General features: G+C 35.9%; 1 protein-coding gene across 4 annotated transcripts; it reads left to right on the top strand.

Moving 5' to 3' along the window:
• The first annotated feature begins 38179 nt into the window (after positions 1 to 38179).
• RB1CC1 (RB1 inducible coiled-coil 1) lies at positions 38180 to 135791 on the top strand. 4 transcript variants are annotated; one of them, XM_054595013.1, is made up of 24 exons: positions 38180 to 38548; positions 68658 to 68773; positions 69684 to 69805; positions 71190 to 71316; positions 71494 to 71664; positions 78492 to 78694; positions 80140 to 80563; positions 84935 to 85105; positions 94555 to 94739; positions 94910 to 95096; positions 95179 to 95260; positions 95541 to 95602; positions 98953 to 99056; positions 99474 to 99600; positions 99690 to 101590; positions 110842 to 110986; positions 113434 to 113542; positions 113640 to 113880; positions 118293 to 118347; positions 119362 to 119409; positions 128574 to 128632; positions 130541 to 130677; positions 133795 to 133865; positions 134571 to 135791. In XM_054595013.1, the coding sequence occupies exons 3-24, from the start codon at positions 69735 to 69737 to the stop codon at positions 134646 to 134648; spliced, it is 4758 nt and encodes a 1585-aa protein (XP_054450988.1). In that variant the 5' UTR covers positions 38180 to 38548; positions 68658 to 68773; positions 69684 to 69734; the 3' UTR covers positions 134649 to 135791. The 4 variants fall into 4 exon arrangements, with proteins under 4 accessions (XP_054450988.1, XP_054450987.1, XP_054450986.1 ...); XM_054595012.1 differs by having other exon boundaries at positions 110821 to 110986; positions 130541 to 130668; XM_054595011.1 differs by having other exon boundaries at positions 110821 to 110986.
• The last annotated feature ends 8388 nt before the right edge of the window (positions 135792 to 144179 follow it).

The following is a 144179-nucleotide window of genomic DNA, read 5'->3' as shown; positions in this document are numbered from 1 at the left end:
TGTTCTGGGTGAATGTTTATCTCATCTTTCTGCTCCCAATTGTTGATTTGAGTCCCAGTTTTCTTCCCTTTACTGTTGGTTCCCTGTATATTTTTCTTTATTTCACTTCATGTAGCCTTCAATTTTTCCTTCATTTTGCTACTATGCTCAACTATTTCTGTGAGCATCCAGATTACCAGTGTTTTGAACTGTGCCTCTGATAGGTTGATTATCTCTTAATCGCTTAATTCTCATTTTGGAGCTTTGATCTGTTCTTTCATTTGGGCCATATTTATTTATCTCAGCATGCCTTTTAAGTTGGGAAGGGCAGAGTCTTAGGTATTCACCACAGAGGGCAACCACATCACTGAGTTTTGATGCTGTCTGTAGAGGAAAGGTCCGAGAAGGAACAATGCCACTTGCTGGCTTTCAATCACTTCCCCCACTACCCCCAAGAAAATTGGGCCCTTCTGGTGCTGATTCTTGGGTAGGTGGATTTCTGTACATTCTAGGACCCTGTGGATCTCTCCAACAGACTGTCCTGTGAGGCTGGGAGTTTCTCCTGCCACTGCAATCCCCACAGGTTTTTACCTCCAGAGGTTTTGAGGCTTTCTTTTCCCACACTGAAACCCTGGATTGTGCAGTCTGTCTTGCTCCCCAGCTGTTCTTGCTTCAATCTTTAATAGAGAGAAAAGAAACAATAAATGGTCATTATAAATGGAAACTTTTGTGACAGTCAAAGACGTTTGCCAAATATTCCCAGCACTACACCCTCTGTGAATATGGGAAGTTCATACTTTTCAGGTGATTTGTTCTGGCCAATGAATTAAGAACAAAAAATAATGTGTATCACTTTCTTTTTCTCTGATATGATAACAGGAGATATTGCAGATGGTCTGGTCAGTCTGCTTAGATCCCCAGCTAACTATAGAGCACAGAACCTGATGCCTCCCCAACTGAGCAGTAGATGTGCAGCATGAGTGAGACATAAGTTTCTAGTGTGTTAAGTCTCTTAGATTTTTGGTTCTATCCTTGTCCCCCTTCTCTTCCCCAACTACAACTTCTGTTAGTTTTTCTCATCCAGCCTTACATTTTAATGATTGTAAATATCCTGATAGCTCCCACATTTGTATCTCTGGTATCTGATTCTTCCCTGAATTTCAGACCAATATGATCAACCACTTGACATCTCCATTGTGTTAACTAACTGGTATTGTAATGGAATGCAGGGTAGGCTACCTACTACTTGGAAAGCCAATACTCTAGAGGTAGGTGCCGATATAAAGAAAAGTGATTTTTTCAGATGCTGGCCATATGGAAGAATAGGGACTCATGTCTCAAAGCCCATCTCCACATCTCAGTGGAGGCAGCAGTTTTTATAAGGGGGGAGAGAGGAAGAAAACAAAGAGCTCAAAGGAGGGCTTTGAAAAGCTCTTTTCACTCAGATGATCACAGGCCATTTCAATAAGGCAAATGCTGTCCCATGGGCATCATCCTCGTCTAGTCATTCTGGGTTCATGACATCCTGGTTTCATGTCATCTTAGTGTCACACTTGAAGATCAGCAAATCTCCTGGAGCAGGGATATCTCTCCAACAGACTCTCCTGTGAGGCTGAGATTCTAAAGGTTGAAATCTGTATCTTTTGAAGTTAGTTCCTAGGATTCATATATAAATATGCCATTTATCTATAAGCTACATATGAGTCAGAATAAGCATTTACTGAAACAATGTCAAAGGAATAGTGGCGTGGGTTAAAATTCCCCACTGTTACAATTTTCCACTGTTACAGTACAACAAACTTAACATGTCCAAGACAGTAATCACTTCCCCACCAAAACATGCTCTTTTTCACAATCTTCCCAAACCCTATAAATAGCACCACATTTCATTATGCTAAGACCAAAAACATAAGAGTCATCTTTAATTCCTTTCCCCCCTTTCCTTTCCTCATATAACCCCACTCTTGCAAGTACTGTTGATTTGTCTTCTAAAATATATCCCAAATCCATCCACTTTCAACCTCTCCATTCTAATCCAAGTGGCCATACCTTGCTTTGACTATATAATGGTTTAATAACTGGTCTACCAATCCTATTCTCTTCTCTTAGCTATTCATTCTTCAACAAATGGCTAGAATAAATTTTTAAAATGTAATTAATAATCATGATATTCTTCTGGGGCTTCCTGTTACACTTAGAATAAAATCCAATTTTATTTAGGCAGCCCACAAAGTTCTACATTATTTGGCCACTATCTCTTTGACATTTCTTCATCTCTTTCCTCTTTCAACATTCTGGACTTATTTCTATTTCTCTAACACACTAAACAGATTCCCATTTTAAGGACTTTGCATTAGTTGTTTTCTCCATTTTCAATGTCTTTTTTTATCTTGCCACCTCCATACAATATGTTTTGGAGTATTTTGGATCAAATGTGTGGGATAAATAAGGTAAAATTTATATCTAAATCATGCTAAGTATTTACCTCAAAGGTGTAGCATATCTTACTACCTATACAACTTTTTTTTAAACACCAGTAAACCTTTATAGTTTCCTTTATATAAAACTTTACCACCCTAGTAAGTTTTATCTTGAGCGTTCAACAATATATAGGGACAGGATACATTTCTTACTATATTCCTAATCAATACTGCCAATGCATAAGAAAATTATCAGTTTTTATTAAAACAAACACCTTTCTGCCTTTTTGAAATCTCTTTTAATTTTATAAATTACATTTTTTTCAGTTGATTTTCTTAGATTGTACAACGTGGATTTGTCCAATAGTAATCTGCAAATATCAGAACTTTCTTTTTCAGATCAGAAACCATTCATGTGTACACAGAGCATGTCAAAATCAGGGAACCTAACCTGGAACCAGGACTTCTTATCCCTTGCTGGTCATGAAGGCACAGTGTTGCTTCATGTTTAGCCCCTGTGTTAGAGCTCTTCCAGCCCCTGGGGATCTCACCAAAATTAAATACAAAACATCTATCTCACAATTATTGATACACAATGCCTACAAACTGGTATGAACCATCCTGAAATTCACATCAGACCCATCACTACAAAAACACTATTCATCACTAAATTTCATGTCTTGACCAGAGATTACTACCATACAGCAAAACATCTCAGGCCAACCCTAAGCCTGCTGGAGTTAACCCTCACAGCACAGTGACCACATTTTTAAAACATTATTTCTTTTTAAAAAATATTATATAATGAAAACTACACATTTAGAAGTTCTACATAACTTGGTAAACTAATGTTTTTCAAACGATTAATGTATGATGCAACTAAATTTTGTATCGGTAAAAGACCCATTCAAAATGCTAGACAATTGGATTTTATTTTAACAGAAAACAAATTGGTCTAATGTTGTGGGCCATTGTTAAGCTGATTAACACTGTCTCCCCCACAACCAAGCTTGACTGTTTAAATATAACATGCAACACCTTGAAAGTCCTAGAGGACATAATAGGCAGGAAAATCTCAGATATTCCACACAGCAATATTCTCACTGATGTGTCCCCTAGAGAAAGGGACATAAAGGAAAGAATAAACAAATGGCCTTCATCAAAATAAAAACCTGCACAGCTAAAGAAACATCAACAAAATGAAAAGGGAAACAACCAAATGAGAAAATATTTCCCAATGATACCTCGGACAAGGGTTTGTTCTCCAAAATATATAAAGAACTCACATAACTCCACCCAAGGAAGACAAACAATCTAATTAAAAAATGGGCAAAAGACATGAACAGACACTTCCCCAAGGAGGACATACTCAGGGCCCATAGACATATGAAAGGATGTTCAGCATCACTAGCCATCAGAGAAAAGCAAATTAAAACCACGGTGAGATACTTCACACCAGTCAGAATGGCCATCATAAACAAATCAATAAGCAATAAGTTGCTGGTGAAGTTGTGGAGAAAAGGAAATCCTACTACAGTGCTGGAAGGAATGCAGACTGGTGCAGCCACAGAGGAAAACAGTATGGGATTTCCTCAAAAAAATTAAAGATGGAACTGTCTTTTGACCTGGCAATTCCACTGCTGGGATTTAACCCTAAAAATCCTGACACTCCAATTCAAAAGAATCTATGCACCCCAAGGTTCATAGCAGCACAATTTACAATAGCCAAGTACTGGAAGCAACCTAAGTGTCCACCATCAGTAAATGAGTGGATCAAAAAACTATGGTACAAAACTATGGTACACAATGGAATAGTATACAACAGAAAGAAAGAAGGAATCCCTACCCTTTGTGACAGCATGCATGGAATTGGAGGGCATTATGTTAAGTTAAATAAGCCAGGTGGTAAAAGACAAATGCCATATGATTTCACCTATAAGTGAAACCTAATCAACAAAACAAACAAGCAAGCAAAATAGAATCAGAGACATGGAAATAAAGAACAAACTGACAGTAACCAGAGGGGAGGAGGTAATGGGGAAAAGAAGGGGAAGGGTCAGGTCAAGGAGCATGTGTAAAAGACCCATGGACAAAGCCAAAGTGGGAAAGGATTGAAAGTAGGAGGTAGAGGTGGGTGGGGCAGCGGAAAGTGGTGGTGGGAAAATGGAGACAAATGTATATGAACAATAAAAAAATAAATTAAAGAAATTATTTGCTCAAATATATGTGCATTTATTTCTGGGCTCTCAATTCTGTTCCCTTAATCTGTGTGTCTGATTTTCTGCCAGTACCATGCTCTTTTGATTATTGTTGTTTGTAGTATAATTTGAAATCAAGAAGTGTGATATCTCCAACTTTGTTGTTTTTTCTAAGGATTGTTTCGGCTATCTGTGCTCTTCTGTGGTTCCATACAAATCTGACCACTTTTGTTTTCTTTCATTTTTTTAAAATGCTGTTGGGATTTTTAAAAAATATTTTATTATTTATACTATTACTGTTGTCCCACTTTTTCCCTCTTAGCCCCCTCCACCCAGCCCAACCCCACTTCCATGGTCAGTTCCCACACTGTTGTTTATGAACCTGGGTCCTTCATACATGTTCTTTGACTAATCCCTCTACTTTCTTTCAGTCAGCTGCCAACTCCCCTCTCCCTTCTTACAGCTGTCAGTCTATTCCATGATTCTATGCCTCTAGTTCTGTTTTTTGCTCATTAGATTGTTTATTAGATTTCTCTTAGAAGGGAGATCATATGGTATTTGTCTTTCACCAACTGGCTTATTTCACTTAGCATGATAGTCTCCAGTTCCATCTGTGCTGTCACAAAAGGTAGGGATTCCTTCTTTTTTTCCTGCTGTGTAGTATTCCATTGTTTAAATGTACCACAATTTTTTTGTTTTTTGCTTTTAATTCACTCATTTGCTGATAGGCACTTAATATGTTTCCAAATCTTTGCTATTATAAATAGCACTGCTATCAACATGGGGGGTACATAAATTTTTTTGAATTGGTGTTTTGCAATTCTTAGGGTATATTCTCAGCAGTGGAACTGTTGGGTCAAAAGGTAATTTCATTTTTAATTTTTTTAGGAAATTCCATATTGTTTTCCACAGTGGCTGCACCAGTCTGCATTCCCAGCAACAGTTAACTAAGTTTCCCTTTCCTCCACATCCTTGCCAGCATTTCTTGTTTGCTAATTTGTTAACAACAACCATTTTGGCAAGTGTGAGGTGATATCTCATTGTGGTTTTAATTTGCAAATCTCTGATAGCTAGCGTGTTGAGCATTTTTTCATATGTCAATAGGCCCTCTATATGTGCCCCTTGGAAAAATGCCTATTCAGGCCCTTTGCCCATTTTTAAATTGGATTATTTATCTTCCTGGTGTTAATTCATATAAGTTATTTATATATTTTGGAGATAAAACCCTTGTCCAATGTATTATTGTAAAACTGCATCAAATCTGTGTATTGCATCAAATCTGTGTAAAGCTTTGTGTAATATGGACATTTTAACTTTGTTGATTCTTCTAATCCATGAACACGAAATACCTTTTCATTTCTTTTTTTTCTTCTTCAATACTTTTAAATAATGTCTTGTCATTTTTTTGTATATGAGTCCTTTATATCCTTTGTTAAGTTTATTTCTAGGTATTTTATTCTTTTGGTTACAATTGCAAAAGTAGTTGTTTTTTACATTTCTTTTCCTGAAAGTTTATTTGTTAGTATATATGAATGCAATGAATTTTTGTACAGTAATTTTGTATCCTACAACCTTACTGTATTTGTTTATTGTTTCTAATAGTTTTTGATGAAGTCCTTAGAATTTTCTCTGTAAAGAATCATGTTGTCTGTTAAAAGTGACAAATTTACTTCATTTCAAATTTGGATGACCCTATTTCTTTCTTGTGTCTGATTGTTCTGGCTAGGACTTCCAGTACTATGTTGAGTAACAGTGGTGAAAGCAGTCATCTTTTTCTTGTTCCTGATCTTAGAGGAAGAGCTTGGAATGCTAAACTTCACTTACCTACTAGAGAAATTGCAAATCAAAGCCACAATGAGATATCACCTCTCACCTGTTAAAATGGTTGTTGTCAATAAGACAAGTAATAATGCTTGTTGAAGAGGTTGTGAAGAAAAAGGAAATTTCAAACACTGCTAGTGAAAATGTAAATTAGTACAGCCATTATGGAAAACAGCAGGAGGTTAGTCAAGAAATTACAAATACAGTTACTACATGACTCACCAATCCTTCTTTTAGGTATCTACCTGAAATTTTTTTAAACATTTATTCATAATGGTATATGTCCTATATTCATTGCAGCATTATTCATGGTGGCCAAGACATGAAAACAACGGAAGTATCTTTTGATAAATGATTGGCTAAAGAAAATGTGGTGAGGGAGGCCCTGTCCCACAGAGTCTTCCCAGTCACCATGGATGATGAAATAAATGGTACCAGACATGATTTGCCTGTCAGGAAAAGGGGCTGGAGATCCTCTCTAGGGAAGAATGCACCAAGCCCTTCTCTGAAATGGCTTTTATTGAGAACTAGATTTGTGCAGGGGTGTACAGCATGCATGCAAAGCTTATCAATCTATATCAAAAGGCTATAGATAATAAATTGAAGAAACACAGGGACCTGTCTTAAATCAGGGTCTGTCAGACATGCTGATGCCAGATGCTCATTAAGGTATGGCTCTGGGGCTCAGGGATTATCTCCTTGTTATGAAGTAAAACACCTGGTTTTTCCTTATCAGGGCAGTGCAAAGCAGAGCAAGCTTCAGTAATTACATTGCATTCTTTATGCCAGATCTCCCAGGGGATGCTCAATGTTAATAGTGATCCATGCACCTCCCAGCATTCCTAGCTTTCCAGTCGAGGCTTATGGTCAGGGCCTGGCTGATGTGGGGCTACAATTCCTGTTACCACACAAAGTGGTCCCCAACAATGTGGTAAATATATAAAATGAGATACTACTCATCCATAAGAAAAGATGAAATACTGGCATTTGCAACAACATGGATGGATCTTGAGAATATCATGCTAAGTGAAATAAGTCAGATGGAAAAAGTCAAGAACTATATGAGTTTACTTATATGTGGGATATAAAACTGAAAGCAACAGCCAAACAAACAAGATAAAAACTAATAGACACAGACAAAAGTATAGTTGGATACAAAAGGGTAAAAGAAGTCAAGTATAAAGTAATGAAAGGAGACTTTAGGTGGTAAACACACAATGCAATGCACAGATGATGCATTATTGATTTATTCATGTGAAATCTATATAATTTTATTAATCAATGTCACCTCAATAAATTTCATAAAATTAAGAAAAACTATCAATTGTTAAGTTTGGAGGTAGCACCAAAGAAAATATCCATAATTGTCTGTAAATGTTAATAGAATACTTCTCCTTTTTACAACTACATATCAGTGTGAGGCTGTATTTTCTCCATACACTTCAACCAAAATGACAAATTGCAACTAATTAATTACAGAAGTACATTTGAAAAGGTAATTGTCTTCTATTAAGCCATTCATTAAAGAGATTTTTAAAAATGAAACAATACCATTCTTTTTGTTAAATGTTTTGGTCTGTTTGCTTTAGAAATATTTTTTTAATTTAAAATTTTAGTTAACACATAATGGGTTATTATTTTCAAAGTGAAAATACTGTTGGGTCAGAAGATTATTTGTTGAGTCAGAAGAGTATAGAAAGGAAAGAAGTTGAAAAGTCCATGGGATCAATGGTGGTAGTTTGGAGAGAGCACTATTTTGGGGTTAGATGAGGTCCCTGGAATAAGATGTTCCTTGGAGGCATGGCACTTAAGGGAAATTAAAAATGTTAGATGATAAAGGTTTTGCTAAAACAAGATAACCAAAGAGTCAAAAGAAGTCATGTCAAAAGTGATATTTATTAAAGAAATTTCATTAAATTGTTGTGATAAAAGATTGTAATTTTTAAATTAAAAAAAACAACACAGAGAAACTCCCTAAACTGTCCACCTCTGCTTTGTACAATTACCTGCTGATACTGATTGAGGAAAATGTAATATAAAAAATAAAAACTTACCATTCATAAAAAGACTTTAAAAAAAGGAAAGAGAAAATGGAAATCAAACATTTTCAGCTGAAGAAAACACTATCCCCATCTATAAAAAAAACAACTTACAGCAAATGAACAATGAAACACAACACTTTAACAAAAATTAAATATAACTTTAAAAGTACTGAATATATGAAAGAACACCACAAATCTAGACTTCAAAAAATGTCAGAACAGAAACAGGCATCAGAAGGAATATGTGAAATAGAAGTTAACAAAACTCAGGACATAAATTGAGAAAAAGAGAAAATAATCTGAGAAATAAGAATAAATTACTAGTGGCCAATGGAGAATAGATATAGCTGAATTTATGGTAGGGATATAGAGTATAAAAATTGTAAGAGCAAAAAAAAAAAGAAAAGGAAAAACAAAAGCAGAAAGCATTAGAGAGTATAGAGTATATAAACAAAAAAGGCAAAAAAGATCAAATACTTACCAAATTTGAGTCATTGAAGAAGAAAATCAAATCTGTAAAATGAAGCTGTTTTAAATATAATTAAAAAAAACCTCTCTGACATAAAAGAAAACTTAAATCTACATATTGAAAGGCACATTATGTACCTGGGGAAAATATTTCATGCAATCAACTCTGAGACATTTCTTAATTGGACTATAAGATTTTAAAGATAAAGAAAAATTCTTTGTCAATCCAAGAAACTAAGTCACAAGAAGAAAAAAGATCAGTCTCCTAAACAATAACAAAAACAATAAGGAAACAGCAGAACGTATTCTTAAGAAACTGGAATACAGACAGTATGAACCAGAGATTTTTTTTCCAAACTATCAGCTATCAAGCCAATAGAAACCAGTGTTCAACATGAGAGAACTCATAGACTATTGGGCACATGAATCCTTCCTGAGAAATTTATAGAAAATTAAGTTTCTCTTACCCAAGATAATTAGGAAACTTTAACTAAAGTACATTTAAGAGTTAACGAAGGTGGAGTAAAGGGGAAAAATAGAGTGCAAATGTTAAATTCTTTAATAAAGCAAAAAGAACACACTTAAAAACAATAAATACAAGAGAAAAGGGGAAAGAGATGCTTTTGATTGCTCTATAGGTATAAGAGATGGAAGTCAAAGAATATAATTTATCCCTGACTGTTCCCCCACAAAACAAAAGGTCACCAGTTTGATTCTTGGTCAGGGCACATGCCTGCTTTGCTGGCTGGTCTCTGTTTGGGACATGTGCAAGAGGCAACCGAATGATGTTTCTCTCACATGTCATATTTCTCTCCCTCTCTTTCTCACTCCCTTACCCTCTCTCTAAAAATAAATAAAATCTTTAAAAAAAAAAATTTAACCTTATCTAATCAAATAATAAAAGAAAAAAAGAGACTGAGAGTAGAATACCAAATTTACTAGTTAAAAGAAAACCACTGAGATAAGGATGTCTTCCTAAATATCAAAAGAAACATTTTAAAAGTAAGTTAATTTTTTAAAAAGAGAAAATATACCAAACAGTAAAAAATCACACAATAAGTAAAGTATAATACATAGACTTAACCAGAAATATTATGAGGGATCTGAGACCAAAAATGTGTCACAGGAAAAAACACAAATGGGCTTAATTCAAATACTAAAAATAATTTTTTAGATTGATTCACAAAGCAGGTGTCAAGTAGCCAGATTAAATTTAAAAAATATTTTAAATCTGGACCAGAAATATCAATATAGCAACACATTGGATAGTTTTCAAGACCCTGGGGTCAAACCATTCAATGGCCTTTGTCTCTTTTCTGTATGAACCGTACACTGACAGGGCCTCAACTTGAAATTCATGCATGTTGGAAACAGTGTTCTAGCCTCCCCTCTAATCCAAGCTCCTCTGGGAATGAGGTGTAGGGCCTGCTCTTCTTAAAATACTAATCTAATTGAGTCCTCAACCAGTTAAAAGAACTTCAATTGGCTCACCCTAACAAGTCAGTGCCTCTGGCTTGTCATAAAATAATTTCACAATCTTGACTCAATTCACTTCTCCCTTGGTTGCTACTCTCTCTCAATTCAAAACCCTTAACTGCAATGATAGTATCCTTTTCCTCTTTTTTTTTTTTTTTTTTGTTTCTAGCCTTGGGCTTTTGCAAACTCTGACCCTTAGCCTGTGGGCCAGGGAGAGAGGAGAGGGCCTTTCTTCTTTCTTGGCCAGATTCTTTAGTTTATCTTTTAATTCTGAGAAGTACGACTACTGCATACCTATCCAAACCTCTTAGCTGACTGCCACCTCCCTACCCTTTGTTTTGCTTGAAAGACAGTATCTAAGACAATACCCCTCCTCAGATCACAATGCTATCCAGTGCTGTTTATGTGCATCAGCAGCACTTACCTACTGAATAGTAATCACTATCCAACAGTTTATTTATCACTCCTTTCTACAAGGCTGTAAGTTCTTTGTGGACAACACCTCATCTGACTGGAATTTTTTTTAACATTTCTAGTGCCAAGTACTGCCTGGAACAAAGGAGGGACCCAGCAACTATTAACTGAGATAATGAATTAATTTCATTATTCTAGCATAGAACTTGATGAAACTCTTTAACAAAAATTCACTAGGAAAGTCTGTCTCCTGGGATTAATCTATATCCCATCTCATGAGGGACATAAGTAACTTTACCCAAAGACCAATGGATCTTTTGTCTTCCTTTACATTTAATTTAGATGGCCAGAGGTGAGATAATGCATAGATTATCCCAAGGAGAGGTTAAAGATCTGTGAATTTACTCTAACACTGGTAGGTATTTGCTTTCTTCTACCTTTCACGTCTACCAGGAAAAGATGAGTGGGATTAGATTTTTAAAATTCAACTGAGATATTTTTCCAGTTGCTTCCTATTTCAAACAAAAAGTACTGGATTTATTTCTTGGAAGCAAAAAAAGTGAAGTAGTTTGGTCATTTTTTAGTATTTAGTTTACTATGAAAGCAAATGAATTTGAAAAAAATGTTAAATATTTAAAAAACATTTTTCCTTGTACATTATTATATTTAAATGTGAATTAAATAATTTTCAAATAAAACTACTTATTCATTGAATGTAAAAACTAACCAACTGGGATTTCGATTAAAACATACTCAAACCAAAAACATTTTCAAAATAATATTAGCGTCTGTGTGGTCTTTGTACAAATTTGGAGGTAAAGTGGTTTTCCTTCTAGGAGAGGAACAGCTTTTAATGAGAATGTGCTTAAGTATTTTTGTACTTGACAAATTGTAAGAATTTTGACAATTGAAATAAATTTTCTGTGATTGCAATATGTATTTTTAACAATATTTGAAATTTCTTTAAGTTGCTTTGGTTATCCTGTACTTAGTCTTTCAATATGTCTGTGTGGGTAGGCAACAATAAACAAGCAAGTCTGATTTGAAAACTTCTTTCAATCAACACATAAAAGGTTTTGTGGAAGGGAGTTATTCTGGAAGAATAAGATGTTGTGAGTTAGATTTCTAATTATCAAAAACAGTCACTCTTAAACTTGTTCTTAGTTTATTAACTGTTTCCAAAAGGAATGCATTTCTCTAAGAAATGAAATGTTAAATTAATCCTTGAATTATTGACTTGGTAGAGTGTCTTCAGAAAGGCAGCATGCTAATCCTGGATATTATTATTTTTAAAGTTTAATACAAATGTTTTAGTTCCAATACTTAGAACAGTGCATTTGACGGAAATGTGCCATGAGCTAGCAGTTCAAGTATTCACACTTTCAACTCTTATAGCATTTCAACTCTTTGTATTTGCATTTATTTCTTTCTCAAAATTTGCTAAATTGTCATGATCTACTTGGCAGTTCTCAGAACTCTTGGTAACTCTCCCCGCTTCCCTCTCTGCCCCCTGTGTTACAGAGCAAATTTCCCACTCCACTCCCAGCCCCCTTTTGCCATCCTTACATCGGAGTTAAACTCCGCTCCACCAATTGTTTTCAGCCTCAGCCTCAATATCTCACTAGTGCTTCAGAGCAAGAAGCCCTAATAGAGTGCAGGATCCCACTTTGGTTTTCCCCATTCTGTTTTTATCATGGTCTCTGGAATATTCACTTTCACTCTCACTTTGATCAGCTAACGATTTACAAGAAATAAAACACATCAGTTTTAAATGGATAGTTTGATATTGACAAATGTATACAGTCTTGTTGAAACTGGAAAAGCCGATGTTCCTGCTGCCTGTCATCTATCAGACTTAATAAGCAGAGACAGGGATTGAATCTTTATGGGCGTTTTATTCAGAGGGGCAGTGATCTGAGAAGACTGCAGGTTTCATACCCTAACAGACCGTCTTAAAGTCCATTTTAAACAGACCCTTTTTATAAGGAGAAGAAAAATGTAGGTAAGGGGATTGGAATTCAGGGAAAAAGTTAATCAGATAAAAAGCTGCAGAATTCTTTCAACTGTGTCCTGGGCAATGGGCATCTCAACCTGAAAGTACAACAGCTCAGATACTATTCTTGATTGCTTGCAGTCCTCCTGAGGCACAAAGGTCTCCTGCTTAACGTCTCCTGGAGTCAAGATGGGTCATACCTTCAGATGCTAAAACATTGCATACATTGTATACACTTGCATACATTGATCACTAAGCTTATTAGCTATTACCTGAAACTACAATTTTTCTAACATTTGAGTCCCCCATCAATGTAATTGCCACCCAACTTATGATATAAGATAGTTCTATCATTCCAGAAAGTTTCTTTATGTCCCTTTAAAATTATTTTCCTCCCCCAACCCTGGAACCCACTGATCTGCTTTCTGTCACTATGTTTTATCCATTTCTAGAAATTTATATAGGTGAAAACTTATAGTATGTAATCTTTTGTGCAGGGCCAGGAGTAAGTGCGAAGCAGGCGCTTTTGTGCCTGATTTCTTTCAGTCAGCATAATGTTTTTGACATTCTTTGGTCCTATTCCCTGAATCTGTAGTTTGGTCCTTGATATTACCAAATCCATTGAATGGTTGTACCATAATTTATTTATTCATACACCTTTTGATGGACATTTAGTTGTTTCTAGTTTTTGTTTGTTGTAAGTAATTCTGTTTTAAAGATCTACTCTATTAGTCTTTGTGTGAACATAGGATTTTATTTCTCATAGCTAAATACAAGAGTGGAACTACTGAGTGGTATGGAAAGCATTCAATTTTATGCGACTTTACACTTTCTCTAAGTTGACTGTATCATTTTACAATGCCTACCAGAAATGCATGAGAGTTGCTTTATATCTTTGCCACTATTTGGTATTAGAAGTCTTTAATTTTATCATTTAGTGGGTATAATGTGGTTTTTCAGTATGATTTTAATTTTTATTTTCCCAATAATCACTAATGACTGGCAAAGCATCTTTTCATGTGCTAATTCTCCATTTACATCTCAGTGAGATGTGCTTGGTTGCATGTATCTTCCTATTTCTTTTACCTGGGGTTTGTTGAGATTTGATTTGTTGGTTGATAGTTTCCATACGTGATAAAAATTCAGCCACTATTTCTATGAAATATTTTTGCCTGAATCTCCAACTCTTCCATTCTGAGATTCTAATTATATTTGTGATGCATTTGAGGTTATATTATGTTGCTTTATTCATTTTTAAAAATTCTTTTCCTCTGAACTTCATTTTTTGGTATTTTCAATTGCTTTATCTTCAATTTCCAAAGTATTTTTTTTTCTGCAGTGTCATATGTTGTCTTATCTATTGTTAATCACATCATATTTTTTAATCTTCAGAGGTTATATTTTTCACATCTATAAGTTTAATTTGGGTCTTTTTATGATTTTCATTTTCTCCTTATGTTGATGTGAAATATATATATATTTTAAGATTTGATGTTATTTTTAGAGAGAGGAGAAGGGGGGGAAAGAGGGAGCGAAATGTTGATGTGTGAGAGAAACGTCAATTAGTTGCCTCTCACATGCCCCCGACTGGGGACCCAGCCTGCAACCCAGGCATGTGCCTTGACTGGGAATCAAACCTGCGACTCTTCAGTTGGCAGGCCAGTGTTCAACCCACTGAGTCACACCAGCCAGGGCTGAAGTGTATTTTTAATAGTTATTTTAATGTCTTGTCTGCTGACTGTATTGACTTTCATGTCTAGTTCTGTGTCTTGTTTTGTTTTGTTTTCTCTTCGTGTTGAAACATGTTTTGCTGTTTATTCATACGCTTGGTAGTTTATGTTTAGGTGCCAGTGTCAATTTATGTTATTTGAATGTTGAATTTTTTTTGTGTTCCTTTCAGTATTTTTAGGTCTTAATTCTATAATGCAAGTAAATTACTTGAAATCCATCTGATACTTTTAAGGTTTACTTTTAAGCTTTGTTAGGGCGGACCTGAGGGCAATTTAATTTACCTTATTCCATCATGGTCAGAAGTGGAAATCAGTTCAGAATCCTTTTTGATAGCAGTTCTCTCAGGCCTTCTCTGGGCAAAAACATCACAACTTACCACATCATTTCTTAAAAAGCCAGATCATTTTGCCACAAAACCAAGCTTAAAACAGAATACTGAATGGTAGCTAAGGGTTTCTGAAATGATTCAGACCTGGTTTAATCTCATTTCTCCTGGTGTGCAACTTGTATTCGTTAAACATCTTAAGCCTTGATTACTTCATCTGTAAAATAAAGATAATAATAGTTATATTTTAATAATCCACCCAACAACTTCCAGTGGTGGGCGGATTAAAGGAAATAAGGAATGCAGCACATTGAATGCCATTATCATAACTTAAAGCATAAGATTTCTTAAATGTGTCAGGTCACAAACAATTTTTATTGCAAAGAAACTTAAAAACATATGTCACAATTTAGCAAAATGCATTAAATCATAATTTTAGTAATTTTTCCCCTTAGTTGACAAATAAAATGGCAAAATTGCAGGATATTTTAAGTGGATGTTGTGATGATTTGATAAAAACTGAGAAGGATTTCTGCCATCTAATTAGTTAACACATTTATCGCCTTTTTTTTTTTCCCTGGTGAGGACATTTAAGTTCCACTCTTAATGTCAATGATACAACAGTGTTATCAGCTATAGTCAGCTCTGGTCACCATGTTACACAGTAGATCCCCAGATCCTATTCATATTATAATTAAAAATGTGGGCTGTTTTACCAGCCTCCTTTAGTTCCCCACCCTCAGCCCCTGGCAACCACATTTTAACCCTGTTTCTATGAGTTTGAGGGTTGGTTTTTTCTTTAGAGATACCACAAATAAGCGTTCCTTTGCAGTGTGGCTGTCTTATCTCTTTCTGGCTTCTTTGACCTAGCATAATGCCCTCAAGGTCCATCCATTTTGCCTATGGTAGGATTCCTTCCCCTCCCCTCTCCTCCCCTCCCCTCCCCATCCCTTCCTTTCCCTTGCCTTCGCTTCCCTTCCCTTCTCTTCTCTTTTTTTTCTGGGTAGAAAGTCACAGAGGTAGGAAAAGGGAGCCAGGTAGGTGTGGGCTCAGGAAACAAGTTACAGAGGCAAAAGAAGGGTCCTTGAAGCTTACGGGAAAGAAAGCAAAGCACATTTAAAAAAGAAAGTTTGAAAGGGCGTGCTCTAGAGAGTGAGAGTACTGTAGGATTTTCTTTTTTAAGGCTGAATAATATTCTATGATGTATACATACCACATCCTTTTAATCCATTCATCTGTTCATGGATATATAGGTTGTTTTCCTATGTTGGCTATAGTGAATATTGCTATAATGAACATGGGAGTACAGATATCCCTTAAAGATTCTGTTTTTATTTCCTTTGGATATATACACAGAAGAATTGGTGGAGCATAGTAGTTCCTAGTTATTTGTATTTCTTTAGTTAACTGCTGGTATCATTTTGAGTCATTTTCCCCTTCTGAGTTATTCATTGTTTTCTTAGTGATATGTATAAACTATTTAGCTAATAAGTATACAATCTTTTTTTGCAAATATTTCCTACTTTATTCTCTGCTTTCTAACTTTATTTATAACCATTGTGATGTGTAGACAGTTTAAATTTTTATAGTCAAATCTCTCTTTTTCTTTCAAAGACCTTCCACTGCTTTGATGCTTAGAAAGATGTTTATTTATTTAATTCAATAAATGGCTCAACAGCCAAACTATAAACCTACAAATTTCCTTATTATGTAAAGGCTATTCATTATTTGTTAAACATTGTAACCATAAATTTATTATTAATGCCTAAACTAATACTAGGCACCAAGGATACCACAGTGGTGAAAAAATAAATAAATAAACAACATCCAAGTTAGTCAGGCCTCAAGTATTTCCCTTTTTCATTCCCACTTCCACTATCTTAGTTCCCATTGTAACATCCTATCTCTATTAATCTGCTCCTCAAATGCCAGAGCAACTTTCCAAAAAGCCAAATCTGATTCTGCCATACCTTTGCTCAAAAGCCCCAAATAAGTCCAAGAAAAAGTCTAAACAGTTTATCTTAATTTATTATCTCTACCTTTATTTATTCATTCCCTAAATCCCACAAATTTTGTACACAAATGATTTCCTGTGGTGTTGGAAAAGTTTTAAATATCTTTTCTCTTTAAACAATTTTTCTTCATTTAATTAATATCATTGTTCCATAATACACTCTACATTTTAATTGCTATATGACCAAACCTCTTGTCACCCTGTAGCTCCAAACAAATAGAAACCTAACAAGTCCTCTTCACATTCTGATTAGCTTTCACCTGAAGGAAGGATGGGACATGCAAAGGCAGCAATAGGTATATACCCTGTCTACATCATAATAAAATACACACTAAACTAGTGTCTTTTTAAATTGGAAACTACAGAAATAAGGAAATATGCATGATAACAATGACATAGCAAGTCAAATAAACCAAAATCATGTTTTTGAAATGAACTTCCTGGTAACAATTATTTGTGCCTGAAGTTGCACACATTTTCCTCCATAATATCATTGCCCCTTTACTCATACTTTGGAGAGTCAATTCATTAATAACCCAAAGGATGAGGCCTAGTTTTCAGCCTCAGTAGGACTGTTCTTTTTGGATGTAGAGACTGATTCATATTTAGTCTGCTAATAAATAGAATTGCAGTTCTTATCAAGAATGGCCAATGGCTTTTGTGAAGGGAGCTTGCTAGACACTGTCTATTGTTCCCAGTATAGCTCTAAATGTGGTTAAAAGCAAAACCACAACACAACCCACTCTTACCTATACATTACGAATAAGAGAAACAAAGACTAAAATGTGTATGGTAGAGTTTGTCAACTTTATAGCCTTGGCTCTCTAATGATAAACATTAAATGTTGTGCATTTTTCTGAGTCAGAATATCTATAGCTTTAAACAAAGTGTAGAAGGAGCTTATGACCTACTAAAATGCTAAGATTTATAGTTTATTAACAGGGACTCTGTTTCCTGTATCTACCTTGTCCCATCCGATCCTGCACGTACCCTTTCTGTTGTCTCCATCCTTCATTTTGTTGTTTATTTTGAATAATAAATGCTGATTTTATTCTGTGGATTAGTATTTGTCTTATATTTTTATGTATCTGGATTGTTGTGCCTATCATAGAGTTTTGGCTTTTTAAGACCTGAATCTGTCTGAGTCACTGTAGTCAATTTAGTGGTCAATTTTTTTTAGCAACGTTTAAAAGTAACCATAATAGGAGTTTTCTAAGTCTTGGATCCAAAATGCAGCACTTATATCACACAGTCTTGGTGCTCATGACATTGCATTGCGTTCTCTAGCTGTTTCCCCTAGCCTCCAAGTGGGCTGCAAGCTGAGGAGGAGAGATGGCTCTGTTCATATTTCATTCCTAGCTGAGGCACTATGCCAGGCACATATTTCAAACTATAGAACAGTATTAAAAAGTGAAAATAGGAGCTATTTATTCAACCCCAAATACCCTTGGCATTAACCACTGTTAGCAATTTAGTCTGTATTCTTTTATACTTGTTCTCATTTATTTCTCTACCTCTTTTATTTAGACATAGTTGACACATAAATAGTGTTACTTTTAGGAATGCAACATAATAAATGGAAATGTGTACATAATATGTATGTAATGCAAAATGATTACCACAGTAAGTTTAGTCAATGTCCACTACCAAATATCTACAAGTTTTTCCTTGTGATGATGAAACCCAAAAAGTTGGCATCTGTGCTGCCTGTCATGACCAGAACTAATAAGTAGAGACAAGGATTGAATCTTTATGTGCGCTTTATTCAAATGCTGGCAATCTGAGAAAATGGTGATGGGGGTGGGTTATGTACCCTCAAAAACCATCTTAACAACTACTTTCAAGCCGACATTTTTATAAGCAGAAGAAAGGGTAGGTAAGGGGTTTGGAAAAAAGGCAAATTATATAAGAGTTGCAATCCCACAGGGATTTTTCCAGTACTTCTTCATCTGTCAGATCAACAATTCCTTTATCTGCATCATGGGTGTTTCCTCCCTGGAACACAATGGCTCTGATACCATCTCCAAAGCTTTCATTCTCCCTGGGGCACAAAGTTTGAATTCCTTGTGATGTCCTGGAGTCACTGTGGTCTTACAATCCCATTCCTGGAATAACAGCTTTCCACAAGCATCAATCACTTAAGCCTATCAACTAAGGCTAAAATCTTAAACTCTTGAGTTCCGCTCTCAATGAGAACTTTATGCAATACAATATTGTTAACTATAGGCCCAAGTTCTATATTATATCCCAATAACTTATCTGATAACTGGAAGTTTGTACCTATTTACCACCTTTACCCATGTTACTCACTTCCCCTATCCCTTGCTGTTGGCAACTACCAATCTGTTCTTTCTACTTCAGGTGCCTTAGATTTTACGTATAAGTGAGATCACACAATATTTGTCTGTCTGATTTATTTCACTTAGCACAATGCCCTAAGTTCATCAATACTGTCACAATTGGCAGGATTTTCTTCTTTTTCACTGCTGAATAACATTCTATATACAATGGATGTTCAGTGGATGCACAAATATAAACAATGGAATATTATTTGACCATCAAAAGAAGGAAGTTTGAAATATATTTATATATATATATATCTCTCTCTCTCACATTTTTTAAATTCATTCACTCATTGATGTGTGCTTAGGTTGTTTTCACATATTGGCTATTGTAAATAATGCTGCATAAATATGGCAGCGACAGAGACTTCCACACAAGATGGAGGTGTAGATAGATATACTTTGCCTCCTTACACAACCAAAAGAAGGACTACAACAAATTTAAAAAAAATAACAAGAACTGCCAGAAAATTGAACTGTATGGAAGCCCAACAACCAAGGAGTTGAAGAAACATTCATCCAGACTGGTAGATGGGTTGGAGACCGGCAGCCAGGGCAGAGAGGACACAAGGCAAGGTGGCGGATGGAGGGCCAGGTGGGTGAGGCAGCCACTGGTGGACTGGGCAGTCCCACATTTGTGTGCCGATAAACAGGGAGGAACACCAGGGGAACGAGTCAGACCAAACAATTCAGGATTCTAGTGTAGGAGAAGAAAGCCTCAAAGCCTCTGGCTGTAAAAACCTGCAAGGGTTGTGGCAGTGGGAGAAACTCCCAGCCTCAGAGAAGAGCTCATTGGAGAGACCCATAGGACCCTAGAATGTACACAAACCCACACACTTGGGAATCAGCACTAGAAGGCCCAATTTGCTTGTGGGTAGTGGGGGAAGTCAATGAAAGCCTGCCCAGAGCAGAGCAAGTGGCATTGTTCCCTCTTAGACCCCTCCCCCGCCACACAGCTCCACAATGCAGCAACCTGGGTTGCCCTGTTACGGAAAGCCAGACTCAAGACACGATTCAGGGAACGGAGTAAGCCTTTATTCACACGCGCGGGCTCAGAGGAGGCAGTCTCCAAATTCTGAGCCCCGAATCGGGGTTAGATAGGGGTTTATAAGCCCTAGCATTCCGGTGGGAAACGGATGGGCTTCCCAGGTGGGGGAAGGGATTAGCATTCAGGTGGGAGATTGATGAGATTGATGTGCTACCCAGGCGGGGGAAGGGATGTGAAAACGGGCTATAGGAACAGATAAGCAATGATTAACAGTTAACCTGGGAGGGGTCTCTGGCTAGGCTGCTCCTCTTAAGTCATCTTGCCCTTATCAGCCCCACCCTGGCAAATACCTAAGGCTCCCAATAGGCATCCTGAGTCAAAGAAACATGGCCCAAATGAAAGAAGAGATCAAAGCTCCAAAATGAGAATTAAGTGATTAAGAGATAATCAACCTATCAAATGCACAGTTCAAAACACTGGTAGTTAATCTGTATGCTCATAGAAATGGTTGAGTATAGTAGCAAAATGAAGGAAAAAGTGAAGGCTACGCAAAGTGAAATAAAGAAAAATATACAGGGAACCAACAGTAAAGGGAAGGAAAACCAGCACTCAAATCAATGATTTGGAGCAGAAGGAAGGGATAAACATTCAACCAGAATGGAATGAAGAAACAAGAATCAAAAATAAGTGAGGAGAGGCTTAGGAACCTCTGGGACAACTTTAAACATTCCAACATCCAAATCATAGGGATGTCAGAGGAGAAGAGGAAGAGCAAGAAATTGAAAATTTATTTGAAAAAATAATGGAGAACTTCCCCAATCTGACCAAGGAAATAGACTTCCAGGAGATCCAGGAAGCTCAGAGAGTCCCAAAGAAGTTGGACCCAAGAAGTATACACCAAGACACATTATAATTACATTACACAAGATTAAAGATAAGGAGAGAATCTTAAAAGCTGCAAGAGAAAACGAGACAGTTACCTAAAAAGGAGTTCCCATAAGACTATCAGCTGATTTCTCAAAAGAAACCTTACAGGCAAGGAGGGGCTGACAAGAAGTATTCAAAGTCATGAAAGACAAGGACCTGCATCCAAGATTACTTTATCCAGCAAAATGTCCTTTAGAATGGAAGGGCCAATAAAGTGTTTCTCAGATAAGGTAAAGTTCAAGGAGTTCATCATCACCAAGCCCTTATTATATGAAATGTTTAAGGGACTTATCTAAGAAAAAGAAGATAAAAAACTATGAACATTAAAATGACAATAAATTCACAACTATCAATAACTAAACCTAAAAAAAACAAAAACATAAGCAAACTAAGCAAACAATTGGAATAGGAACAGAGTCACAGAAATGGAGATCAGAGCAGAGGAGGAGGGCAGAGATAAAGGGGGAAAGGTACAGGGAATAAGAAGTATTAATAGTAGGTACAAAATAGGTAGGGGGAGGTTAAGAATAGTATAGGAAACGGAGAAGCCACAGAACTTATGTGTATGACCTATGGACATGAACTAAGGGGTGGGGGAGAATGGTGGTGGGAGGGGGGTGCAGGGCAGAGGAGAATAAACGGGAGAAAAAAATGGGATAACTGTAATAGCATAATCAATTATATATATGTATATAAATATGGTGGGGACAGATATCTTCTCTTGATTGTATGTTACCACACTAGATGGGATTTCAAAATATCATGTCTCTTGACCTTTAGGAAGATTCATTTAATTATCTATGTTGCATCAGAGGGGAATTGTTGGGAGGTAGGGGATAGCAGTCTTGTAGGACTGAACCCTTAACCCATGGCATCTGATGCTATTTCCAGGCACTGTCATCATTAAGTTAAATTTTAAGGCACCCAGATATTGCCAGAGAAGCTTGAAGTATAGAAAAATGTAGAGGAGACACCCAGGAATGGTTTTTCTTTTTTCTGGTCTTCTAGTACTTCTGTGGCTTTGGTAGTTACACTTGGACTTTCAATCCTTCCGTAATCTGTCTAAAGGTGTGAAATGAGCATCGCTGTGAAATGAGCATCAGTGTAAATGAATGCCCAAGGTCCCAACACCACATACAGAATAGTTTCTCCACACTTTTCATATACTAAATTTCCAACTACAGGAATTTATTTCTGGATTCACAAATAGGATTTGCAAAATTGTCATATTAGGAGAGTAGGAACTGCAGTGGAATTCCATACTGTAATTTAATGGTTAAACAGGTATTCAAATAAATTGTAGCTGTGTTATAAGAAAGAAAGCAGTGAGGTTTCATAAAATGCTCAAGGCTAAGAAATCACCAAGACACGTATTATTGTTCAGTAAATACTTAGTTATTGAAAAGAGCTATGAAGAAAAGTAATTGTTTAGCAGAATAAAGCTAGATTTAAGTGTTTCTCTGATTTGTGGATACCTCCAAATTAAGCATGGATCCTTCTAAGGACTATTTTTTTGGTTTTCAATAACCCTTTTCCTCATTCCCATCCCAGGTTTTAACTCAGTAAGAATAAATTTGTATTTTAAGATTGATAGTGATTGCTTCATTTGTTGTCATACACTTATGTACATACTAATGTGTTGTCAGTCATTTTATTCACTTAATGAGTCATTATGCACTTGAAAAACCGAGGCATGTTCAGGGTTTATGAGACATGATACCAAAGAAGCATATAACCAGATTTAAGTACATTGAGTAAATAGGTTATTGTGAAAAAAATGTAGGAAATTCTGTCATTGATACAATAATCCACAAGGCTATAAAAGAATCCTATGGGTTAAAATACAGAATAATGTTTTATTCTGTCCTCCAGATTGAGTTAGTGATCCATTGAAAGTTGTTCTATGTTAGGTTGTTAGGGTCTGGGCTAGAGTATATGATTTGGCCACTTCTCTTTCTTTTTTATTTTTTGAGAGTATCTGAAATATTTATTTAATTTTCAGAATTAAAAAATTTCCTGGAGATGCAAATATAACTGTGCATAATAACTAAACCACTGTTCAAGAATATGACTGTGAGAGTAGTAAGGTAAGCAGCACAGACAATAGTTTTTAGTGAAACAATGCTTTCTGTGATCATTTGCTGAACACATGAATTTATTCTTTGGGAATTGATAGGGTAACGAAGGGGGCGCAAAACGCTTTTTGAGGTGATGGTATGTTATCAATGAAGAAAAATAAAAGTGATTTATCAATCTATGGAAAGCAAGGGTCCTGGGAAGTAGGGCTGGTTTAAGCAAAAGATACAAGGTTGGAGGAGTTGAGGACAGGGATGAAAGGAACCCGAGGAAGTCCCTTAAAGCCCCTGGTTCAAGACCTTGATATAGGAAAACAATTCATTGATTTCATTGTTTGGCTTGTGTGTGGCTGAGGGAGTGCTGGAGAGTTGAGGCTAACCTCGTGTTAAATGGGAAAAAAAGTTACACAGTACTGAATTAAGTTGAGACTGAGGTATGTGTGAACATATGATCTGAAGGAAACCTTCCGACCCAGGCTTCTGGATATTTGGTTCCTTTCAAGGAGTGAACTTAGGTTTGTCTTCTATGTTCATGAACCCCAGATCTGTCTCTTATTTAGTAGATTTACCAATACATCTCTAAAATAGCTCTGCATCTAGTTCTGTCTTCCCCCAAGGCCTACAGGTAAACAAAATGGCCCTCTAGGAGCATGAGAAAAGTTCTGTGACCTTCTGTATGGTATTAGAATATTTAAAAACAATAGGTAATTCAAGTTTAATTGTGTCATTACAAAACTATCTTAGAAATTGTCTATCTAGTCTCATCCTAACAGATGGAAATTTAGGTGGCAAGACTATATCACATACAGCAAATTTAAAAATTCAGCTTTATCTAATGAACTTGATATCATACCTAATCTTGATGAATAAAGAAGTACAATATTTCGAAAATTCTTAGAAGTAGTTTGTCATGGTTGATCTGATTGTGACATTGCTATAAAAAAAATCAAGAATTTTTATTACTTTTAAGTTGAATTTGGACAGCTTAAAGATGATTAAAGGTTATACAAGCTATTAAGAAAACAGACTTAAAAAAATGTAGTCACCAACAAACAAGTATTAAAATAAAAATCACATAATCAACATCAACTCAGTATTTTCAAATGTTTGAAGTTTTCTAGCTTACAGTGACCCCTGGTGTTATTTTGAAAACATGCAGTACATTATTTTTAAACAAAAACCTTTGAGACTGAAAATTGTCCTGAAAGAAAGGGTTTATTGAGTTGTAAGCCAGCCAGAAAAAAAGACCACGTCCTGGGGCATGCCGGCTAAACCCCCAATAGAGGGGCTAATGAAGAAGAAATGTGTCTGATGTCCTGGAGTTGATGGGCTTCTTTTACACAATGGGTTTGGAGAAGAAAGTTCTAAGTTATTTTGAAAGAATTTACATTGCTATAGACAAGGGGATGAGAGAAATTAAGTGGGGAAAGTCTGGGATAGGTGGTAGAAGTATTTGCTTCTTGGTTGTGGGCAACTCTGGGGAAAGTTCATGCATAAGCAGGATGCAAGGCATCTGGTGGTAAGTTATTCTTTCTAGATAATTGCTGAAATGGCCCTCTGGAAGTTGATACAAAGTTGAAACATAAATTCAAGAATGTGAGCAGTCCTTTGTTGATTTTCCCCAGCAGCTGTTAACTAATTAACTTCCTTTGTCTCTTCCTGCCACTCTACTATATGTTAATTTGGGCACTTCAGAACTGTTTCCCTTATCACTACTAAAAAGACTACCTACTGAAATAGCTACTGGCAGGGTGGCCACAAGTAGCTTATTTCCAGTGGCCCATGGAGTAAATAGCAAATTTCTTTACAGGAAATTAGATTCTGTTCATTAAACATACAAAAAAGCAGTTTTGTATTAGGTAATACCTGTACATGCTGTTTCAAAAATTTACAAAAATACCATTTGCAAACTAAATTTACTAAATCTCAGCTATTAAAGCATTTGGAGAAATACAGGAATTCAATCTTATCTGTGGCCTCATGTAGTGGAAAGATTATTTTTTTTAAAAAAACCCAAAACATAAGAGGTATTTTTAAAGTGTTTTAAAATCCATAATTATACAGAATTATATGTTCCCTCAAAAATAACAATTTTAAGCCCTGACAAGTGTGGCTCAGTTGTTTGGGCATTGTCCCACAAAGGGAAAGTTCACCAGTTCGATCCCCAGTCAGGGCACATGCCTGGGTTTTGGGTTTGGTCAGGGCCTGTATGAGAGGCAACTGTTTGATATTTCTCTCTCACATCCATGTTTCTCTCCCTCCCTTTTTCCCTCCTTTTCCTGCTCTCTAAAAATAAATAAAATATTTTAAAAATGACAAGTTTAAGAAAACAGTTGTCTTCGTAAAGTTTTCACCTTAAATCCTTTATGGAACATGGTGGGGTAAAAAAGAAAAGAAGGACTAAGTGAGAAAACAATAGAAAAAAGGGGAAGTAGAAGGGACAGAGGTGGGACAGAGAGACACACACACACAGATGAGAAGGAGGAGGAGGAGGAGCAAGAGGCAGAGAAGGAGGAGGAGGAGGGAAAAAAAGAAGGAAAAGATAGGACGGAAGTATAGAGAAAACGTGTTGGGTGAATTTTTGCCTCCCTAGAGTGTGAGCCTGGATCACCGCTGAAGCCACTGGGCCTAATACAATGCTTAATATATATTAGGTCAAACAGGTGGAAGGTGTTAAAGAAAAAAAAATTTCAATGACACGGGAAAGACTGGTAAAGTCAGACTTTACACAGGGGGGCCTATGTTAGGAATAAGGGCTACTACAACTAGGTTTTACAATAGGGGGGATTGAGCTCAACTGTAAATACCACAAGGAAAAGTGAGAATTGATGGCTAAGTAGGGTAGGGGGTGTCAGCGGATGGGAAATTACTAAGAGGAAATGTCAAGGGTAAGGGGGCATTCTATACTTCTGCTGAAGTAGGTGAGGGTGAGGGGAAGCTAGCAGATAAGGAACCCAATGAGATGTTGAAGGTCATCAGGTATCACAGATGTGGGTGGGATTCGGTCTAAATTGACTTAGTATTCTTGCTAAAATTGGCAAATGCAGAGACAAACACAGAAACCCAGAAAGAAAAAGGAGGTTTAGGGGGAAAAAATGAAAACAAGAGCTGGGGACTATAAAAACTCTGTTACACAGTTTTCATAAAAGTAGGCTTATGAAAAATACTCCATCAGAAGCTGTGGGTTTGCAAACTGTCCCCTTACAGGAAGGGAAAGGAGATACGGAAGAAAGAGGCAGACGACTCCAGATTTGTAGGTGGCAGGTCTAATAAGCAAGAGAACTTAGGAGGCTTGTCCTGGGCAGCTTCAAGATGAATAGATCTCCGCACCTGCCTGCCAAATCTTAAAAGTTTATAGAGAGGCCTTAAGTGTGTTCAGTCATGTACACCTTCCAGATGGTCTCAACAACTTAATTATCTCAAGGCTATGTCCTTGGAACAGCTCCCACTGTGGGAACAGTGGGCAGAGCATAGATTCCAAAGACAGGAGGGAGAGAGGAGCCTCCAGTTGCCTTGTCCAGCCTGCAGGTAAACAGCTCCTCCAAGAGAAGCAAGAAAAGGATATTAAGTTGCAGGGACCAGGGAGGCAAATCAAGGGAGACAAAACATGGTCAAACACCAATGTGTCCTCTGGGGAAGAAACTGAAAAAGCATTTGTGCATTCTCAACAGTGTTCTAAGACATCAGTTCCTCAGAGATAGAAATCATAACAATGCTTTTTCGCTACCTAAGACCTTTGACTATATGGAACAACCTTATAATTGTGCATGGCAGTTTACCATGATTTAATGAGTAATGAGAAGTGAGGAGAAGGAAAGAAAAATAACATATTTCTATGACAATTGCATAGTTGTAAAATGTAGAGCAAACTTGAAAATTTTAAATATCCATAATTAATCAGTTAAATCAGTGGGTTATCTCCATATGGATATGATCGTATTCCATATGATGGAATACTATAAAGGCATTAAAAGAAATGCAATAAAATTTATATTTACTGGAAAAAGAGCATATATATGTATATATAAAATCTGGCAGGAGATTTATCTCCTCTACCATCCACCAGGTGATGTCTGATAACCCTGGCCAGCCTTCAGCAAGCATCCTGTTGCTGGGCGGGGGGCGGGGGGGAGGGGTGTGTGTGTGTGTGTGTGTGTGTGTGTGTGTGTGTGTAATGAGTTTGTGGTCCATGAATGTTCAGAGGACAAACATGTAACATTTCCTGGGTGTACCAGGAAAAAAAGTTAAAAATTAGCAGTCTATTGATAGGAAAGTGAGCTGAAAAATTTCTAGGAAAAGTAATAGTCTGAGCAAAGCCATAAAGCTGGAAAAGGGATGCTTATTTCCAGAGTAAATAATAACAGACAATATTAACTGACCATTTACTATATGACAGGTGCTGTTTTCAGATCTTTGTAAGTGTTACTTCACAATATCCTAGCAAAAGAAGGTGCAATAGTTCCCTGGATCCACAATTTTGCTTTGCCATTTGTTATCTTTGGCCAACCACAGTCCAAAAATGTTAAATAAGGAATTTCAGAAATAAACAATTTACAAGTTTTAAATTGGGTGCCATTCTGAGTAGCCTGATGAAATCTCACACCATCTAGCTCCATCCTTCCCAGGATGTCAATCATCCTTTTGTTCAGAATTTCCAAGCTGTTATATACTCCCCTCACCCCACCAATTAGGCACTTAGTAGTCCCCTCTATTATCAGGTCAACTGTCTTGGTATCACAAGTGCCTAAGTATCAGTAACCCTTATTTTACTTACTAATGGCCCCAAAGCACGAGATTCCTGATGCTGGCAATTCAGATATGTCAAAGAGAAGCCCTAAAGTACTTTCTTTAAGTGAAAAGGTGATAATTCTTTGCTTAAAGAAAATGCTGAGGTTGCTAAGAGCTATGGTAAGAATGCATCTTCTGTCTGTGAAATTGTAAAGAAGGAGAAAGAAACTCACGCTAGCTTTGCTGTCACACCTCAAAGTGCAGAAGTCATGGCTGCAGTGCAACATAAGTGCTTAGTTAAGAAAGAAAAGGCATTAAATTTGTGGTAACCATTACATACTATTCAATCACATGAATTAACTATACCACAATTTACTCATCCACATACCCACTGATAAACAATTCCTTTTTTCCAATTTCATTTTATCCTGTCAGAGTGTATGGTTCGTGATAAATTTGTTGAATGAATAATGAACTAATGAACCAATGAGTAATAAGAAACTGATTGCAAAGCATGCTAGACATCTGGTATGAACTCTGAGGGACTTCAGTTTATATTCCCCACTGTGAACTGCGGCGTCTCAGGGAAGGCATACACAGATTTATTGAATGCCCAGGAAAATCCAACCCTAGTCCACTGCCAACATTTTAAAATCTTAGAGATAAAGTGGGGGTGGGAGTGGGGGGTGGAGAAGAATAGATTTTTATTGCTTTTACACTGTGTACTTTTTCAATTTTCATAATTTTCTTTAACAGCCTCAAACATCAGTTAGTCAAAGAAACAGTATACATCAAGGATATTTTTTCTACCTTTAAATGTAAACAGTTCCTCATTAGTCACCTTTTGAATTTTAGAGACACACGCAGCTGGCTAATGGCCACCACGCCCTGTTTATATCTACTGAGTAAAGAATGTTGCTAGGTTGCCATAATCTCAAAAGGACAAATTATTTAAAGTTCAAGTTTATATATTCTGTTTCCCCAGCTGGTTTTTATATCATAACAAGGGGCAGCCACTGTGTCATAGGACAGGATTTAATAGTTAGGTATCATGTATTTTGTGACTGGGGTAAAGGAACACTAAATGTGGTTAATTTTACTGAGGCTATGCTTAGAAATTTCATGCTTAGAAAAATGCCACGCATACTTCCTCCTGGTATTTAGCTTTCTACTTGGTATTTAGAATTCACTCTGAAAGTTTACGACTGTAGATATGAGAGAACATTTTATGAATATTTTAAAAGATGCCAGTCTTGCTTCTTTCCTGTCCTATGTTTTAGACGACGGGTTATCTTAATAATTCTACCTCCTAATTATTTACTTGCCATTCAAATTAAAAATATGCACCAAGGCTTTGTTGGATAGAGCCATTTCTGGACAAGTTTTCTTTGAGTTGACTTCATGTTTACTAAGCTATGAATTTAATACGTTATTCATTCAGCAAGGGTTAGTTAAATGCACAGCACAAGACTAAGCATCTGCTAGAGACACAAGTACATACTTATGTCTACAAACATTTCTTTTAAAATGTATTACAAACAGTTCCATAATTTGGGACAGTGGCCTTCTCATGAAGTACACTAATGTCCTGGAAAGGAATTCTTATTAAATTAAGATCTAACAAATGTGCACAAGTTTAAGAGTTACTGATTATATTCCAATAGCCAAGATATGGAAACAACCAAAGGGTTTTTCTGATGCATCAGTAAAGAAAATGTGCTCTATATATACAATGAAATGTTATTCGGCCATACAAAAGAATAAAACCTTGCCTCCTAGGGAATTTTGTTAATTGAAATAAATCAGACAAAGACAAACACTAAATACTGTATGATTTCACTTATATGTGGAATCTAAAAAACCAAAACAAAACAGAACCAAGCTGAACAGAGAACGCGGTGGCTGCCAGATGTGGGGATGGGGCGTGGGAGAAATGAGAAAAGGAGGTCAAAGTATACAAATGTTTCTAATTAATATTAAGTCACCGGGATGTAACATACGTTGTAGTGACCATACTTAATAAAGGTGTACATTTGAAAGTTGCTTAGAGAGATCTTAAAAGTTTTCTTCAAGAGAAATTATTTTGTATCTAAATGTTAACTGGACCTATTATGATCATTTTGCCATGTATACAAATATTGAACCATTATGCTGCACATGTACACCTAAAACTAATGTTTATGTAAAACATTTTACATACTAATTATACAAATAGTATGCCATTATATTGTTTGATTTTGAGAGAGCAACAATCAGCCCAAGACTGAGATAACAAAATTCTCCCAATACGAATTATTCATGCTATTTAGAATTTTATACAGAATTGAGGAAAAAACTCTATTAATTAAACCTGAGCTTCAATTTCCTCATGCATTAAATGGCAGTTTGTTACATTATAATAGATTAAATAAGATATGTAAAGCACCTGGCATGATATCTCGCTGACACTAGCTCAATTTTGTTAGCTCCCTTCTCCTCTGAAATCACTGGCATACCTAGCACATTTGATATCTGGTACAGATTATTTTTAAATCTCTTCCTCTAAATGAGAAAATTACTTTTATCAATATTCATGAAATCAAATTAAAAATAATATATACCAGATGTAATTTTAAACATTAAAAATACTTTATTGGTGTTCAAATATGTAAAATAACTAACTAAAGTAATTATAGTACAAAAAGAAAAAAGTAATAGATTTACATTTTTTCACTACGATTTTTTAAAAGGGAAAAGTGAAGAGATCCTTTAAGGTTCAGAGAGTAATTTCCAGATAGGATGATTGAACTAAAATTATTCAGTTTCTGTTTAGGCATCTTTACAATCATGGTGCTATCATTATGTATTTTCAATCTACTGTTTAAAGGTAGGATTTATATACTATCACAGAACTTGGACACATACATTAACTTCCTAGAATATAATGCTTATTAAAAGATAAGTAATAAAATACCTATTTTTACATTGAGGCTTATACATGTTATTAAAATTAATAGAAACCACAGCATTTAATTAGAATTACATCAGTGGTTCTCTGCCTTGCTGATTTTGCCTCTCAGGACATTTCACGATATCTGGAGGCACTTTGGGTTGCTGTAACTGGTGGGGAAGAAAGTATTGCTGAAATCAAGGGGTAGAGGCCAGGGGTACATTTACACATCCTAAGATACACAAAACAGCCTCCCACAACAAAGAATTACCTGGCTTCAAATTACAACAGATTGAGAAACCCAAACTTGGAGTAACAACATATTTTTGGGGAGGGAGGAGTATTTTTTTCTTTGATATTGTTAAAGATAGAAGGCACATGGTGACAGTTAAAGCAGACTAATTATAGTTATATTTATTGTTTGATAAACAATAACAATGTACTACATTATTGCCTACACCCAGGGTTAATCATTAGATATCCATTAATTTCTCCTTCTAAAGGACTGTCACTTCACATGAAGATTAAATCTGATTTCTATTTTTAAAGCCCTTTAAACCATTTCAGTAATGGTTCAATGAAACAGAGCTTAATAACAAGTGATTTTTGTGGCTATTTTGTTTATTTACTAATCTCATTTGAGCTTTTAAAATATAATTTTCTAAGTAACAGTTTTATTGAAATATATAATTCACATACCAAAATTCACCATTTTAAAGTGTATCATTCAGTGCTTTCTAGGATATTCATAAGGTTGTGTAATCATCATCATTATCTAATTTCAGAGTATTTTCATGATACTCCAAAGAAACCTCCTGCCTAGTAGCAGTCATTCTTCCCTTTCCCCAGACCCCGACAATCACTAATCCATTTTCTTTATAGGAATTTGTCCATTCTGGATATTTCATATAAGCAGAATCATAGAGTATGTGGATTTTTCTGACTAGCTTCTTTCACTTAGTACAATTACATGGTTCATCAATGCTGTACCATGTATCAGTACTTTTTTCCTTTTCATTGCCAGACAATATTCCATTGTATATATAGGCTACATTTGGTTTATTCATTCATCAGTTGATATTTGAGTATCTTCCATTATTATTACTAAAGCTGTTGTTACGACCGTTTATGGCTACATTTTTGTGTGGATATAGGTTTTTAGTTTTCTTGAAGTGGAACTCTCTTGGAGTAGAAACTAGGAATGGAATTGCTGGGCCATATAGTAATTCTGTTTATTATATAAGGAATTGAAATTCTTGCATCACACAATATTTTATTGTATGGCCATGCCACATTATGATTATCTATTGACCAGTTGATGCACATTAGGATTATTTCCACTTTAGCTGTTACAAATAATGCAGTGTGGGGGACCCTGTCCGGTTAAGTCCCCTGGTTCATTTGTTGTTCCAGACATCTTTGCCTGTCAAGAAAAAGGGGTGGTAATTCCCTCTAGTGGGGAATGCCCTGAGCCCTTCATTGAAATGGTTTTTATTGAGAATGATATGTGCAGGGGTATATAGCATACATGCAAATCTTATCCATCAGAGGGCTATAGATGACAAGGGGAATACATAGATCAGCCTTGGGTTAGGGTGTCAGACATACTGATGTCTTTAAGATGGTAATTAAGACAACATCCAGGGGCTTAGGGATCTTCTCTCCTGCTTTGAGACTAAACACTTGATTTTTCCTTATCAGGGCAGTGCAAAACAGAGCAAGCTTCAGTAAATATAATGCATTCCTTAGGCCAGGTTTCCCAGGGTACCCTTAGTGCCGGCATTGGGTCCTGTCTGCCACCCAGCATTTTCAGTTTCCCCCCGAGACTCACAGGCTCTTTCAAGGCCTGGCTCGCTTGTGGCTACAATTCCCAACACTACACAAGGTGGTACCCAAAAATGCAGTATGAACATCTGTGTACAAGTTTTTGTAGAGACATGTTTTTATTTCTCTAGGAGTGTAATTGCTGGGTTATATGTTAAGTCTGGTGAACCTTTTGAGAAAATTCCAATCCGTTTTCCAAGGTGGCTGCACCATTTTATAACCTCACCATCAATGTATTACAGTGTCAACTTCTCCACATCTTTGTTACTGTCTTTGAAAATCAACAGAAACCAGATAGGGCTATTGAGACAGCTAAATAGGTTTACGTAAAGCTCACATCTGGCATGTAAGACAGACTCACGAATGTTTTATGGGCTTCAGTTAGGTTATCCTTTTTAAAAATAAACATGTCACAAAGGTCACCACTGAGGGATATAGTTAAAAAGGGAGCCACTGATGGAAATACCAGAAACAAAAAATCTCAAGCTTTGGGAACCAAATCATTGAATATAATGTCTTTCAAGACATTAGAGGGTGGTAAAATCAATTTAGTGGGTTGGGCAATTCACTAGCATTGGAAAACAGAATAGAAAACATTAAAGAACATCACAGGCAGTGAGTACTTTTTTGGGAAACATTGTTTTATTGATACAGAGGCTCATACCAGGTCAGTGTTAAAGTGTATTTCTTAATGTGGGTCACAAAGAAGCACCTGAAGCCCAACTACCCCTTGATATTTGAATCCAATCCACATCTGTATCTGCAAGGCTCTAAGTTTCTGCTTTAGGACATTCCAACTCTATTTTTGTACATTTTGCTAAGAAGTTTTTCATCAAAATAACAACTTAAAAAATGTTTTATCTCAATCCATTGGTTTAAATCTGTTGGGAAATTAAGCATGCTCTATTTTCTTGTATGTTTTGCAGCATCAGGAACAGCATTCATTATGCACAAACTCATCAAGCTCATCACTAGCTTTGAAGGTAGTCATGTTAATTATCATTATCATTAGTAACACGTGTGAGTACCAATATACCGAGTAGAGCACCTTTAAGGTCTGTAACTACTACTGAAAACATTAACTTATAATCACAGTGGCAGAAGCCTTAGTGTGTATGACCATATTTTACTCATCATACAAGCTATGATCTTAAAAAAACAAGGCCAAAACTTTTAATAAGGATTAACCTTAAAAATGAAAAATTGTGATTCATACTCTGAAAAGGCAAATTATGTCAATTGTGGTTGTTGGCTATTTAAACATAACCTAAAAGAAAATTAGGGTAATGACACTACGTTGAGAGATATCTAATACATATGCAGAATAAAATCCCAAGTTAACAAAAATATCATATATAACATCTTTCCGCTATCCTGATGTACAGTTGGCCCTTCAATTCCAAGCTTCTCATCTGTAGATTCAACCAATCACAGATTGTAACTGTTATATTAAAAAAGAATGTTAGGTGGTTGTTGAAGTGTACTATGTAGTTAAGCTTACCATGGTTGGGTCTGCACTGAACATGTACTTTTTCCTTGTCATTAACTCCCTAATGTAGGGAAACAAAACTCTTTACATAGGATTTACATTGCGTTAGGTATCATAAGTAATCTAGAGATGATTTAAAGTATGTATGGATGTGCACAGGTTATATGCAAATATGCTATTTTATATAAGGGACTTGAGTATTACAGATTTTGGTGTCTGTGAAGAGCAGCAGAGTGTTCTGGAACCGATTACCCCAAGGACACTGAAAGAAGACTATCATATAAACTTGTCACAATGATTTTTTTGTTCCTGTATGAGTTTTTGAGATAATTGAGGGCCATAATTTCCTACAGTAACTTACCTTTCAATATTTGCAGAATTATATTCAACAAAGTTTATTAATTGCTATGTGACAAGCTGTCTATAAAGTTCTAAGAATTTAAAAGTGGATATAGTTCCTAATCTAATCGGTTTCACAGACTTAGAGGGGAGACAAAAATTCACAGTAGTGTAACATGGAGAAGTAGTAGAAGAGTGAATGGTCACTATATTCTCTAGCAGTTGGAAGTTGGCTGATGTCCAAGATCTGTTTTAAGGGATGACTTTGAAAGGTGAACAGGAGGGGAAGGATATTAATGGATAAGGAAGCTCACATAAGGCACATGTAAAATGGAAAAGTGCTGAAAGATACAGGGGGTTTGCAAAAGTAGGCTTACAGTTGCTTGTATGGGACATTAATATATAATACAAGAATAAATTTGTGTACTCAACTGAAAATCTACTTTTGCCTACCCCTGCATAATTGGAGAGATGGGTTGGTACCTAATAAAGAGATTCGTGTGTTAAGACATTTAAATTTTATCTAATATTCAAAACAAAACCAAGGAAAGTTGTCAAGCAAGGGAGACATGATCAGATTGGTTTTGGATGGAATAAATAAATAATAGAGACTAGCTGGGAGTGAGTTGTGCTATAAACTGAAGGTCTGAAAAATATGTTGGGTATTGTCAACAAATGTTTGACTATACACTACCTACACAGATCTGGGAAAAGTTCCTCTATTTAAAAAGGACTTACATTTCAAGTTGGACAAATACTTAAAGATATAAGAATCCAGGGGAATTATGGATATGCTATGGAAGAATTCCCTGAGAAAGTAACACTGAAGTTAAGACCTGAAGGAAAAAGATTTTAATGATTGAAACAAATTTATGTACTTAGGATGTTTAGCAGTGAACTCTGTATAATCCCTACATATGCCTCCAAAAAAGAACTACTTTTTGTCCTCACTGTAAATCTATGAAATAATCTAAATGTTTATTGCAAAATAATGTGATGAGGGTAAGGTTACATCTTGTCTATTCTCCTATAGCACTGTATATTTGCATCATTTACACCGTATTATAAGTATTTGAAAATTTGGAAGAGGACTAAAGGAGAGGAACATCAGAGTTAAGAGCCAAGAGAGAGACTACAAAAAGGGGAGATAAAAAATATTAATTGAAAATGGCAAATGCTTTACAATGTTCAAAAGTCTCAGCATTGTCCATTTAACACAATAATTTGGAGGTCTCAATTAATGTGTAATTTTAGTGAGAAAAGCACAGTAGGTGAAAACGAGACTGTGGATTGAGGACTTCCTATGAATAATCTTGATAGAGAAGTAATGCTGCAAGAAGGTTTGTGTGTTCTTGTTTTCAGTGTCCTTGTTTGAAGGAAAACATCACTTGTTGAGACATTATGGACACGTGGTTTTAACAATCTGTGTTGTTACTTCCTCTAGATTCCTGCATATATATTAAAAAATGTTCATACATTTTCACTTATCACTGGGAAAGAACTGAGATGCATATAAACTCAACATTTACAATCTGGAGAAGGTGTAAATGTGTAAGGTATGAACCAATCACTTCTCATCATTTTTTCCAGCCTATGACTATGAGAGAAGATGAGTAATTTTTTCCCTCAAAGAAAGAAGTCAGAGAAACAAGTTACATGAAAAACATTTTATTATATAGTAATACATAATCACTGGCACATACCAGAGATATCTTTTTTTTTTTAAGATTTTATTTTTTTTTATTTTTAGAGACAGGGGAAGGGAGGAAGAGAGGGAGAGAAACATCGATGTGTGGGACATACATAGATGGTTGCCTCTGTCATGCCCCCAACAGGGTCCTGGCCCATAACCCAGGCATGTGCCCTGACCAGGAATCAAATCTGCAACCTTTTGGTTTGTAGGCTGGCACTCAATCCACAAAGCCACACCAGCTAGGGCCCAGAGATGTTTCTACATCCCAAGTTGTATTTGTAATGATGAATGTCATTGACAACTAAGTGGACAGTCAAGCACCAAAATATTATTATTGTTATTATTATTTTTAATGGGAAAAGTCACCACTTTTTTTTTCTTGAGGGGAAGGGGGGACAAGAGGGGAAACATCGATTGGTTGCATTCCACAGTAACTCAGCTGGGGACCAAACCCTCAACCTAAGCATGCCCTGACCAGGAATCGAACTTGTGACCTTTTGGTTTCCCGGGTGATGCTCAAACAACTGAGCCACACTAGGCAGGGTGTACCAACATATTCTCTATAGGCCTAATATAGCTGTATTGTGCTTACCAATTTTCTGGTCCAATCCTTTCTCACCGCATTATTTTCTGTGTGCTGATTACTATGCTATGCTTAATAAAATCAGTTCATACTTTCCCCCAAGGCATAATAACAGTTTAGTCTCTTAATTTTCACTTCTCTGCTCTATCTTGCTGGGGAGGTATAATAAAATTTCAGCTTAAAAAAAATACTGAGGTAAAATGACTTACCAAAGACAAGACCTCTCTGGGACACAAAGAAGTGTAAAATTAAAAACAAAGTGTTCAAAATAATAAGCCCTTCCCAAACATAACTTTCCGATATCAGGTCAGTGTGATGAAAAGTGAAAATCCTTAAGACTTACAAGTTATTTCAATGTTTTTCTTTTTAATATCGGTTTCCATCAAGACATGAAGAATTGCACAAGTTTACTTTTTAATACTATTTGTTCTGTTTTGGTGCCCTTGAAAAGGGTAGTAATACCCAATTTTATAAAAAACAACTCAAAAGCCCTCTGATGACTTAGTGGAAAAACCTCCAAGCTTTCCTCATACCAGACATTCCTGAATATAACAATAACTTAAAATATTATATAATTTTTATACGTGTAACCTGCTCTTCAAATGGTAATACTTAAGCCTGTGGCTTGAAGACACTGTCTGAGAATGCCTATCTTCTCAAGATTAGGATTTCCCTGAAACTGTTTCCCATTACATTACTCACGCTAACTCACTAGAGAACTCAGTATCTGTAAAGCTGAAAACTGGTGGTAGTGGCGTCGCGCTTTCATCTTTATTCCAGTGGACCAAGCCTTAAATCTCTTTTCTCTTGGATGCTTTGCCTTTCCTGGTCTAAGAAAAGTTGTGCCGCCGCCTATAATGCAATTACCAGACGTCTGTCAGCGCTTCCAGTCCCGGCCGTATTGGTGGGGGTGGCGGCGGCAGTTTGGCCAGCAGGCCCACAGCCCTCCTGGTGCCTCATCCTCTTAACACATCTTGGGCCCAGTCTGCGGGATGCCCCAGGTACAGGAGGCAAGTATTCCCACCCTCAGCTGGCCCCTCTCCTCTCCTCCGCCACAGGCTGAGAGACAAGCTCTTCTATCTGGAGCTAATCCAAAGTTCGACGGGGTCGGCCTACCTCAGGCCAACTCTAGCAACGAAGGCCAAGCTCACCTTGCGGTAGTAAGCAGCTTGACCGCGGACAGCACCGAAACAATCCTCCCCAGCAAAGTTCCCGCGGGTCAGCAGAGGACAACCAAGTCGCAAGCCTGCGGAGAGCAACTGGAGGCGGGGTCGTCCCCCTTCCCGGCAGGCCGTAGACTTCCGGACCTGCGCATCGCCTCCCTGCGCCTCCAGGACCGCCCCTCCCCCCGCCCCCACCCGCCGATTCCCGGCATGCTCTGCGGAGGAAGGGACGGAGTCGACAATAACAAACCCTGCCGCGGCTGTGTCCGCGGCCCTGCCGAGACCTCGGCGCTGCTTCAGGGTCCTCCTTTCGTTTCGGCCCCTCGGCTCTGACCGGCCGCGGCCCTCTGTCCCCCGGCCCCTGACCCAGAGCCGAGGGGCCTGACCGCGTCCCTTCTCCGCCCGGACTCCTCCCTTCCGTCCGGAGTTCGGGGCCGCGGTTGGCATCGGGACACCGGCGATTTTGTCGATTGGCGGTGTCGGATGGAAGGTTGGTAGCCGCCGCCTTGTTCTCGGCGGCGGCGGAAGATGGTGCCGGGGGCTGCCGGCTCTGCTGCTGCCGCTGGCAGGGAAGGAGGTGCTGCCAGGTAGGTGCCGCCGCCGCCCGTGTCCTCTTTCCTCATCTGGCCCCGCGGCTGCGGGGCAAGCCCGGGCATAGTGGGCCTGGGGCACTGGGGTCCCGGCAGTGCTTGAGCACCGCCCGCGCGCAGGTGTGTGAACCCGCGGGCCCAGCGCATCCGGTCCCTGCAGGTGTTGCCGTGCGGTCGGCTCCGTAACACCACAGCCCCCGTGGAGACACACGGCTTCTTATCAAAGCCTCATTGGGCTGCGGGAGTTGTGAGTTGGGCTCACCCGGTCCAGGCCTGCCTGTGGCTTCCTCGGACTGGGCTCCCAGGATGCCTGCCTGTACGCGCCGCCGGCCGACTTGCGGGAGTGGCCGAGTGGTAGAGACGCCTGAACTACCGGGACGCGTCCTCGCTCGTCACCACTGCCGGACTCAGTCCTAATGGTGTCTTTGACTTGAGAAACCGGAGAATGGAATTGGGCCGAGGCCGAACGAAGCGTATGGTGGGAGAAACGGAGAGATGTCTTTGTCCCGACCCTGGAGTGCGAGGATCGGTATAAAGTTACTCCTAGGAATGACTCAGCCTCCGCCCGCCCCACTGATAGATTTAGGATGAAGTGTATATTCAGATTTCATAACTTCCTTGGTTGAAACAGGAGAAATGGCAACTTCTCGAAATATCTTTATAGTTTCTAACACTGCCTGGTGGATGTGCTATGTTTATTGTTTATAGTTTCTTCATCTCATTTTTTCCGTCATGACTCTTTAAAGTGCGGTCATACCACAAAGTAGTGTGGGCCTGAGTGCCAAGAAACACTAATGTGCTTACTGTTGATAACGAGTCACGTTACTACAAGACATTAAGCTACATAGGAATGTTCGCCTTAAGTCTACTATATATAGAACAGTGATTTGGGCCATATGAAAATGTACCTATGTCGTTACCACTTTATTATTGCTAACCAGTTTTTTGTGTGTTTATGGTGCCTGTATGGTTTGTCCGAAGGTTTGGAAGGTTAGCAATTTAGGAGGAGACTTTTTATTTTAACAAGACAAATCAGGGTTTAATTGAGAATCTCAGATTATATTTCGATATTTGATACAAAAAAAGCCCTTCCAGATCTGATACTACTATGAGAAGCAGAAGGGCAATTGAGGAAGGTGGTTGATGTAATTTGAGGGATGGAGGGTTGTTTATAAGCAGACATTGCTAAGGGTGTGAAGATATTTAGCTTTTTAAAAATAATTTTATTTAGTCTCTTTTAAGTCTTTTATGTTAAAGCTAGAATTAGTTATTGGCCTAGTTCTTTTATGCTATTGAATGATAGGGAAGACAGTGAAGTGTACTACTCTTGTCTTTGAAAAATTTTTCTAGCCCTTGCTAACAAACACATTTAAAACGCCCGGCAGATTGACTTTTAGTAAATCAAATTCATAAAGTCCAAAAGAGCAGAGGACACAAGACCTTTGTTCTTGAAAAACCACACTTTTAAACCTGAATTGTTATTATGTAAGCTTGAGAAGAGCTTTTATTTGGCTTCTAATTTTGAGAATCTCATGCATTTAGTGAGGGTGTGAACATCTGCTATATGCTTTACGTAGCAAATGTGTGTAATCTTTGAATGTTTTCAAAAAACAAGAATGGCTAGTAAAATTTTCTCATTTGGGTAATGCTATTCTCTAACCCCAATTAAGCTTTTCTTGTGTACTACGGAAAATACTGGTTCCAAAAACTCAAGTGAAATCTAGCAGTTCCTTTCCCCACACATTCATTCCTAGAATTATTTATGTACCGCAGGCCATTGAACCAGTTACTGTGAGGAATGTAAGAACATGTAAAAGTATTCTCGCCTTATAGAAGAAAGAAAATTGGATTCCTATATAAAAATAATTACAATTGAGCATTATTGGAAATTTGAAGGAAATATACTGAAGGGATTTGGGCTTTTACAGAGTGTACGAGGATATTTCTAGGAGAAGAAAAAGCATGATAGGACATGAATAAATCACTGCACTTCTTTAAAAAAATATTCTGGCTATCAAGAAGTTTTGACAGGGATTTATCATGTACCTATTACATGCCAGACATTGCTCTAGAAATGTGGGACAATGAATAAACCAAGCAAAAATCCCTGTGCTCATTTAAGAAAAGTATGGAGTAGCAGACATAAGCTAGGGAGAAAAAAATAAAGCAGAAAAGGGAGGAGATGAACTATCAGGATTGGAGGGTTGAAACTTTAGATAGGGGCCAGGGAAGGTCTCACAGACTGATAACTTTTGAAGGAAGACCCAAGAGAAGTGAGGTAGCTATATGTGTGGCCGACCATCTGGAGAAAGAAGAATTTTGGCAGAAGGAATAGTAAATACAAAGGCTTTGAAATACTTGGCGTGGACATGGAAAAGTGAAAAGGTTACTGAGGGTGTGCCAAGTTACAAAGGAGAGTATAGTAATAAGACAGTGTGGTGGTAGTTGGGGGCTCTGCAGATACTCAGGTTTTGGGGTCATAGTAGGCAAACTAATGTACTTTAACTCTGCATGGGCAAAGACATAGATTTGTTCCATGAAACCCAGCAAGGCTGGAAAGCAACTTGGAGCTAGGTTCATTATTTTAATGAAATGTTACTTAAGCCCCTGCAACACACAGTTTTAGCTCTGGCAAAATGAACAATAAATAAGAAGAATTTACGTGTAAGCTTTGTATAAAAGATAGTAAATTTTAAAGACAATAAGTTACAAATGTAGACTGCTTTGAGAAGCTGGGATAAATAACATTATAGAAGATTAGTGCTAGGTTGACAATTTTGTCCTTACTGTCATAGATGAAAATATGTAAATTTTAATGATCACATTTCACTGATCCTTTCATTGTGGACCTACCTAATAAATCTAATTTGCCTGGAAACTGGACCTCTGTTGTGCAGGGCCTGGAGAGGATGACTTTTCTTCCATCTTTTAGTAAAGTTGAGGTTCGATTAACTAACTTTTGCAAGTATAGTACTTGAGTGCCTGTAAGCACCCTTTCTTCTCATTGGTTGATTTCTGTTTTCACAGCTTTTTGGAGAGTGCTCTGAGACTTATGCCATGACCCCTTTGCCCCCGTAATTTTGCTCTCTTTTGAATTCTCTTAGTTTATCAGTTTGTAGATATTCCACACATCGTAATTGGTCAGTAATTATTCAGAATATCTGTTGAAATATTAGTTAAATCACTACCACATTGTTAATGTTACCAATTTGCTGTGTGTTTGCACATAGTCTTGGTTTAATAGAAGAAAGCTATTTCATCATTTGCTGTGTAGATAATTTTGGTTTCAGTTTTTTTTTTTTAACTTTTAGTATCTATTATAAAAAGAAACATAGGACAAGAAAATTTTTACTATATAGTTGTATGAGCATTAAAAATTTAAAGAAAGCAATTCACATTTAAAGAAAGTATCACAACTTGATATTGCTATCCCTTAACAATTACAATATGCACAGCTTAGAGTGTCATACCTCAGTTGGTGACAATAATGTAGGAAAAATGACTGTGGCCTCCTTACTTGGTATACTTTGGAGGCAGGAGAGTTATTTTGTAGTAGACTTGACTTAAATACGTTTTAATGGCTTTTTTGAGTCTCTGTTAAGCAGAAGCTATCAAATGATAGGACATATGAAAAAGAATTAATGCAATAATACATATAAAGTGAATTTAGTTTTTATGAATGAGACTAATTCAAAATGACAGAGTCTAATGATATTTGGGACTTTTTTAGACCATTTATTAATATTTCCAAATTTAGATAATGTTTGTCAAGCATTTTACATAATTTTACTTGGATGAGTAAAATTCAGATGAGGCAAAATGGGGGAAATTTTATTTGGTAGGACTTTGTAAAGTGAGAGTATAAATTTTGTGTAGGGGACTAGGTGGAGATACTTTCAGAAGGGTCAACTGCGGGATCAATTTTGAAGTCCTTGAATGTTGGAGTTAAAGTTATAATTGCCACCATTTTTAAAGCTTTTATTATATTCCTTGCATTGTGAACAAAACTGAAATATATCCTTTCTATCTCTTTCATCCACACTGTAAAAGGCTATATTTCACTTTATAGTTGGTGAACTGTTGTGTAAGGGCTATCTGAACTTCAGTGAGAGGGGTGAGATTCAAATACAGGTAAATCTTGCCCCAGAGTCTGCCATTGTATTGTTAATCAGCTTTATGCTAGAGTTGGCAAATTTATATGCTTAAAGGGGCAGACAGATAATGAAATAAGGGAAGTCATCTGGGTACTGAACTGAGGTCAGTAGAGGTAACTGCAAAGAAAACAAACAACAGAGCATGATGGGCCATTGGTTTGTGGCCTCCTATGGGCAACAGCAAGGCTCTAGGGAAGATACCTGAGGAGGAAGCAGCCTGATTGCCATGGCTATAACTGGTACAAGTGTTCAGGAAGAGTTGGAGCCTTAAAGGCAGTAAGGAACATTTTCAGGCTCTAAAATAAGGGATATGTCATTTGAAAATGAGGGGTTGGATTATAAAGAAAAAAATGAATAGTATTTAAACAGAAAAAAGAAGCTTTGAGTAACAAGAGAATGATAGGTTTTGTTGACAAAAGAAGTTAAGGAGTAGTTTTAAAGGAAAAACACTGAATTGAAATGTGGATATGTTGAGTTTGAAGTTAACTGTATTATTTCTAATTGGACACATTTAGCATCAGTTAAGTGCCAGTCCTGAGTTTAGGACAGAGGTCTGGATTAGTTAATAGTAACTGATGTTTCTATTGCACTTTGGTTTGCATAGCTCTTCTATATATGTGTAGATGCTTTTTTACTTCTTCACAATGACCCTATGAGATAGGTAGTTTCCTTCCTTTTTATAATCAAAATAATTTGGATAAGGTCAGTCAAGGTCTCATGGTCAGTAGTAGGGACAGGACTTGAATTACAGGTTTTATAATCCCAAATCTCATGTTCTTTTCACAGTTCTATTCTCTATTTTAGGTGTACATAAAGATAACAATTGGAAAACTAAATATGAATGACTATCTAGAGCAGACAGGTAAAGTAGGGAGGCAGATCTGCTCTGGAACACCAAATTGGGGGTTAGAATGGGGACAGTAGTGGGGGGTGATGGTCTTGTTTTCTTAGTTGCATCAGCTCCTCTAGGGCAGCATGTTCAGGTTTTTTTTTTCTTCTTTGTAATGCATAAAATATAGGGTTATTTTCTTTTTCCAAATGGAAATAAGTATTTCCCCCCAACTGTAAATGTGTTTTTTAAGGAGACTGAGGTGAAAGTTCCACATGCAGAGAGAACCATCTTTAAAAAGATTGCTGTTAAATTGGCCAGGCTTCTTTGATGCTCGTGAATACATATACATCCCTGAACACTAGTTAATAAAAATAAAATCCTCAAATAGAATCACATGATATATTCTGTAACATTTTCTTAATGAGTATATTAGTAAGCAATATGTGTAGACCTAACATTTTTAAATGTCTAAATAATGTCACATATAGGTTCATCATATTTTATTTGACCAACCCCTATTGATAGTCAGTTTTCTAATTTTTCATTGTTAAAATCAATAGTGTAATGAAAATCATTGGATGTATATCTCTGTACCCATGTCTAGTTATCACTTGCTTCTAATACATCTCCATAGGCAGAATCGCTAGTTTGCATATTTTAAATTTTGGTACATACTGCTAGATTAACTCTCCTTAAAAGTTGTACCAGTATACATTCTTGTTAAAACTGTGCCAGTGTGCTGTTTTCTTGTCAGAACTTTGCAATCTGAGGGGCAAAAAATGATATTTCAGATGGACTTTATTTTTCTGCATGCTATGGATAGCCATTTGTCATAATACTATTGCTTGAGCAATTTATCTTTTCCCCCAATTTGAAATTTTATTATTGTGTATCTGTGTGTGCATATAAAGATATGTCTTCATTTGTTCTGTTCCATGTATCTCTGTGAATGGGCCAGAACCCCAGTTTTAATTACTGCTATAGTATGTTTAACATATTTTGGTAAATATTCCTTCCTATAGTAAAGGTGGACTAAAATTCAGATTTGTTTTTGTTTTTTTACTTCTAAGTATTTTTTTGTTTTATTTCAGGATGACCAAATATGTGCTTAGTTACAAATACTGCTTTTTGCTTAATGTTTTTTACAATTTCATACAAGAGGAGAGAATTCAGCTATGTTGGGCCATCATATTTTGATAGCAAGTAATAGAAATATGTAAATAAACTATACATTCTTATAAATAGATACAATATTCCTGTGGATTCTCATGGAACCCTTTTTTTTTTTGCTTTTCTAATTTTAGTTTTGGTTCTTGTTCTAGTCCTTTTCATGGCCTTGGCCTCTTTTATTGATTTTTCCAGTGGTTAGGTAGTATGTTAGGTACTGTGGTAGTTTGAAGAGAGGTATAAGGCATGGCCAAGTTTTTTTAGCCATTCACAGTACAGTTTAGGGAGTGTAAGACATTTGGCACATGGGGAAAACAGTAGTAAGCCATTGATATATGTTCTGATTGCAAACACTGTGATTTGATTATTTGAAATTTGAAGTGTGGGCCTTAGTAGGGAAGATCTTTGACAGCCGATAGATTGGTGAAGATTTTAGGGATCAAAATGGTTGTGAATTCTTGGTTACAAAGTGAAGGTAATGAAATGACAAGAGTAAAGGCATCGAAAAACCAAGGCTAATTTGCCTCTTGGGAGATCAGTTTAATGGCACAGAGCTTCATGTAGTCAGGCATAGAAGGGCAAAACTGGAGTGGTAGTCCAAGGAATTTAGACAACTGAGTGGATGTTATGAGGCATTTATAGTCTGGGGAGAAATAAAATGAAACAAAAATAGTACCTATGATTTTTTTAGTTGGTGGTGTCTTCCAAGATCAATTTGAGATGAAGTTTGCAGTTAGGAGAATCTCAGGGTATTGTCAGAGTTCAGGTATGCAGTAGTAAGCACTGAATTAGGCAACATAATGGGAATTAAATGGAAGAGAGGGGAACATAGTGACTATTAGAACTGGGGCCAGGAACTACTTACTCGCATGACATATTGGGTTGGCCAGAAACTTCATTTAGTTTTTTCCATAAAATAGAAGACACATTTTTCATTTTCACCAATAACTTTATTGATTTGGATATTTGAGTATGTTGGCTGTCTCTCACATGGTATAATGTTGATTGTTCTTAATTAATGTCTCAATTTGATCGCTATTAACTGGTCTACCTGACCATGGCGCATCATCCAGCGAGAAACCTCCTGCACAAAACTTCGCAAACCACTTTGACACGTTCAGTCTGTCACAGCATCTTCTCCATACACTGCACAAATCTTTTCTTTGTGTTTCGGTTGCATTTTTACCTTTCTTAAAATAATAAAGTGTACTATCCCAGAAATACTGTGTATTTTCTTCCATCTTCACTATTAAAATGGCTACACAAAAATTCACCAGTTTTGATGTGTGTTTTTTTTAAATGCATGTTGATGTGACAGCTGTCACGCTACAGTCTAACAAAATTGTTTAGAATGAAATTAAAGACAACTAAACACTGCTAGAGCCATCTTATGGAAAAAACCAAACAAACTTCTTGGTCAAACCAGTATTTAACCAAGTTGGTTACCATTGGTAAAACCAAAGAGGTCAGTAGGAGGCATGTACAGTTTGAACAGGAAGATATGTTTAAGGTGGAGATGATGATGATGATGTGGTGGTGGTGATGGTGGTAGTGGTGGTGATTTCAATTAAAGAGCATTTGAATACATTAGCTAATAAACTACAATTCCTTGTATGTGATCTTTCTGGGTTACTCTTTGAACTCTGCTTTGTCATTATTTATTGCTAGTGGTATCCTAAGAGTACTTTTGCTTACGAGAGACTGTTCACTCGATAGATACTCTTTAGTACTTTGTGTTAAGTCACAGAGTTACTTCCTGTCACTAGGTAACATTTTGGAGTATTTACTGTGAAGGTATGCATTGTGCTAAGTTAGCCCTTTTGCACGGATGATTTTACTTGTTTTCCACAGAAGTCATAGAAAGCAGGTAGTAGCATTACCATTTTACTGATTCAGAAATGGAAATTTAGACATACATGTCTAGGAATTTTTTTTTTTTTTTACACTTCATAATAAAGCCACGAAGCTCATGGATTGGCTAGAAAAGATGTAATTCAATAAAATTTTATAACTTTGACTTAGGTTACCCAGATAGAGCATTTAATTCATTTTAGAAATCATTTTATTAATTTATTTTTAGAGAGGTGGAGGGGAGGAGGGGAGGAAGGGAGAGAAAGAGAGAGAAACACTGATGTTGAGAGAGAAACACTGATCGGTTGCATCTCATACATACCCCAACTGGGGACCAAACTCTCAGCCCAAGCATATGTCCCGATCTGGAATTGAACTGGCAACCTTTCACTGTATGGGACAGTGCCCAACTGACTGAGCCCCCACCAGTTGGGGAAACATTTTATTTATTTTATAAAACAGCCCTGGCTGGTGTGGCTTGCGTGCCAGCCTGTGAACCAAAGAGCCGCTAGTTTGATTCCCAGTCAGGGCACATGACTGGGTTGCAGGCTAGGTCCTCAGTTGGGGGCGCACAAGAGGCAGTCACACATTGATGTTTCTTTCTCACTCTCCCTCCCTTAAGTTTTCACTAAAAATAAATAAATAAAATCTTTTTGTAAAAAACATATTTTTCAGTTAGAATCTCACCAGAGCTTACACAAAAATTCATATTTTCATTTTCTCGTGTCTCTGAAATATGAAAAAAATTAAAGATAGAAATAAAATCTTCCCCATACCAAACAAATGTATTTCTGTTAAGCTGTGACATGACTACCTAAAAATTAGTAATCCAGGGTTGAAATAACAACTCAAGAAAGAAGTAGGTTTAAAGAAAAAAAGCCTCCAGTTGTGTAGCAGCTAAGGCATAGCTGAAGATCTATGTGGTATTCCATTTGGTCTGGGACAGAGTGCGTGCATACTTAAGGAGAAAGAGCAGTGGAACTCCATTCCCATTTACACCTGGCTTTTTGTTATTTACATTTTGTTACCCATATTAGATTGTATAGTCTTTGAAGACAGAGACTCAGTTTTGTCTGTTTCCATAAATAGATGGCGTGAGACCCTTATACGTAAAATTTACCTCCTTGAACCTTGAGTACACAGGCACTTTGGGTGTCATCTAGGTCAACTTTCCTGTCAATGCAGTGACAATTCAGGGGAACTTTTAACTCAAAAGTAAATTTCATTGATCATATCTATGATTATCTTTGCTGAAAAATTAAAACTGAGTGTAGTTTAGGTATAAGAAAGCCTTAAATAATTTTTTATATTTAATATTAATTGTGTTGGTGCAAAATGGAAATTTGATTTGTATGTTTCTGTACATATATGCATACTTAAGAGGGCATTGTGATTTTCATTGTATTTGTAATTGTTACTGTTTACTTTATTTAGTAAAGCCTAATATTTATGCCTTGTCATGGATACACGGTGGTCACAAAGTCCCTATGTGTTAGGCATTATTTGTGTATTCTGCTCATGTTCCTGTGTTGGTTGCAAATATTGTTTGCTGAGAGCTGATGTGATAACACTTTGTTCAGATTTACTTAACAACATGTTGAGCATTCTCTGAGAAATTATGGCAAAGAAAATTTCTTAGCTTTGTTTTAACCACAGTGAAAGACTATTTTCAGAAAGTGTTTCAATAACTTATACCCATCAACATGAGAAAAAATGATTAATAGTGTGGGGGAAATTAAATTTTTGCCCAACATGAATGGCAGGGGAGTGGAATGTGTAATTTCCAGTATGCATGGTGTCCTTATAGACACGCTGCTAATAGTTAGGTGTCAGAGTAGAAATGGTTCTTTATGGCCATCTTTTCCAGAATAGACTTGCTTTTGTGAAGTAGCTAATAACATTTCTCAAAAGAAAACAAACAACAAAACAAATAGGTTATTGATTGAAGTTTCTAGGCCTGTCATTTTTCATTTGTTGCAGGGATGAGGAACCTCTTGAATTGTTCTGTAAGTTTTGGTTTTAGATTTTTATATTTACTTATGGAATTAAAAAATAAGCAATAGAATAATGAGCTATATGTAACCATCATTTGTGTTAATAGTTACCATCTCATGACATGTCTTGTTTCACTTATACATACTCCCCCCTTCCCCTCCTCACTGCTTTAGTCCTGTATTTTGAATAACAGATATGCCCACCATAGCTCTGAAAGGAATATATCTCTACTTTTTTGTTTTTTTAATTTTATGATTACAGTTGATACTCAGTATTTCATGTTAGTTTCAGGTCTGCAGCATACTAATTAGACATTTATATAATTTACTAAGTGATTCCCCCCAATAAGTTAGCACCCACATGGCACCATACATCATTTTTACAGTTTTATTTACTATATTCCCTGTGCTGTACTTTACATACTGGTGGCTGTTTTGTAACTACCAGTCTGTACTTAATCCGTGTACCTTTTTCACTGAGCCCTACGATCTCTCTTCCGTCTGGCAACCATAAGTTTGTTCTCTGTATCTGTGAGTCTGAGATTCCACACATAAGTGAAATCATGTTGTATTTATCTTTCTCTCTCTGACTTATTTCATTTACCATAGTGCCCCCTAAATTTATCCACGTTGTTGCAAATGGTAAGATCTCATTGTTTTTATGGTCAAATAATAATTCCATTATATATATGAACCATATCTTCTTTATCTACATGTCTATTGACGGACCTTCTATTTTTTTAGATGAGAAAATTGAATCTTAGAGAGTATATGTTACTTTTCTGAAGTCTTTCAGCTTATAAATGGCAAAATAGGAATTTAAAGGTCTTTTAAGCTCTTCCTTTATAAAAAGCAATTATTTTTCCTTCACTTTAGGTCAGCTTATAACCAGCAAGGTGGTATAGTTTGGCAGCCGCTAATTGTTCCACTAGATTTTTTTTACTGTTTTGGTGGTATTTTTTTCCGTGCGTTCTTTTTACATATTTGTGATCATATTGTGTGTACTCTTTTATTAATGTGGTAAACCTTATTGAAAATTATTCCATATCCTGTCTTGCCATATGAATGAATGAATGACTAGCCAAGTAATTGAAGAAGTAGTGAAGGATCTTGTTATGTACTTTAACTATATGTAAATTATTTCCTTAAGACGAAGCATGTTTATAAAATTTTTGCTTACCTACCCGATGCACACCAGTTGCTTTCTAGGAAGTATAGTAGATTCCCACCTATGTTATATGAATATTGAATGTGATTATTTAAATCATGGTAAAATTTTTTATACTGTCTTATGAAAATTTGCAAACATACAAAAGTAATAGTGAACCTAGTCTATCCGTCCTATGTGTTTAATAGTTACCAGTATTTTACTGGTCTTGCCTATCCTTCTGCCCAACTAAGCCTTCCTCCCTTCCTTTCTTCCTCTGTTTGTTTTTGCTGTACCATTTTAAAATACCTCAAATATGATTTTACACAATAATTTTCAGAATTCATTATTTCACAGTTAAAATGCCATTGTTATCTAAAAAAAAGGAATAGTAATTCCTCATTAAATCTAATACCCAGTTCATATTTAGATTTCCTCGTATATTTCAGAAATATCTTTTTACAGTAGTTGGTTTGATTCAGAAGTCAAACAGATCCACAGATTACAGTTGGTTATTATGCCTCTTACCTCTCCTTTATTTTTTTTATTTTTTATGTATATTTATTGGTTTTAGAGAGAGAGGGAAAGAGCAACATAAATACGAGAGAGAAACAGATTGTTTGCCTTCCATACATGCCCCAACTGGGGATTGAACCTGCAGCCTAGGTATGCACTCTGACTAGGAAGCAAACCCCCAAACTTTTGGCGTACAGGATAATGCTCCAGCCACCTGAGCCACACCAGCAAGGGCTCACCAGAGTTTTAAAAATATTATTAAATATCAAGCATATCAAAAATGTATGAATGACCATCACTCAGCTTTAATAAACCCAAACCTTTCTCACTTTTGATATATTTTAATGAACATATTACAGATACAGTGGAAGGTTTCCCTGTGTATACCTCAACCCCATTTTCCTCTTACTACTTCCAAAGTAAAACAAGCCAGATTTGGGTGTTTATCATTCTCATACATGTTTTTACACTTTAATTAGTGTGTGTGTACATATCAGTCTTTGTTTTCATGTTCTAAAACAACTAAATCTTGTCACATAGCACATATCACTTGGCCATTTTAACTCATCATTATTTTTGAAATGTAGTCAAGATAATAACACATCTTTTGTATTCATTTTAACAACCAAATACTACAAGTATACAATGTATTCATTTTCTAATGGACACAGGTTCTTGGTTTTTACAGTTAAAAACAATACTGACATGAACTTTCTGTACATGTCTTTATGAGTACACATGCCAAGCATTCCTGTAGAATGTAATACCCATAGATTGGGTTAGTGTATAAGCATTTTCAAGTAAACTGGTTGTTGTCAAACCACTCTCCAGAGTATGACCTAAATTTCACTGCCACCAGTGCAGATGAGAGCTCCTTGCTCCGGACCCATCAGCATGTAGAAGTGCCAGGTTTTAATTGTTGCCTATCTGATGGCAGTGAAATGGTTATCTCAATGTTGTTTTATTTTGTAACTCTTTAATTAGTAGTGAGATTAAGCATCTTTTCATGTGAACTGCTTGGGAGTCCTCATCTGTGAGGTGCCCATTCATAGTCTTTGATTATTTCCTTGATTTATATGGAATCCTTTGTCACACACAAATGTCACATGGCATACAAATTTATCACTTTCCTTTTTGTGTTTATGTCTACTCCAGTGTAAAATCTTTGCTCTTCTATAGTTTTAAAGTTCTCCTTTTGGTCTTTAATCCATTTTTCTTAACATAAGGAGTCAGGATAAACTGACAGCACAATTTGTGCTTGTATGTCACTAATATCAGTTAATTACAGGTTATAGTCACCTTTCAAAAATGATGTATTTTTAAAATTTGTATTTATTGATTTTAGAAACAGGAAGGAAAAGAGAAACATGGATTTGTTGCGGCACTTATATTTATGCATTCATTGGTTGATTCTTGTATGTGCCTGACCAGGGATCAAACCCACAACCTTGACACATTGGGACAACACTCTAATTAACTTAGCTGCCCAGACAGGGCCTCAAAGTGATATTTTTACCAGAAGTTTCATTTTAATCTTGTATAGATATTGTAAGTATCAGCTATATTATGAGATAATTTTCCTTCATTATCTTTGAATCTTAGACTGTTAGCATCATCTACTCTAAAACTGATTTGATACTTTTAATGGAGGAATCTTAACCTAAAGAATAGGTGTCATATTCTAACAGAATTTATGAGAGCTGCAGACCATTCGTATGCTTCTAGTATAAGTAGGAGTATTAAGTTTCATTCCAAAACACAGTGAGGTATACCAGACTTCTAATATTTGAATGTGTACTCTATACACTTTGCATGTTAAATACACCTTCATGGATGTAAGTACAGTATATAGGGCAAAAAGTACTTTTACTTAGCCAAAACAACTGAGAATATTTCAACATTAGATATAAAGCAGAAATAATGACTTTTTAACCATACTTGACTATATGTGCAATTTAAACTAATGATAAGTATCCATGCAGTAAGGCTGTAAAAATGTTTGTAATAAAAGATTTCCTATTAAATATCAGAAGGCTTTTATATGTGTAATCCTCACGTACATAGGGTTTTTTCACAGTCATTCTTTATTGTCTCTTAAAGGATTAGACGTCATAATGAGACATTAAGAGTTTTAAGTAGACTCACTGGGACCCTGATAGTTTAATGTACCTATATATACATTTTACATCAGAGTCAAAATTTACATCCCAGTTATTCCATGTAAATATCTTGCTGAAATCCCATTCAAATGATTCCTGTTTTCCAGGGATTAAAAAAATAATAAAATCAATGGAGATTTTGATTCATTTCACATATTTTTTGACCATTTATTCTACGCCAGGTGTTAAGGATGAGGAAGTTATCTTGCTTTCATGGAGTTTACAGTCCAGCAAAGGATCTAAGGATGATAAATGAAAATATCTTACTCTTTCCTTTGTTTGCAGTCTCTTAATACTTTTGCAAGTTGATTCTATAAACCATTCTGGTGAGGAAAGTCAGCTTCCATCTTTAATTTGAAGAATCATCCTCACCTTCACACATAAAAGAAGAATGCAGTGAATATCTATTGTATATCCAGGAATCACAGCACTAAAGAGTTTCAAGGCTGGGAAAGAAGTTTCTAAAAAGAAACAGATCTAGTTCTGGTCTCCTGAAATTTCATTTCTCTGGTATCAGATGAGCCCAGCGTCTGTTGTATCTAGGAACAAAGTTGAACTACAGGATCCATCAACTACCTCGCCTCATCTTTGTGATCCCATCAACCTGTAACTGGTTCCTACTGCGAATGGCCAAATCCAAGCCCACTTGATTTTTAGGGGGTCTGAAGCAGATGTTGTAGAGGCTTTCACAGTGCTACTTCTTGGCTGGCACAGACAGTGCTGAAGACCCAGGTCTTCCTTCATTGGATTCCATCTTTAACCACACTATCACTGACTGGGGAGAGAGCTCCCATTTCTTCTTTAATAGATAGAATTATTCCTCCCTTTTATTTATGAAGCCATTTGTTAAAGGAACTAGGTGATTCTGTAGAATGCTTATTTCTGAATTTAACTGATTGTTTCCTTATGTTGTTTATGTTTTTTGTCTATAGCCCATTTTACTTATAAATTGGTGACGTTAGGTAGATGTAGATTTAGGTTCAATTTTTTTGTGAGGGGGGTGGGCAAGAATAGCCTGTAGATGGACTGCACTTTTAGTTGAAACACAGATACTTTTGCCAATAGCAGAGTGACAAATTATCAATGTATTCATGTTTCTTAGCCTTATATGTCTGTCAAATTTCTTCTAATTACTTACCACCTATTGATATCTAGGTCCGGTGTTTCATTGCACAGTGGTTATTTGTGTTTTGTCTGTAGTATTAGCTGGACTTTTTCTATAAAAAAGGACATTCCTTCATCAAATAATGGTTATCCTGAAGTACAGTTCATGTAGGAAAGAAAGGATAAGTGCTTACTTGTTTTTGTTTTTAGTTTTTACAATAGATTGCTGCTCTAACTCACCCTAGAGGGTTCCCCCACTTTTTGTATCATTATGAACATATTAATTTTACAGATTTTCTACTATTTAATTATTTGTAATCATTCTTTTAATGCTCAAACTGTCCCATGTTAGTCAGTGGAAGCCCCTTAAAATTGATTTCTTTGCCCTTTTGACATGGTCTCATTAATCCTTGATATCTTTTTTTGCTTTATGGCACATTAAGATGTTCAAGGCTTTTGTGATTAGTACATTTTTCTACTTCAGACTTTTGGAATCAGCCACTTCTCTAAAGGTTCCTTTTAGAAACTACATGAGTGTGCCCTGATTTTAGTTAGCTTTGGAGTTAGTGGAACAGTCCCCACAAGACTGCTCTCTCACTTTGAATACCAGCCACCAGTTTGGTGGTACCCAGGGTTACCCTCACTTCAGATTTTCTGAGTACAAATTTTGAGGTCTCACAACCACCTTCATGTTCAAAAATTCACTAGAACAGCTCACAAAACTTAGAAAAGTGCTGTACTTAAAATTACAACTGTATTATAGTGAAAGGATATAAATAAAAATTAAAAGCAGTCAAAGGGGAAGATACGCATAGAGTGGCGTTTAGAAAGATTCCAAATGCTTAACTTCTGGTCATTTTCTCTCAGAATCCCAGGCAGTATTACTTCCTATTGGCCAGTATGTGTGACAATACATTGAGTATTCCTATCTAAGGGAGCTTACCTGAGTCTTAATGTCCAGAGATTTTATTGGGGCTCCATCCCTGTAGCTCACCTTTATAGTCTCTAGCTGTTCTTGGAGGTCGACTTAATGTCTTTAGTCTTCTTTTCCTCTAGAGATCAGAACTGATATGTCTTGTCCCACGCTCCCACTATAAATCACAATGCTATAGCCCATAGACAGACACTCGGATCAGGCAGGACATTCCAGATGCCTAAAGTTCTCCTCCCATATCCAAGGGCAAAGGCCACATGTCTTTTTGGGTAAGGTTAATTCTTCATTGACAGGTTACTATAGACACTTGCTGTTCTAGGGTTGTCAGTGTTTCTTTTCCAGTGGGCTCTGGAATATGTATTTTATGGAAAGAGAAAAATTCCTTGTTCATACTGATATTTCTAAAATATATCTACATATATTAAACTTTTTAAAAAAGATTTTATTTACTTTTTGGGTGGGGGAAGGAGGGAAAGACATAAATGTGCATGAGGTACATCAATCAGTTTCCTCTCACACGCCCCAACTAAGGAACTGGCTCACAATCCAGGCATATGTCCTGACTAGGAATTGAACCCATGACCTATTCGTTCTCAGGCCCACTGAGCCATACCAGTCAGAGCTAAAATATATTTTTAAAAATGTATGTGTTTTATCTTTTTTTCTATTAGGTTGAAAATATTGGAATCTTAGGTTAAAATCTTTCTTGATAATAGGTGAAAAATAATGTCTTTTTTAGATTTGTTTTCCTTGATTCCTGAAAGGTTTCACATTTGTTAACCATTTGAATTACTTACTCATCCACTTAGCCTGTTGTGAATCTTTGTGGGGGTTTTTTTGTTTGTTTGTTTTTTGCCTATTCATAAGAACTCATTTTTTTCAGAAAGGCCAGTAGCCCTTCCTTAATCACTGCTGTAGCACTGTCCCCACTACTAGTTTAGGAAAGTAAAGTCACATCTTTTGATGTTAAAATTAAATGATGGGGCAGGTAATAGAAAGATTCATTAATTTTTGATTTTCTACTTTTTCCTTTTCTCCATAAGTCAGAGAACAGTTGAGTTCTGTGATTCTTCCAGAGTCCTATTTGTTAGAAAGAATGTTGGGAAATTGTCTCCTGGAGGGCTTCCTGCCTGCTGTTGTTGCTGTTCTTTCTTTATAATGTAGTATTCCTGTGGCAAAGAACCTGTGTTCACCAAGGGGCTTCAGTTCTTGGTTACTAGATGCCTGGTGGTAACTGAGGTATGTGCAGTTCTCACTAGATTGGCAGTGGTTGCTCAATCTTTAGGGCAGAAACTGGCAAACATTCTCTGTGGAGAACCAGATAGCTAAGTATTTAGGCACGGTTGGTTAAAGGCAAGGTTGTGTAGGTACTTTGAAAACTTCTGCCTTGCATTATCCCATTTATCTGGAATAGGCCATCCAGAGTGGTGGGCATGCTTTGTGCTCTAGAACCAGAGGAAACACCTGAAGGGTATGGGCCTGGCAGGCTGGGGGTGGAGGCCAACACAGTAAGTTTTACTTTCTGCTTAGTGACTCCCAGATTCTGAGTTGCCCTTCTCTTCTTCCTAAATGTCTGGTGGGAGACCAGGTGACCTGCTGGATCTCTCACTCCAGGCCTGAGATCCTATTCCTTGCTGCCAACAGTAGCAGCAGAGTCCCTGACATGTAGGTACACCTCATTGTGTATTCTGAGTAGAGAAAAGCAATGCTGGGAGTGAGGTGGGCCTCTGTGATACCAATACTTGTCCCTTGGAATAGTCCCCACATAGCCATCAGGTCTCAGAGTTTAGGAGGCTTTTATCAGTAGTTCACACTCAGCCACATTCTTGTTAGCTACAGTAGGTAATACTTCTTTACCTATGAAGTTTTCAGAGAACCCTGCAGTGCGAAGGTGACTCAGGGTATGGAAGAATTTCCAGCCTTTCTTTTTTTTTTTTTTTTTAGGATTTTGTTTATTTATTTTTAGAGAAAGGGGAAGGGAGGGAGAAGGAGAGGGAGAGAGACATCAGTGTGTGGTTGCCTCTTGCCGTCATACAGGGACCTGGCCCGTAACCCAGGCTTGTGCCCCTGACTGGGAATTGAAACAGTGATCTTTTGGTTCACAGGCTGGTGCTCAATCCACTGATCCACACCAGCCAGGGCAAATTTCCAACCTTTATAAAATGCCAGGAATGATCTTATTTATGGATGCAAGGAATCTTGTTCTCCCTGACCTCAGTTTATGCTAGTTTTTGAATGGTGACTTCCCTTTCATTTGAAAAACTTGCTATGGAAGGTCTAAGATGGCAGCATCTTAGGAGAAGGCTTAACTTGCCCCCGCCCATGAGTAAACTCAGATACTCGCATACACATATATAGAGTACAGGTACTGCTGTGAGACAACTGAGGGCTGACTGAATAGTGTCTGAACAACAAATAAGAAAGAGACAAATAGAAAGCTGGGAAGCTCAGAGATCCCTCTGAGAGCTGTGGGGACACCCTGGGCTGGAGGAATCAGTGAGTGCCATTGTTTACAAGGCACTCCATAGAGTGGGCGGGAGCTCTATTCAGGCCAGTGTCCCAAGTGTCCCAAGTGCGTGCTGGGCTCCAACTGGCTTATCAAAACTACTCAGTACATAAAGCCTCACACAGAGGTTCTACACAAGAGCACTCTCTGTATAACAAACAAGAGAGACTGTATAGAGAAGGCTGGAGAGGTGAGGAAATTCTTTGGGAACTGCTGGAATTCTTGAGGGCGGGACGTGCTGGTGACCATCATTATTTATATCCCTCTCCACCTCTATGGTGGTGGTCTGTCCAGGTGCACTGGTCTACAAAGTTGCTGCAGCTCATTCCTGGACATATTGTCCATTTTGACCCGAAACAAAAGGAGCAGGATCAACAGGGTGTTAGTACCCGTACCTGGCTTCCCTACCTGGAGCCACTCGTAGGGCCTTAGGTACCCACTTGGTTCCTACTGGCCTGTCAGAGCCACCTGGCACATGCAGCCTATACAGAGGCTGCTTCTACATAAGAATACATTTCAAGATTGGGAGAGATAGCTATTTTGTCTAATTCATAAAACAAACATAGTCAAACAAAATTAAAAGGAGACTCTCTCTCAAATTAAGGAACAAGAAAAATCTGAAAAAAACCCTAAGGAAATGAGATAAGTAGTTTGCCTGATTAAGAATTCAAAGGAGCGTTCGTAGGGCTGTTTACCAAACTTGAGAATGGAGTAGAGGAACTTTGAGAATACTTCAACAGTTAGGAAGTATAATAAGGAACCAAGCACACCTAGAGCATACAATAGTTGAACTGAAAAACACATTAGAAGGAGTAAACAGCAAATTGGCTACTACAGAAGAATGGATCAGTGACCTGGCAGACAGACTAGTGGGAAACAATAAGAACAGCAGAAAAGAATTAAACAATGATAGTTTAAGGGACACCTGGGATAATTTCAAGTGCTCAAACATTCACAGTGTAGAGATCCCACAAAGAAAGAGACGAGAGGAACAGAAACTTTATTAAAGAAATAATGGCTGAAAAGTTTCTTAACCTGGGAAAGGAAACAGATGTCCAGGTCCGGGAATCATGGAGAGTTACAAATTGGATGAACTAAAATAGACCCACACCGTGACATATTGTGTTTAAAATGGCAGTAGTTAAAGCTAAAGAGATTATATTGAAAGAAACAAAGGGAAAACAATGAATTACATGCAAGGAAAACCCCATAAGGCTATCAGCTGATTCGCCACAACAACTTTTATAAGTCAGAATGGAGTGGCAAGAAATGTTTCAAGTACTGAAAGAAAGGAACTTCCAATTTAGAATAATCCATTAAGATTATCATTCACAATTGAAGGGGATGTAAAGAATTTCCCGGGGGTGGGTGGGGGAGAGGCATTCACCACTATTAAACCAGCTTTACAAGAAATGTTAAAGAATCTTCTTTAAGCAGAAAAGGAAAGGCCATAACCAGAATAAGAAAATACGAGAAAGGAAAATGTCTTACAGGTAAAGCCAAATTTTAATGAATACAAGGAGTCAGAAACTTAAAAACCTGCTAAAAGGAAAGGTCAAAAAAGAAAGTAGTAAATGGCAACTCAAATGACAATAAGTATTTAGGAGGTACACAACACAACAAATCTAAAATGTGCCAATAACATAAAATGTGGAGAGAGGAATCAAAATATAGACCTTATGGAATATATTCAACCTTAAATGCCTTATTAAAATTGACTGCTGTAGGTATAGAATGACAGGCATAAACCTCCTAGTAACAACAAAACAAAAAGCTACAGAAGATATACAAAGAATAAAGAAAAAGTAGCCCAAACAAAACAGTAAAGAAAACTAGCAAAGCACAAGGCAAGAGATTGAGAAGGAGAAGGGAACAGAGAAGTATAAAAACAGTGAACAAAATAGCAATAAATATCAATAGTTAGTTTAAATGTAAATGGATTAAATGCTCCAATAAAAAGACAAGGTAGCAAAATGGATTTAAAAAACACACGACTCATCTGTAAGCACCTTGCAAGAGACAACACTTAAAGTAAAAAGACACAGATGGAGAGTACAGAGATGGAAAAAGGTATTCCATATAAATAGAAATGAAAAGAAAGCTGGGGTAGTGATAACTTATGTCAGACAAATAGACTTTAAAACAAAATAAATGTAAAATGTAAAAACAAAGGGATATTAAATAATTATAATGGACTCAGTTCTAGAAGAGGTTAACAATTGTAAATAGCTATTCACAAAACATAAAGATTGGACATAAAGATGCTCCTAATGGACAAAAAAGGAGAAATCCAAAGTAATACATTACTAGTAGGGGATTTTATACTACCCTACTCACATCAAGGGATAGATCATTTAGATAGAAACTTAATACGGAAATAATGGCCTTAAATGTCACGTTAACCAGATTGACTTCATAGAGATTTGTAGAACGTTTCATTCAAAAACTGCAGAAAACACTTATTTTTTCAAGCATGCATGAAACATTCTCCACAATAGATCACGTATTAGACCACAAGACAAGCCTCAATAAATTCAAGAATAGTGAAATAATGTCAAGCGTCTTTTCCAGCCACTATGGCATGACACTAGAAATCAACTGCAAAAAAACAAGTACATGAAAACTAAACAAATTATCTTAGAACAAGTCAAAATGAAAACATACCTTTTTAAAATTTATGGGATGCCATAAATGCAATGTGAGATCACAGCTATACGGGCCTACCTCAAGAAACAAGAAAACTCCTAAATAAAAAATCTGACTCTCCACCTAAAGAAACTAGAAAAAACAAAACAAAATAAAAAATAAAGAGAAAAATAGTTAAGCTCACAGTGGAAATAAATGGAATAGAAATCAAGGAAAACAGTAGAAAAGATCAGTGCAACTAAGAGCTAGTTCTTTGAAAAGATAAAATGAACAGACCATTAGCTAAACTCATCAAGAGAGAGCCCATATAAATAATTGACAGTGAAAATCATAACAGATATACCAGAGTGATGCAAAGAATCATAAAAGAATACTAAGAACCATTTTATGCCAACAAGTCCAGCAAATCCAGAAGAAAAGGATACATTTCTGTAATTATATCCCTTTCCATGACTGCACCTGGAAGACGCAGGAAATCTAAACACAGGAATTACTAGCAATGATTGGAATACTACTTAAAGAACTTGAAATATCCAGGACTAGGTCGTTTCACAGGTGAATTTTACCAAGCAAAGAACTAACTATACCTATCCTTTTAAAACTATTTCAAAACAATCAAAGAGAAAGGAATACTTCCAAACTCATTCTAGGAGGCTAGCACCACCCTGATATTAAAACCAGGCAAAGATAATTACAAAACGAAAGTTACAGGCCAATATCCCAATAAGCATAAAAGCAACAGTTCTCAACAAAATATTGGCAAAATGCATTCAGCAGAACCAAAAAGGGTTATACACCCCGACCAGGTGGGATTCATTCAGGGAATGCGAGGATGGTTCAGCACGTGTAAATTAATCCATATGATGAATCACATTAACAAAATAAGAAATAAAAACCATAGATCATAGATCACCTCAAAAGACACAAAAAAGCACTTGAAAAAATTCAGAATCCTTTTATGATAAAAAACTCCCAACAAAGTGGGTGTAGAAGGAACATAGCTCAACATAATAAAGGCTACATATAACAACCCACAGCTAGTATCACTCAATGGTGATAATCAGGCACAAGACAAGGATTCCCATTATTACGTTTATTCAACATAGTATTGGTAGTCCTACCCACTGCAGTGAAACAAGAAAGGAAGTAAAAGTCATCCACATTAGAAAGGAAGAAATAAAACCTGCCACTCTTTGCAAGATGACATGGTGGTATATATAGGAAATCCTGAAGATGTCACCAAAAAATTAGAACTAATCAGTGAATTGATAAAGTTGCAGGATATAGAATCAACGTTTAGAAATCTATTGCATTTCTATATTCCGGTCAAGGAACACATCAGGAAGGGAAATTAAGAAAACAGTTCCGTTTACAATTGCATCAAAAAGCATAAAATACATAGGAATAAATGTATATGAAGAGGCGAAAGACCTGTACTCTGAAAACTATAGGACATTGAAGAACACAAATAAGTGAAAGGATATACCTTGCTAATGGATTGGAAGGATTAATATTAAAATGTTCTTACTACCTAAAGCAATGAAGAGATTCAGTGCATTGCCTATTACAATACCAAAGGAATGTTTCTCAGAATTAGAACAACTAGTCCTAAAATTTATATGGACCCACAAAAGACCCTGAATAACCAAAGAAATTTTGAGAAAGAACAAAGTGGGAGGTATTAAGCTCTCTGATATCAAACTACTTAAAATAAAGCTACAATAATTATAACACTATACTACTGTTATAGAAATGGAACTATTGATCAATGGAATAGAATAGAGAGCCCAGAAAGAAATTCTCTCTTATATGGTAAATTAACCTGTGACAAAAGAGTCCAGGGTATACAGTACGGTAAGGATAGTCTCTCTTCAATAACTGTTGCTGGGAGAACTGGACTTACACGTGCAGAAAAGAAGAAATTGGACCACACTCTAACACTATATACTAAAATAAACTCAAATAGATTAAAAATAAACTCAAGCAGATAAAAGACTTAAATGTAAGACCTAAAACCATAAAACTCCCAGGGTAGAACATAGACAGGAAACCCTTGGACATTGCTCTTAGCTATATCTTTTTAGCTACGTCTCTTCTGGCAAGGAAAACAAAAAATGGAACTAGATCAAACTAAAAAGCTTATGCACTGCTAAGGAAACCATCAACAAAACACAAAGACAGCCTACTGAATGGGAAAAAATACTCACTAATGGTATACCTGATTAGGGATTAATGTTCAAAATATACAATATAAGGAGTTCACACAACTTAACACACACAAAAATATTGATTTAAAAATGGGGAAAGGACATGAATAGACATTTCTTCAAAGAGGACTTACAGGTGACCAACAAACATGAAAGGATCCCGCACATCATCACCAGGGCAATGGAAATTAAAACCAATTAAAATCAATTAAAAACAATGTTGTCACTTCATACCTGTCACAATGGTTGTCATCTGTAAATCAACAAGTAATAAGTGCTGTCAAGGATGTGGAGGAAAGGGAACCCTTGTACACTGTTAGTGGGAGTGTAAATTATTGTAGCCACCATGAAGACAGTATGGAGATTTGTCAAAAATTAAAAATAGAGCTGCTGTATGATCTGTCAGTTTCTCTTCTGGGTATCTATTAAAAAAACCAAACACTAATTTGAGTGTGTGTAATTAAAAATAGAGCTGCTGTATGATCTGTCAGTTTCTCTTCTGGGTATCTATTAAAAAAACCAAACACTAATTTGAGAGAGAGAGAGAGAGAGAGAGAGAGAGAGAGAGAGAGAGAGAGAGAGAGTGAGAGTGTGTGTGTGTGTGTGTGTGTGTGTGTGTGTGTGTGTATGTATGCTCCTGTGTTCATTGCAGCATTAGTAGTCATAACAAAGAGATATGGAAACAACCTAGATGCCCATCAGCAGATGAACTGATAATGAAGATGTGGAGTGTGTGTGTGTGTGTGTGTGTGTGTGTGTGTGTGTGTGTACACAGGGGTTGGCAAAAGTACATTTACAATGTTTGGAAATAAATTAATAGATAATACAAGAATAAACTCTTGATTCACCTACTCAAAAGTGTTAACCTACTTTAGCTCCCACAATTATATACTGGAATATTATTTAGTGATAAAAAAAGAATGAAATCTTGTCATTTGTGACAACATGGATGGACCCTAGAGGGTATTATGCTAAGTGGAATAAATCAGAAAAAGACAAATACTATAATATAATATCACTTATGTCTAACCTCTAAAAAACAAATGAATAAGTAAAACAAAATATAAACAGACCATAAATATGGAGAACAAGCTAAATGTTGCCAAAGGGAGGGTATGGGGAATGGGAATAAAAAAAATACTGAAGGTAGGATAAAAGAAGAAAAGTGGAATCTTACACTAAAAAGAAAAAGAAAATTCTGAAGAGCAGTAGGAATTGGCCCCTTTGAAAGGTTTGGGAAGTTAGATATGTAGGTGATGCCAGTTGGTAGTCATACTGAGGAGGAGTCATACTTATTTATCTAGATTCTTGTAGGTTTTTTTATAGAAAAAAGGACTTACTGTTGATCCAGGGGTAGTTTTTTCACTGCTGCCCCCACCCTACACCATTTCTTACACATCCAACTTTGTTTTATAATGCGTTTGACCTTGTTAAGACAAAAGAGAAAAGAAAAAAACTTTACCATGTCACATTTCAAAGTGTTCTGCCATCCCCCCCACCCCCTTACTTAGAACAGTTTTTGTATAGTATATAGAAAAATAAAGACTTAAAAGTGGTTGTAGAGAGTGGTAAAATTGGCAGGGGAAAATATGGAATCTCTAAAGGGAACAGTAAAATGTGAAGTCATCGAAGGTGATTATGTATGTTTTAGCAATACACTCATGTTTTTCTTTTTATCCTAGATCATGGATTTCAACTCTGGTTGTAATGCTCTTTTGCTACACATCTTTGCAAAATAATTGAGCTTTTTTTTGTGCCACAATTTGGCCATTTGATTGATGGTATAAAGCTAACTTTTCTCATAGAAGGAATTGTGAGTGTATCATGTAGCTAGTATAATCTTTAGTTCATTAAGCCAACAATATCAGTATCTTTAAAGAATAAAACAAACATGCAAGCATATATATTAGAATTGTTTTTAAAAGATAAGTATCTTTTTTGTAATTACTTTCTGGAAGTTATTACAGAGTTTGTATATAGATATAAAATTTGCATGTTGCCTGAATGTAAGCTTCATGATTGAAGGCAATTTTTTCATACTGTTTTCTATTTTATTACCAAAGCTAAGAAAATGCCCAGCACATACTAGATTCTCAAATGATATTTATATTGAGTGAACATTCTTAACTGACCTGGTTTTAAACCTCTGGAACTTTTATTTACCAAAGTTTGGCCTTTATAGGTAAGATAAGTAATCTCAGAATGCTACTCCTCATCTGCAAAAGGAAGCAGTGATAAGGATATCTTACATGTTAAGAAAAATAAGTAAAATAATGCCTACAACACAACTGAGTATAATGACTCAGTGAATTACTTAAGTGTTACCATGATTATTTTATGTTCCATGTACTTCAGACATGTGGAATAAATACAAGTAACCTGTGGCTATAGTCATAAGCCTGACATTTACTCACAGACAACCATTGCTAGTAGACCTGTGGGGAAATGTTGAGTGATGTTATTAGGCTTTTTTTTTTTTAATGCTATTCTAGGGTAGTCCCTTAGTAGTAGCTTACATTAAATGGGGATGTAGAGAGTGAAAATTCAGAAGAGGGTTTCTGGTTAAAACTGCCTGTCTGATGGCCATAGACAATACATAATGGATGAAAACATGGAATGTCATTTCAGGATAGGTCAACAATTCCATCCTGTCATTAACTTCACTTAGAAACTGTTAAACACAGGCTAAAGGACAAATAGTAGTATCAAGTGTGCTTAGATAATAGAGCCAAAACTTTAAAGTTCTAGAGCCACTGTAATCAAAACTATCCTTGAAATTGTTTACATTGTTCATGAAGTATTACAGACAGGTTAATTCTCAAATACATTTTGTTCACTTGGCTTTTTTGTCAGCATTGTTAATGATTGTGGTTTCTTAGGCTGAGCTGTTTCTATGGTGACTGTCAGAGTAAGAGATTCATGTTTGTTTCAGTGCACATAGTAGCTGCTACAACTTATCAGAATATCTTTTACTTACTATAAGTACTATGAAACAGAGGAATGGTGCTGAGGTCATTTTTGCTTCTTAATAATTTCTAAAGCCTCTGATGGATTGAGAACATTATTGACCCAGATAATGAAAAGAAAAAGAAATATTGATGGACCGTTCCAAAAAGAAGAAAATAGATTTTACAACTAAATCCGATACATGACTCTGGATAGGATCCGGAATAGGGGGAACACAGGTGTTGCTGGGGCAATAATTTGCATGTGGACTGTGAATTAGATAATAATGTTCCATCAGTGGTTAAATTTAATGATTTGATAAATGTACTGTAGTTATGTATGAGAAAATCCTGGCTGTTAGCAAACACAAGATATCTGTCTGCAAATTACTTTCAAATTGTTCTGGGGAAATACTTATATAGGGAGAGGTGTATGAGGCATGAAGTGGCTCAAATGATAAAGCAAATGGCTAAAGTTCCAACTCAGTAATAATCAAAGACAGTGTTTAAATAGAATTTAAATAATACTAGCAAGCATGTAAAAATATGATCTAGTCAACTGGTTGACCAAGTGTATTGCCTGAAGAATATAAATTGGTAAAGGAATCAATTCTAATTTAAAATACTTGAATCCTTTGACCCCCCAGCAATTTTACTTACAGGAATCTACTTTATGGAAATAAGCATAGGAGAAATGTATATCTTTTAGATTAAAAAACAAAACCCTGGAAGATAGTATATAAATTGTGAATTTACAAGTTGCAATGCTTTTTGGATATCTACTAATGTTTATGAAGCATTTGTAATACTGTAAAGAGATGATTATTATTAAGTAATATAAGTCAGGACATGCTGGGTCATGATCTGGTATGAAATACTCAAACTTTTAGTGAATTCTAATAATATTTTTACCCCTACATGGGTTGGCAGGGGACCATGCTTATTGTTAGTCAGGGACCCAACTTTGTTACTTGCAGGCTATGAAAATCAACTATATTTATCACTTTAATCTTTTGGCCACCTAGCCATTTTCCTTTATTTGTTAAAAGACTTGGTGCTATACGTGGCTGAGTGGCTTAGGTGATTGGAGTGTCACCTCATACACCAAAAGGTTGCAAGTTTGATTCCCAGTCACGGCACATACCTAGGTTGCGGGGTTAGATCTGTGGTCAGGGCAGCATGCAGAGGCAACCAATCGATGTTTCTCTCTCTCTTCCCTCTCCCTCTCTTTCTAAAGTCAATATACATATCCTCGCATGAGGATAATAAAAGGATTTAGTGCTAATCTGTAGTATAATAGGAACATATATGTTAGCTAGGTGGAACTTTAGTATCTCTTTAGTTGGGTCAGGTCATTGGGGCTGCCTTTGTAGAATATTTGAATCACGCATAAATAGTAGCAGTGGGCTGATTAATGAGAGGGAGCCTTATTGTCATGGAGATCATGATGTTGGAAAATCTAGGGCTCTTTCTTTGAGAACAACCTGAAGAAATTGGTAGATGTCAAGCATATGACTTCTTAGCAGTTTTAACAAGGATATGGAATAATCCTTTACTAGTATAGAATTATTCATTTTTATTCAGAAAATATTTTAGAGCTAGTTCTCAGGAATACATAACCTTTGCTTTAAAGAAATTTGTTATTCAGTAGAGGTGAGAAATATGAACAGAAACTTCAAAATATATGCAAGCCTAGAAAGACAAAGTACACAGCACAGTTAATAATATGATTGAGATTAAATCTGTAAAACAATGTGTTGGGCTGGGAAGTAGGGTGGGGAGTAGGATTTTAAATAGAGAAAAAAGAGCTCTGATGAGGGCCCAAAGACTTTAAACAGTTTGTTTTGTTCAAGGAGTTCGAGTGATGTGGTGTTTGGGAGTTGTGGGGAGGAAGAGAATAGTTAAGTTGTGGTGGAAAGGAAGAAACCATATAATTTTCGCTGTCTTATTAGATGTTTTTGTACTGGTTAAAGGGAGGAGAAGGTACAATTGGACTGCCTGGGTTTGATAACTGATGACATTAAGTCCTTAATTCTTAGTTTTTAATCTGTAAAATGAGAATGATACTATCTCAAAGATTCTTGAGGATCAAATGAAAGAATTTCACTTAATAAAACATTTAGAATGGTTGTCTGGAATATAGTAAATACTTATAAAATACAGCTGCTGTAAAAAAATTAATCACAGGTGGATTAAAACAGCAGAAAACTTGATCAGCTGAGAATTTAGAATGGTCTCTTTGAAGCTAGTGTGAAAGTTGGTAGACTAAGGATAGAGGTGATAAGGAGCAGGTTGTAAGAATCCAGAATCAATGAGAGCTTGATTTAAGGCAGTAGAAGTAAGAATCTATAGCAAATATTTATGTTAGAATTGACTGGACATAAATACTTACTGATATATATATCTTGTGAGGAAGATGAAAGACCTAGTATAGCACTTGAGAGATTTGTTAAACGTAGATTCCATCAACAAATAGAAACAATTGAACAATAGGTAGGAGGCAGAAAATAGGAGTTCAGTTTTAGAAACAATAATAATGAAATGCATATGGAAAATTTGTAGTTTGAGAGAGGTTGGATAAATAACTCAGGTCTGTGGAGAGATTTGGGCTAGATTTGGGAATCAGCACTGGTGGTAACTGTAGCCATGGTGGTAGGTGAGCTACTGAACAAGGGTAGGGAGGGATGGTTGAGATCCCACCGAACACTGGAGAGTTAGCAAAGAAGGAAGAACCCAAGAAGGGGTGCTAGGGTTATTTATTGAATTCTTTTTCTTTTTTAAAATTTTATTTATTGATTTTTAGAGAGAGGAAAGGAGAGGGGGAGAGAAAGAGGGGAAGAGAGAGAAACATTTTTGTTTATTTATGCGTTCATTGGTTGATCCTTGTATATGCCTTCACTGGGGATTGAACCTGCAACCTTGGATTATCAGGACAATGCTCTAACCAACTAAGCTACCCAGTTGGGGTCTATTGAATTCTTACTTATCTGCTGAACATAATACTAATACATTAACATTTTTTTCTTGCTTAATTGTCATAGTATTCCTATCATGTGGAATACTCTTGCAAAGTAAGAAACTACCACAATCTTAGCTGTTTAAAACAATACAAAAATGTTATTTCACAATTTCTGAGTGTGGCTTGGCTGGTTCCTTTACTTCAGTGTCTCTTGCAAGACTGCAGTGAAGGTGTTTGCCAGGGCTAGGGTCTTTAAGGCTTGACTGAGGAGTGATCTGCTTCCAAGCTCATGGTGGTTGTCAGAGTCAGTTCCTGGCAGGACTGAGGCCTTCAGCTTCTTGTTGACTTTTGGCCAGAGCCCAACCTCATTTTCTTGCCACGTGGGCCACTCCATATGGCAGCTCATTACTTCATCAAAGCTGGCAAGGGAGGGGATCAGTTGGCAAGGTGGAAGGTGTAACCTAGAGTAGCAATCGCAGGGCATTTCATCAACTTTGCCAGATTTCATTGATTAGAAGCAGATCATAGGCCCTACCCACACCAAGGGCAATGGGAGTCAGTATTTCACTGGAGTTTGGCTAACTGGAGGTGGAGGGGCTCTTTAAGGTACCCTTTTTATTGCTATTTTACAAAAGAAGAAACTAAAATAGTTAAGTAACTTACTTCAAGAAATGGGGCCAGATCAAACTCAAGTAGTCAGTTCTACAACCTGGGCTCATTTACCATTATATTTTAAGAAGCCAAGAAAAATGGTAGTAGGGTTTGGTAGTTTGGGAAGTCCTTTGGAGACTTTTGTTTTATGTCTTTTAATGGAGGGATGTGAGTTGATATCACATGCTTGTGGTTTCACTGAATGTGCAGGTAGGAAAGAGAGAGTCGAGATTACTCTTTCATTAGGTAATTTTAAAAGGAAAAGAACAGTAACCACATGTTATTGTCACATACTGAATTATTCTCTCTGTAATCAGAAATTTTTCTTTTTCAGTTCACTGAGTTTAACCAGTAATGCCATTCAGTTGCCAATATCAAGCAAAGCAAACATAAGCCAGTTTTAATCAACTTTTTTAAGAAAAGTGATAGTCCTTTTCACAGTGCCTGACGGTAAGTAACAGTTCCTACCTTTACAGTAGAGTTTTCAGTAGGTCTGTAATAGTCTAAGGCATTTAAAATAATGATTTAGGAAGCATTAAGTTTAAAACTTTTATTTTGCTTTTTCCTCTTTTCCTGATAATTTTACTTTAAATGTCATGTGGGAAGAATATAAAGATACCTACTAGTTTCCGGAAATTTATTTATTGTTGTCTTTCACCACTTCCATTAGTCTTAGGGATTTTTTTTTTTACCTCCAGTTGTTAAAAACAAAATGCTAGATATTGAAATCCGTGTCTTTATTTTATAGATGAAGAAGTTTTATTTTATATATCAGGTTTTGATGTTGACAAGTAGTTAATAGCAGAGTTTTAAATATTTTCATTTACAGACTCCACTGTTCATGAGGTAATGAAACTATTAGGGACAGAATTTCTTATATGGAGGATTTCTAACTCAGAGTGGAGAGTGAAATCAGAGGCAGCTGAGTCGTAGGAAGTGGGACTAACTCATTTTCCCTAACTTGCCAAGTTAGTGACTACTTTTATTTGCTGTTTGTAACTTTAACCTTGACTTCATTGTTATAAGGAAAAAGTAGGGAAGAACTTTTTGAGTTAGAAAGATGTTTGATCATATTATTTTTGATTTTAGTTTTATTCGTAATGTAGAACAGTCTGCCATATACACAGCTTTTTAAACTACTGGCCACTTTCTTTAATTTTTATGGTAAAACAGTTACTCATTTTACTGGTTTAATTTGTTTGTTTTTAAGCAACAAGTTTACTTAAATTGTCCACTTGGACGTCATAAACATAAAAAACCTGTTGTTGTCTTTTGTTATTTATATAGTACAACTGTGCTATGCATTATGTGAGAGCATTTTTATGTATTTTTAAACTTGACCACTTTTCTTGTCTCTTAGTAATCACATCAGAGTGTGAGGTATAAGCCTGCGGAATCCAGAGAAATCATCATGAAGTTATATGTATTTCTGGTTAACACTGGAACCACCCTAACATTTGACACGGAACTTACAGTGCAAACGTGAGCTGTATTTCATTTTTTTCCTCATCAGCTTTGCATTTTATGCATGCAAAAAGTTAACAGGAGTGATTTGACTTTGTGAAAACTATTTCTTTGTTAATCAAAGTAGTGCTATAGTAAGTCTTAATACAGTATTTCATGCCAGTATAATGTTATTTTTCTCTAAAATGCTGAAGTTAAAATTAAGTTGTGCTTTGTTCTGATGTATGATCATATTATTCACAATAAACAACTCACCCGTGAACATACTGATTTCAAAGCAAAGTTATCAGCTAGAAGTTTTCATAGACGATGGCTCCTCTAAGTTTCATAGAATACTGCTACGGGGATTATTGCTGGCTATATAATGCAACATGTATCAGTCACATTTTTGGGGTGATTTTTTAATTCTCTTGTATGAATAAAGACAATGGTTTAATAGCCAAATTACTGGGACTAATCTAATAATTCTCCAGCTGTCCAGGGGTTTCAAATATTTGACTAATGAATACCCTCTTATATTTATAAAAAGTGGGGAGAGGTCTCAGGAGAGGAAAGATGTATTTTGAGGTCAAACAGGAAGGAAAGAGAAATAGCAAATACAGGGTCAGGCAAAACTAAGTTTACAGTTGTGAGTATGGGAAACCCAAAGTTTATTCATGTATTGTTATTCATTAATTAGTTTCCATGTGAACAACTGCAGACCTACTTTTTCTCCACCCTGTATTTCCAAACTTGCTTATATTTTTATGGTGGCCATAATAGCATAGACTTGGTAGCAATATAAATTTAATAAATCTGATGAAAATATTATAAATAATTTATGGATGTAGTTGTAAATATAACATATTTGTAAATATGTTGTAAAATGGAACTGAAATTATTTTTAAAAAAATTTTAGTTCTTATAAAATACAATTTTACCTGTAAAGGAGTGATTTTTTTTTTTGAAAGACAGGAGAAAAAAACAATTTTTATATGGTTTAGATTTAATATGTGGTTTTGTAATATGATGTGGAGATTTTATATGGTTTAGATTTAATATATGGTTGTGTAATATGTGGAGATTCAGATGTGTTCTGAGGATATTAACAGACCTGATGCTAATTTGAGTATACCCCTTTGCTACATTATATAAAGAGCACAAAAATAAATGTCTACTGTCTGTATTTCATAGACTCACTTTTAGATGTGGCACGTTGGTGATTTATTCACCTGAAGTCAGCCAGTTAATTATGGAACCCAATTCAAGAGATAAAGAAGCTTATATTTTTACTACTGTTTTGGTGCAAAATTTAAAGAGTGAAATCTGTTAATCAGATATTTTTACGTAGTGCTACTTTGATAATAAACATATTTGTCATTGGGCTAATGTAAATAATTGAATTTTTACCTTTTTATTAAAGTGTGGCAGATCTTAAACATGCTATTCATAGCAAATACAAGATTGCTATTCAGCACCAGGTGTTGGTGGTCAATGGAGGAGAGTGCATGGCTGCAGACAGAAGAGTGTGCACCTACAGTGCTGGGACGGTAGGTGTCTAAAAGCTTTTTCATTGAAACATGTGCCAGCTTCACATCAAATAGGAAATTGGGAACTCAGCATTCAGAAGTAAGATTTATCTGCTTCATGTATTGAGGGCAGTTGCATGTTTAGTATTTGTAACATTTTACTTTAGTTTTTTTTTTTTTGCATTTTTACTTTTATAGGACACAAATCCAATTTTTCTTTTTAACAAAGAAATGATCTTATGTGAACTTCCACCTGCTATTCCTAAAACTACCTTTTCAACAGAAAATGACATGGAAATAAAAGTTGAAGAGTCTCTTATGATGCCTGCAGTTTTTCACACTGTTGCTTCAAGGACACAGCTTGCAGTGGTAAGATATAAGTATTTTTTGAGATATAATAGTATTTATTTACATGTAGTACAGTTTAAAATTACAAATTGATGCATTTAACAAAAAAAGTCTTATGTATACTTGGTAATATTTTCATGAATTCTAAACTTACTAGGTGTTTGTGAACATTCTAATGAATTTATTACCCCTAAAAGCATTCAAATCTAAAATAGCAAAGTATTCTCAATTACAGAGGATCATGCAAATAGTGTGAAAAATAACAAACTTGAAAAAATGTGTATGTTCATTTTGTCTGGTTTTTAAATTTCAAGGTATTCTCAATTACAGAGGAAACATGCAAAAAATGTGAAAAATATCAAGCTTAAAAAATGTAAATGTTCAGTATGTCTGGTTTTTAAATCTCAGGACCATATATTATTAGTCATTTTACATTGCCATTCAATGACAAGATCTTAAATGTGGAAAGTGGTCTTAAATGTGGTTTGTTCAACTTCTTTTCTAAATGGTGGTATGCCGATATTGACTTCTGAACATTGCTTTAATAAAATAACTATCTTAGAATAGACATGAATAAAGTGCTTAAGCAATGATTGAAGATCTGATTCTTTTTCCCCTGTTGATATTTACTAGGTCTTGGAGGAAAACCAAGTTTCTTTGCTTTTCTATTTTAGTCTCCAGGGATTGCTTGTCAGTCATTTGTTTTCATTTTCACTTGCTAGTACTTGACTGTAATACTGACCCTAAGCTATCACATTTTACCTTCAGACATGAAAAAAATGCTCTTTTAAAATCCTCCAACAGTATTTACCTTTTATAAGTCAATTAATAAAATAATAAATTATTAGTGTTTACATTTGCTTTTTTTTTGTAAACCTCCTGTTTGGTTTAATGTAACATGTGAAACTACCCCATTTTTAAAAACACATAGGATACAACATAGAAAGAAAATAACCTCATCTTTCTGGGATATACTTAATAAGCATTAAAGGGTCCAGAAATAATTTTGAGAAGCCAAAATTATTTCTGTAAACAATTTATATGATAGAGTCTTTTAGATTGTTTTTAGGGTAATTAACAGAGCAAGAATCCTAGTGTACAAATATTGGTGTACAAAACTTTAGGCTACACAATTGCATGCCATTTAAAAAGTAATACAATTTTGATTTGGTTGAAAAATATAGATACTATACGTTAATGAAACTGTAGTATTAAATATAAAAATTAAAGGCTAAAATATATATAATTTTAAGTGACTCGAGTGAAATCAAATAAAACTCAATTAAACAAAGGCATGATATTAAAACACATTACATTAAAAGATTAAAAAATTGGTATGCCCAGAAGTGGGTAGGTAAATGTAGAAGAAATAAAAATAGCAATATTAATATTTGACAGGGTGGATGTTAAATCATTAAACAAAGCAAAGTGAAATTAATAAAAGATTTAATTGTGAAAATGATAAGTCACATGTGTATTTGTCTATTAACACAGGCTAAAATGATAATTAATCCAGGGGAATGTAATACAACATAATGATGTACACTGGTGTTTATAGAAACATCATTTACTACAGCCAAATGTGGGAGCAACCCAAATGTCCTTTATTAGATGAATGAATAAACTATAGTATATACTTACAATGGAATATTATTTAGCCTTAAACAGGAAGGACAGTCTAATATGAGCTACAATGTGGATCAAACTTTAAGACAGTATTCTAAGTGAAATAAAACACAAAAGGACAACAAATATCGTATAATCTCAAATTATATGAGGTGTCTAGATAGTCAAATTCAGAGGCAGGCGGGGAGTGAGGGGAATGTTGAGTTAATTGTTTAAGGGATGCAGTTTCAGTTTCAGTTTGGGATAATGAAAAAGTTCTGGAGATGATGAGTGGTGGTTGCATAGCAGTGTGAATGACTTAATACTGTTGAACTGTATGTACACTAAAATATGGGTTAAAGTGGTAAATTTCATGTGTATTTTATCACAGTAATTTTAAAAGTGGGAGGTTTTATTTAATACATTTTTTTCATAATCAGAAAGCTCTTGTGGACTAGATTTAATACTGTTTTATCCTGAAACTACAGACTATAGGTACTTTTTTCTTATAGACGAAACCCAGAAGAGTATTGAAACAATAATGTATTAATAACAACATATTATTATTGAGGGGTATATTAATTTAGTTAATTGTCTCAATCATTAATACTTCATAGGAGAAGACATATAGGATCACATTAATGTTGTCCAGTAGAAGCATTGGTTAAAATTTTAGCAACTGTTCCTAATAAATAAAATAGAAGGAAATAATATAAATGTAAACGCAGACTTAACCAGATATAAAGATATAAAAATGTACTTTCAAATCGGTGAAATACTAGAGCCATTTTTGCCTAAATCAGAAACAAGCTATTCACTATTACGTTGGAGCTTCTGGGATGTGTACTTAGATAAGAGAATGAAATAAGTGGTGACATTAATGGAAAAGAAAAACTCAAATTTAATACAAACCTATTAGAAGGAGTTTTGGTATGGAGACTGGAATGTTACTCAGATTTCATTGAACTAGCCCTACTTTGGAATGGAATTGGGAAATATTGTACGTAACAATCTCAACAGCAGCAAAAATGTCTACATAAAATTCTATTCAAGAACATAAATTATGAACAAAGATATATTCTTAATATTAATACATGCATGAAATTAATGAGTTATAGTCAAAATTTCCATGATGATGAAGCATTTTTGCTTGGGAAGTTGGGCTAGGGAGAACTTTGATTTTGTTTTAGATAAAATGGACTTCGAGTTTATGTGGAGGGATCAGTGTCCAAGAATAGCCAAGAACATTTTGAGAAAGAAGAATGGGAGGTAGTGGAAAGAATTTATCGTAGAATTTAAAACACTGAAAGGCTACTCTAACCAAAACAATGGCTTCAGTCAAACAATTTATTAGTATATAAGAAATTAGAGGCATTGTAATTTAATGGCAAGCATGTGGTCTTCTAGAGTCCTGTTGCTTGAATTTAAATCTGGTTACTCCAATTACTTGGGGTGCAACCTTGAACTCAATTTACTTTCATTAGTAAAATAATACATTTTTGTTTTTTGAGCTATATACATACACACACACTTTTAAATCATTTCCACAAACTACCTAAACACAAGTTTTTAAACATGGTATCACCCCAGAAACCCTGTTTTCATTCTTTCTCCCAGTCAGTATCCATCATCCCTCTTCCCTAAAGCGTAAGTTACTTTGCCTCTTTAGAACTTTGAGTGTAATCATACAGTTTGGTTCTTTTGTATGTGGCCTCTTTTACTCAGTGTTATGTTCCTGAAATTCACCCATGCAGTTGTGTGTGTTACAAGTTTGTAGTCATTGCTACATAGTATTCTATTGTCCAAATATGCCGCAGTTTGACTATTGATGAATATTGTCTCCAGTTTTAGACTTGTGATTAAAGCTGCTGTGAATATCATTGTACATTGTTTGATGCACCTTTTGCATTTCTCTTGGATATGCCTCTTTTCAGCTTTATGTACTGTTCTGTTTGAAATGGTTGTATCCATTTATACTCTGGCCATTCGTGTATGATTGTTCCACTTGCTGAACAAACTCACTGATACTTGGCTTTCATGGTGCTCTTAATTTTAGTCATTCTGATAGGTGTATGTATAGTGGTAGGCCGTTGTGAATTAATTTGTATTTGATAATAAACAAGGATGAGCAGGTTTTCCTACATTTATGAGACATTTGAATATCCTTTTTGTGACCTTAATATTCTAGTTTATATTGGGTTACTAATCTTTCTGATTGATTTGTTAGTGCCTTTATATAATCTTTATATAAGCTCTTTGTTGGTTATATGTTGGGAATATCTTCTCCCATTCTGTGGCTGGGCTTTTTATTCAACTAATGGTGTCTCATGATAAATAGGAATTCTTAGTTCAAGTTTTAATTGATCAATAGTCTTGTCTTGTTTTCATCCTCAAGAAACCTTTGCATATCTCAGAGACATGAAGAGAATAGTCAGTATAGATAGAGGCATTGGAGTATATCTGGCATGCTATATTACAGATGCCACATCTTACCCTACCCCCAGCCCTTTAAAAATTTTAAATTCTCTGAGATTTATATCTATAGATCACTTGTAATCGATTTTTTATATAACATATAAAAATAGGTCCTGGCTAGTGTGGCTCAGTGGATTGAATGCCAGTGTGGGAACCAAAGGGTCGCTGGTTCAATTCCCAGTCAAGGTTTGTGCCTGGGTTGTGGACTGGATTCCCTGCTGAGGGTGTGTGAGAAGCAACCACACATTGATGTTTCTTTCCTTTTCTTTCTCCTTTACCCTCTCTCTAAAAATAAATAAAATCTTAAAAATTCAGTGTATAAATTCAGCACCCTGCCTTTTAAATTTGATACTATATGTTGGTCTTTCCATATCCTTTATTTTCCTTAACTATATTTTATTGCTTATGCTATTACAGTTGTCCCATTATTTTTTCTCCTTTATTTCCATCTGCACTGCACCCCCCTTCCCCACCCCTTAGTTCATGTCCATGAGTCATACATCTAAGTTCTGTGGCTTCTCCATTTCCTATACTGTTCTTAACCTCCCCCTGTCTATTTTTACCTACCAATTATGCTTATTCCCTGTACCTTTTCCCCCATTCCCCCGCACCCTTGCCCCCCGATAACCCTCCATGTAATCTCCATTTCTATGATTCTGTTCCTCTTCTAGTTATTTGCTTAGTTTCTTTTTGTTCTTGTTTTTACGTTCAGTTGTTGATAGTTGTGAATTTGTTGTCATTGTACTGTTCATAGTTTTGATCTTCTTTTTCTTAGATAAGTCTCTTTAACATTTCATATACTAAGGGCTTGATGATGATGAACTCCTTTAACTTTACCATATCTGGGAAGCACTTTATTTGCCCTTCCATTCTAAATGATAGCTTTGCTGGGTAGAGTAATCTTGGATGTAGGTCCTTGCCTTTCCTAACTTTGAATACTTACCAGCCCCTCCTTGCCTGTAAGGTTTCTTTTGAGAAGTCAGGTGATAGTCTTATGGAAGCTCCTTTTTAGGTAACTGTCTCCTTTTCTCTTGCTGCTTTTAAGATTCTCTCCTTCTCTTTAATCTTTGGTAATGTAATTATGATGTGCCTTGGGGTGTGCTTCCTTTGTCCAACTTCTTTGGGACTCTCTGAGCTCCCTGGACTTTCTGGAAGTCTGTTTCCTTGGTCAGATTGGGGAAGTTTTCCTTCATTATTTTTTCAAGTAAGTTTTCAGTTTCTTGCTCTTCACTTATTTTTTCTGGCATCCCTATGATTCAGTTGTTGGAACATTTAAAGTTTTCCCAGAGGTTCCTAAGCCTCTCCTCATTTTTTTGAATTCGGGTTTCTTCATTGTGTTCTGGTCGAATGTCTTGTCTCTTCCTTCTGCTCCCAATTGTTGATTTGAGTCCCAGTTTCCTTCCTTTTACTGTAGGTTCCCTGTATATTTTTCTTTATTTCGCTTTGCATAGCCTTCACTTTTTCCTCCATTTTGTGATCATACACAACCATTTCTGTGAGCATCCAGATACCAGTTTTTGAACTGTGCATCTGATAGGTTGGCTCTGTCTTCATCACTTAGTTGTATTTTTTCTGGAGTTTTGATCTGTTCTTTCATTTGGGCCATATTTCTTTGTCTTGGGGCTCCTGTTCCATTTTAAGGGGCGGAACCTTTGGTATTTGCAAGGGCAGGGTAACGCAGGTCTCTGTGTTGGGGTGGGGTCAGAAATGGAACAATGCCACTTGCTTGGCTCTTGGCTTGCTTTCAGTCACTTCCTCTGCTACCCACAAGCAAATTGGACCCTTCTGGTGCTAATTCCCAGGCAGGTAGGTTTGAGTACATTTTAGGACCCTGTGGGTCTCTCCAAAGAACACTCCTTTGAGGCTGGGAGTTTCTCCTGCCACTGCAACCTCCTCAGGTTTTTATGCCCAGAGGTGTTGAGGCTTTATTTCCCTATGCCAACCCTGGGTTGCATGATCTGTCTTGTTCCCCAGGTGTTCCTCCTGGTTTATCTGCATGCAAATGTGGGACCGCCTGTTTGCCAACTGCCCTCTCCCTTACCTGGCCCTCCAGCCACTGCCTTGTTTTGTGTCCTCTCTGCCCTGTCTGCCCATCTCTGCCCCTCCTACCGGTCTGGATGAATGTTTCTTTTTTAACTCCTTGGTTGTCAGACTTCCATACAGTTCAATTTTCTGGCAGCTCTAGTTGTTTTTTGTTTTTAAATTTGTTGTCCTTCTTTTGGTTGTACGAGGAGGCAAGTGTATCTAACTACGCCTCCATCTTGGCCGGATTTATATCCTTATATATAAAAATATTTCATCTTACGGTACATAAATTTCATTGTATTGGTAAATTTCATTGTATTACCAATGACATTTTTTTCATTATTATTTTTGATAGACACTGAGGTTGTTTGCATTTCATTTTATAGTATTGATATAAAGAAATTTTTAATATTCTTTATTTGTTTAAGCTTTTACAGGGTAAATTCCTAGATAAGGAATCACTTTGCCAAATAGTAGATACTGTTTTTGTTTTTGATCATAATTACTAAATTGCCCTCAGTAGATACTTTACCAATATATATTCCTAGAAGCAGTGAGTTAGGTATTTCTCTTCCTTCACTATCATAACAGCAAGCCATAAAAAATATGGTAAACTATACCATTCCCTTAACAATGCTTTAAAATGTGTTCGGAATGCATTCATGCATACATGTAAGCATATATCTGGAAATGTGTACAGAGAAATTACCTTCTTTTATTGTCTTTTTTCATTTTCAATATAGGAAATGTATGAAGTTGCCAAGAAACTTAGCTCCTTCTGTGAAAGCCTGGTCCACGATGAACACCTTCAACACCAAGGCTGGGCTGCAATCATGGCTAATCTGGAGGACTGTTCAAATTCATACCAAAAGCTACTTCTCAAGTTTGAAAATATTTATTCAAATTATCTGCAATCCATAGAAGACATCAAGTTAAAACTTACTCAGTATGTGTGCCAGTCAAATGGATAATAAGATATTTGTTTAAAGTATCTTTGTAAATTTTCAGTAATTTCAGTAGTTAGTATTGTTTCAAGTAGGCCATGTATTTATTATAATCAAAGTTAATTTTTTGAGACTTTATGATGACTTTTATAGACTCCAATATTATGGTCAGTTTTACTCACCGTATATGTTATGAATCTCCCACACTTCTTTTTCTTATATTGTTTTCTTTATGAAAAGGTCTAAAATGCTTTTGAAATCTTTTACAAACCCAGGAATCTTGGCTTCTCTCTTCCTGCTACCAACTTTCCAATAAAGTAAGGTTAACATCAAAAAATAACATATCTGAAGGAAATGGAATATTTTTCAAACATTAACCAATAAAGAACAATTTTATTTTCCTTTTTAAATATTACCCTATGATGTAGGCTTGCTAAGATGGAAAAAGCCATTGTGTTCTGCTGCTTGTTTAGATGGCTTTATGTTTCTTTGCATATAAGCATATCTGATACCCTTTGCTTCTTTTTCAAAAAGGCTATAATTAATGTAAAAATATAGCAGTAATTCATGAATATAGCCCTTTGTGTTGTGTGTGTGTATGCTTTCAATTTTTTCAATTCATTTCTTTTTTTCTTTTGTATTTTATTGCCTTGAATGCGGATTTTTTTTCTTTCTTTCTTTCTTTCTTTCTTTCTTTCTTTCATTCATTCATTCATTCAAGTGAACCTTATAAAATTAAGTTTCTCTATTTGGCAGAATGAATCTTTAGAAGATTTTGGCCTCAATTTGACAATGGGAAAGATTTTGGGAAGGAAGGGGATGATTAAGACTATAAATATCTTTTAGAAGTTTTTATAAAAACCTTTCCAACTATTTTTTAGAAAGTCTCTTAGGTATGTTAATTTAAGGTAGGACTCTGATTCAGTTTTACATTTTTAGAGAAGCCATGTCATTAAGATTTTATCTTTTTCCCCATGCTTTTTGACAACATACATCTACCTGTCTCTCTGTTTTCAGGTTTTGATGAATGTAAAAGTTATCTTAATCTTTATGAAGATCATTAATTTTATCCTATGCTTTCAGTATATCAGAAATACTTGATTAACTTAAAGACAAAAAAAAGTGTACTTTGAGGGACTGATTTGGTAAATCTTTTTTGTAAATTTGAATTTCTTATATCTTAAGGTTGGATAAAAACTATGTGTTTATGTGTTTTTGTGTTTAGTATGAACTGGCAACCTTTACTTTAGAATGCAAAGGTGTTGATACCCTTCTCTCTTACTCAGTTTCTTTTGAAGAACACCTCCTAGATTACTTTATATATGTATAACATAATAGAGATGTGATTAGATTTGTCTTTGTGATAATAAAATGCTAAGCTATCAAAAAGCTAATCTCTAATTAGAGTAGTCCTGTTATTTTACTGACAGAACTTTTGTATTTTAAGTTTAGGAACTGCGGTTTCAGTAATGGCCAAGATTCCGCTGTTGGAGTGCCTAACCAGACATAGTTACAGGGAATGTTTGGAAAGACTGGATTCTTTACCTGAACATGAAGGCTCAGAAAAAACTGAGATGAAAACCTCCACTGAACTGGTGCTGTCTCCTGATATGCCTAGAACAAGTAACAAATCGTTAACCTCATTTCACAAGTCAGTGGAACATGTAGTCCCAGATACTACAGATGCTGAAAGTGGAAAAGAAATTAGGGAGCCTTGTCAAAGTACTGCTCAGCAGGAGGAAACTTCAGTAGATTCTAAAGAAAGAGATCTTCCTTTTTTTAATGTTTCTTTGTTAGACTGGATAAATGTTCAAGATAGACCTAATGATGTGGAATCATTGGTTAGGAAATGCTTTGATTCAATGAGCAGGGTAAGTAATGATAATTTGATATTTCTTGTCATTTTAACTGTTCGAAATTATATTAAGTATTTTATATAATGGGAGAGTGGGTATTATAATGAGAAATAATGAGGTTTAAAAATAAAATTTTGTTTTTATAGTTTTTATGATTAATTAAGACTAGAAATATCTCTTAAAAGTTTACATAAAAACTTTTAAAAGATGTTTTTTAGTTACACTGATAATGATTTACATTCAGTGAAATACACACATTCCTGAGTGGTTAGTTCATGAGTAACCACCACCCAAAAGAAGATACTGAACATTTCCATCTCCCAGAAAATTCCCCTATGTCTCTAATCACGCTCGCCCCAGAGGGAACCTCCTTCTGACTTTTAAAAGAAGAAATATGAAATACTGCATCTGCCTGAGATATTTTAAAATTCAGAACTTAGACATGGTGTTTTTCATTGTATTTTGTAATGATAGCCTGTGTCTTGGACTAAGTTCTCCCACAAACACACAAGAACTTTTAAACCAGGGGAATAAATATCTCTTCAAATCTGATCCATAAACTGATAGAAAAATCTCCGAAGCCAGAAAAAGGAAGTTGATGGATACATGTTTCAGTGATGCAGAAATACAAAATATTTTGAAGTCTGCTGTTGTCTAGAGATAGTTGGTAGAATAGTTAAACACTTTTAAAGGTGTTCTCAGTGGGAAAAGGGGTTGATTTTTGAATACTGAGAGAAAGACTGTACATTGTCCAGGATGCCTGGGTAATAGCACATACCTTTCTTAAGTTATAGGAGAGTAAAATGGAAAATTTTTAAAAATAAATTCTATGTTTTTTTCTTAATTCTTTTAATATTCATTTCTTTGATGTCTTTGAGTAGGCATTTCATTTTAACGACTTATTTAAACCATCAAAGAAAGCTTCAGTTAAGACATTTGCTGGGACAGGGGAGTATGTAATAAGTCATACAAAGATGAGTGAAAACTGTATGACCTATTGACATTTATTAGCTTAAAACTTTCATCTGTGAATGTGGAAAATCAACCACATCATTGTGATTAGGATGATTAAGATACCGTTTATATTTTTGTGAGTCAGTACATAAATCTACCACTGTCATAATTTTTATTCATTTTATGTGACAAAAAGGGAAGAGACTGATCCTTTTTTGTCTTAATAAAAATTCACAGGAATGTATACCTACAGAAAACAGAAATTAGCTATAGTATTTTTATTATGGGATCACATCATTGACTTCTCAGAGGTTAATGGTTACTGCGGTAAAACACAGCAACAGTATCTGATGTCTTCCTGATATTTTATATAGCTATTCTATTGTGAAAGAAAAATATAAATTTTGCCTTGGCTGGCATGGGTCAGTGGATTGAGCACTGGCCTGCGAAACAGAGGGGTCACCCGTTTGATTTCCTGTGAGGGCACATGCCTGCATTACAGGCCAGGTCCCCAATTTGGGGGTGTGCGAGAGGCAACCAATTGCTGCTTCTCTCACACATAGATGTTTCTTACCGCTCTTCCTCCGTTCCTTATCTCTCTGAAAATAAAGAAGTAAAATCTTAAAAAACATATAAACCTTTATTTGGTTATACTCATTCGTTATAAAATAAAGAGTGGAAATCTATTTTGAAGAATTTGTTTATATATTTCTGCATTTACTCTGTATGGATGTTCTGTTAATGGGATGTACCCCATAATAAATAGCACTTTGTTGTGATGTTTTTATTAGATTAATATTTTTCTCCTTTCAGTAGTTTTATGAATTTATTCATAACACCAGTTGTGCCATTTCTAAAGATCAACTAAACTGAGTATGGGATTTCTCTCATTAGAGATGCCTTCTTTTTACGTCACATTACATAGTTTTCCAAAAACAACTAACCTACTTGATTATCTGATATTAGTAATGCAAATTTCCAATGAATTAAAAAATGTACCAAGGTTTGATATTCTATAAAAGCAAATGCTATTTAAAGCTATTACAGACCAATCCCAATTTTAGCAGTATTTGTCACATATTTTTAATTGCCAAAATCAAATCTTTTTTTAAGAAATTAGTCAACCTGACTAGTGTGGCTCAGTGGATTGAGCGCTGTCCTACGAACTGAAAGAAATGAGTCAGAGCATAGGTATTATGGAACTCGCATAAGATTTGGAGTCATAAGGACTGGCACTGCCATTTATTTATCACTTCTGTCCTTCATAATAAGTCTTTTGAATCCTCTGTTTTTACTATTTTTGTGGACTGATAGGTACTAATTTCTGAGCTAGTGTTCCGTCCTCATATATCAAGAAAAATTTAGATTTGTTGTTCACATAGTTTCTTAGATTGTACTGTTTTAAGTTGGAACTACTCTAGGATGTTCTCTTTTCAATTATACTATAAAAGAAACTGAGTTGCTGATGATTAATAATTGGAAACATGTACATATATATAGTTCATGTCTAAGCTATCCAGAATAATAAAAGCATAATTTATTGAATCTTTGTGGAATATTACTTGGATATTATTGCTTGCTCTATTGCAGTGTTGATGGGTTTAGAGGTAAGATGGAAAAATGGAGAGGGTAAGAAAATTTGTATAGTTTCTTTTCTTCCAAGACAACAATAATGTTAACCTTTGTAAATGATAAGCAAAGAGCCCAATTGTATAAAATTAGTGTAGCAGCACTATGTTCAACTATTGAAAACTTGCTAAATAATTATTAATATGTGTAACCTGTATTTAGTGTTTCACTAAATATTCTTCATTACCTATCAGTGTAGTTGTATTATACGCACAGTGAATTATGAAATGAGACATCAGGAGCCTTGCTTTTGTATTTGCTTTTTTCTTCTTTAAAGGGTTGCTATGTTAATTCTGTGTATAGTTGTAATTGTACCCAAGTTGAAAATTTGAGTCTATTTTAGTGACCTTTTTTTTAGCCTTCTGTCACCCTAATGATTTACAGCTAGTCTTTGGTTTGTACAGTACCTTGGATTGGAAATGTGTGCACACTGGACTTAGTTAACACGAAATTAAGAAAAGGGAGAAAATGTTCACATGTGGTCAAGCTTTAGTGCAAAGCAAGTGCTGTCTATATTTAATGTCTCTTTTTTGTGTTTCACAAATCAGTCTCTTATTAAGTACACTGGATTTTTGGTGATAACAATAGACTAGTTTAGTTTTAACTGCTTTCATGTGTTCTCTGTGTGCCAGATGCTGTACACAAGTCAAATAATTTACAGTCTATTTGACTGTACACATCAGGAAAGGCATGATGAAGGAGATAGTATTTGATTATGATCCTTACAGAGAGGCAACAATGGCCTTCAAAAGCTAGGTGGGACAATCAGGGTGAACAGAGATCAGTGCTAGAGAAACACAGGGTTTGTCTAAATAAAACAGACAATTCGGTTTCAAAAGAAGGTAGGCCTGGAAGGAATTATTGGTATCAGATCACTGAATCTTTATTGTATTCTTTGTGTTTTGGATGTCATTTTGGACAGAAGGTATCCATTTAGGGATTTCCACAGGAAACAACTATAATGAGGTTGTAATAGGACATATCTTGGTTTATATCCACACAAGACATTACCAAGCAGTCAAACACATCCTTTGTAAGGATAGGGAATTCAAAAAAGGTTGGGAGTTAGCTCCACAGAAGTTATACTTAAGTCGTATAAGGAAAAGTATAAATGAGCTAAGCACTCAGTCCACATTCTTCTCTATTTATGCATTAGATAGGAAAAGGAGCCAGGAGGGTACTGTGAAGGAACCCCTGAGATAATGCCCAAACACTTCCAAAGCTTGGAAAAGGTTGACTTCAGTGTGAAATGTTTAGTAGCCTTAAGTGAAACGAAGTCATTAATGATATTTGGACAAATGTTTTTTATGAAGATTGCATACAAAAAGATTGCTAGAATATTCTTTCAAGGGAGAGGGGCAAGTACTGTTGATCCAGTTCCTTGAGGAGCTAGGGATTGAGAACAAAGATAGTTCCAGCAAGGAGGTAAGTTTGGAGATGTTAATGTTTTAGAGTAAATTGGATTAATAAGACACTCAATGACGAAAGAATGTGTTTTAGTTTGTAACTCTGCTTTAGTCCCTTAGACCTTGAAAAGAACATATTCTTTGGGATATTGACAATTGAATAATTTGTGGCATTGATTGAAAGGTATAATTCCTGGAACTATATATTCCTAATTATGTGTTCCAATATAATCAGTAATACTTGTGTTTTATTAACATAATTACCCTGTCCTTGACCTTCTGCTGAAAATACAACTTAGATTCCTTTTTTCTCTGAAGCTGATATCAAAATAGTGTGAAAATATATTTTAAAACTATTTGATGAACATTTATTCATATATGTGTCCTTGTTATCTAGCTTGATCCAAGGATTATTCGGCCATTTATAGTAGAATGCCGTCAAACTATTGCCAAACTTGATAATCAGAATATGAAAGCCATTAAAGGACTTGAAGATCGCCTGTATGCCCTGGATCAGATGATTGCTAGCTGTGGCCGACTGGTGAATGAGCAGAAAGAGCTTGCTCAGGTGCTTATTTCAAACTTCTCTCAGTAAAAGGAATTTGTAGCTTTTTTATATAATTTTTATGTGTAATATTAATTTGGTATGCACCATGTTTTCGTTTCATCCTTGAATATTGTTAATGCAATATTGTTTCCATGTATAATAAAGACGTCATGTTCTTAATGTTTTGGTTTCATAAAATGAGCTGAGGTTATTTTAGATAACAACTGAAAGATAAACCATGAAAATACTGTGAGCAGCTGGGAAAAAAATGTATTGAAAGAATATACAAAGCATTCATTGCACTAAACATTTGAATACCTCCTGTGCTCTCCTCAAAAAACTAAAAGTAAATAAATAAACATAATTTATAAAGGACAGAAGGAATGTATGAAATCTTAAAGAACTTACTAATACTTAGGCTTTTATCACCAAAAAGGAGGGATTAACCTAAACAGTTTCTCCCATACTGGTGACTTTTCACCACAGTTTTGTCCTCTGCCCACCCTCGCAAGTCCTCTGGCAAAACAGCCTCTAACAAAAGAGGTGACTTTTAAACTTGCTTTTCCAGTTGTGTAAATGTCTTTTTTGATTACATCATGACAAATAATCATCATAATGGGTGCTAATGTATAATTTACTAATTTAATTTATCTTGTAATTTCCACAGTCTTTCATTTTCTCCATTGATTTAGGATTCAGCCACCTTACTTTAAACTGAATTTATTTATTTTGTCTTTTAGAACTCACTGGACCACCAGTATTGTTACAATTATGCCTATTTTTGTTGAATTCCTGATCTATAGAAAATAGGCCAAACATTTCACAATTTTAATGTTTGTAATAGGTTTTTTTTTACTTCTCCAGTAGAAACCTTTAATCAGATTTGTAAAGTTACATTTAAGTTCTAATCTTGGACCATATGTGAATTTGTGGAATTAATTCTGTGTAGTCATAATATATTGTCTTTTATACATATATCTAGATTTAGATTAACATACTGGCAAACATTTATATATAGTTTTTAATTTGTTATGTGTTTATCAAGTTTTGGAATCAAGGTTATAATAGCTTGAAAGTATGTTAAATCTTTTAGTCTACTTATTTGTTGTAAATACTGAATATTTGTCTTTAGAGCAGTCATTTCTGATTTTTCTTCTATTTTTCTTTTAATCCTGTGTCCTTTTTTTGTTTCTCTGCTTTTGCCTTTTGGGTTATTTTTATTTAAAAAAATGTTATTTTCTATTCATATTAGCTTTTTTCCTTTTAAAATACTTGATATATAAAAGGCTGATACACATTAAATTATCTTTTATTGTTTCTTTTTGGTGGGAAATTCACTTTTTTTCATTTGAAAAAATCACTTTAAATTGCCTTTATTCCTGAAAGATATGTTTTGATATAGAATTCTAGGCTGTTAGCGATTTGCTTTTCAGCCATGATAGGGCAAGGTGTGGCTTTCTCTCTGTTTCTCCTGTGTTGGGCTTGTAGAACTACTTGAAAGTGCGGCTTTCAATCAGTTTCTCTTCAAATCTTGCCTTTTGTCTTACTCTTTTTCTTCTCCTTTATTGATTTCAATTACACATGTATTAGACCTTTTACCTCATCCTTTCCATTTACCTTTGTGTTCTGTGTTTTGTATTATTGTATATCTCTGCACTTTATTCTAGATACTTTCTTTTGTCCTAACAGATCAGATTAATTTTCAGATTTTTTCAACTGTAAATAGCTGTTAAACTCATTAATTTAATATTTTTGTTTTTTATTTTTAGCTCTACATTTTCAGTTTAGTTCTTTTATTTCTGTAATTTCAAATTATCTAACAAGACATTCAGCCTTATCCATTATCTTTTGATTATATTAAGCGTGTAATAATTTAAAGACTATATCTTTTAACTCCTTTATCTGTGTCTGTGTGTCTATATATATTTTTTGTTGTTTCTTACAGTTTTAATTAATGTGGTTTTGCCTTTTCATGAGCCTGGTTAGTTTTGATAAGAAAAATCAAAGAAATATGAAGGATAACATTTTCTTACAGAGAGAGTTTGTTTTCTTTTGGCGTATGGTAGAAACAGTTTTAATCTTAGATCGCCTTAATCCAGTTTCAGAGATTTAGATGGAAAGTTGGTCTCCCAGACCTTGTGGTGGCCAATCTATTTATTTCTTAGGATACAGCTTTTTGAGTGTATTAAAAGCAAAGTGTGTTTCATTGTCATTTTCCTGGGCTAGCACTGTTCTCTCATCTTTTTTATTTCCTCCCTCCGTGAGGAGCTATTGGAAGAATTGTTAATCTTATTCTTAGCTTTGTGCTCTTCTTCAGGAATCAGCAGTTGTCTGTAGGGCAGAACATTTCCAGTTGCCTAACTCACTCTCCAAGTTTCTTCCTCCCCCTAAATCCAGGCACCATCAATATGTCTGACTCCTTTACTGCTTTTTTGGATATGTAATAAGCTAATGCTACAGGAAATGTGGTCTTTACATTACGCTCTTCCACCAGTAGAGGCAGAACTCTGAATTCTTGATCTCTGCTTCTTCTACAATGTCATTCTCTTTTCATCCTCCATTGAAATAATCAGTTTACTTAACCGTACTTCTTTTGATGGTCACTTAGGTTATTTTCATTTTTCCTTATTACAAAGATCATTTTTATATCCCAAAGCATCTGTGTGTGTGTGCATATTGTAGTGTTTCTTTTTGAAGTTTTTTTATTTTTATTTTTCTATTATAGTTGACATGCAATATTACATTAGTATTTCTTTAGACACAGTCTACAATGAGAATCACTGGATAAGGTATTTGAATGTTTTAAATATTAACTGATAATGTTATAATACCTTCCATAAAGGAAAATCAGTCAACATTCCTAGTACTTAATAAGAACAATTTGCCATGTATTTTTTCTGAATTGTCATTTGCCAAATTTCCTTTAGCCTAATGTTTTTGTAAGAATTTATTGTATATAAATGGATAATCCTGTATTATAAATAGTATAGGTACTGGTTTACTCTGTGCTCTTGTGAGGGGGATCCAGTTTGTCTGTTTCAATATCCTGTGGTGCTGCTGCCTCTTCTTGAGTCTCTACCGTACTCCTTACCAGTTAGGTTGTGCCAAAGCTGATTCTTCTGTCTGTCCAAGGTTATAAGTCTCCTCTTTCATTATTGTTCAGTTATTTGTTTCAGGTGGTGTCTCCACAATTTAGTTGTAATTCCAGATTGGTCCTGGGAGGTCAGTGTGACTTCCACTCCTCCGCCATCTTGATTCTCTGTGTTTATTTATTTGCAAATGTTATGCCATCCTTGCATCCCTGGGATAAATCCCAGTTGATTGTGGCATATGATCTGTTTAATGTGTAGCTGGATCTGGATTGCCAATATTACGTTGAGGATTTTAGCATCTATGTTCATCAGAGATGCTGGCATGTAATTTTCTTTCTTTGTTGTGTCTTTACCTCATTTTGGAATTAGAATAATACTAGCCTTGTCAAATGAGTTTTTCTTCCCTCTTCTTACATTTTCTCTTTTTTTGGAATAGTTTGAGGATAAGGGTTAGTTCTTTTTTGAATGTTTAGTAAAATTCGCCTGTGAAGGCATCTGGTCCAAAGGTTTTGTGTGCTGGGAGTATTTTCTGACTACTGCTTCAGTTTTGCTATTTATAAGACTTCAGGCTTCCTGCTTCTTGTTTCTGTTTTGGGAGATTGTATGTTTCTAGAAATTTGTCCATTTTGCCTAGTTTGTCCAGTGTCTTGTCATATAGTTGTTCATAGTAATCGATTACAATCTTTTGTGTTTCTGTGGAATTGGTTATTACTTCTCTTTTGTTTCTGATTTTATTTATTTGGCTCCTCTCTTTTTCTTTATAAGTCTGGCTAAAGGTTTGTCAATTTTGTTTCTATTTTCAAAGAACCAGCTCCTGGTTCTTTGTGACTTCAAAGAATCACAAAACATTGATTCTTTGGATTGTTTTTTTTAGTTTCTATGTCACTTAATTCTGCTCTGATCTTGATTATTTTCTTCCTTCTACTCGCTCCAGGCTTCTTTGGTTGTTTTTCCTCTAGTTCTTTCAGATGTAGGGTTAGAGTGTTCATTTGAGATTTTTCTGCCTTCTTTAGATATGCCTGTATTGCTATGAACTTCCCTCTCATGACTGCCTTCACTGTGTCCCATAGGTTTTGGTTTGTTGTATGTTCATTTTCATTTGATTCCAGATACTTTTTGATTTCTCTCTTGATCTTGTCATTGTCAACCCATTCATTATTTAATGACATGTTATTCAGTCTCCATATATTTGAAAGTTTTTGAGTTTTTTCCTTAGGTTGGTTACTAGTTTCAAGTTGTTGTGACCAAAGAAGATGCTTGATAAGATTTCAGTTTTCTTGAGTTAGTTAAGGCTTGTTTTGTGTCCTACCACGTGGTCCGTCTTTGAAGGTGATCCATGTGTATTTGAAAAGAATGTGTACTTTGCTTCTTTGGGGTGAAATGGTCTGTTGTTAAGTATCAATAAGTCCAGTTGATATAGAGTGGTGTTCAATGCCACAGTATCCTATTTGAATCTTTGTTTGGAAGATCTATCCATTGTTGACAATGGGGTGTTAAAATCCCCTACAATGACTATATTACTGTCGCTCTCCTTTTAATGTCCTCTAGGATTTTCCTTACGTATTTAGATGTTCTGTGTTGGTTACATACATGTATATGGGGGTTATATTCTCTTTTTGGATTACTTCCTTAAATATTATAGTCACCTTCTTTGTCTCTTGTTATGGCCATTGTTTTGAAGTCTATTTTGTTATAAGTATTGGTACCCAAGTTTGTTTTTTTTTCCATGTCTTTTGCTTGGAATATTTTTTCCAGCCCTTCACTTTCAGCCCACGTAGATCTTTAGTTCCAAGGTGGGTCTCTTGTAGACAGTATATATGTGGATCCTGTTTTCTTATCCACTCAATTCCCCTATGCCTTTTGATTGTAACATTTAATTCATTTACATTTAAGGTTATTATGGACAGGTAAATTTTCATTTCCTTTTTTTCCCTTTGTACTTGTGTTCATCTCTTTCTCTCTGTTTATTTTTTTAAACACAGTGCCTTTAGCATTTCTTGCAGTGCTGGCTTGGTCGAGATGTACTTTTTTAGCCTTCTTTTGTCTTGGAAACTTTTTATTTCACCTTCCATTTTAAAGGAGAATCTTGCTGGATAGAGTAGCGTTGATTGCAGGTCCTTGCTTTTCATTACTTGGAATATTTCTTGCCATTCCTTCTTGCTTGTAGTGATTCTCCTGACAAATCAGTTGATAGCTTTAACGGAGCCTCCTTGTATGTTACTATTTCTCCCTTCCTGCCTCTAAGAGTCTCTCTTTGTCTCTTAACTTTTGGCACTTTAATTATGATGTGCCTTGGAGTGGGCCTGTTTGGGTTCATCTTGATTGGGACCTTCTGTGCTTCCTGAACTTGAATGACTGTTTCCTCTCCAAGCTGGGGAAGTTTCCTGTCATTTTTTTCAAACAGATTTTCTATCCCTTGCTCCTTTTCTTCTCCTGGTATTCCTCTGATGTGAATGTTTACCTGAAGCTTCCTTAAACCATCCTCATTCTTTTTGAGTCTTTTTTTTTTGTTTTATTGCTCTTACTGGGTGATTTTTCCTACTTTGTCTTCCGACTTATGGATTTGATCCTCTGCTTCATCTAGCCTGCTTTTAATTCCTCACTTCCTCCTGGTTCGTCGTATTCATAGTTTCTATATCCATTTTCATGCTGTTTTAATTCCCACTAAGTTCCTTATAGCTCCTATAAAGTTCCTTATAGTTCTCACTGAGTTCCTTGAGCATCCCCATAACCATTATTTTTATCTCTGTGTCTGGTAGATTGCTTGCCTCAATTGCAGTTAGCTCTTTTTCTGGGGATTCCTCCTTTCCTTTTATTTACGCATTTTAGGTCATTCTGTTTGTGTCTGCATCTCACATTGCTCTGCTTTGACTTTGTGGGGTGACCTTATGTGTTCAGAGTTCTGTGGAACTTAGTGGTGCAGTCTCTTTGATCTCCTGATCTGGATGCTCTAGGGATGCCCTTTATTCAGTTTTCTGGGCTCCCTTGTACTTGGGCTGTACCACGCCCAAGTTGGTCATTTGTTGGTGGGTTTTCCCCTCCTGCTGGCTGACATTCACAGCCCCTACCACCTGTTGTATGCTATTGTACAGGTGCTGGAAGAACAGAGGAAAGCTACCCAGAAAACCAAACCCATGCCAACAGAAATACCTGCCTCCAGCCACATCAGGAATATGAACAGCAAATAAGCAAAGATTAGTAAAGGTGGAAAAAGATTAAGATTATTATTAGATAGGAAAGAACTAAAGGAGAGAAAAATTATTTGGGGGGGGGGAGGAATAATAAGAGTAGAGGACAGAGAAAGGGAGAAAACAAAATATAAAAACATAAATAAAAAAGGAAAGGCCAGTGGCAAAATAGACTAAGAAAAGGAAGAGTATAATATGAGGTTTGAAGTAAAATTAAAAAACAGTGAACCAATGGGAACAAAATTGAAGAAAAATCACTACAGGGTCAACAACAATGACAGATGAGCCAAATTAATAAAGATGAAAAGAGCATAAGGATATTATAAGAAAGAGAAAAGAGAATATGAAATATCTACAGTAAAGAAAAGTGATTTTGGGAGTATAGAGGGAGTGAGAACTAACAAGAGTCAGGAAAAGAATCCAGGCTAAGAAAGGGAAAAAATAAAATTCCAAACTCAAATAAGCAAGTGCAGGAGGAAGGCAAAATAGAGTAAGACAGGGAGAGTAATCTATGAGATTTGAAATTAAAAAATAGTGAATGAATAGTAAAATTAAAGAAAAATAGCAATAGCTACAATATCCATACCAAACAACAATTCATGAAGGTGGAAAGAAAATAAGAATATTATAAGAAAGGGAAAAAGAAAATGAGCTGACTAAAATAAAAATGACTGTGAGAGAATAGAGGGAGGAGAAATAGTATAAGTAAGGAATAGGAACAATGCATATAAAGGGGGAAAATGAAATTTAAAATGAAAATAATAGGGCAGAATGGAATGAGACAAGGAAGGGTGCAATATGAGATTTGAAATTAAATAATAAATAAAAATAAAAAAGGCAACCATAGTGAATTAGTTGGAATAGAATTAAAGAAAAAGAAGAAATGTTAAAAGGCTATGTGAGAGGAAAAAAATAACAAATTCTGAAGAATGAGGTAGAATTCATCAAAGCAGAGTTTGGTGTTCTTGCTTTTTGTCTTCTTCTGGGACATCCAACCTTTGGCAGCACCACATGTACCACCTTCACCTGCCTCTAGAGGGGTCTTCTGTTGGGATTGGGGAGGCGGGGTGGGACCCTTGGGTCTCCCCTGGGAGGCACTGTTCAGTCTCTTGGGAAAACTGTGGGTATGTTCCCATGCCCCTGCGTCATCTACCTTGATCTGCCCCAGCTTATTTCCAGTAATGTATAGTTTCTGATAAACCAGCTGTCCGTTTGAAGAGAGGGCCCAATCTTTGTAAGAGGGTCAGCTGTTACCTACCTGTTGGTGATGGCAGCTCTGTATGCTAGCCAAGGCTGGGCGGTGCCGTGATTCCTCCTTGCTGCATTGATTTCTGATCCCCCTGCCTTGTTGGCCTCTGTGGAATAGGGCCCTAGGAACCAGTGTATTTTGTCTCCCTGAGAGAAGTACAAAATGGGCCCTTTGGTGTTTCTCTTCCTGACTCTCTTGCAGATAGGCCTATGGCAGGGGGTTCATGAGCCTGTCCTGCCTTTTCTGCAGAGCTTCCCTGCTGGCTGTGGTGCTGGCAATCCTGAAGGAGGTAGGGGCTGAGTACATCCTTACCTTCCCAGAGGTTTGAGCTCTTTCTGCCTGGCTGCAAATAGTCTCAGGTGCTCAACTCTTGCCTGTCTAATTCCCAGCCCACTGCCCTCACAATGGACCCAGTCCCAAACTCTGTTTTGTGTAGCCCCGGCTTGCTAGCCGCACTGGGCTAGAGCCCAGAAATCCCTTTGCTGTGTAACTTTCTAATCTACCTGTCCAGCTGTACTCAGTGGGAGTAAACTCCATTTTCAATCTTGTCCCTTTGCCGGCAGGGCAGCTGTGCATGGGGTCCCGGCCCAGCACACTTCAGCTCCCATTTTAAAAATTCTGTGGCACACCCAGGGCAGTACTAAGTCACTGTCCAATTTTTCACGCACACTACCTCTCCAAAAACCAAAAGTGTCTTACAGTCAAAGCTGGCCGCAGCCTGCCTCCACCTGACCCAGGTGTGGCCCCTGATCCTTTCGGGAGATAGAGTCCCTCTCTCTGGCACTTTCCCAGTTGGTGTTTGGTGCTGCAGCTGTGGGCCTGCTGCTCACTGTGTGTGTGTAGCCTGGATCTCCTCGACTTCATATATCCTCTCAAGTCATTCCTGGCCTGGGTCTGGGGATTCCCTGCCCTAGGAGGGAGCCACGAAGCTGTGATTTCTGACTAGCCTTTCTTCAGCTGCAGGCTCCATGCATAGGGTATTTCCCCTTTAACCTATAAAATCTCCTTACCACCCCTTGTGAAGTGTCTTCTGTACTCTTTGGCTTCCAGTTTTCATATTAGCTAGGATTCCATTGATTGTTCAGGTTTTTTGTCAGAAGATCAGCTGAGAATCCAAGTTGGGGGCAAGAGCAAGTAGCTTCCCCCTCCTTGGCCGCCATCTTCTATATATCTTATCCCCTTTGGACATTTTTAAAGCATTCGCTGTTGGGTTTCAGTTTGGCTCGTTGTGTGTAGAAAAGAAGACTTTTAAATATGACACATTTGTATAAATTAATTTGTAGCCTAAAAACAATCTCTTCCCTGCTTAACAAAATGATGTAAGTTTCACTTATGAAAATATATTAAAATGATATCTAAGAAAGTATATTTTTCTGACCAAATAATAAAATGTACTGTAAAATCGCAGTGTTAAGTCATTACTCTAAAGAGAGCACAAGTATCTCGTCCATTAGTAGAACAAAATGTAGTCCAGAAATGAAAAGTGCAAAGTCAATTAATTGTTTTTTTAATTTGGGTAAGTGTACAATATATTCTTGAATTTCATTGGTCAAAATTAAATCAGTTACTCTTTTTCATCGTTTAAAATTAGTGACTGTTTAACATCATGCTCTGACTGACCCATGTGTAGAAGAAGTCTAGACACATGGATTCTAGTTCTAATTTGTCTGTTAAATGTGTCCTTCAACAAGTTATTTTCTCATTCTGGGTTTTACTTTTTCTTTCTAGGATGAAAATGAAAACAAATTAGATAAGCATAGACTTTTTTTAAAAAACTGAATCTTTTGCTACATCCACATGTACCACCTTAAAAAAAGTAGATTTTAAATTTTGTTTGAATGTAGGACAGTTCTTGGTTAACATAAAGATTTTCCTTCTAAGTGAATGTTCACATCTCTCATAAAACAAAGTTAATGTCTTTTAAAATATTTTCTCTCAAAGGGATTTTTAGCTAATCAGATGAGAGCTGAAAACTTGAAGGATGCATCTGTATTACCTGATTTATGCCTGAGTCATGCAAATCAGTTGATGATTATGTTGCAAAATCATAGAAAACTGTTGGATATTAAGCAGAAGTGTACCACCGCCAAACAAGAACTAGCAACTAACCTACATGTAAGACTGAAGTAAGTGTTATTTTGTTATTTCTAATTTAAGATATTTAGAATTAATGTTACTTAATTTCTCCCAAGTGGCGGCATATTTTTCGCTTAACACTATATTGAAATACTTGATTGCTTAACTTGGGATTTAGATTATTTTTATAGCGTTTGTATGTCTCAATTTCATTCCATAGGTGGTGTTGCTTTGTAATGCTTCATGCTGATCAAGATGGAGAGAAATTGCAAGCTTTGCTTCGCCTCGTAATAGAGCTGTTAGAAAGAGTTAAAATTGTTGAAGCTCTTAGTACAGTTCCTCAGATGTACTGCTTAGCTGTTGTTGAAGTTGTAAGGAGAAAAATGTTCATAAAACACTACAGGGAGGTATGAAAGTTGTACTCTGCTTTAATTGTGTATCAGTTTTAATGAATTATTGTGTGATATTAACAAACTTTCCTCCTTTTAGTGGGCTGGTGCTTTAGTCAAAGATGGAAAGCGATTATATGAAGCTGAAAAGTCAAAAAGAGAATCCTTTGGAAAATTATTTAGTAAGTGCTCTTCATTAATAACTTAAGTTTATTTTTTAACTAAAATTTGCTGTTTTTATTTTAAGGATATGAATAGATTGTAGCATGTGTATGGTTTTAATTAGCATTGAAATCTATGGAAACATTCTTTTTAAGGTCTGTAGAGTTTCCATTCTTAAATTTTAATATGAAGTATTGTCAGATTATTTTTTAAAAACCAGAGCGCTTTTTTCCCTTTGGTTTTTGCTTTTTATCCTAAATAAAGTTATAAAATAACCACATTCTTAATTTCTTTATATAGGGAAATCTTTTTTAAGAAATCGCCTGTTTAGAGGATTGGATTCCTGGCCCCCGTCCTTTTGTGTATGTATTTATTTCCTAACCATAACTAAATTTTGTATGTGTTCAAACCTTGATTTCAGAAGTAGAGGTATTTATCAAATTTTTTTATCAACATAAAGTTTTTGGCTTTAAATACACCAGTTACAAAGCTTTAAAATATATTTACAGTTTTTTAAAAATTATATTTTATTATGTTATTACAGTTCTCATTTTTCCCCCTTTGCCTCCTTCCACCCAGGGCCCCCTATTCCCTCAGGCAGTCCCCCCACCATTGTTCATGTCCACGGGTCATGAAAAAGTTCTTTGGCTACTCTTGTTTCCTGTACTCTGCATCCTCCTGGCTATTCTGTAACTACCTATTTGTACTTCTTACCTCCTTCACCTCTTAACCTGTTCTCTCCCTCCCACCTCCAATTTGGCAACCATCTGGTAACTAACTTCTCTTGCTGCTTTTAAGAGTCTCTTTTTATCTTTTACCTTTGGCCTTTTAATTATGATATGCCTTGGAGTGGGCCTCTTTGCATCCATCATAATTGGGACTCTCTGTGGTTCCTGGAGGAAGTTTTCTTTCATTATTTTTTCAAATAGATTTCCAATTTTTTGCCCTTTCTCTTCTCCTCTGGCACCCCTGTGATGCAAATGTTGGACCTCTTGAAATTGTCCCAGAGGCTATTTATACTATCCTCATTTTTTTGGATTCTTTTTTTCTCCTTGTTCTGCGTGGTTGTGTTTTGCTGTTTTATGTTCCAAATCATTGACTTGATTTTCAGCTTCATTCACTCTACTGTTGTTTCCCTGTAAGTTGTTCTTTATTTCAGTTAGTGTATGCTTCGTTTCTGACTGGATCTTCTTTTTAAGTTGCTGAGATCCCCATTAAGTTCCTTGAGCATCCTTAAAACCAGTGTTTTGAACTCTGCATCTGATAGATTGTTGATCTCCATTTTGTTTAGCTTTTTCTGGAGTTTTGATCTGTTCTTTCATTTGGGCCCTGTTTCTTTGTCTCCTTGTTTTGGCATTCTCCCTGTGTTTGTTTCTGTCTATTAGGTAGAACTGCTTTGACTCCAAGTCTTGGTAGTGTGGCCTAATGTAGTCGGTGTGCCCTTTCTGTGGGCTGAGTACATCCTCTTGTAGTGGAGCCTTGGTTGCTGTTGGCAGATCAATGGGAGGGACTTAACCAGGCCAGTCAGCTGCAAGGACTACTGACCACCAACCTCCATCGTCCATGGAGGATCAGATGTGCAGGGGCAGGGTGGTGGTGCTCCGGCATGGTCTGTAGCTTTCCAGTGGGTATGCTGGTTCTGGAGTTTCCTGGGTGGTGCAGGCCAATGTCAGCCCCCACCTGTGTTTTGCCCAGGGCACCGTGCCTGAGCTGTAAAACAATCTGAGATGACTGCTACTTATCCTGGGCTTGGACATTCCCAAACAAAGCCAAGCTGTGAATTTAATCTGGCTGCTGCTAGGGCTCTCTGAAGCCAACCTATTGCTTGTTTGATAGGATTTAGGAGCCCAGAGCAGCCATTCTTATGGAAAAGTAGCTTGGGTGGGCTGGTGAATTGGGTAGAGTGGAGTCTCAGGAGATCTCCAAGGGTCAGACAGTGTTAGCCAGGTTTCTGGAGTCTCAGATATGGCGCCAGCTTACCAGCTCGGTGTTTAAAGGGTTTAGCAAAGGGACAATGACCTTTGCTCGCCTTGATGCCAGACACTTCAGTCTCTCCCTCTATTTCAATGGTGCCCTTCAAGCTGCCATCCCAATGCTAGAGCTCTAGAGAGAGTGGGTCTGAGTAGGTAAGCCCATGTATAGGTTTTTTTTAGAGGAACTGACTGGGTCTCCAGCAGTTTCTTTGCCCAATTCAATCCCTGCTGGTTTTTGCAGCCAAAAGTTGTAGGGACTTATCTTCCTGGCACTGGAATCCTGAGCTGGGGGGCCTGGTGTGGGTCTGGGACTCCTCATTCCTGAGATATCCCTCCCAAATTTTTATCCGTGAGGTTCTGGGACCAGCTTGTTCTGCATCTATGCCTTCCAGCCTGGATGGATGTGGTTTCTTTAATTCCATAGTTGTCAGACTTCCATTCACCTCGATTTCATAGTTGTCAGACTTACATTCAGCTTGATTTTTGATGTTCCTCAGTGGTGGTTCAATGTTTTAGTTGTAATTTTGATGTGGTTGTGTGAAGTGGGGAGCCATGTTTACCTGCATTGCCACCTTAGCCATCTTGACTGGAAGGCTATAGTTTTGATCTAGACTCTTCTTAGCATGGAGGGGATGTCTTAGTGAACTGTTAAGATTGATAGGAATAGATTCTCCTATTCGTATTTTGTCTTTCTTTTTCTCCTTTGTCCCTTTCTTTACCTTTTGTTTCTTTCCCTTCCCCTTCTTGCTTTTCTTCACCCTCTATCCTCTCCTATTTTTCTCTCCCTTTTTATTCTTACCCATGGACCCTCTTTCTTTTATTTATGTGTTGACAAATCAGAATAGAGTGACTCTTCAGGTAGCTTTCATTGAAATCATGAAAAATAACTGTGAGATATTTGTAAACCAGATTCCACAAAGTTTAAACCAGGTGCAAGAAGTTTAGGAAGTGCCATAGTTTGCTTTCCTTGTTTGTATTTTCTTAGGCATTCAGCTTAGCTATTAAACAAGTTTCTGTGCTGCATGATTTCTCAGGGCCTTAAATATATATCTAAGAATGAGTAATATAATAGGTTTCCCACATTTATTTATCTAGGAAACTCTGTTTAAATAAGAAAATCTTAACATTTCTAAATCTGTGTAAAGATTGAAACAAATGGAGTTATTTTTAAAGGTTCAGTTCTTGGCAGTATAGTAAAGAAATAGTAGGGCTTACCATGTAATTTCTTTTTTAATTAACTGATTTGTATTTTTAAAAATGTAAAGGTTAAGTGAATGGCAAGGAAACATGGGGAAAAATGATTTTTACCATTTTGAAACAAGGCATGCTGCTAAGTGATAGGGATAGATATAGGGCTCAAATTGGAGAGATCCTCATGATCATTCTATAGGTCAAGGAAAAATTTGAGAATAATTTATGTAGTAGTGAAACAGACGATTCCTTTAATGTTGACAGAAGTGCTAGAATTCCCATAAAAAGATGCTGAAAATAGAAATGGGCAGGAATGAGTACATCAGTTGATTATCAACAGCTTGTGAATCCCAGTTATTTGAGACTCAGAAAAATAATACACCATGTCATTGAATAGTCCTTCATTTTTCATTTATTTTATTCTATTAAATGTGAGTAGATCAATTGAAGCACTTTCATTAATTTGTTTTACTGAATCTGATTATAGGAACAGATGATTTATAAATTTATTCTGTATATTTTATGATAAATTATTATTATTTGTACAGACACAGAAACCTCGAAAGTTTGACTGTGAGCTTCCAGATATTTCATTAAAAGATTTACAGTTTCTGCAATCATTTTGTCCTTCAGAAGTTCAGCCATTCCTCAGGTAAATGTCATTAGTATTTTTAACTTTAGGTATCACCTTACAATGTTTTCATTATTCTGGAGCTGTGGAAAACAGCACCAGCACTCTTGGAGATGCTAGAGTAGAACTATTTTATGATAGACTGTCTCTCGTATGGCTACTTTAAGAAATTTCTGCAGAATGTAAAAATGACCAGAAAATAAATAAATTCCTGTCTTATATGCTATTAATTATTTTCTAGTAGTGGCTCTGATTTTGCATACTGTCAGAGATTTCTGATTTACCATTTTAATGATTATATCTTAGGCTTCTTGAGCTATTTCTGGTATTGAATGAAAGAGGATGATAATGCAGTAATTTTTGACAGATTAAAATGTTTTATTGTATTTATCTTTTCATTAAGAAATTAGAAACCTAATCTGATTACTTTTGTTTCAGGGTTCCCTTACTTTGTGATTTTGAACCACTACACCAGCATGTACTTGCTCTACATAATTTGGTAAAAGCAGCACAAAGTTTGGATGAAATGTCACAGACGATTACAGATCTACTGAGTGAACAAAAGGCAAATTCAGTTCTTTCAAATGATTTACTTTGTTAGTGTAAAACATTTATGTTGCTGCAGCTGTGTAAGCCTTTCTCTCTTTTTTCCAGGCATCCATGAGTCAGACATCCCCACAGTCAGCATCCTCACCAAGGGTAGAAAGTGCAACAGGAATTACAACTACTACCTCACCAAGAACTCCCCCTCCACTCACTGTTCAGGATCCCTTATGTCCTGCAGTATGTCCCTTAGAAGAGTTGTCTCCAGATAGCATTGATGCACATACATTTGATTTTGAAACTATCCCCCATCCCAACATAGAACAGACTATTCACCAAGTTTCATTAGACTTGGATTCATTAGCAGAAAGTCCTGAATCAGATTTTATGTCTGCTGTGAATGAGTTTGTAATAGAAGAAAATTTATCATCTCCTAATCCTATAAGTGATCCACAAAGTCCAGAAATGATGGTGGAGTCACTTTATTCATCAGTTATCAATGCAATAGACAGTAGACGTATGCAGGATACAAATATGTGTGGTAAAGAGGATTCAGGAGATCATGTTTCTCTAAATGTCCAATTGGAAAAATGTAGGGTCGTTGCCCAAGACTCCCAATTCACTATACAAACCATCAAGAAAGACCTCTGCCACTTCAGAACATTTGTACAAAAAGAACAATGTGACTTCTCAAATTCTTTAAAGTGTACAGCAACAGAAATAAGAAACATTATTGAAAAGGTAAAATATTCTGTGGAAGTAACACTAAATGAAAAACATCAAAAAGAACTACAGTCTTTAAAAAGCGAATATGAAGGCAAACTTGATGCACTAATAAAGGAGAGTGAAGAAAACGAAAACAAAATTAAAAAGCTTAAAGGGGACTTAGTGTGCCTTGAGGAGGTTTTACAAAATAAAGATAATGAATTTGCTTTGGTTAAACATGAAAAAGAAGCTGTCATCTGCCTGCAGAATGAAAAGGATCAGAAGTTATTAGAGATGGAAAATATAATTCATGCTCAAAATTGTGAAATTAAAGAACTAAAAGAGTCACGAGAGATAGTGTTAAAAGACTTAAGAAAGCTCCATGATGAAAATGATGAGAAGATCCAGTTGTTGAGGACAGAACTTCAGAGCTTAGAGCAAAGTCATCTAAAGGAATTAGAGGACACTCTGCATGTCAGGCACAAACAGGAGTTTGAGAAAGTTATGACAGACCAGAAAGTTTCTTTGGAGAAATTACAAAATGAAAATCAACAAAGAATCAATGAGATACAAGAGTCTCATGCCACAATTATTCAGGAAAAAGAACAACAGCTACAGGAGTTAAAACTCAAGGTGTCTGATTTGTCAGACATGAGATGTAAGTTAGAGGTTGAACTTGCATTGAAGGAAGCAGAAACTGATGAAATAAAAATTTTGCTGGAAGAAACCAGAGCCCAGCAGAATGAGACCTTAAAATCTCTCCTTGAACAAGAGACAGGAAATTTGAGAACAGAGATAAGTAAACTAAACCAAAAGATTCAGGATAATAGTGAAAATTATCAGGTGGGCCTAGCAGAGCTAAGAACTTTAATGACAATTGAAAAAGATCAGTGTATTTCAGAGTTAATTAGTAAACATGAAGAAGAATCTAATATACTTAAAGCTGAATTAAACCAAGTAACATCATTACATCATCAAGCATTTGAAATAGAAAAAAACCTGAAAGAAGAAATAGTTGAACTGCAGAGTAAATTGGACTCAGCATTGAGTGCTCTTGAAAAACAAAAAGATGAAAAAATCACCCAACAAGAGGAGAGGTATGAAACTCTCATCCAGAAACTTGAGAAGGACAAAGAGAAATTAATCATGAATCAGGAACAAGAGAGAGAAGAGTTAATTAAGAAGCTTAATTGTGAAAAAGAAAAAGCTATTCATAATGCCCTAAAAGAATTTAAATTGGAGAGAGAAGCTGTTGAGAAAGAGTTATTAGAAAAAGTTAAACATCTTGAGAATCAAATAGCAAAAAGGTAAGAATTAACTTTAGCCTGTGATTATAAATTTAAAATGTTGGTGAATCAAATCAATTTTTTGTATAATCATATTACCTTGAGTTACTCATACCTTAGATAAATGTAACAATGAGATATATTTATGAAATTAAAACTTGCGATTTTAAAATAGTTAATATTTATTGCAAACATTCTGAAAGTAACAGACTGCATAAATCTATTAATGGATTTTAAAAATGGATCAGAGTTTTGGATTTCTAGGGAAATGATTTTTTGAAAAATTCAAATGTTTTCAGGAGCTTCTTTTTCCTTTTGTTTATCAATTTCCTTTGTTTTATTTGAAGTTTTTTCCCAAATTCTTGAATTGAAAATTACTTTTCCTCTTTTTAAATTGTGTATGTATATATAAAAAGATAACAGTTTTCTCTGAGCATTGTTTAGTAAAGGCTAAATTCAAGATTGGGGTTATGTATAGTTTCATTATTGTAACTTTCTTGATATTAAAATTTCAGTTATTTCCTTGTTGTTTCAGATGATAGTATTTTTTAAAATTCCAGGTTTTGTATGTGGTGGGTTTTGTTCAATTTTATTAATGTTACTGATGTTATCATTTCTTATTAGAGAAAATTATCTTTAATTTTTCTATTCTTCAAAATTTATTGAGGTGTTTTGTGGCTAATAAAAACCTTTTAGAACATTAATGATTAGTTCTATTATTCGTCCAAGTGAATATATTTATAGTTACGTATACATTATATATTTTAACCTCTGTTTCTTGCCTTACCACTTTTACAGTTTCTTGTGTTTGACTCTGCTGTGTAATATTCATATATTGTCATATAGTTAAATCTCTGTTTTGAAAACAGAAACTCTTTATATATTCTGGGGGGGGATCAAAGAATTTAGTATGGGAATTAGGGTTTACACAAACATTTATAGAACTGGGGCTGGTAGTATCAAAGTAGTCACTACTGAAGGACAGGAAAGTTCTAAGTGAAATATGAGGAAAACATAAGCACCCACCAAAGCTCATTGTTTCTTTGGCTCACTGGGAAGCTGCTGCAACATTCAAGAATCTTTTCAAGCCCCAGTGATGTGGCTCCATCTGCAGTACAAAATGGTAGGAAGCTACTGCGAAACTGCATCTGGATAGAGCCACCTCCCGAGAGTTAGCCTGGGCTGCTTTTCTACTTTCCAAACCTTTTAACTGTTCTTTTCATTGGCAAACTTGAAGTTTAAAGGGGTTTCTGGAAAATAGAGAATCTGCATTACATTGCAGATTAGATTCTAGAAAAGGGGTGAGAGCAATGGCAAGATGACAACAGCCTAGCACTGTACCCTCATTTGAAATTCAGTAATCTTACATATCTCTTTTATTCATATTGAACTTCCAAATAAAGGCACTTACAATGTCATGTTTCTGTCAGATATCATTGAATTTACATCCCTCGTATCTTCTTAGATACCCTATCCTTCTCTTCCAAAGGTGAGACTTAAACTTAATGTCATTCTAGCCATCCTTGAGTGAACATACTGATGTTCATTCATTTTTCCTCATAGATACAATCTCTCTTTGATACTCTGTAAGTTAAATGTTAAAGTATAGGGTTAACTAGCATTATCACAACATATGTTACATACTAGGGGAAAGAGAGAAGGAAAAAAGATAAAAACTTGATTACTATATATAGGTTTAATATATTAAATATATATTTAATCCATGATATATAATCTAATATATTTTATATATATAATTTTCTTTATTTCTGTATTTAGCCTTGTAACTCTGGAAGGTATTTACAGCTTCTATTACCCACTCCACTTTTTACCTTAGATATCACCTCAGCTGATTTTACTTCTTGATCTGAGGAGACTGTCATTAATGGTGCATCCTACAATATAGTTGCAGTAGTTTATCATTTGACTCTTTATCATTGGACACTGTAGTGCCAAGAGACACCCTGGAAAATTCCAGTAATATTCCTCCTGCCCTCATGTAGGACAAACTGTTTCCCATGGATAATTAAGTTTAGTTATATTAATTCAGCCTTCTTTGCCTGTTGGTTGAGTGGCATAAGGAACCCTAATTAGCCAAGTGGTAGTTTAAGCTTCCAGTTCAATGGGACCCTGGTTGTATCTCCTGGTAAAGGAAATTTTTGTGGGGTAGGGGAATGTGGGGGCCATATCTGCTCTGTAAATCAGCATGACCCAGAATTGTAGGGAGAAGAAGCAAAATGTTTGCTAAAGGTTCTAGGAATAACAGAGTAGCTATTCCAGTTTTTATCCTTGGTTCTTCAACCCCATCTATTCTAACTATGGGAGAATTAGTCTCACAGGGTAGTGTCTGGTTCAGAGCATGTATTCCATTCTTTACCTTAACCATCAAAATGTCACCCATCTACTACTATAATTGAGTTTTCAATAAATTGTTCCACAATTGTATCAGGCCAACTGCTTTAGAGATTGGCGCATGTGGTGGGATCTGACTCCCTTGGGCATGAGCCATGGCTATACATCTTTTTCTGTAAAATAAAATCCATTCTTCAGAAGCAATTCTAGAGGAATACCATAAGAGTAAACTAAACCTCCTGTAAGTTCAGGAATGGTGTTTATTGCAGAAACATTGTGGGCATGGAAGGGTAATCTATATAGAGCATGATGAACTGTTATTGTGAGAACAAATTACTGTCCTTTTCACGATGGAAGTGATCAAGAGTCACCAAGTGATTGGTTTCCTGAAAGCGCTGCAGCACTGGGGGTTCACTTTCTGCATGTCATTCACATTTTGAACAGGACTGATGTGGCTAAAGAACTTGCTATACAGAGAATGTTCAACTTGCCCATCTGATTTTTATGAGGTTCCTTGCAGCAGGACATAAAATGCTTAGAGGAATTTATATATCATACTTTTGCCCTTTTTAAGAGGTTCATCCATGTTCCTCTTCTGCAAATCTCCTTGTTCTCAGATTTCAATCTAGTTTCTTCCAAGTCACTCACTTGTTTGACCAGTATCCACAAATCACTATAGTTTTATAGCTGTGGCCATTTCTCCAAGGCATCATCAAGGACACTGCTTAACATGTTGCTACTGGGAAGTTTTCCTTTCACTGCTGTTTTTCATGATAACTCCTCAGTGGGGCTCTAGTATTTAAACTGTGCTTTTGAATAATGTCAGCATATTGTGCAGAATTATCAGGAAACCTGGTCTTCCAGTTATTTTCCCCTCATATTGAATGCCCTACTTGTGATGGAGAGAAAACAAGCAATGTAGCAGGAATAAGAACCTTGGGAACCTGAACCTCTTGAACCTTATTTGTGCCATCAGTACTTGTTAGAACTCCATCCTATATATGCCACATGTACTTGACAGTGGAATACTGCTATGCACACTCAAGTTAATGGGTTGATGAGTTAGATAGCATTTTTATGATCGGCAACTAAGGTAACATGATAACGGGAGACTGTGGTCAGTCTTTCAATATCTATTCAGATCCAGTAGCAGTCCATTTTACAAGAGAAAAATAGCTACCAGCTTCAAAAATTCTGAGGGTCTCAACTGATTCTTCTATAGGACTTGCCAAAATCTCCATGCAGTATCCATTTCTGCTGAAGACACTGTTAGCATCTGCTGGGAAATATGTCTCAAGTGGCAGAGCAACTTGCATGTTAGTGTGGACCTGTTGCAAGAGTGTCTTGCTGTGGGTCTCACACAGAATAGGCAGCCCTAAAAGTTATTTGGTAAATGAGTCATAGCAGCCTGCTCAAATATACCATATACTGACATGCTCCTGACTATTCATGAGCTTTATTGCTCACTCTCTGGTACCTTTTTTTTATTTTTTATTTTTGCTAGTAGAGCTATATTGGAATACAGAGAGCTTGTTCCTTTACCTGTTGCCTGTGGCTGCTTTTGGCAGAGTTGAGTAGTTGTGACAGAGACCATCTGGCTAACAGTTTTGCTAATTACCATGCCCCGCTCCCCGGGGGAAAAAAAAGTTTGTCAACCCCTAATCTATACTAATAGGTATAGACAGGGAAGAAATCACTAGCTACATATCAGGTAGCAGTGACCTTGTTGATTTGCTCCAGTAAAGATGTATGTGAAATAGATTTACTCACTACCTGATTAAGTTTATGATAATCATTTACATGTTTTTATTTGTTTTCTACAGGATACATACATAAGACATAAAAATGTGACAGAAATTTCCTCCCCATGTCGTTTGAAATGAGAGTCAGTTTTAGGGATTTTACCTGGTTCTTTCTGCCATAATAGTCCTCACTCATTCTGTGAGTAACGGGAGCAACAGGGATTTCCCCCTCAGTTTTTATGGCTCTTCTACTGCAGATTCTGAATATGAGGAGATGCCTCTTACCTATGGTGGGGAACCCACTGGGCCCAGACTCCACTTACCACTTGATCGTAAATAATCTGGTGGCAATTAGGTTCCCCTCAGCCAGTGTTCAAGAGTTCCCCCAAATTGGTTAATTACCTTCCCTGAATACTCACCTGGAAAATTGCCACAGGTCCTTGTGGTGAAGGCTAGAAAGAAGACTTAACAGTATAAAATTTTGGCATTGTAGTTGGTGGCCAACTCAGGTCTTGGAAATGAGTAAGGGGTGGTAAGTCCTTTGATTTAGGTTAGTTCTCTGAACACCCTGTACCAAGTTTTAAAAAACACTTTCAAGAAGCCTTTATTAGTCCATTCTAGTATAGCCTTGATAGCTACTGCAAAGATTTTTCTGGGTCAAATGTGATTACTGCACTGGGCTACCTGTAATGGCACCATATCATGTCCCTGGTTAAGGGTCAGTAATTGGCCTCTGTCACTCCAGAAGCCTGTTATTCCCATTAAATTCATTGAATATGAGTAGTTTTATCTCCTTTTGATATCTCTGTCCTGCAGAGCACTACTGCAGGGCCTTTTGAGGCTGTATTTCTCAAAGCTGTGGTGAAGGGGGTATTCATATGTATGCGTATGTGTTACCACCCTCTAAACAGGTAAAAACCAAGGGTAAGTGGGTTCTAACTTTGGTCTCAGTAACCTTTTACACACTCAAAAATTACTGAGGACCCCAAAGTGATTTTGTTTATATAGATTATCAGTATTTTCTGTATTAGAAGTTGAAACACATTTAAAGGATGTTTAGTCATTTTAAAATAATAAACCTACTACATGTTAGCCTAAATAAGACTTTAAATGAAAACTTTTGTAAAATGAAAATCAGTGAGAAGAATTACATTATTTTGTATATTTGCAAATTTATATTTTGGCTTAGTGGATTCTCTTACCTGCTTCTGCATCCAATCTGTTGTAATATCTTTTTATTGAAATATATTGAAAATCCAGCCTTTCTCTTATGGAATTGGAAAGGAATGTTTAAATAGCCATTCAGATAATTGTGGATGTTTTTCCTTGATACTAAATCAAAAGCTAGCAACTGATAATTAGTTTCATTTTGGAATATGAATCTGCATTGTTGGATTTTCTGTTACTCTTAATGCCAATATTCCTTGAACTCTCTTCACTTTGAGTGGATATTTTACCCATATATGATTTTGTAGCACAATAAGTTGGTCATTTGGAAAACACTGGTTTGTTGAGTAACGTATATCTTGGAGGTATTGATACATTTTATTAACACAAAAAAATCATTTGTTAGTATACCTGTGGATTCTATAAGAAAGATCTTAGGTACTGGGAAGCCCTGAAGCTCATACTAGTAGATACAAGTTTTCTTTTTAAAGGGTTACATTTATCATTGGTAACAAATTTGTGAGTTTTTCCTTGAAACAACAGGCTCACATTAATCATTTTTGAGGAAGTCTGTCAAAAACCAAAGTCTGAATAATCAAAGATTGTCATTTTTCAAATAGGAAGTATACGACAAAAAAAGCAGCAAATTCTGCACACAGCTTAAACAGTTGGGCAGGTACTTTGCCATGAGATAGACGTACTTTGTAAGTCGCAGAAGTGCTTTATATGTAGTTGTCATTTTTGTCATAGAATACTTAAAAACAATGTATATTTAATAGTTGGGATTGAATAATATTAATGATTTTTACTACATAAAGATATTTCAGAATAAACCTGCCGCTGCCTTTTTCATTTTGAGTACCTTGAAGTAAAGGAGATGACTAAAAGTTTAGTTTGGTGTTACTGTATTTAATTTATATGAAGATGGCAGAAGTTCCAAAATATATTGTGTGCAAATGTCAATGAGGTGTAAAATACAAATATCCTCTTAGCATTATTGTGAAAATAGTTTTGATCTTACTGATTTCCTGTAAGTATTCTAGTTACCCCCAGGGTTCTGTGGATCAAATCACATTGATGTAGAGAATGGTGGCAAACTTTCTGTAAAAGGCCACATTGTAAATATGTTGGGCTCTGTGAGCCAGATGGTCTCCTCTGAGCTAAACAGCTTTACTGTGGTAACCAGAGAGGAGTGAGACAATAGAAATGGGTATGTCTTGTATTCCAATAAAACTTAAACTACACAAATAGGTGGTAACAGGCTGGATCCGGTCTGCAGTTCTTTGATTGCCTATTTGTGGTCTGGAGTATTTCATTCACTCTGGCATCTTATTTTTGTTTAACGTTGACCATTGGGTCCAGGTTTCAGGCAATTAACTTAGCAAACTATTAATTGACATTGACATTAATTAACTGACAATTAATAGTCAATTAATTAATTGACTGTTCTGACATTGAACCTAGAATATATGGTCATTACATTAATACAAATAATTTTGGCTTGTTTTAGCACTTTGTCCTTCCTGTTCTTACACTAGATCTATTTACATGTGTATTTCCTATGCTTCTTTCAAAATAAATGAAAAAACTTGGAATTGCAATTCCTCCTTTTTAAAAAACAAACAAACAAAAAAACACATTTCCTTGGAATCTGGGATTTGAGTGTACCAAGGGGTCTGGGAGTAATGAAATGGTTGGAGAGGTTATTGAGAAGGATGAGCTTGTTGAGAAGGGCACCTCAGGTAAGGTGACCATAATCTCAAATAAGGGAGAAGAGATGGCCACTGATAAGGCAGACTTGGGTGGGATTTGGAGGGGCATCTGGGACATCTCCAAAACCTTGCTTTTAGTCATTTGATCCCAGACAACTACAGGTGTCATCTGTTCTGCCATGGAATGCCCTCGTCTACCAAAGTTCCATTTTGCACTGGTGTTGGGATAATTACTACCTTCAGATCAAAGCAGATCAGAGAATTCAAGATTCTTGTCTTTAGGGGTTCCCCCCCCCCCATCTAGGAATATATTTGTGTCTATCTGGATTGAACTTAGAAAACAGAACTTCCTCTAAACCCTTCAAGATAGAGGGTTTAATATTGAATTAGAACTTCCATGAAATTTTGGAGAGCTGGCTGGTGGAAGTGAAGGGTAAGGGAGTCAAAGTCCTGGAAACCTATAGTTTGAAAGTCATCTGAAACACCAAAGTTGGTGGCTGATTAAGGAACTGCTACAGTTTGTGGGGGACTTCTACCAATCGTCTACTGAGACACCCATAGAGGTAGTTTACTTAGAAACCCCTTATGAATCTTAAATTACCCACATGTCTAAGCATAAGCCATCTCTGGAGACTGATCAACTCTTTCTCTTTAGCACTTCAGATTTTATGTGGATGTCTTTTGTTCACAAACTTGGAACCAGTCCCCCACCTCAGAATTCACTGGGAAAAGGATTCTGGATGATGTAGTTCTTAGTTTCTCTTCCATGCAGAGGAAACAACACTTCCTCCACAAGTCAGGTTTTGAAGTGGCAAACAATCCCTTAGAAAAATGATTAGAGGATATGAAGAGATAGATCAAAGAAGAAATACAAACGGCCTATATGTGAATAGCTGTTCAGTCTACTTGAGATTAAGGAAATGCAGAATTAAAATAACTTTCCTATATAAATGGGAAAAATTAAATCAGTAGTGTATATTATTTTTAAGAATGTAAAGGAAAGGGCTTTCTTATATACCTGGGTACAAAGAAAAAGAATGCATAATATATATATTTTTTTTCCCGATATCTGGACATCTACCTACTTCACAGTTCATAGCCATGCTTCCAAGGAGTAGAGGATGTGGATCTGGGGGAGTACAGGAAAATTGACATTTTTTAAAATCGTTCTCAAGAGTTTTAAAAAACAGTGACACGATAATTGTGTACTAGGCCCAGATCTAATATAGTCAGTGATAGAAAGTTCAAGCATTAAGATGATATAGTTTGTATTCAATGCAGATTTTGCAGTTACTAGAAATACAGGATGTAATGGAATCTTGTGCTATACATATATTAATGGTGGGATAGTATCAACCAGAGATGCCTTATTTCAAGTTCTGTGTATAATAGTATAGAAGTTTCCAACTGGTAACAAATGTGTCAGCTTTTTTGACCTCCAATTTCCAGACCTTAGGGTATTAATATGTACAAAGGCAGGAATATGTAATTTTTTCCTATTTTGAGGGGAAGTGCTGGGGAACCGTTACTGATAAAGTATCATTTAAATTTGAGTAATTGTATGTTTAAAACATTCAGTTGACTTAGTTGCACAAATAATTTGGGAATATTTTATGAGAATATACTAAAGAGAGGTAACCTCTTTGATGGGATTAATTCTCTACCTGGACGAACTTGATGTAAAGGATTATATGGTTGAAAGTAGATAAGATTAACTTGTATACCAGAACTTAAAATAATGATTAACTTGTGTTTGTGCTTTTCTCTTTGCCTTGTCCTCTTTTATGAGGTTAGCAAGTTTGGAGGGAAATGAATATGAATTCGGGAATATGTTGATTTACTCCATGTGAACATCTAAATTCAGCTTTAGTTTTGTGTTTATTACTTAAAATGAAGCAAAACCTTTTCTTTTTCCTCCTCTCAGTTGTCATGTATTTTGCAGTTGTAGGAATAGTAAAATTGAAATTTGAAGTTGAGCTCTGGAGAAGTATATAATTTTTATATTAAAAAATTACCATTTTCTGGTAGAAGTAGCATAATTATTCAACCATGTTGGTTTTAGAGAATATGTAATCTTTTAAACTTTAACCTTGTATTTGTTTCCCTTACCTTGGTGGATAAAAAGAGAGGGTTCATATGTCTTTAACACCAGTTAACTCTACTGTTAGGTTTAAGAAAGATCTATAGCTTTTTTGATGTCAGCTAGTTAGGATACTTAGTCTATTTGGGATTACATCTGCAATTTTGAAAAAATAAATTTAATGCTCTAACTTTCAAGTTCTGCCATTGAATCTGCCAGAGAAGATTCTTCAAGCTTAGTTGCTGAACTTCAAGAAAAGCTTCAGGAAGAAAAGGCTAAGTTTTTAGAACAACTTGAAGAACAAGAGAAAAGAAAGAATGAAGAAATGCAGAATGTTCGAACATCTTTGATTGCTGAACAACAGGTATGTTCTCCTGCCCCCTTTTCATTATTTTGAAATGCTAAGGCTAAGGAAGGTAAATATAAATTAAGAAATGTAATTTCTTCGTGCAGCTGATGATTTGTTATATCTTAAGTGTGATTTTCCTATATTGATCCTATTAATATTTATTAAATATCTTTATGATAAAAGTATTTTTAAAGGTCTTTATGTCACATGAATAGGTGCTTCAAAATGAAATAGTCCTAGATTAGAAATTAGGAAATGTGAATTATGTGTATAGTTTCTTGATTACCTATGTGATCTTAGATGTGTCTTTTAATTTCTTTAAGACTCAGATGTTTTGCAAAATGAAAGTGCTATACTATACTATACTTATATAAGTTCTAAAATTTTATTATTCTTAGTTACATGCTGATCAGTACAAATATTTTGTACTTTTTATCATTTTTATTCATGATGGCTGGTGGTAGGCCACAGGTGAATGTTGTTGAACATTGCTGATTCAGTTATTAATATTGATCAATGGTGAGTGGTAAAGCTTGTGAGGTAAACAGGGGCCAGACCATTAAGGACTATAGCGTGCCTTGTTAGGGAGTTTGTACTTACTTCAGTTAATATACTTAGAGGAATGACACAACTGGATTATACTCAATCAATCAAAATTGCCCCCTTGGATGTGAAGTGAATAAAAGAGTAGAGGACTGTGAGGCACAGGCACGTGTAGGAGCAGTTGCTTTTCTGTTGCTTCAAGCCAGGGATAACATTGACATACCTTTTATATCCCAAGAAATGCTTTTCTGAAACTGATTCACAAGTTACAGTTGACATATACATTTAATACAATGTTACTTTTCTTAAAATGATAATTTTAAATGGTCTTTTTAGAGTTTAAAAAAATGTCTATTGGAACAGGGAAAAAATGCAGTTCAAAACCCTAGGAGCTTTACATTTTAAGGATTAGGGAAAGAAAGACAGTCTGAGAAAGGGGAATGAGGAAAAATAACCATAACAAAGAAGAGAGTAGCTTCATGAAACCAAGAAAATTAATTATTCAGGGAGTGGGAATAGCCAGCAGTTTTAAGTAAGAATTATCGATGACAAGAGGTCATTAATGATGTCTCAGTTTTTTAAAAAATCTAACTTTGTACATGAAATAGACCTTTTTCACTCCCTTGACTTCTTTCTCTCTGTATGCTCCTTTGTGCGCACATATGCACTTTCAGATATACAAAAGTAAGGTGGGGATGAATAAATTGACTGAAACCAAAAAGATAAAATTGGCAGCTATCTAATTTAAATTTAGATATTTTTACTTTAAGGTCTCTTAATATTTGTGAAATGAGATTAGGAGAGATGACTTCTAAAGTATCTTCCAATTTCAAATAGTAGGAATATTAAGTGGCAGTAATTTGATTTGTAACTAGTTTATATGAGTTACTTGAGCCTAGTTCTTAGCCCTTGTTTCTCATATGCTTATTATAAATTACATTAACTTTTCTAAAACTCTATCCCATATTATAGAAACAGCCATGACTAATACACTGTCATAAATGTTTATTAATTTTCTATACATAAATAATAATACATAGAACTGGCTTAATACAAACACGTATATATCGTAAATATTTTTTTGAGAGCTCTTCCTGGGATGCTTTCTGGCTAGAAATGATATTTAACTCAGTTTTTAATGAATTCACCAATTTTGACCTAAAAATGCCATGTTCTTATTAAATCTCACTTTTTCCAACATTATTGGTATTCATTGGTAGAAGGATCATGATCCTTAATTTTAGAAATAGAAATGCTTGGTAGATGGTAAGAGTCAATTTAGATCACTTCATTATTCATCTGTTGCTCTTAAGTTTTAAGATCTTAATAGAGATCTTATCAATGAAATTTTTGACAATTTAGTCACTTTATAAAATAAACTGTGCAGTTAAGTAGGCAGTTCAGTTGGATATATGAGTTTTACAGTAAGAAAGTTTTCATGTAAGTTGAGTAACAAGTCTAGCCATTATAGAGCAGAGATGCAGTGGCCATTGAAATATCCACATAAGAGATGGAGACAGGATAAAGTCATTCTGAAATGACTTTAAATATAAATTAAGAAATTTATTGTGGGAATCAAGATTTAGCTAAAGACAGGAAGATTCCAGAGGCAGGAAGATTCCTAAAAAAATAGGTAGGGTATGTAATAGCCCTTGTTTATTTGTTGATCATTTTATTTCTTTCCCCCAAATTGTGCTTTTCTTCTGACAGTAATTATGTGGATAATATCTTAACATGGAACCAGGAAAATACAATCACATTGTATTTACCACAGTATAACATTTTTATTTAAAAATAAACCATTAGTAAATTGCATTTCAGTTTCTGCACATGTATCATGTAAATATTTGCAAGTTCATTTTTTTTAGCCCTAGTTGCTATGTGCGTGCAGATAATTTGATACTTATTCTGTGTTCTAGACCAATTTTAACACTGTTCTAACAAGAGAGAAAATGAAAAAAGAAAACATAATTCATGATCTGAATGATAAGTTGAAAAGTACAATGCAACAGCAAGAGCGAGATAAAGGTTAGTAATGTTTTGTAATATATTTTAATTCCTTTTTTAAATTAACAATAATTTGAAATGTTTTATAATGATTTTTTCATCTTGGGGTACCCTTCAGATTTGATAGAGTCATTATCTGAAGATCGAGCTCGCTTACTTGAAGAAAAGAAAAAACTTGAAGAAGAACTGAGTAAGTTGCGCGGTAGCAGTTTCGTTCCATCACCGTATGTACCTACAGCTCCAGAACTTTATGGAGCTTGTGCACCTGAACTCCCAGGGGAAACAGAGAGATCAGCCATTGAAACACAAGATGAAGCAAGAGTGGACTCTGCAATGGAGACAAGCATGATGTCTGTACAGTAAGTGCACCTTTCTTCAACTGTCATAAATAATATACTTTTAAACCACTAGTGCACTTCTGTAAGCTAAAAATTCTAACAATAGGAAATATAGTTAGCACTACTGGATGTCCGTAGCCCATATATCTAAAAGTTGTGCCACTTTAATTCTTTAAGCTATAAATATGACAAATATTAAAAATTTAACTAACATGCAAAACAGAGATAGACTCATAGATGGAGAACAGATGACTGCTAATGTATGGGATAAGTTAGGGGGTGGAGGGATTGAGCAAAAAGGTAAAAGGACTCATGGACATGGACAACAGTGTGGTGATTGCTGGGGGGAGGAGGTATAGGGGACTAAATGTAGTTATACCCCAACAAATTGGACAACCTAGAAGAAATGCATAAATTCCTAGAAATGTACAATCATCCAAGACTGAATCATGAAGAAAATCTGAACAGACTAATTGCTAGTGAGGAGATTGGATCAGTAATCAAAAAGCTCCCAGCAAAGAAAAGTCCAGGACCAAATGACTTCATAGGTGAATTTTACTGAACATTTTTAAAAGAATACCAAACTTTGGAAATGCTTTCAAAATACAAAAGAGGAAGGAACATTACCAAACTCATGTTATGCGGCCAGCATTACCCTGATAGCAAAGCCTGATGACACTACAAGAAAAGAAAATTATAGGCCATTATCCCTGATGAACATAGATACAGAAATGCTCAACAAAATATTAGCAAACTGAATTCAACAGTACATTAAACGGATCATACAGCATGATCAATTGGGATTTATTTTCAGGGAATCAAGATTATTCAACATCACAAATCAATCAATGTGATAATCACATTAACAAAATTAAAGGCAAATCATATAATTGTCTCAATAGATGCAGAAAAAAAATCATGTGGCAAACTTGGACATCACTGTAATATACTGGAAGTTCTAACGAGCAATTAAGCAAGGAAAAGAAATAAAAGGCATCCATATTGGAAAGGAAGAAGTGAATTTATCCTTTTACTGATGTTACTACATTCTATATAAACCTTTATGACTCTACCAAAAAGCAGTTGGAAGTAGTACATACTTTGAGTAAACTTGTAGGATACAAAATCGGTATACAGAAATCAGTTGTGTTTCTATTGACTAACAGCATGCTGTCAGAGAATTGAAGAAAACAGTTCCATTTACAATTGCACCAAAAAAACTAAAATACTTAAAAATAAATTTAACCAAGGAGATAAAAGACCTATACACTGAAAGCTGTAAGACATTGATGAAGGAAATTGAAGAAGACATGGATGGAATGGTATCCAGCGTTCATGAGTTGGAAGAATTAACATAGTTGAAATGTCCATTCTATCCAGAGTGATACACAGATTTTATTAAATCCTTATGAAAATTTCAAAGACATTTTCCATAGAGAAAAAGAGCAATGCCGAAATTCATATGGAACAAGATGCTGAATTGCTAAAACAGTCTTGAACAAGAACAAAACTGGAGGCATCACACTTCCTGATTTCAAACAACCTTACAATGTTACAGTAATCAAGCAGTATGTTATTGCCATAAGAACAGACACATAGCTCAGTGGAACAGAATAGAGATCCCAGAAGTAAACCCCTACATATATGCTCAACTGTATTTGACAGGGGAGTCAGGGATACTCAATGAGGAAAGGAAAATTTCTTCAATAAGTGGTGTTGAGGAAATTGGACAGCCATGTGCATAAGAACGACACTGGATCCCTATCTTAACACTGCACAAAAAAAATCAACTCAGAATGGATTAATGATTTGAACATAATCCCTGAAACCATAAAATTTGCAGAAAATATAGGGGGCAAGCTTTTTGATATTGGTCTTGGCAGTGATTTGGGGGGGGGCGGGCGGGGTTACACTGAAAGCCAATGAAACAAAAACAAAACTAAATAAGTGGGACTATATCAAACCAAAAAGCTCCTGCACAGAAAATAAAACCATCAGCAAAGTGAAAAGCCACCCTATGGAATGGGTGAAAATATTTGCAAATCATACATCTGATAAATTGTTTATCTATACGACAAGGTCTGTCCAGAAAGTATCCAGCCACCTACTATGAAAAATAAGAGGCATTTATTGAAGAAAATAAAACATACAAGAAACATTGTACATAAGACAATGACACCTCAGTCTCTTTCAAAGTAGGCACATTGGGACTTCACACAGTTCTCCCAATCGCCATCAGCTGCCCTGTCATATTTTCCTGAATTTCATTAATAGTCTGAAATCTCTTCCCTTCCAAAGGTGATTTAATTTTTGGAACAGCCAGAGGTCACAGGACGCCAAATCTGGGCTGCAAGAGGGCTGAGTCACCTCAGTGACTTGATGTTTCACCAGAAAAACTGCACAAGGCATGATGTTTGAGCTGGCGGGTTGTAATAAAGCTGCCAGTCACCAGTTGCCCATAGCTTTGGCCTTCTGAATCCTCTGAATAGTTTCCGCGGAGGAATGTTCAAGCTTAATGCAAAATATGATGCAGATCTGTTGCTGTACTCACCCAGTCATTTTGACTGTGACAGCCACACAGTATGCATGCTCACTCTGACATCTACTGCCCCCACTGACTAGTACTGTGAAATCATCATTGTTCACACACGTTCATTCCAGTACGTCCTCCTTGGCTGCCAGGTTACATCGATGTTGCACAAACCATTCTCATTATATTACCAATGGCTGGACTTTTTCTGGACAGACCTCATCATATTAATCACCTCAACACTGTTATCAAAAGGCAAGAGGTAACTAATCAAAACCATAATGAGAAATCACCTCACTTCTATTAGGGTGGCTGTTATCAAAAAGACAAGCAGTAACGAATGCTGGTGAATTTCTGAGTGAAAAGGGAACCCTAGTGCATTGTTGGTGGGAATGTAAATAATACAGCCACTATGGAAAGCAGTATGGAGGTTCCTCAAAAAATTAAAAATAAAATTATTATTCAATCCAGCAATTTCACCTTAGGGTATATGCCCTAAGGAAATGAAGCCATTATCTTAAGGGATGGAAATCCACATCAGGGCAGAATTATTCCCATTATTTATTGTAAACTTTTCATAGGGAAACATACTAAATATTGATAAGTACAGTAAGGAAATGGTGAAAATAGCCCTGGCCTGTAGCTCGGTTGGTAAGAGCATTGTCCTGATACACCAAGGTTGCAGGTTTGATCCTTAGTCAGGGCACATTTACAAATCAACCAATGAATGCATAAATAGGTGGAATAACAAATTGATGTCTCTCTCTCTTTCTCTCTCTCTCTCTCTCTCAAATTAATACATTTAAAAATAGAAGATATAAATGGGATTATTATATAAAGAAGGAAATAATTTCTTTTGCAACAATGTGGGTTAACCTTCAGGGCACCATTATGCCAAACAAGTAAGGCAGACAGAGACAAATACTGCATGGTATCCCTGGTAGTATATGGAATTTAAAAAAAAAAAGTCTCATAGAAACTCTAGAAAAGTTGTTGCCAGGAGGTGGGGGAATAGGGAGAGCTTGCTAAAAAGGTGCAAATTTTCAGTTATAGAATGACTAATATATAATGAATTAAGAGCTGACTATATTCACCATATTATACATTAGATAACACTGTATTGTACAGGTGAAAATTGGTAAGAGTAGAATGTCAAATGTGATCTCCATTTTCCCCCCAAAAGGTAAGTGATACATGTGTTAACTCAAAGGAAGTACTCTTTTCACAGTGTATACATATACCAAATCATCATGTTGCACACATTAAACATCTTACAATTTTATTTGTCAATTTTACATCAATAAAAATAAAAAGCTACACACTTTTTTCTTTTCTAATTAGTTTATTAATAATTTAGTGTGATGTGGAAATTCATACATGGCATACTGACTAGCACATTGTAGCCACTTAGTAATGCTTTCAAAGTCTTTATTGAGATTTGATTTATTTTTTTGTATACTGAAATTATGAGTTCTGTAAGCTCACTCAAGGGTATGTGGCATTTTGTTTTGTTTTTAGTTTGAATGGTTAAGCCACCCAAGAGCTACCACTTCTTTCTTCACGTGTACTCATTCCACACATAGGATCAAGAAGGTTCTTAATCCCTGAAAGAAGAAAAAAAAATACTTGACATTGAAAGGACATTATCCTAGAAAAAGGCATAGGCAAATTTTTTGCTTATACATAATTTCAAAAGGTTTATTAGGTCTAAGTTTCAGGACCTCTGGTACCAAGAATGTACACCATTGAAATGTACCCTAACTTAAACAGAAGGCTTTTAAAAATGTAGTACAGTCCCTTAAATTTTAAAGTACTTTGTAGTAGTTAAATTTCTAAAATCCTTTTGAAGAATTTAAAGTGCAGAATTTTATGACTTAAACTAAAATAATTTATTTTCTCTTAGAGAAAATATCCCTATGCTATCTGAAGAAAAACAGAGGATAATGCTGTTAGAACGAGTAAGTAAATTATTTCCTTTAATTGAAATATTTTAATATGTTCACTCTGAGGATGCAGTTAAATTTTATGCTGAAAACCTACCCTATTTATGTTTATAAATTTTTTAATGGTTATTTTTGTGGTTAATATTTTGAGAAGTGGCTAACAAATGACAGTCTTAAGCCTCTTACTTGTCATATCTTTCCAATAAATGAAGTGTGTATTAGAGAAAAAGATTAGTGGTCTTTATAAAATAAATATATGCAATAATAGTATTTTTCATTAGCTCAGAGTTCATTAAAACATTGTAAGTATGAATTTTACAGATTTCAAGAACAAAGTATTAAATATCTGAATTGGGCAAAAATAGAGTATGTGAATAATGAAGAAAAGTTATGTTTTATATAGAGATTAATTGAAATGAATATGAAAAATTTGTCAATAAGTGGTTTCCTCACAATTGTACTATCAGGTAATGTCATTTTGGTTTAAATTCAATATATCTTTGTTTATAGATTGCTTCTCATTCTTTGGGTTTTTAAGACTTTCAGTACGGTTTTTTTTTTTTGTTTGTTTGCTCTTTACAAGCTTATCTTATAAGAACATAGTCAAAATTGTGCCACCTTGTGTTCTAGGATGCATGTTTTTGTTATTAAAAGGTTGTATGATCATTTACTTTAGAATCAACTGAGGTATATGCAGATCCCCTCCTTTAAGGCCAGAACTATTAGGAGAGTCTTTGGTATAGATCTCAGATATTTACTGCATACTTAAATATTTCACCAGTGATATGATTCTGATGCATATTAAACTTTGAGAATCCTTGGCTTAAGTAAATATACTAAAATTGTTCTTACTATCTTTTAAAAAAGTTAATAATTAAAACAGTGGGAAAGGATCTACAAAAAAATACATCATACTAACCTTTCAAACTGCAACCGAGCATCCATCTGAAAAAAATTTTGACAATCATTACGTTTAAACTTTAGTAGGTAGAAGAATAAACCACAGGTGTCTTTTTTACCCCCTTGCAGACATTACAATTAAAAGAAGAAGAAAACAAGCGGTTAAATCAAAGACTGGTAAGTTTTTTCTTGTCCAATTGATCTTAACATTTAAAAAAATATTTATTGTATTTCATCATGAAGATCTACTGTCAAATGTATGTTTGGTTAATCATTTCTAGTAGTTTGTGTTGAGTCATGTTGGTCATTAACCAGTGATTCTTAGAGTTATCATCTGTGATTGTGTACCTCGTGTACATGACTAATATAACTTTAAAAGCAGTGAACAAATCAAAACAGCTGTTTTTATCATTTTTTAAAGATTTTATATATTTATTTTTAGAGAGAGGGGAAAGGAGGGGGAAAGAAATGGAGAGAAACATCCATGTGCTTGAGAGACATAGAGCTATTGCCTCTCGCACTCCCTCACCCAGGGACCTGGCCTGCAACCCAGGCATGTTCTCTGACTGGGAATCGAACTGGCAACCTTTTGGTTTGCAGGATGACACCCATCCTGCTGAGCCATGCTAGTCAGGGCTTTTATTTTTTCTTTTTTTCTTTTCCCCCTCTTCTTCCACAATAAGCTATAATCTCTAGGACTTTATAATTATGCTTTATAATTATGTGTTTGTAACATCAATTAGGATTCTTAAGTCAATAAATAAGTTAGAGCTACTCTTCAGAATCCTTTTGAAGATTAGCGTGTTTACTCAAGTGTACATAATTAATACATTATATTTGTTCACAAATTTTTCTTTATTTTTTTAACTGAAGGTGATTGAGCCTGACACCATGCATGAAGTACTATGTATGGTCTGCTAGATTACCTTGACTTTATCCTAACCTGTGTATTTAACCAAGTGCTAGAACAATCATTTTTAGTCAATATTATGTTTTAATGAAGCAATTATTTCATTTTTCAAATTCTAATGATTATAGTTTTCATGGAAATAGGAACTGTTTAAGGCCTGTCTTTTAGGAAAACACCTGCTTGCTCTTGTATGCCTTTTTTAACTTGAACAGCAAAAATTACATATTAATACTATAGTGATTAGATTGTCAGTCATTAACTTACTGTAATAATCTTAAGGCTATTTGATATTTTTATAAGTAGAGCAAACTGTTTCTTTTTTAAGATATTATTTATTTATTTTTAGACAGAGGAAAGGAGGGAGGGAAGGAGAGAAACATCAATGGTGGGTTTCTTAACACACCAATGTGTTAAGAAACGTCTCACGTACCCCCTACTGGGGACCTGGCCTGCTACCCGGTCATGTGTCCTGACTGGGGATCAAACTGGCGACCCTTTGGTTTGCAGGCCGATGCTCAAGCCACAGAGCAACAGCAGTCAGAGCCCAGCAGTTTTTCAAAAAGAATTGCCTATCTCAGACATCACTCAACATTGTGTTCTGTGCAGCATTCCCAATGGAATATAAGCTCTTTTGGCAAGGGTTTTAGTCTGTTTTATTCACTGCTGTATTCATAGCACCTAGAACAGTAGCTGGTACAGTCCCCAGTAGATGCTTGAGAAATGTTTATGAATGACAGAATTTTGCCATTCAGGTCCAAAGAGCGCCCTACTCCCACCCAGAGTGTCTCAATGGAAATTGTACTTTCATATCAATGTACAACTCTATGCACAGTGTTTCCTCATATCTAAGCCCTTGTTTTAATAAATTTATGAACTTAGTATTTTCAAAAAATCTGAGTAAATGGAATATGTCTGAAAAATGGATACTCAAACGTGTATTCACTGGCAGCATATAGACCAATTGGATGATTTTGATAATCAGTTGCTATACACTTTTAGGCCTTTCTAGTCATTATTTGTTGTAGTTCTTTTCTTTTTCTTTTTTTTTTTTTTCAGACCATATAAACATTTATTTTGTCTTTCCATTTACTGAATTAAAACTCACTATTTTGTCTAATCTTTTTGCTTCTTCGCAACTCTCTCCAATATTTCCTTGACTTTAGACCTCTCTGTATATCCAGTCTCTTCTTGAGAACTGTTTTTCTGTTAAGCCAGCTCCAGACTGTTCTCCCTTTGTCTTTTCATTCTCTGGGAAGCCCCCTGTTTCCCTGTGACACTCAGTTTCCCCACGACTTTCACTCATGTATACTGTGGGAGCCTGCCTCAATTATCACAGTGTATTTGATTCAAAAATTACTTCAGGCCTTCCTCGCCTATTTGAAATCTAGACGTGAATGTCCAATGCCTATTAAATCTTTGCTTGGATTTCTAAACCAATGGCAAACTTGATGCTGACAAAACAGAAATCTCCTTCTGATTTTTTTTAAATTTTATTTTAATTTATTTTTTCAAATACATTTGTCTCTGCCTACCCCCCATCACTTCCCTTGCCCCTTCCCTCCTTCCCTCCCTCAGCTCTTCCCCTTTGGTTTTGTCCATGAGTCCTTGCTTATATATTCCTTGACTTTCCCCTTCCCTTCCTTTTCCCCGCCCCCCCCCCCCTCCGTTCCTCTTGTCTCTGTTGGTTTCTTTTCCTTTCAGTGTTGCTGGTCTTATTTTCCTTGCATCTTTGTATTGTTGGTTAGGTTCCACTTATAGGTGAGATCATTAGGTATTTGTCTTTCGCCCCCTGGCTTATTTCGCTTAGCATAATGCTCTCCAGTTCCATCCATGCTGTCGCGAAGTTTAGTAGTTCTTTTTCTTTCTTCTGCGTAGTATTCCATTGTGTATATGTATCATAACTTTTTGATCCAATCATCTACTGATGGGCATTTAGGTTGCTTCCAACACTTGGCTATTGTAAATTGTGCTGTTATGAACATTGGGGTGCATAGGTTCTTCTGTATTGGCGTTTTGGTGTTCTCAGGGTATAGTCCCAGCAGGGGAATCCCTGGATCAAAAGGCAGTTCCATTTTCAGCTTTTTGAGGATATTCCACACTGCTTTCCACAGTGGCTGCACCAGTCTGCATTCGCGCCAACAGTGGACTAGTGTTCCCTTTTCTCCACAGCCTCGCCAGCACCTGTTGTTTGTTGATCTGTTTATGATGTCCATTCTGACCGGTATGAGGTGCTACCTCATGGTGGTTTTGATCTGCATTTCTCTGATGGCTAGTGATGCTGAGCATCCTTTCAAATGCCTCTTGGCCCTCGTATCTTCTCCTTGGAAAAGAGTCTGCCCAGGTCCTTTGCCCATTTTTTGATTGCATCATTTGTCTTCTTGGAGTGGAGTCAAATGAGTTCTTTATATATCTTGGAGATCAAACCTCTATCTGATGTATCATTAGCGAATATATTTTCCCATAGAATTGGCTCCCTTTTCATTTTGCTGATGTTTTCTTTAGCCATGCAGAAGCTTCTTATTTTGATGAGGTCCCACTTGTTTATTCTTTCCTTTCCATCCCTTGCTTTAGGACACATATCAGTGAAAAAATTGCTGCGTGGGATATCTGAGAGTTTCCTGCCAATGTTCTCCTCTAGGACTATTATGGTGTTGCAAGTTATATTTAAGTCCTTTATCCGTCTTGAGTTTATTTTTGTGTATGGTGTCAGCTGATGATCCAATTTCAATTTTTTGCATGTAGCCATCCAGCTCTCCCAACACCATATGTTAAAGAAGCTATTATTGCTCCATTTTATGCTTCTGCCCCCTTTGTCAAATATTAGATGCCCATAGAGACCTGGGCTTTCTATTCTGTTCCACTGGTCTATGGGCCTGTTCTTGTGCCAGTACCAGATTGTTTTGAGTATAGTGGCTTTGTAGTAGAGTTTGATGTCCCGTATTGTGATCCCTCCTACTTTGTGTTTCTTTCTCAAAATTGCTGAGGCTATTCGGGGTCGTTTATGGTTCTATATAAATTTTTGAAATGTCTGTTCTATTTCTGTGAAATATGTCATTGGTATCTTAATAGGGATTGCGTTGAATCTGTAAATTGCTTTGGGTAGTATGGACATTTTGATGATATTAATTCTTCCAATCCATGAGCACGGTATATGCTTCCATTTATTTGTGTCTTCCTTAATTTCTTTTTTCAATGTTGTATAATTTTCTGTGTACAGGTCTTTTACGTCTTTGGTTAAATTTATGCCTAGGTACTTTATTTTTCTTCTTGCTATATCAAATGGTATTTTTTATATCTGATTTCTTCTTCTATTGCATTGCTGGTGTACAAAACTGCCTTTGATTTCTGAATGTTGACTTTGTATCCTTCTGTTTTGCCAAATTCACTTATTAGGTTGAGGGGTTTTTTGGTAGAGTCTACAGGGTTCTCTATGTACACTATCATGTCATCTGCAAACAATGATAGCTTTACTTCCTCCTTTCCTATTTAGATGCCTTTTATCTCTTTCTCTTGTCTGACCGCTGTGGCTAGGATTTCCAATACGATGTTGAAAAGAAGCGGTGAGAGCGGGCATCCATGTCATGTTCCCGATCTTAGTGGGAAAGCTTTCAGTTTTTGCCTGTTGAGTATGATGTTGGCTGTAGGTTTTTCATATATGGCCTTTATTACGTTGAGGAATGCCCCATTGATTCCCATTTTGCTGAGTGTTTTGATCATAAATGGGTGCTGTACCTTATCGAATGCTTTTTCTGCATCTATCGAGATGATCATGTGGTGTTTGTCTTTCATTTATGTGATGTATCACGTTTACTGATTTGCGTATATTGAACCATCCCTGCATGCCTGGGATGAATCCCACTTGATCATGGTGGATAATCTTTTGAATGTATTGCTGGATGCGGTTTGCCAATATTTTGTAGAGGATTTTAGCATCTATGTTCATCAGGGAAATTGGCCTGTAGTTTTCTTTCTTTGTAGGGTCTTTATCTGGTTTTGGGACCAGGGCGATGCTGGCCTCATAGAAAGAGTCTGGGAGTCTTCCCTCCTCTTGGATTTTTTGGAACAGTCTGAGAAGGACCAGGGGTTAGCTCTTCCTTAAATGTTTTGTAAAATTCTCCTGTGAAACCGTCCAGCCCTGGGCTTTTGTGTGCCGGGAGTTTCTTGATGACTGCTTCAATTTCCCCAGCTGTTATCGGTCTGTTCAAGCTTTCTATTTCTTCCTCCTTCAGTGTTGGAAGATTATACTTCTCTAAAAATTTGTCCATTTCATCAAGATTTTCAAATTTCTTGGCATAATTGTTCATAGTAGTTTCTGATGATCCTTTGTATTTCTGTGGTATCAGTTGTTATTTCTCCTATTTCTCCTCTTTCATTTCTGATATTACTAATTTGGGTCCACTCCCTTTTTTTCTTGATGAGTCTTCTTAAAGGCTTGTCAATTTTATTTATCTTTTCAAAGAACCACCTTCTGGATTGGTTGATCCTCTGAATTCTTTTCGTCTCTATGTCATTCAGTTCTGCTCTAATCTTGACTATTTCCTTCCTTCTACTTTCTCTGGGATTTATTTGTTGTTGTTTCTCCAGTTCTTGAAGTTGTAGTGTTAGGTCTTTTATTTGAAATGTTTTTATCTTTTTTAGGTAAGCCTGTATTGCTATGAACTTCCCTCTCAGGACCGCCTTTGCTGTGTCCCATAGGTTTTGGACTGTTGTCTGTTCATTTTCATTTGTTTCCAGAAATTTTTTTATTTCTTCTCTTATCTCATTATTGACCCATTCATTGTTTAATAGTCTACTAAATAGTTTAAATAGTCTCTTGTCTTGTTGAGTCTCCATGAGTTTGCAAGTTTTTGAAGTTTCTCCTTGAGGTTGATTTCCAGCTTCAAGCCCTTGTGGTCCGAGAAAAAGTTTGATATTATTTCAATTTTCCTGAATTTTCTGAGGTTTGCTTTGTGTCCTATCATGTGGTCTATCTTTGAAAAACTGCCATGAGCATTTGAAAAGAATGTGTATTTTTCTTCTTTGGGATGTAAAGTTCTATATATGTCAGTTAAGTCTCTTTGATTCAGTGTTTCATTCAGTGCCACAATATGTTTATTAATGTTTTGTTCGGAAGATCTGTCCATTTTTGACAATGGGGTGTTGAAATCCCCTACTATCAGTGTGTTGCTGTCTATATCTTTTTTGAAGTCATCCAACAATTTCCTTATAAACTTGGGAGCTCCTATATTGGGAGCATATAAGTTTACAATGTTGATGTCTTCTTGATAGATTCTTCTTTTAAGTATTACAAATTGCCCCTCTGGGTCTCTCTTTATGGCCTTTGTTTTGAAATCTACTTTGTCTGATACAAGTATGGCAACCCCGGCCTTTTTGTTATGCCCACTTGCTTGGAATATTTTTTTCCATCCCTTTACTTTCAATCTGTGCAGTTCTCTTGCTCTGAGGTGGGTCTCTTGTAGGCAGCATATGTGTGGGTCATGTTTTCTTACCCATTCAGCTACCCTGTGTCTTTTGATTGGGGCATTTAGTCCATTCACATTGAGAGATATTACTGATAGAAACTTACTCATCTTTTCTCTTTGTACCTGTGTTCCTCTCTCTCTCATTCTTTTCCTTCGTCTTCGTAAACCAGTCCCCTTAGCATATCTTGGAGTGCTGGTTTGGTAGAGATGTATTCTTTTAGCCTTCTCTTGTCTGGGAAACTCCATATTTCCCCTTCTATTTTAATGGAGAGCCTAGCTGGGTAGAGCAGCCCTGGCTGTAGGCCCTTACTTTTCATGGCTTGGAATATTTGTTGCCATTCCCTTCTGGCTTGCAGTGTTTCTGTTGAGAAGTCAGCTCCTAGGCGTATCGGGACCCCCTTGTATGTTACTTTCTCCTTCTCCCTTGCTGCCTTCAGGATTCTCTCTTTGTCTTTGACATTTGCCGTTTTAATGATAATATATCTTGGAGTGGACCTCTCTCTATCCCTCTTGAGTGGGGTCCTCCTGGACCCCCTGGACCTCCTGTGCCTCCTGGATCCATGAGAGCCTTTCTCTCCTCAAATTAGGGAAATTTTCCATCATTACTCTTTCGAGGAGGTTCTCTATCCCTTGCTCCTCTTCTCCTTCTGGTATCCCTATTATACGGATATTATTGCGTTTCAGGTTGTCCTGCAGTTCCCTAAATGCCTCTTCATTCTTTTTGAGTTGTTTTTCCATTTCTTGTTCCTTCTGGGAACTTCTTTCTACCTTAACCTCCATCTCACTGATTCGATCCTCAACTTCATCCAGCCTGTTTTGGATCCCTTCTACTGTGTTCTTCAATTCAGAAATGGTATTCTTCATTTGCTCTTGTGTCTTCTTGATAGTTTCTATGTCCTTTTCCAGGCTGATATAGTTTGCTGTTAAGATCCTGATAGTTTCTCTGCAGTTTCTCATAGTTCTCTTTGATCTGGCTGAGCTCATTGAGCTTCCTTAGAACCATTGTTTTGAATTCCATATCTGATAGTTCCCTTGCCTCTATTTCATTTAGCTCTCTCTGTGGGGAGTCCCCTTTTCCACTCATTTGGGGGGAACTTCTTTTTCTTCCCATTTTTGTGAGAGTCTGTTAAGTATTTTTGTCCTTTACTTTTCTTTCTGGGCCTGCCTCTGATGATGTCAGTTGTTGACCCTACAGGACCTTGGGTTGTTTGTTTGAGCCTTCCAGGAGTCTAATGTCTGTGTCTGCCTCCTGCTTGGGGCAGCTCTGTGACCCCTCCCGTCAGGGCTGGGCTATTTTTTGGGATCTGTCTGCACTCTCACACCAACTCCTTGAGCGCGCTCCCAGCACGGCAGGATCCCCCACCTGCCTGGGCTCACATGTACTTGCCCCATACCAGGGGCCTTATTCGCGACCTCGCGTACTTATCTGGCTCCCCTGGCCGGCGAGCTCCCTGGCATTGGTCAGTTTAGGGTCTTCTATTGTGTGTTTTCCCCGCTTTTGGCTCTTTGGGTACGTTGCTTGCCCTCGCCAAATGGGGACTACGGAAATGGGAGGGAATCATCTCCAGGACTCTCCGGTTAATCCTGTCTCCGGTCTCTCCTCCGGGGACTCTGGGCAGCTCTGTGTCCCCTTCGGCCGGAAATGTACTAATTTTGTGGGTTGCTCCGCAGTCGCGGGCGGGCGGGTCAATTTACACCTGCCCTTGCCGCTCTGTGTACTCCCTCGCAGGCCATATGGGTGCCAATCTGTGGGAGGCTTTGCCAGCGGTGCAAGCGTTCGCCAGCCCGCGCGGGTCACTCAGAGCAAGTGTACGCGCCTGCACTGGGTGTTTTTGGGGTGTCTATGTGTGCTTTTTGGCTTTTGGCTCTTTGGGGGTGTGGCCTCTTCCCGCGCAATGGAGACTACAGCAAGGAGAAGGAGTCGGGACTCCCCGGTTCCTCCTCCCGTTCTTTCCCCAACGCATCCGTTTCTAGCCTCTCCTCAGGGGTCTCTGTGCAGTTCTGTGACCCCTTCGGCCAAGGATCCACCACCTGTTGGGCCTGCGTTTCAGTCACAGGCAGTCTGGTTCCTGCGCGCCCCTCTTCTGTGTCTTTGGGGGCGCGCCCTTCCAGCCCACAATGGAGACTATGGAACGGGGAGGGAGTCGGGACTCCCTGGTTCCTCCTCCTGTTCTTTCCCCAATGCCTCCGTCTCCAGTCTCTCCTCCAGGCTCTCCCAGCCAGTCTGCACTCAGTCCCCCAGCTCACACGCGCACAAGCTGTGTGCAGAGCGCACAAAAGGCAGGTTAATTGATTCCCTCATGCCTGAGCCAGATGGTAGCTGCAGAGTGGAAGGTGCATTATCACCCGGGCTCCACCGGCCACCATGTCAGTTTTCACAAAGTTTTCCTCACCAGTCTTTTCCCAGACACCAGCCCACCCTGCTGCCGCCTCTACCCAGAGATCAAGGAGAGTGGTTGCCCTTGTAGTTCTTTTCTTTATCTTTTGTTTTTAAACTCTAATTGAGACCCTGTATTGGTCCAGATAGAGTCCAAAGGGAAATGGAAGAAATTCTGAACATCAAAATTTAGACTTCATAAAGAGAAATCCATTCATCTTTCATTTTGTACAACTAGGCCTTGGGCCCATTCTGCACAGGCAGTGTATATATCAGTCTTTTTCCCTGTGAAATTTTTAAGGTTAAATATGTAATTATAAATAAATGTAATTTGATACTATTTTTAATCCATCCAAATTTGATTCAGAAATGAGATAAAGTAAAAATGTAAGTTAATTTGTCCACTGAAAATAGTTGTTGAAGGAAAGGGATTATATTAATTAATCAGATAAATTTGGACTCTTACAAGCTAGGACAGAGATGTTAATGTATGTAATATTGGACAGAATTTTTGCAGCCAGAACCTAGTAAGTGTCGTGCTTTAATTGTATAACCTTTGTGAACTGTTTTTGGGGTTTTTTTTTGTTTTTAGATGTCTCAGAGCATGTCTTCAGTATCCTCAAGGCATTCTGAAAAGATAGCTATTAGAGAGTAAGTATTTTATTTATATTTTGTGCAAAAATTTTGCTCAACTAAATAATAAAGAATTGTTAATGAGTATGTATTTCAGTGCCTTAATCCTTCAGATTCAGGTTCACCGAGCTAAGAGTTTTGTATTCACTGGTAGTGAAAAAGTTTATTTTAAAGCAAAGTTTTTCTATATTATTTCTGGTAACGTTAAGATTGCATTAGAAATCTTTCTTGTTATGGCTTTAATTATCATTTATGCATAAATATTACTGAAGTTTTTTTTTTATTTTAGTTCACTTTTCAGTTGGTGCCACCTCTTTCAAATACCATTTATCTTCTTAGTCTTTCTAAATTTGAGATTGGAGAGTCTTGGCTTTTAAAGTTAGTGTTTTATCATTTTTATTTTTCAGACTTGTTTCATTGCTATACTAAAAATTCATAATACACTGTTAAGTTTATCAAGTATTAGACAGTATTCCTAGACCATATTACCCCATATTAATATTCTGGTTTTTGGTACGGGCTGTTTAAAACGACGGTCTCTGGAATAACAAAAGCATTGTTAGCAGCTCATAAATACTATACCTGTTTTCTATACCTGTCAGGATTGATACCAAAATCAGAAAACAGGCCCTGACCAGGCGGCCCAGTCGGTTGGAGTGTTGTCCCGTGCACCAAGGGGTTGCAGGTTCCATCCCCGGGTGGGGCATGATTGATGTTTCTCTCCATCTCTGTCTCTCTGTCTCTCTCTTTCTCTCCACCCCAATTCATTTATTCTTTCAATGAACATATCCTCAGGTGAGGATTTTAAAAAATCAGTAAACTGAATATTTTTAAAAGACCCTTTATTTCGTCTACAGTAGGTCGGTAGGTTGACCAAATTTTTGATTGTCAAATATCTGTGGTTACGGACCTTTAAGTAATTATTAGAATTTTATCTTTCCTCAGTGATTTGAAAGGGCGGTATCTGACTTGACCTTCCAGCTCTATGTCAAATCAAATCAATTTATGGCCTTTCAAAGATTAGAGAGAGATGAACTTTTAAAAAAGAAAGAAGAACCTTCCTCAGAGAGGCCATATCTACCTTTTTAAAGTTATCTTCTGATGTTTAGCCAAAGCAGTACCTTCACATATTGTTAGGTAGGCAACAGGTATTTTGCAGGGTAAACAATGAATAAAAGACTTATCATTTAAAAGCTTCTCCAGTGATTTCGATGTTTTATTAGGTGTAGGAGCTACTAAATTAAAATGTTTTGACAACTAGGGTATCCGAGAATAACTTTCAAGGACTGTTGATAACTTTGAACATTTCTTTAAAAGACTGAACAGACAGACAGCCACTGAAAGCATGTTGGCAGTGGTACCATTTCTTTCTTTTCTTGCTTTCTTTCAGGCTTTCACCCTAAATTAGTAATTCTGTTGTTTAAACCTAATTAACAACATGAACCTAGCTCAATTAGCTTTTCTTTCAAATTGAAGACCACTATACTTGGAGACTGGAGAAATAGTATATAGTAATTTCTTTGCCACTACAACTATAAATGTTTGCTCCTTCAGAATTTGTGTTTCTTGTTGTAAAATAAAAGATTGGGATGAATATCTCCTTTATATGGCTAGATGAACTCCAGTGGAATTTTATCTCCTCCTTTTTTTGTGTTCTTTAAACAATAGATAGTATTATAAATTTTGATTTTAAAAATACTTTAGGTCCCTTCCGGTTGCTGACATCATTCTGTGAATGTCTTCTATATATTACAAACACTCCCATTAGATGCTGGGTAGAGTTAAAAATTATATATCATGTAAATGTGAAAATTAATATCTCGATGATACTTCAATATATATAGTTGCAGAACATTACAGAATAAAAATTTTCAGGATAGGGCAATGGTAACTTTTTAGGACAAAAAATAACGTTTCTTTATTTAGTTTTCAGGTGGGAGATTTGGTACTCATCATCCTAGATGAACGCCACGACAATTATGTATTATTTACTGTTAGTCCAACCTTATATTTTCTGCATTCAGAGTCTTTGCCTGCCCTGGATCTCAAACCAGGTGAGGGTGGTAAGTGTCACATCCATAACTAAAATAATAAGGCTGGAATAAAAATACATTAAATACTTTTCTCCCTGTCTAAATATATCACAGTTAAATAACTAAGATCGAACTCTGTTTAATCTCTTTGTTTTTGGAATCTGCAGTATCCAGTTGTTTTCTGGATTCTATTGACAATTCCAAATCAGTGTAATTAATGGGATTGGGCCAAATATCTCATATCCTGTCAATAGCAAAATTGAATTGTCACAATTCTTCTATAAATGCAACCTGTTTAAGCTTACATGCTTATTTGTTTATAACTTTACCTTGTTATGACAAATTATAAAATGTCTTTTCTGTATTATCATGCTGTGTTTCTAACTTTATTTTTTGTTAAATTTGTTAATCAGCATTTGAACAGGGCCATAATAAGCTTTGTTAAAAATATACTAAATTATACTATTATCTATTACTTTTTAAAAATATCTACTAATTTTAGATAATTTGCCGTTTTGCTGGAAGCTTTATTAATTATGAGATGCATCTGTGGACCAGTGGGTCTAATGTACTGAACTATTTCAGCAATCAGGTATAAATCTTCCAAGATGATTTCTAGACTAATTAATAGTCCAGCCTAGAATCAGGCTCAAAATAAATAGCCCTTTGCTACCACAAGCTTTTCCACCCCACACCTTTACCTAGCACTTCTTTTTGTTCCTCAAAGTAAAAGAAAGAAGAGGAAGAGGCAGGGATTATTTTTCCAATGACCTGCTATCACTATACTGACCATTATTAAGAGGCAATTTTTTTTGCCAGCCCAAATCAATCTATTTAGGGAGGGAAAAGACTATGTCCTATTTTCTTCCCTCTCATGGTTTTTTTTGTGTGCTTGTTTGTTTTTTAAATGATGTGTGGTACTTTGTCCTCAGGTCTAGCTCCTTCTATTCCCAGTCCTGGTACAGGCTTTTGTTCAACTTGTAGCAACCATTCTTTTTCTGTGTGTCATCCTACTGCTTGACTTCATTTCTCTTCATAGCCATTCCTATTTTCTCATTAGTTTATATTTGAATTTTTTTCTCCCCTGGAGTGAAAGAATATGAAATTTAAGATGAAGTTGTGTTGGGACAAAGGTTTCATATTCTGCAGTAGTTCTGCCTATGGTTATAACTGATTGTTTCTGAATATAAGCTCATGAATGGGCCATGATTTTTATATTTTAAAAGCCTATGGGAAAAGAAGTGTTAACTATTTAGAAGGAAAGTTTTTCAGTGTTGGGCTCATGGAACAGTGGTTAAGTAATCAATGAACAGTAGCCTCAGATAGGCTGGGTCTCTCCTCATCTTCATTTCCAGCAGGTCCCAGAGATAAACTGTATAATTAGGTTAAAGAGGGCACATAGAGATGTAAACAGTACTAGAACAAAAGCAGTAGGGGAAGGAATCCTCCCTTTATTTCCTACAACGGTTCAGATTTTCCCATTACTTTGAAGAATTCCAAAAGAACAGAATTGATACCCTGGGATACGTCACCTAAATAGAAAAACAAGAATATATGTTTTGATTGCTGTTCCTATTTGGAATGATAACCTAATCAAATACCAGTTCCTTAAGTAGGCCAGTGTTTCATTATTGCTCTGTTACAATTGGTGGTGGTGGTTATTTTTTTCTGTGATTTTTTTTTTGTGGATTTTTAATTTTCATTTGTTTAAACTTTTTACTTAAAACTTATTTTTAAATTTACCAAAAAAATATAGCATAATAAGTATAATCCAGAAACCTCATATCCCTTTATGCATGTTCACCTTTTGTTAACATTTTGCCCCCATTTTTATTATCTCTCTATGTATATGTCTAAATGTACAAATAAATAAATATATACATGTTGTATGCACATTTTCAATTCCAGAACCATATGAGGCTGTTATATTATGGTCCTTTATCTTTAAAATTTTCAATGTGCGTATCATAAGGATAGGTAGAGTTGAAATTTCAGACTCACTGTATACTCCTAGAGATCCACAGTGCACATTATCATTTTATAGGTTCTCACAAGTCTTGCAGAAAAGAATTTAACAATCTTAATTTACCCTGGAACTACATGCCCTCCCTAATCCCATCTGCCCTTTTTTTTGAGGAATGTAGAGCACGGGATACCAACCCGGGTAATGCTACTCTACCCCTGTACTGTCGCCCTGGGGATGAGCGGATTACTGGAGTGTTTTTGTGCCTGAGACCAGTGGGACTCATTAGTCCTTGTACATAAAACATAAGCATTTCATTTTAGAATGGTCCAGGGGCTTATTATATATCTATCATGTGATAGTCTCTATGTATGTATATTTCATTTATATTTCTATTTATGGATTAAAAATCAATTTTGGCTACTCTTGGGAATCTCAAAGGCACTTTAGCCTAAACAGATCATTTATTGACCAAAGTACTTTTAAAGTCAGCTTTGTATGACAGTTTCTGATGAATTTAAAGATAACCAGTATTATATCTTCTTAGTTCATCACACTTGGGCTCTATGAGGACTAGCTTTTTCATCTCCCCTTCACTCAAGTACCACCCTTCTAGACTTACTTTGCTTCTTACTACTTGTTAGTGACTTATTTTGCTCCAGCTGTGTTCACACAGACCTGCCAAACACTGGGGAGTACAGATATGAGAAAAATGCAGCTCCTGCCGTTGAGCACTGGTGTTAAAAGCCTGCCTCTCAAAAAGCAGTGCCTTTCTTTGATCGTATAAAATTTTATCTGCATAACTTCGCTTTCAGAATGGGAAAGGTCATCTTTGTTAGCACTTTCAGTAGATGGCACTGTTGAGCTAATTTAGAATTCCCACATTTACTTGTTTATGATTTTTACTTAGATTATTTGTATTTCTTTAACTTCATTAGTTCTCTGATTTGACTTACCACCAATATTTAATGAGTAAATAAAACCAAAATTATTGGTTGAAAAGTAGAATGAATTCAGTGTTGCTTTTTAAATTGTTACACATTTTTCATGATTTCAGCAATTTTAAAAGTCTTACACATTCTCTCGCTCCTGGAAATGCATTAGTCTGTTTTGATTCTGGCAGTTATGTATTTATGATAATTAAAACTGTACTTTAAAGAAAAACTAATGATTTGATTCAATAGCTTCAGGTGCATCTAGAAGACCTTGGGTTCTTGGAAAAGTAATGGAAAAGGAATACTGTCAAGCCAAAAAGGTAAAAACTATGTCATATATTATAAACCTAGGAGTTATGTAGAAAATTCTTATACTACTTTATATAGAAATCTTTAATAGTACTGTCCTTTACTGTTTTACTCATTTAAGTTAGACCTTGCATTTAATGAATGTGAATTTGAACCAGCAATTTTATAAGTATATATGTTTTTTTTATCTTTAGGTAGTAGAGGTAGATTACCAATAATTCATCAGTCTGTATAGGAAAACAACAAGTTTCTGTTCTGTGACTTGTGTATTAGTGTTTTGCCAAAAAAGAACACAGCCTGTTGATTAAAGTGAATAAATAGCATTGATGTTTTCTTATTTTCATACGCTACCCCCATAGAAGTAAGATATTTGATGGCTAAAAATGCACCTGACTCTGATGTCAACAATACCAAAGCAATACAATCAGTGAAATCTAGTGAGCATTTTTCCCAACTCACTGCAATTTCAAGTCCCTCTGTTCAGTACTAATGGAACTTGAACTATGTAGTATTGAGGCTTCTTTGGTACTTTAAAATAATGATTTACAGCTCACTTTGTACTATATTCTCCCATCAGTATCAGTAGCTCAATATATTTTTCCCTGCTGAGAGGTAGATCTTGTATAGTTTTACAAAGGGTCCCCCGCCCCCAGCACTCTATAAATAAGTAGTATGATATGGTTGTACCTGTGTAATTTGATTTCTTTCCTTCTTAGGCACAAAACAGATTTAAAGTTCCTTTGGGGACAAAGTTTTACAGAGTGAAGGCTGTGTCATGGAATAAGAAAGTATAACTTACAGAAGAAAGTGACATTTTCCTGATTTGTCCTCCAGTGTTCATTCATCACTCCAAAAACAGCAGGCCATCTTTTTATACAAAAGTCAACGTGACAGTATGCTTCATTGGTGTATATCATTTACTTTTTAACTGGTGACACTTTAGGAACAGTAAATTCATCAAGAGCCTTGGCTGAGTTAAATGGTTTTGTTTTTTGTTTTTACCCACATAACTCTAGAAGTGCTAGAAGTGGACCAAACTAGTTCATTTTCTCAAAGGGCATACCTTGTGCATTGTGGCTTATGATTAGCCATATTAATTGCCTGATACATATACATTAGCTTGAACTTAGATATTAAATGTTAGTTGTTATTACCAGCATTTGTCCTTTTGTGAAATCAATATCAAAAAAACTTGCACTCTTTAACACATTCTTTATAAACTGTGTAAGTGCTTCAAAACTAAGGAAAGAGGAGTGTTATTGCATGCAGATAATCATAATTTTTTTGAGTTTGCCTCTGTAGAATACTAAAGCAAACTGTTTCATTTATTTTTTTAAATGCCCTTTGATGTTTCAAAACAAAAACGCATTTGATTGATTGATATTTAAGATCAGCCATAATTCGCAGACTTTAAAAGCACTTTCAACAGATTGACCTGGGTTATGAAGGGAAGAGGGTGCTCCTGACAGTTTCAGATGCAGCACTGAAACCTTCCCAACATCTTTATTATTCTGTTTAGAATAATTATAGTGATGGAATTAAAATTCATGATTCAGTTTCAGAAAACATATTGTACATTAACAATTTAGAGGTCATTTAAATAACAAAATATTGTAAAAGACATGTAGAATTTTAAAACAATAAAGATTTGAACCTGTAAATGTGTGTGCCTTTTAAGAAGGATACATTTTTAATATATTTGAGTGATTGCTGGGGTATGGGAAAAACTTGTTCTGTATTATATTAAAAAAAACATGTTTATTACAAAAATGTTCTTTAATTATATACTATGTAACAGGGTAAAACAGTGTTATGTAGGGTAGAATTGTTTAAACTAGATCTTAAGACATATTGCTGTGGAGCAAAACTATTTAAATTAGTTGAGTTGGATGAGGTTTGTTGCTAGAGAACAATAAAATGATTTTTTTTCCAGAAAATATTTAATTTCTTCATAAAAATAAGTTAAATATTTTTTTAAATATGTATGTCTAATAGTACAGAAAATGGAATAAACACCATAGTGTATAGAAAACTGAATTTGACAACATATTAATGAATAAATGAACAATTGACTTCACATGTTTCTATTTAATCCTTCCATGACATCTTAATGCAAAGACTACTGAAGCAATAAATTACTTTATATACACAGTGGTTTTTTTTTTTTTTTTTAACATATTTGATTGGGTCTAAGTGAATCTGGCAGCTGGGCCATATTTACTTAATAGATACCCTTCAAATTTAATATGTGGTCATTGTTGACTTGTAGTGGGCTGACACATGGTATCAAATTCATCATCTCATTAATGTTGCTCTTTAATTCTATTATATTTTTTCTTATATCCATCTTGTCAGTGTTCATATATGTTTATAAAGCAAAAAGGAAATGCAGCCTTCTTTGTTAAAAAGAAATATGAAACCTGGCCTTGGCTGAGTAGCTCAGTTAGTAAGAACATCATCTCAATACGCCAAGGTTTCGGGTCCCATCCACTGTCAGGGCACATACAAAAATCAACTAATGAATGCATAAATAAGTCAAACAACAAATCAGTGTTTCTCTTTCTCTCCCCATCCCCCCTGTCTAAAATTAATAAATTTTTAAAAAATAAATGAAACGTGAAAATAAACACTCACCAATTGTATTCTTACCTTTGGGTGTTAAGGAAGGTGTACTGTGAGCTATGGCATCACTAAGCTTGTGTTCCAGGTCTAGATATAACTTTGAGCAAGTTGCATAAACTCTGAACCCAGTTTTCTCATGTATAAAAAATGTTGTAATAGTAAGACCAACCTCATAGGGTTATTTTGAAGATTAACTGATACAAATTACAAAGCTAAAGTGATTGGAACAATTTCAAGAAAACCAGTTAGGTACTCAGTAAACAGCTCTTGTGAAGATTTCTTTAAAAACCAATGAATTCACTCTTCAAGCTCTAATAGGAATATAGTTTTCTTTATTACAAGAGTGAATATTTAAATCATGTTTCACTTCAAGTAAACTTTAGGTATACATAAATTGAATAGTTTTATTTATTTTGGCAAGGGTGCCTGGATATACTAAAAACAAAAATTATTTAAAATTTTTATTTTTTTCATTTAAAAATGATCATCAAACACAACAAAAAAGAAATTAGTATGTCCCTAAGCCCCTGTCATATTTCCCAGTTTTGCCACCTGAAGGTAGTTTTTACTTTTTTAATCCATTTTTATCTTAAATTACAAATTATGTGACTATACTGCTTCTTCTTGATAAATCAGTTTATGTTGTAGTTTCTCATATGAAGATTTAATTTTTTCATAAGAACTTTCTCTGCTTTTATCTTTTTGTTGCTTTCTAGTTGGTTCATTAGCATTTACATTATCTCATCTACTGAGCCAAGTCCTGAACTGTGAATTCATTTCCTTTCTTGTGCAGTTCATAGTCTTCATTTGAAGCTTTTCGTGTGTATGTGTGTGTGCGCACGCTATTGTATAATTACCATAGCTTTAATCTTTTCAAATGCTGCTTCACATTTTATTCTATGAAGTCACATTTTTCTGAGAGACTTCATCTTGGAAACTATTCTTCAAAGTGATCTGGTTGCTCTCCTAGCCTAATACATGGTATTCTAAGAATATGAAGTAACATTAACATTTTGTTAGAAAATCATTGTTTCTTGGGCTCTCTTACTGGAGCTTATGATCAAGTTACTTTCTAGGAAAGAAACATCACAAAAAAATTTTTTCTGAATTTGCAAATAGGCTCACACTTGACAGGCTAACAGGATATTGAATTTTTCATAAATTACACCATTGCTTTTTACTTTCCAAGTAACTGTTAGGAAAACTAATACCATTCCATTTGTGTTCTGTTATAGATTATATATATTTTTACCCACTCCTTTGTTCCCCTGAGATTTTTAAGACCTTTTTAGACTCAGAACTATAAAATGGCATGATAATGTCTTGCAGTTTCCAATCTCCTTTCTTGCTATTAGTCAATCAGTGAATCTTTTCAACCTAAGGATGCATGCCCTACACCACCAGGAGGCATTTTTAAATTTTTTGTTTACTCTTCAAATGTATGTAAAACATGTTAGATCTCCATTTCCCGTGTATTCTGATTTCCTATTTTCTGATTGATAAATTTTAGTCTCTTCTGAGAGTTTTCTGAATGTTTCCTTTAAAGCACGTCATTGAATTTTTATGTTGGCAATTACGGTTTTAACTTCCAAGAGTGCTGATTACCTTTCATGATAGGATCCATTATCTTCCCATCTCTCTGAAGATATAAATTTTTTTTTTTACAGTTCTCTTTTATTTCGTCTATTGTCTCCTAGAAATTTTTTCTTACTAATTTTTTATATCAAATTAAATATGCTTATTTTTAACCTTTTTAAAATACCTCAAACATTTCTTTATGTCACATGCTTTTAAATGTGTGCATAACAGCAAGATACTCTATCAGATGAGTGTATTACTATTTTTTTAAACTTGATCGTTGACACGAGTACAGATGCCTCCATTTCCCGACCCCCTTGCCCACTTTTACGCGGCCCCCACACCCTCTTCCCTGTGGCCATCACCACACTGTTGTCTGTGTGCCATGCATATATATTCTGTTGCTGATCCCTTCACCTTTTTTCATCCAGTCCCTCCCCCCTTTTTTTTATTTCATGTAGGAAGTATTCCTGAATATCCATTGTTCTTTGTTTATTCCCTCACATTCAAGAGTACGGCACTAAAAAGGTGATTGCCAACTTCTGTTTTAAAGTCCCCTCCCTTCACCTCTGTCTGGAAGATAAGAGAAAAACTTTAAAACTTTATGAAATCTTAGAAATCATCTGGCCCACTCCTTTTTGTTTTTTAAAGTGAACAATCTCAATAGTTTATTTCTTTGAATGGATATATATACTGAATGCTCATAGTCCATATGGGTTTTGGGATTGACTTTTCCAATTTAGTCTTCCAATTTATAAACATGATATCTTTCCATTTATTTATATCCTCTTTTAAGTTCCTTCCGAAATGTAGTCTTCAAAAAAAATGAAAATGAGCATTCTTGGTGGTGTTCCTGCTCTTGGAGGAAAACCTTTCTAAGTCATTCACCATATTTGTCTATGGTACTTACTGTGGGTTTTTCATTTATGGCTTTCATGTTAAAGCAAGTTCCCTTCAATTTCTAGTTTGTAGAATGTTTTTACCAGAAATGGGTGTTGACTTTTGTGATTGCTGAAGTGGTGGCCTTTTTGTTTTAAAATGTTTTTCTGCATATGTGTTTAGCAAAGTACAATCCCCTTATAAGTTATGTGGGTGTCCTATAAAACTTCAGAGTTCTCTACATGCCCTTTAAAAGCTAACTCAAAATTACACAGATCTATCTAAAATGGTATAGAACTGTGGGAAAACACTTAAGATTCTTAAGAAATACTTTGTCCAGCTAAGAGGGTTTACCAGGCACTATCTTAAATCTGAAGTCTTAACAAAGGACATATTCAACCTTGATTTGATCATGGCCCTGAAGCCATTTCATTGAGAATCTTCAGTTTGCTGGAGGTACTGGGCCCAACCCTACTGGTCCTGAGTCTCCTGTATGTTTGTTAAAGTATTGCATACTGAACAGTTTATTTCATCTCTTTTATGGTGCCTCATTAAAAACAGCTTAAAATAAATCAATTGACTCTGAACATTTCTTGGAAACTCAGCCAGCAGCACACATTTGTTAGTTTTGCCAGTTGTTTTGCTGCTGCATGTCACCATCTTTCCACCTTCTAATAGTACTTTTTTTCCTTTCCAGCCTTCACAGAGTTTGTTCATTGTTTTAGCCTTGGTCAGGCAGTGCCAAATGTTTTAGGTTTTTGTTATTGCAGTACCTCACTCCTGGTACAATTTTCTGTATCAAGTCATGTGTAACTGCTCATTCCAAACAGTGGCTTAAAATAACATCTGCTTGCAAGGCTGCAATCATATGTTGGCTCCACTTGGGCTGGATGTTTCCTAATGCCTTCACTCAGCTGTCTGGAGGCTGGTCAGAGTGGTCATCAGGGATACCTTGGTGCCTTCTGTGGCTTCTGTCAAAATACCCAGGGTTTCTAAACAATGGCAGCAGCATTACTAAAAGTGGCAGTGAAAGGCAGAAGCTTGGATGTCAAATTACGTCACTTCTACTACACTGTTAGTGGTTAAACTAAGTCACAGAGCCAACCAAGATTCAAAGTGTAGGAGGAGTAGCTGCAAAAAACAAAAAAGAAAACCTTTTATAAATCACACTTTTTTTTGAAGTTAGGTTTAGAATAGCTATTGCCCTTCAATATTTAGATAAAGATATCCTTGAAGATTTAAAGCAGCAGTAATTTAATGACACCTAAAGTCAGAAAACTAATGTTTAATTTTCATAAATTTACCTATTTTACTTGAGCTAACTAGTTATAACTGGGAAGCAGTTAAAAATGTTATTAGTGTTTGCTGTTTTGTAGCTTCTTTGTTTAGTCATACTCTTAGAATATAAACAAGCCACCCTTGACCAATTTTTAAAAATACTTGGTATAATATATAATCTTTCTGCATAAGATGGAAATTGAAACAATTCTTAATGTAGTAATGAGACTGTATATAGTCAGATGTAAGCTGTTTGGTTTACATACTTCTTAGGTGTCTCAGACTTGGACACCATTTAGACTGAGCTTTGCCAGTTTATGTCATTCCCAACCTTATCATAAATAAGGCCTAGTAGCCATATAAGTTCTAATACTAGTGGAAACAAATGGCAAGCCTCAAAATAACAAAATTCAAATTATCCTCCGTGTACTTACCAAAGCAATAAGACGCATGTCCCATAAGAATATACCTAAGGAAGTGTCTCTATCTAGTATCCATGCCCCATTAAAATACTGTGTCATTAAACCATTTTAACAGATGCCACCCATTCTTTTCCTTTCACAGTGCTAGGCCAGCTAGAGGTAGGAATCCATCCTAACTGAACTATTACAGTAGAGTGTTGGCAATTTAGGAATTTCCAACACTCATGGCTTTCAGAAGCCATTTTAGCACATAGTCTATGTTGCTTCGGAAAGATCTCCAGTTTTGTGGAATCTGATAGAAAAGATGCTTCTGACAGTCTAAGTCCAAATTGACGCTGTAATCCCCTTAGACTGATTTGGAAATGCCACCAATTCCTCCACTAGTCATAGTAGTAATATTCGGAAAATAGCTCATGTAGGTGTCACTTGTAATCTCTTTGGAATTTTGTTCCACTATTTAACCAGCTCAGGCTTCTGAGATGAATCACTTGGTTTCTTAAAGAACGGGTTCTTAAACACAACTCCTACAATAGGGTAAGGCCTGATCTCAAGACTATCTGATGCCTGAATTTTCAGCAATCGCGGTCGTAATCATGTATTACAAGCTTATCTCTCCTTCCAACCTGTTTGAGGAGTATTTCTGGGGATGTCACCACATGTGGAGGTATGTTTAGAACAAGTAATAGTAGAAATGCATACTTTCCTGTTTCTATGCTACCATATACTTAATCAGATCCTTTTATAAAAATGACAAATTTTATGAATATTCCAATTATCCTGCAGTATTGAATACAAAGAAGAATGAAGGCTCTTCTTACTAAAAATTAACATTAAAAATGTGCATAATAAAATATTTTAAGATGCCTTACAAATAATAGTATCATTAAATAATAAGGGAGAGCATTAAAAAATCCTACTGTATACAAGACTGCATCACTGATCCTAATATTCCCATGGGGATCTGGAGTACCAGAGGTCACTTTCCAACTTTGATGCCTGATATTTTCTGAAGCACCACCACATTAACTAGTGATAACTACAAAAATTGTGCATTCTTAAAAACATTGGAGAGGCTTTTCAAACAATGAAGTTTTTGTTTTATTGAAAAAATACCCAGCCATTTATGTTACCCATAATCAGAGTATTCTCAGTTGAGATAGTTGAAATCTCACATCAACTAAGTGATAATTCCTTGTTCAAAACATACACACTATAAGTTGTCTTGCTACTTAAATTATCCCTTTTTTATAAGCATGTCACTGCTACTGTCATCAAAATATCCTTACAAACTGTTTCCTAAAAGACAAAGATCATGAAGCAGCAGTACAAGTTTTTCCGTGTTTGTGTGAAGGCAGGCCATGCCATAGGGCGTGTGGTTCTGGTATAAACCAAAATCGTGTTTCTTTGTGATGAGTAACATAGCTGTCAAGAGTACATAGTATAGTAATTGATGAATTCTTGTCATCAAAAAGAATTGTCACAAATCTGTGTGGTGAGCTAGAAATTGGAGCAGTGTTGTCAGATGGCCAAGGTTGTTCAGCTGTGTAGTCTAATTTGAGGACATGCTTCTCACACACCGACACCTCCTTCCCCCAGCACCCTTTCCTACCTTTTTCCTCTCAGCTCCCTTCAGTTAATGCTACCTTCTCAATTGCTCAACTGTTAGCTTTTTAAATTTTTTATTTTTAAATTATAGGTGACATACAATATTTCAGTATACAGCATGATGATTAGAGACATTTATATACCTTGTTGAAGTGATCACCATAGTAAGTCCAAGGAAGCATCGGTCACTCTACATAGTTGTTAGTATATTACTGACTTTATTCCCTATGCTGCACGTTGCATCCCTGTGACTTGTAATCGGCTCTATGTACTTCTTAGTCTCTTTACCTTAGTCTCTTCACCCACCTCCCCATCCCTCTCCCTCCGGCAGCCATCAGTTGTCTATGAGTTTGTTTCTGTTTTGTTTTGTTTCTTAGGTTCCACATATAAGTAAAATTATATGTTATTTCTTTTCCTCTGACAATTCTCCAGCATATAATACCCTGTAGGTCTATCCATGCTCTAGCAAATGGCAGGATTTCACTTTTTTAAGAAAAGATTTTACTTTATTTAGAGAGTGGGAAAGGGAGGGAGAAAAAGAGAGAGAGAGAGAGACATCAATGTGTGGTTTCCTCTCACACAGTCCCCAACTGGGGACCTGGCTTGCAACCTAGCCATGTGCCCTGACTGGGAATCAAACCAGTAACCCTTTGGTCTGCAGGCCAGCACTCAGTCCACTGAGCCACACCAGCCAGGGCTGGATTTCACTCTTTTTTATGGCTGAATAATACTCTATTGCATATGTACCATCTCTTTTTTATTTACCCATCTATCAATGACCATCTAGGTGGCTTCCATATCTTTGCTATTTTAAATAACAGTGCAATGAATATAGGGATATATATATATATATTTTTTTTAATTAGTGTTTTCTATTTCTTTAGATAAATACCCAGAAGTGGAGATTGCTGGGCCTTATGGTAGTTCTATTTTTAATTTTCAAGGAATTTCAATATGGTTTTATAATCCCACCAACAGTGCATGATGGTTTCCTTTTCTCCACAAGTTTGAGTTTTTTGCTTTTTTTTTTTTTGGTTCTGAACTTTTTAAATTTTTGTTTTTTATTTTTTTAAAGTAAAATTGCATTCTATTATGTATTATATATTCTCCTTTAGACTATAGCCAAATTCGTGTTCTTTTTGTTGAACTACTCATTGTTTTAAAACTCCAGCCACACATCCACATCCTCTAGGACAATTTCTCTGAGTGTATATGGAATTATTTCTTTAAACTTTCCCAATTTTTACTCATTTTCTAGAAGAAGCCTCCTTCCCTCCTTCCATGTGTTCTCTATAGTATTTATTAGAATAAGCCAACTTAGAATTGGAAGTATATAAATCTTGAAAATTTCAGTGCTTTTAACATGTTAAAATACCTGCTAAGTGCTCACTACCAACATTTCTAATTATTTTAATTACAGAACTTGTAACTAAAATTTATGATTAGAATGAAGTTAAGAAATTCTCCATTAATAATACTTGACATCAAATGATTCTGTTTATTTAATGATTCATGTAACATTGGAATTCAAAAGTTTTATTTTGGTTAGAGGGGCCAAAGCAAAATGTCTCTTACTGCACACATAGCATTTACTTAAAAGGCTGCAATTGCAAAATGGAAGATAGCTAGCACTGTAGAATATCAGTTCTTTAAAATTACTTTCATATAAAGAATAACAATGTGTTTTCTTTATGTTTTACTGTCACATAGAGAATATGAATTCCTTAAAATTATTCTTGTTAAAGTCTTTTGGGAGCCCATATATTCACGGTTACTATAATAACAAAGTTGGATGTTACTGAAATTGATGAGGGGTCACTGGCCCTTTCCTGGAGCAAGTTCTACACATTCCTATAAGAGACAGCATAAGCATGCCTTGCAAAGCTGTGGTTTCTTAGACAAGGAATGTGTTGACTTTTTTGCAGCAACCCTCTTGTAAAA

Source organism: Pteronotus mesoamericanus, unplaced genomic scaffold (genome assembly GCF_021234165.1).
Source record: "Pteronotus mesoamericanus isolate MK-2021 breed Mesoamerican mustached bat unplaced genomic scaffold, CSHL_Meso_final scaffold_54, whole genome shotgun sequence".
Classification (NCBI taxonomy): Eukaryota; Metazoa; Chordata; class Mammalia; order Chiroptera; family Mormoopidae; genus Pteronotus; species Pteronotus mesoamericanus.
The sequence above is the reverse complement of the archived record's forward strand: the minus strand, read 5'-3'. Positions and strand labels throughout refer to the sequence as shown.

What these genes read in the sequence shown, in the direction of transcription:
- RB1CC1 (XM_054595011.1), top strand. Translation starts at nt 69,735, where the DNA reads ATGAAGTTATATGTATTTCTGGTTAACACTGGAACCACCCTAACATTT. An exon ending in ATCAAGTTAAAACTTACTCA is followed by an intron (nt 78,695 to 80,139) that starts GTATGTGTGCCA and finishes TTGTATTTTAAG; the next exon opens with TTTAGGAACTGCGGTTTCAG. An exon ending in ATCTACTGAGTGAACAAAAG is followed by an intron (nt 99,601 to 99,689) that starts GCAAATTCAGTT and finishes TCTTTTTTCCAG; the next exon opens with GCATCCATGAGTCAGACATC.